The following is a 132051-nucleotide window of genomic DNA, read 5'->3' on the forward strand; positions in this document are numbered from 1 at the left end:
GCAAAATAAAAAATATGCAAAACAAAAATAGCATAAATACTCTTGACTTTTCTCAGTGTCCGTGAAATCAGTAGTGTTACACTCACTGTGTAGGAAGGAACTACCGAAGATGGACACAAAATGCTGGAGTAACGCAGCAGGACAGGCAGCATCTCTTGATAGGAGGAATGGGTGACGTTTCGGGTCGGCACCCTTCTTCAGAACCGCGGGGAGACGATGAGAGTTTGAAGAAGAGTTCGGACCTGTAACGTCACCTTCTCCTTTTCTCCAGAGATGCTGCCTGGCACCTTGAGTAACTCCATTATGCGAGCCCTTCCGTTGTTTAAGGGGTGTCCCTATCGTTGTCCAGAAGCCAAAGACTCAAGCCTATGCTCCCGCCCCCCCCCCCCCCCCCACAGAGCCACTCATGTTGACCAGGGATGAAGAAGGGTCTCGACCCAAAACGTCACCTATTATTCCCTTTTCCATAAATGCTATCTGATGCGCTGAGTTGCTCCATCATGTTGTGTAAACCAGCATCTGCAGTTCCTTCCTCCACATTTTGTCAGCTTCACTGCGGAATCTCAAGCTATGCCTACTGTGAGGAAGTTCTCCTCTCTCCAACGGGAGTTCTGCATCACCCTCCCTCACTGCTCCTCGTGAGTCTGAAGAGGGGTCTCGATCCGAAACTCCCTGCATCCTTTTCCCCTGAGATGCTGCCTGACCCGCTGTAACTAACACCAGCACTTTGGACGAACCTGGACACAGAGCGCTCCCCCGCCCCCCTCCGTGACGTCACGCGGGGTGACGTCAGCTGTGGGCAGGGCCGTCCCGTCACTTTGGTTTCATTTTCCATTCAAAGACAGGCATGGACTCGGCGCGACACTGTCGTAAAGTGGGAGCTGGGGCCCTTTAACTGAGGCGACGGCCTGAGAGTCGGTGACGTTGTGGGGAGACGATGGGAGATCAGTGCGGGCGGGCGGAGGGAGCCGAGGCGCTTCTTCCCCAGGCGGTCGGCCGGCGGGTTTACATTCGGTGTGAGGCTGGGAAAGTTTAAAGGGCGATCCGGTGGATGAGGATCCGGGGCCGCCACCGCCAATATCCCAGTCAATGTCCCTGTCACCGGCATATTGCTGCCGGCATCATCCTCATTATTCCCCTCAGTATTACCGGCCTTTGACCCTGTCAGTGTCACTGGCAACATTCCTCTTTGCATTACTGGCAATGTTGCTGTAAGTGTTACTGGCATTATCCCTCTCAGTAAGATAGACACTAAGTGCTGGAGTAACCCAGCCGGACAGGTGGTATCTCCGGAGAGAATGAATGGTGACTTTTCGGGTCGAGACCCTTCTTCAGACTGAGAATCTGGGGAGAGGGAGTCCAGAGATATGGAGGGGTGAGATGTGAAAACGACGGATCAAGGAAATGTTGAATGGTTCATTGTTAGTTGAGGGGACGATGACACCGAGGCATACAATCAGTAAAATTTAATCAGGAGGACAGTGAAAGTAGTCAGAGAACTAGGAAGGGGGATGGACGGAGAGAAGGGGTAAGCAAGGGTTACTTGAAGTTAGAGAAGTCAATATTCATACCGCTGTGATATGTTGCCCAAGCGAAATATAAGGTGTTGTTCCCCCAATTTGCGTTGGGCCTCACTCTGATAGTGGAAGAGGCCCAGGACAGAAAGGTCAGTATGGGAGGGAGAGTTCACATAGGCCAAGGCAGACTGAGCGGAGGTGTTCAGCGAAACAATCGCCCAGTGTATGCTTGTTATCACCAATACATGGGAGTCCACACCTAGAACACCGGATACAGTAGAAGTTGGAGGAGATGCAAGTGAACCTCTGCCTCACCTGAAAGGATTGTCGGGGTCCTTGGACGGAATCAAGGCAGGGGGTATAGGGACAGGTGTTGCATCTCCTGCGGTTGCAGGGGAAAGTACCTGGGGAGGGGGTGGTTTGGGTGGGAAGGGGTGTTAACATGGAGTTGCGGAGGGAACAATCTGCAGAAAGCAGAAAGGAGTGAAGAGGGGAAGATGTGGCTAGTGGTTGGAGATGGTGAAAATGTTGGAAGATTTCGTGCTGTATGCGACGGTTGATAGGATGAAAGTGAGGACTGGGGGAGGGGGAGCAAGAGCGGAGCTGTGGGATACCGAGGAGACCTGTGTGAGGGCCTCATCTATGATGGAAGAGGGGACCTCCTGTTTCCTAAAGAATGAGGACATCCCAGATGTCCTAGTATGGAACACATCTTCTTGGCCGCAGTATTAATCTCAGTAATCCTCAGTATTACTGCCATTATTTCTCTTATTATTATTGACATTATTCCTCTCAATATGACCAGCATTATTCCTCTCATTATTACTGACATTATTCCTATTAGTATTACTAGCCTTATTCCTCTTGGTATTACCAGCAATATTCCCCTCAGTATTACTCCTGTAAGCATTATTTGTGTCAGTTTTGGCGATATTATTCTCTGTCGGCACTGTTGGTGTTTGTTGCTCTCAGAGATGACCCGCTCAGTGTTACCGACATTATTACTGTTGGTATTTAGGGGCACCTCACTTGCAGCCCTTCACTTACTCATTCCCTCCATCCCCTTCCCCCTGCTTCACAACATCCCTCCTCTCACATCCCCATCCCTCATAACCCCACTCGCACACAACCCTGTCCCCTCACAATCTACCCCTCCGTTACAACTCCCCTCCCTCCCAACCACCTCCCTAACACCTTCCTCCCTCACACCTCTCCCCTCCCTCACACCCTCTCCTTGCTCCGCCTTCCCTTGCTCCCCCTTTATCTTGCACTAAACATTATTCCCTTTATCCTGTTTCTATACACTATAGATGGCTTTATTGTAAACATGTATCCACTGACTGGTTAGCACACAACAAAAGCTTTTCACTGTACCTCAGTACATGTGATAATTTGGGAGGTGGTTGGGAGGGAGGGGAGTTGTAACGGATATGTGATAATAAACTAATATGTGATCATTAACATGTGATAATAAACTAAGCTCACACCTCCCTATCCCTCACATCTCCCCTTCCTCAACCCTCTTCCTCGCACCCCCCTTCCCTTGCATGTGATCGCTCCCCTTCCTCCCTCACAACCCCCCTCCTCACATCCCCCCTCCTCACATCCCCCTCACACCTGCCTTCTTCCCTCCCTCACCTTTCCCTCAACCCCTCCCCTATGCCTTCCTCCACTCCGGCCCTCGCCTCCCCTTCCTCCTCCCCTTCCTCCTCCCCTTTCCCCACTCTCCTCCCCCCGCCCTCCTCCACCCCACCCTCCTCTCTTCCCCCTCCTCTCCTCTCCTCTTTCCAACCCTCCTCTCCCCCATCCTCTCCCCATCCTCCCTCTCTCCCTTCCCATCCACCTCACCTCACCCACCCTTCCTCACCCTCTCCCTTCACCCTCATCTCACCCCCTCCCTTCAACCCCCTCCTTTCCCTTCATCCTCCCATCCCTTCAGCCCCCTCCTTTCACCCTCTCCCTTCTCTCTCATCCCTTCCCTCCCATCTCCTCCTCCTACCTTCCCCCTTCTCCATGTACCCTCCCCCTTCACTCTCCACCCCTCCCTGCATCCTCTCCCTTCACCCTCCTCCCCTCTCCCTTCACCCTCTTCCCCTCCCTGCACCCTCCTCCTTCACCCTCCTCCCCTCCCTGCACCCTCCTCCTTCACCCTCCTCCCCTCCCTGCACCCTCCCTCCCATCGCAACGCCGCCGAGGTGCACCATCCTCGCGATAGTCCTCGCACCGACGATGCGTGACGCCTCACTGATGCGAAGGTGACGGAGGGGAGAGTGGGGGGCGGCTGGAAGACGCGCCGCAGAGAGAGAGCGAGAGAGAGGTGTATATATTTGTGTGTGTGTGAGAGATGGTCTGTCACCGGGGGGACACCCAGCCATCCATCCACACCGTGTGTGCAGCAACCAGCAGCCTGGGGCTTTTAATCCTGTCTAACACACTTTGCAGCGTTGGGGACTCGTGAATCTGGTACCAGCCGACTTATTTGTGTGTGGGTGAAAAATTGTGTGTTCGCTTCCTCAGCTTTGGGGTGGGGGGGTTGAAGCAGTGTCGATGCTGACACTTCTACGCGAGTGAGTGAGTGAGTGAGTGTATGTACGTGTGGTGTGTGTGTGTTTTCTCTCACATACACACAAAGTAGCTTGATGAGTGTCCAAAGTAACAGTGGAAGTGGTGGAAGTTTGGAGGGGACGCCATCTTGGTCCCAGTTCTCCACGTCCCCAACGCCGGGAGCTCTGCAGCCTAACACGGCACCTGTAAAGGCCAAAGAAGGTAAACCCTCCCGCACAGCGACCGCTCCGATTCTGAACTCCACTGTTTGTTCGAAAAAAGAAAATGTTTCCGACATCTTTTCAGATGTGAAGGGGGTGGGGTTCTCCAGCGGGTGGCACAGAAAGTGCAGCGGGTCCCAGGCCGTGGGCAAGGAGGTGCATTAGGTGTCTTTAATGGTTGATTACAGTGCGGTGCACACGCTGTAAACCTCCAGGCGCTGCCTTTTGCACTAATTCACGGCCTGTCGTCGCCTCAGATTAAGCCTTTCTTTTTTTCCGAAGGCAAAACACTGAAAGAAAAATCTCCCTCAAAAGTGGACAGTAGGCTTTTGCAGGAGCTGTAACATGTTCTGTTTACTCCATTGTGTTGTGCCCTCCCCTCAGCTAGAGATGAAGAAGAGGGTCAGGGCTTCATTTGGGAGTCCATGATATTTCACTGCGAGTTTTGGCGGTTGACATATTGATTTGTAACATGATGCAGGGGTAAAGTAAATTTTATTTCTGAAAACGTATCCAAAGGGCTGAAACTCCATTGCCATTTTTGGCTATACCAGTCACTGGTGAGATTTTTTTTACAGTAAGTGGAAGGTATCAAACAGTGTAAAAAGCATAACGCGGCACAGCGTGGGGAAATTTTGGATTGTCATACGAGAGAGAGATTGTTTTTTTTTGGCATCTGCAGCTATCCTTCCCACAACCTGAAGTAGGTTTTGAAACCTAATGGCTTCCGAATTTTATTAAAACTTAAAAGACCTGAAATTATGATGGAATTTTGTTGTTATGAAGGGACCCAACAATTGACATGTGAAAAAAAAATAGCAGTTTGATCAATATCTTGTCGCTTTGTTGGTAACGCTTCTCTGCAGACATTTTGATTTTCTTATAAATATCTAAGATTAATTTATTCAAAGTTACAATATACAATAACCTCGAGAGAAGTATCTGTGCATAATTTGTAACTTGTAATTAAGAATTCTTAAAATTATCATAAAATATATGATCAAATATTGCAAATTAAACCAGGGACATTTTTATTACTGGAAGTGAGAGTTAACTTGAGTTGGCAGTTATATTTTTGTAAAATTGTATTACAATTTAGAAAATCTAGTAAAATATAGTTTTGTCTGTTTCCTCATTCTTAATCAAGTGGAAACTCTTCATTTGGCAATCCATTTTTATACAAGTAGGTGCATTGATGTATTCTAATCTTGACAATATTATTTGGTCACTTTGGAAGGTTACAGTTAATGTTAACATTGCATGACTCTGGGAATGCCGTTGTTCATTAACTGTTGTGAGAGCCACAGAAATAGTAGATGGGGTACATAATTTATTTGCGCTGAAATTATTTTGTATACGTTAAAATCAATGGCCTTTGAATTGACCATAGCTGATATTTCATAATGCGTCAAAATGTTAAAATTTTCCACTTTCAGTTTGTTTATTTCATGAACATTGTGCTTTTCCCAATCATTGATGAATTCAATGATTGTAATTTTGCTTTCATGAATGTTACTTTGACAGAACCAACATTTGAGCATATTGTCAGATCCAGTAGAGTTGCTGGTGGTCCTGACTTGAGGTCTCAATTTCTTGGCTCAAATTTTAAACATTTTTCCAGTAGAATAAATGTTTGGAATTAAGGGAGTTTAGAGCAATGTTCCAAATTCAAGGTGTTTGAAGTACTTTGTTGCTCAAAAGTGTGAGTTAAATAAAGTCTGATGTATATAAATTATGAGCAGGATGAAACTAATGAGCCCTCAGGCCTTTCTGCCATTTCGAATGATCATGGAGATCTGATTGTAACCTTAACTGTGCAAGCCCCTCCACTGTAGTAACCTTTTGCCCTCTTGCTTATCAATTGTCCATCTACTTCTGCGTTGAAATTAATTGAAGACTCTGATTTCACTACTATTTTGTGGAAGAGTGTTTACAAGATGCATGACTTGAGATCATTTTTTCCCTTGTCTGTCTTTAGTTTTAAACAGTGAACATTAGTTCTGCATTCTAATACGGGGAAACCCAAGGCATGCCCATCGTGCCAAGATCCCTCAAGATCTTGCATGTTTCATTAAAAACTTCTAAACTTAAGTAGCTGCAAGCCTAACATACAACCTTTTGTGCTAAGGTGATCTGGCTGTTCCAGTTATTAGTCTGGTAAACCTTTGAACTGGTAAAGCATTAACTTCCTTTCTTAAATAAGATTGATACAGAAAACTACTCCAGATGAGTTCTCTTAACAGAAGCATAACCTCCTATTTCTGTATTGTGTTAGCTTTTTTGTTCTCTTGGGTTTTCTTTTTCCCTAAAAAAGCAATACAGTCAGAGTGCAAGATAAGTAAAAGATCTCCTCTCAGACCCCGAATGAGATCCCCATTATTAGCACAATCAAATTTAAGGAAGGATGTTAAAGCTTAGCAAAATCAATCAATTCGCTCTGTGGGACATAAAGAAATGGCTAAGAATGCTTTACACAAAGAAGTACAGATGTGGTCCAGACACACAGAAGACTGCAAGTGCTGGAATCTTGAACAAAAAACTAAGTGTGGGATTAACTCCTTAAACAAATAACAAAGTGCAGGATTAACTCCAATGGCAAGGAAGCATCTGTGGAGGGAAATGGACAGCTAACGTCTTGGGTCGGGACTCTTCTTCAGACTAATGTAGTAGGAGGGAGAAAACTGGAAGAGAAAGGTATGAGTGGGGTAAAGTTTACAAAGTGATAGATGAATCACAGTCTAGGGAGATGGTGGCATATGGGTGACGATAGTGAAAAAAGCCTGAGATGAAATGGCTACAAAGGGGTATCAGTTAAGGACGAGGGGGAGTGAAATGTAAAGACAGAGGGATATGTGCAATGTGGCAGTGGAGAATGTCAAGGACTGAAAGGTCAGTATGTAAATGGGAAGGGAAGTTAACAGCGGAGCAAGCCTTGGCAGTCAGCTCAAGTGATTATTGAACCGTTCACCTAGTCTGCGCTTGGTCACGACAAAGCAGAGGAGGCCATGTCAGGAGCACAGAATGCAATAGACTAGGTTGGTGGAGGTGCAAGCGAACCTCTATCTCACCTGGAAGGGCTGTTGGTGTCCCTTGGAGTTGCAAGGTGCTACTTTTCCTGCAGTTTCAGGGAAAGGTGCCGGGGGAGGGAGCTGTTTGTGTGGGGAGGAATGAGAAACCATAGAGTAGCAGAGAGTATAGTCTCTGCAGAAAGGGACAGGGATGGGAATATGTCACTGGTAGTGGGCTTGCATTGAAGGGAGCAGAAATGCCAGAGAATGATGTGTTGGATGAGGAGCCTGCTGGGGTGAAAAGTGAGGACCAGGAGAGCTCTTTCCATCTTCAGTCTGAAGAAGGGGCTTGACCCGAAACACCACCCAATCCTTCTCTCCAGAGTTGCTGCCTGACCCACTGAGTTACTGCAGTATTTTGTGTCTACCTTCGATTTTAACCAGCATCTGCAGTTTTTTTCCGACAGCTCTATCCATGGTCTGTCTGTGAGAGGGGAATGAGAGCAGAACTGCAGGAAGCAGAGGAGATACAGATAAGGATTCCATCCACAATAGTGGGTAAAACCATGTCTAGTCCAGAAAAAACACATCACAAATGTCCTAGGGTGGAAAGCCTCATCTTGGGAGCAGATGCTGTCTTTAATGAGTCAAACGGAGTAAGAGATGGTATCCTTGCAAGAGGCAGGGTTGGAAGAGGTGCAGTCAAAGTTGTTGTGGTAGTCATTGGGTTTGTATTAGATATCAGTGGATAGTCTGTGATGGATGCAGATCGAGAAGGGTGTCAGAGATGGTCTAATCAAGTTTTTCTGATTCAATTACAATCCTGGTATCACCCTTACAATGTTTACAATTGCTTCAATGTGTTCACTCCACGCAATAAACAGGTTAAATTCAGCCTGGACAATTTTTGCTCATTCAGTCTATTCTCAATCCTCAGCTTTGCTATTTAGTGTTGTCAATATTGTTATAGAGTAGCATTTACTCGCAACTAACTTGATTACTGCTCAACTTCAGATCTATTATAGGTTCAGTCCATACATGCACTGAAGTGTGTGAGAGAATGTTTGCCCTTCACATCCAGGTGGAGTATGACTGAGTAGAGCACCATGGATCCTTGGCAAAACTGAAGTCGGTGGACATCAAATTAAAAATACAATTCACTGGTTGGAAGTGTGCTTTGAGTAATGAAGGTTAATTGGATAGTGTTCAATTGCACACGTTGCTATCAAAATATTATCGTAGTTCATGTCTTTATGTAGCCAGACCTAGATGAAATTTCTTCATAAACTGATAAATATCAACTGACATTTGTGACACACAAGTGCTGGACATTATTTCTTTAATGAGAGAAAGTGTCCAACCATTGAGTCTTGACATTCAATTTCATTTCCTTGGCTGAATCTCCCACCTTCATTCCACTTGTTATTGAGCGGAGCTTGGTCATTATTGATCCAAAATTTAATCAGACGTAAAATACGGTGCCTATAATGGCAGAGGCTGTGCTTCATGTAGGTGAGTGACTCCCCCTCTGATAGTTCAAATTCTTTCCATCATAATCCTTTTCATATTTGCAAGGCATGCCAGGAGTGATGGAATACTTTGCAGTTATTTGGATAAGGGTCAGTCCAATAAACTTAAAGTCAATGTTGTTCAAGACAAAGCAATCCCCTTAATCCTAACTACCACCTTAATATTCAATGTTGCTATTGTTGGTGCACCATGACTGATTGCCAGGATTAACCTGATATCTCGCACCAAACCTATAACCTCTATCATCAAGTGAATAAGTGTTGCAGGTGCTTGGGGGGAAAAAAACCCCACCACATGCAGGTTTCACTCCAAGTTGCACAAAATCCTGAATTGGAAATGGGTCATTGTTCTTTCATTTTTAATCTAAATTCTGAAAATCTTGACCCAATGGACAGGCATGCTGACCAGAGGAACACCATAGATTTAAGGTAACCAACTTTCATTTCCCCATGGACATTAATACAATACAATACAATATCTTTATTGTCATTGTCCAAGTACAACGAGATTAAGAATGCCACTTCCATATCGATGCTATAAAATAAATAAATAAATCACGGTGAAAACGAAAACAACAAGGGGGGAGGGGGGGAGTGGGGGGGGAAATGAATCAAGGGAAGTGCAAAAAAGGTTCATGCAGGGGTCAGTTGTGCCAGATGACCCTGGGGGCAGAGACAGATCATGGCGGGCTCTCAGCAGGTCCGATTTGGAGCAGCTATAGCTCTAGGAATAAAGCTGTTTCTTAGTCTGGAGGTGCGGGCGTAGAAGGCCTTGTAACGTGTGCCAGATGGAAGTAGTTCAAACAGACGGTGGCATGGGTGTGTATAGTCCTTGTAGATGCTGATGGCTTTCCTGAGGATGCGTGCGTTGTAGATGTCCTCCAGGGCTGGCAGCTGTGTCCCAATGATCCTCTGCACTCTGCAGACGACCCGCTGAAGAGCTCTCCTATCCGCTGCCGTTCAGCTGAGATACCACACATAGATGCCGTATGTCAGTATGCTCTCTGTGGTGCAGCAGTAGAAGGTTATCAGTAACTGTTGGGGCAGACCGACCTTTTTCAGCGTTCTCAGGAAAAACAGCCGTTGTTGTGCTTTCTTGACTAGTGCAGCGGTGTTAAGGGCCTGTCCCACTTAGGCGATTTTTTTTTTTAGGCGACTGCTGGCGACTGTCAAAGTCGTAGCAGATCACCAAAACTTTCTTTTACCCGACGACAATGCCGAGTCAGGTCGAGATTACACAGTCTTCGGAACGATCGCGAAATTCCCACGCTGTCAATGCTTCTTTGGCGTCCTAATTTCCGCTGAAATCACTGAGAAGTCAGTAAGTACTTGAGAGTTTTGAACTATAACATCTTGTATGGGTTACTTAAAAACCAAGCTTCATGGTAACAAGGCATAAACTGGATTGACTTCCAGTTTACTAATGGCAGTATTAAGAAATTTAATTTTAAAAGTGGTTAAATGGATTTTTGTGAAAAGTGTGTGGGCATTCTTTGAAAATGTACGGGAGATGCATATCTGGGTTATGGGTTGCATATCTGGGTTGGGAGCCTACTTTAAATGTGATCGCTGATGGCCATAAACATCGCAAAAATTCCCACGCTTACCTGACCGTCAAACTGTTGCCTCCAATCTACCTGTCAAATGTCCTGACGGTAAATAAATTAGTTAAACACACATATTTTATGGTATCTTGAAATGACTTTACTTATTTTAATATTATGTGCTTCTAAATGCATCTAAGAGAAACTATCAAACCTGGGGACAGCATGTGACAGCACCCGCAATAAGCAGTGATACTTGGTGACAAGCCAGCTGTCGCCGAGATATTTCACTCCGGATGATTTCTCAGTGACGCGCTGAGATCCACTACGATTCTTGGAAAACTCCTCACGATCATGCCTGCGACACGCCGGCGAACTGTCGGCGACAGCCTAGTCGCCGGCAGTCGCCTTAAAATTGCCTATGTGGGACAGGCCCTTTAGTGGACCATGTGAGGTCCTCTGAAATGTGTGTGCCCAGAAACCTGAAGCTGGGGACACTCACCACTCTGTCCCTGTTAATGAAGACTGCAACGTTTTCCGCCTTCTGGGACCTTCTAAAGTTGATAATTAGCTCCTTGATCTTAGTTGTGTTTAGGGACAGGTTGTTCTCTGAGCACCAGCTCGCCAGGTTCTGCACCTCCGCTCTGTAGGCTGATTCATTGCAGTTGGAGATCAGCCCAATTAACGTCGTGTCATCCTCAAATTTGACGATGGTGTTGGTGGCGAATGCAGGAACACAGTCATGTGTGAAGAGGGAGTAGAGGATGGGGCTCAATACACAACCCTGTGGTGTGCCAGTACTCAGAGTGGTAGTGGAGGACAGATGGAGGCCCATTTTCACTGCCTGAGGGCATTCCGTTAGGAAATTCAGGATCCAATTGCATATTGACGAGCTGAGGCCTAGCTGGTGGAGTTTGGAGGTGGGCTTGGTGGGGATGATAGTATTGAAGGCAGAGCTACAGTCTAAATAGCATCCTCACGTATGTGCCCTGTCTCTCCAGGTCAGGACGGTATGAAGAGCCAGAGAGATGGCGTCCTCTGTGGATCTATTTGCTCTGTATGCAAACTGATGTGGGTCTAGTGAGGCAGGGATGTGGCAGAGGACAACCTTTCAAAGCCCTTCATAACTATCGGTGTGAGGGCAACCGGGCGGTAGTCGTTCAGATTGCTGATGTTTGCTTTTTTCCGGCACCGGCACTATGGTGGATGACTTCAGGCACTTCGGGACCGTTGCCAGAGATAGTGACAGATTGAAGATCTTTGTGAATACCTCAGCAACCTGGTCAGCACATTCCTTAAGTACCCGTCCTGGGACTCCGCCTGGGCCTGCACCCTTTGCGTGGATTGATCCTTTGCGGCACGCACTGTACATCATGTGTGCTCAGTGTGAGAACCTGTTCATCCTCCGAGGCTGGAATTTTTCTATTCATGGTGTTGTTGCCGGTTTCAAAGCGAGCAAAGAAGGTGTTGAGCTTGTTGGCCAGTGTGACATCACTGTGGGGGCAGGCAGGGTTGCTCTTGTAATCAGTGATATCCCTGATGCCTTGCCACATACTTCTGGCGACAGTGCTGTTGAAGTGGTCTTCCACGCGTTGCCTTTTCATGCCTTTTTTCTGGTTTGACCTGGCAACACTGCTGAAGTGTCCCCGGATTTAAAGGTATTATTGCGTGCTCTTAAAGTACCTCTTTGTTCATCCATGGTTTCCGGTTAGGAACATCTTTATCTTCTTGTCCTCTGTGACATTCTCCACACAGCTGTTGATGTAGGAGAGCACAGTGGATGTGTACTCCAAGTCTACCTCTGTGCCGTGGGTCGCCTGTGTGCAAACAGGTCCCAGTGGGTGCATTCAAAGCAGTCCTGGAGTTGTAAGGTGGAATCCTCGGGCCATATTTTGACTGTCTTTATTACAGGTTTGGTCTTGTGGATGAGAGGTGTGTATGCTGCCATCAGGAACAGTGAAAGGTGGTCAGATTGTCCCAGGGGTGAGCAGGGGAGAGCTTTGTATGAGTCCTTGACGTTAGTGTATACTTTGTCCAGCGTGTTTGAGCCCCTGGTAGGGCACTGCACATGCTGGTGGAATTTGTGGAGCACAGCTCGTAGGTCGACCTGGTTAAAGTCCCCTGCAACAATGAAGGCGCCTTTGGGGTGAGCATCCTGCTGTTTACTGATGGCCGAGTGCAGCTGTGCTAACGCTAGATTAGCATTAGCTTGTGGTGGAATTATGATAACGATGGAGAATTCCCGAGGCAGGTCGGGATTCCCGAACATTTAAGGAATAAATGTTAAATGCTGGCCTTCCCAGCAATGTTCATCTGTCACTAAATTAATAAAAGAATTACAAAGGAAAATATCCCTTCATATGAAAACGTAGTGTGAGAATAATTGTTGTAGCGTAATTCATGCAGCCGAAAGAGCTGCTGCCTTATAGCACCAGAGACCCGCAATAGATCCTGACCACTGCTGCTGTCTGGAGTTTGCATTTTCGACTCTGGGCCATTTCAGCTTAGTTTATTGTCAAGTGTACCAAGGTACAGTGAAAAGCTTTTGTCGTGTGCTGCCCAGTCAGCGGAAAGACAACACATGATTACAATTGAGCCATTTACATTGTAGATACACAATAAGGGAATAACGTTTAGTGCAAGGTAAAGCCAGCAAAGTCCGAACAAGGATAGTCGGAGTGTCACCAATGAGGTAGATAGTAGTTTAGGACTGCTCTCTGATTGTGGACGGATGTTTCAGTTGCCTGATAACAGCTGGGAAGAAACTGTCCCTGGATTTGGAGGTGTGTGTTTTTACACTTCTATACCTTTTACCTGATGGGAGAGGGGAGAAGAGGGAGTGGCCAGGGTCTTTTTCTTGATTATGCTGGACTCAGTGGAAGGAAGGAAGGTAGACACAAAATGGTGGAGTAACTCAGAATGCTGGAGTAACTCAGAAGGTAGACACAATGGAAGGGAGGTTGGTTTGTGTGATGGTCTGGGTTGTGTCCACAATTCTCTGCAATTTCTTGCGGCCTTAGATGGTGTTGTACCCAAACCAAGCGGTGATGCATCCTAATAAAATGCTTTCTATGGTGCACCTGTAGAAGTTGGTGAGAGTTGTAGGGGACATGCTGAACTTCCTAAGTCTTCTCAGGAAGTAGAGGGGTTGGTGTGCATTTTTGGTCATTGCGTCAATATGGGTGGTCCAGGAAAAGTTGTTGGTGATAAGGCCGATGGGCCTGTTTCCATACTGTGACTTTCCATCAATCAAAAGTTAATTGGGTAATTTAAAAACAGGTTGGATGTACTTCCAGCAGGAATCAAACATAAAATTAAAGAGACATCCATGTGAAAATAAAGACATAATAATGCTGTCTGCTGATTTTTCTACAGTTTTACTGTATGATGGTAAACTGCTTTTATTGGTAGGAATTACTGCACTCATCAAACATTGTGAGATATGTATTATAATCTCTATAAACAAAGTTTTAATTAGTGTTTACATCCTATGAATTAAATCAGTTGTATTTTGTTAAACATCTACTTTTGTATTTTGTAAGTACGACCCATAGAAGTCATTAAACTGAAAAACAAACTGCTGGAGAAACTTGGTGGGTCAGGCAGCGTCTGCAGTCTTGTGTGTCTCCAGTCATGGAATTTTTTAGTTTGCGTTTATTATTTAAGTTTTATGTTAAAATTATTTTTCTTTTCAGTGATGCAGTTATAATGTACCGGGTATAGTCATAGAACTCTACAGCATGGAGATAGGCCCTATGGTCTATCTTGTCCACACTGACCACATTGGCATTCCGGATATGTCCCACTTGCCTGCATTTGGCCTATATCCCTCTAAACCTTTCCTATCCATATATGTATTCAAATGTCTTTTGAAAGATATAGAGTTAGATAGAGCTCCAGGGGCTAGTGGAATCGAGGGATATGGGGAGAAGACAGGCACAGGTTACTGATTGTGGATGATCAGCCATGATCACAATGAATGGTGGTGCTGACTCAAAGGGCCAAATGGCCTCCTCCTGCACCTATTTTCTATGTTTTCTATGAAAGTCATATCTGGTGTTTAGCCTGATCTGAAATTGAAACAAAGTGGACTGAGATCCCTTGAGAAGGTATCTTCTGTGCCATTTTGTTTGAACCAAATGATCCAATTTCTTATATTGTTATGTATTTGGCTCACTACCAGCAATACATTTTTGCAAGAGAATTTTGAGAGACTCTGAATTCAATTGAAGCTATTAGTGAAGCATGTTATGAAGTAACATGTTATGAAAGTTGCTTCACTCTGATTTTAAGATGTTTTAAAAGTAAGTTTGGGATTATCCTTTTTGATCTTTGCTTGTCAATCACTCTTAAACATATGATTGTGGCGTAGTTCAGATTAAGTTCTGCTGGTGTGTTTAAAAAAAAAAAAAAATCACTCCAAGTATATTCAGGACAATTATCCCCATATGCATTACCATATTCTGCTTATGTTTTCATCGTAATGTAAAATGCTAAACCATATTTGATATTGTTACTTGTAATTTTGATTTTAAAACATGCATTATACTGAGAAGTTTTTATTACCTTAGATGGAACCAAGATGTACAGAATTAGATTGTTTGGGTATTTTTTATGTTGAATGCAGGTACTGAATAGTTGTGCATGTGGATTTCAGTGTACTCTATATAAGTTTTTTAGCAAAAATACTTTGACAGTTTACATTAAATTAAACAATTACTTGAAATGATGCAAGTAATACAATAATGCATAAGTTTAGCACTCCTCTAAATTAAGAGTTACTGATAAGTTGAGTGAACAGAAATGCAACACACTTTCTGTTTGGTGGAAAAGGCAATTAGTCACGTTTAAGCAAAATGCCAAACTGAGCTTTTCAAACTGATTAACCATTTATGCCACCTCAAAAGTGAGGTGAATTAAAGAGTTATTTCCTTTTGTAGGATAACGACTTGTTTTCTTTACACTTGAGTTTATTTTAGGAAACAGTACTTACTGTATTGTTATTTGTCTTCTGCCTGTTAATTTCCATGCTTAAAATTGTTTATTTTTCAAGAGTGTACACTCATCAAGAGAGTCAAATTGGAAAACAAGCAAATTATATAATTCTTTCCAAACAAATAGGTTATTTTTAGTGCATCTGTATATGGATACAGTTTGTCCAAATCTACTGGAAATAAATTGGTTATCTTTCTATGACTGGTTTGATTTTGAGTGAATCCTTTGAAGGTGATACCGGATGTAGGAGAGAACCTAAGAAATTAGGAGGGCAAAAAGAGGGTATGAAATGGCCTTGACGAGCAAGATTAGGGAAAATCCCAAAACTTAGTATCTAGGGATAGAATAGGTCCCTCGGGAAGCAAAATAGAAATCTAAGTGTGGGAGCCAGGGAATATGAAGCGAGATCCTGTGACAGGACATGGGAAGCTAGGGAAGAAATTCAGTGGGCCCTGGCAGAGATATTTGCACCATCTTTAGCTGCAAGTGATGTACTGGAAGACTGGAGAAGAGCTAATGCGTCTTTACTTAATAAGGGCTGCAAGTACAAGCTGAAGAACTACAGGCCAGTGGTAGGAAATTGCAGGAGATTCGTAGGGACAAGGTCTACCAGCATTTGGAAAACCAAGGGCTAATAAGGCGAGGGCATTTATTCCAGACAAATGCGAGGGAATGTATTTGGGGAAAAGCACTAGGAGGCCATATACAGTAAATGGCAGGAACCTCGGGGGTATTGAGGCACAGAGGGACCATGGGGTACAAGTTCATAGCTTCCTGAAAACGATGACGCAGGTTGGAATAGGGTAGTGAAGGAGGCATTCAGCATGCTTGCCTTTATAGGCTGAGACATTTAGTATAAGAGATGGGCTATAATGTAGCTGTATAAAACATAGGTCAAGCTGTTTTTGGAGTCATGTGTACAATTCTTATTGCCATGCATTAGAAAGACTGCAGAGAGATTGACCAGGACATTGACTGGAGTGCAAGGCTTCATTTATAATGAGAGATTGATGGGCTCATTGCAATGTAGGTTGCTGAGGTGTAACCTTGGGGGTTTATAAAATTATGAGTGGCATAGGTGGGTTAGATAGTCAAGTCGGGTGGGGGATTAGAAACCTAAAGACCATAGGTTGAAGGTGAGAGGGGAGGAATTTGAAGGAGATCTCTGAAACAAATATTTCACACACAGGCAGTGGTTATATGGAATGAGCAGCTTGAAGTGATAGAAGCTGATATAACAACAGCATTTAAAAGACATTTGGCAGATACTTGGATGGGAAAGACATAGAGGGATGCAGGCAATGGGATTAGCATAGATAGCCATTACAGTGGCATGGATGAATTGGATTGAAGGGCTTGTTTCTGTGCTGTACAATTCATCCCCGAATGTAATAATGAGGTTAATTAATTCTGTGTGATTGTCAACCTATTTCGAAGTTGTAAATTATTTTGAAAATCAAAGTTTATGATATTAATGTTATCATTTGTAAACTTCTAAACAATCAAATGTGCTTAAATATAAAAACAGCTCTCTTCAATTATAAATGAAATTTGGTTTTAACCCTGTACAGTTGACACAATAAAATGAGAATTGAAAGATTGTATTGGATATCTGTATTCGTTCTTAATTTATCTAAGTGAAATCTAACTTTAATTCTTTTAGCTTGCTTTTTAAATATACCACTCATTATTATAGTTGCACCCTATGTTCACTTACTCATAATACCTCTCAGTATACCTCTTGTACAACCATTCTGTACTTTCTACTCAATACAATTTCCTACAAATAATGTTTCTTGATTGAAAAGCTTATTAACACTTCACCAGGATATGAATAATCTCAATGGTCAACTTTAAAACAGAATAAATTAAATTTAAATGTTTGTAAGAACATTCACTACAGGTATTTATAATGCATTGCTGGATATAATTGGATGTAAGTAACTTGATTATTAAGTAAATCTAAATTCTCTGCAATGGTGGCTTGCAATGTACTGATACTGAAATTAAACTTGATTGGAATATCCTTGTGAAATTTGTAACTTTCACCAAATTCAATCGGGGGGGGGGGGGGGGGGGGTAAAATATGAAAATGAAATATAAAATACAACCTGTATTTGACAAAGTTAATATTTCAATCTGGATATTCAATCCTAGCTGTTGAAATTTTAATATTGAATTGCATTTGCATTCATATTTTTAACGTAAAATTTGAATATAACTTTTTAGAGGGAGAGAGTGGCTTAAATTTTGGAGCATGTTTGAAGTGTTATTCTGGTGAATTATTTTCCATATTGAAGCAAGACCTTTTGCATTGTCTAAGCTCGGCTCAATGCAGTGGATTTGCAAAAGAATCATCAAACATGATAATATACTTCAAGGAAAATCAATAGCATAATTAATAATTTCAAAATTATGATAGAATATTGTCTAATAAAACTGTCAAAGTACTGTCTGGAATACTGTCCAAAATCTGCCGCCGATTCACTGCTTGTCCATCTGTTTATGACCTACTTAAAAGACAGTGTATTTGGTCACTGGGTCTAACCTTATTCTTGAATGAGTTTTTTTTCTATTTTGTTCTTTTTGTGCATTAACGGTGTTTCAGAAATAGGCTGGAGCTGGCTTTGGCCAAGTTAGGTTAAGGTGGAGTAAGCCAATTAGTCTGAAGAAGAGTCCTGAACCAAAACGTCATGTTCTCCGGAGATGCTGCTTGACCTACTGAGTTACTCCAGCACTTTGTGTCCTTTTGTGTAAACCAGCATCTGCAGTTTCTTGTTTCTACCAATTAGTTTTAAGTTGTTTAAAGATGAAGCAATGTAGGAAGCACAGCAAATTTATTATTTACATTGTTTGAAGTCAAGTTATGTGGAGTTGAATTAGAACTATGATATTGGTGTCTTCCCTCTGCTTGTTCAGAGGAATAAAGTAGCTTAATGTGTTGTTCTACCCTAGTCTCAGTGGTATAAACATTCTTCCCAATGTATAATCCGGATCATAAGATTAGGAGCAGGAGTAGGCTGCGTGGCCTGTTGTTTCTATCCCATTATTGAATAAAAATGTGGACCTCAACTCCAATTTCATGGCCTTTCAACTCCATGTGCCAAAAATTTGTCAGTCCTTGAATATTGTCAATAACTTGGCTCTGCGTTCCGTGAGTATTTAATTCCAAAGAAATTTCCTCTGCTTTCCGTTTCAAATAACTACTTTTACTCTGAAATCGTGTCCCTTAATTCTTGATTGACCCACAAAAGGTAAATTCCTCTCAGCACCCACTTAATCAAGACCCCTCAGAGTGTTTCAATGTTACCTCCCTTTCCTTGAAACGTACAGGCCCAACATGCTCAATTATTTCTCATAAAACAACCTCTTAATCCAAGGAATCAACTGAAGGAACATCCTCTGAACTGGGTTGAATGCAAATATTATCCCTTTTTAAATGAGACCAAAACAGTAAAGAGCGTTCCAGATGGTCTCATCCACAACTTGTACAGATATAGCAGGATGTCTCCATCTTATTCTCCATCCTCTAGCAATGAAGGCCACATTCAATTTCTCTTCCTACTTACAACTTCTCTTAAGATATTCTCTCTGGATCAAGGATGACTTGATCCCACTCCAGTTCTGAGAATGGTATTAATTATTTTAATGTGGTGTGGCTTTTACATGCTTTGTGGAGTGGTGTGTTGATTACGTAGTGTGGGATTCAAGACGATTAAGACCAGGCTCTGCACAGACCTCGCATGCATGCATGACGTGCTAGGGTGCATACATACATGACTTGGAATGCACAGACCATGTGATCTTGCCCAAAGGTTTTTCCTTGCCGTTCACCACTCCCATTCTAATCATCCTTCAGCCACCTGCCACTTTCCCTGTCTCCCTGCTCCATAATTCCCCCTCTTTTTTCAGCTCCGAGGTACCTTCCCTCATGGCTCCCAAGCACTTCCTTGGTCTGTATTTGTCCTAATTAATTGCTGCACCCTCTTGCTTGCTTTTTCTTTAATTTAGATTAATTTGTAATGCAGTATTCTTTAATCTCTTTCCCATTTTCTGTTCTTCCTACCTATGGGTAACCTCTCATATTTGCATATCATATTCCATCTTCCTATTTTTTTTTGCCTACTTGCTTTATCTATGTGTAGGAAGGATCTACACAAGCTGGTTTACACTGAAGATAGACAAAATGCAGGAGTAACTCAGTGGGATAGGCAGCATCTCTGGAGAGAAAGAATGGGTGGTTTTGGGTCAAAACCCTTCTTTAATAAGCTTTAATAAATCTGTCAAGACTGATTTTGCTTTCATAAAACCATTGCTCAGTTATCTTAGTTTTCTTGAAGTTCTTGACCCAAAACGTCACCGATTCCTTCGCTCCAGAGATGCTGCCAGTTACTCCAGCATTTTGTGTCTATCTTCTGTTTGTCTATGTTCTTTGCAGGCTCTGTGACTTATGCACAACTTGTTTTACTTTGTATCTTGGAAATTTGGCTATAATGCATGAACCCCTTATCCAAAATTGAAAGTAATTAAAGCTCCGGCACTGGTCCATCACATTCCATTAGTTATAGTCAATCTGAAAATGTTTCTTTGTTTTCTGTTTGCCAGTTCTACCTCCAAGCTTCTGTTTTCTGTTTATTAGTTCTATCTCCAAGCTTAACACATTACCAATTCCATGGTCTGTTGGGCAATTAAATTTAATGGCACATTGTTGAATGTGTTTTCGAAATCCAAATGCACAAGATGATTGGTTCCTCTTTATTCATCCTGTTAGTTAATATCACAAAATGCTGGAGTAACTCAGCGGGTCAGGCAGTATCTCTGGAGAGAAGGAATTGGTGACGTTTCGGGTCGAGACCCTTCTTCAGACTGATGTCGGGGGGGCGGGACAAAGAAAGGATATAGGTGAAGACAGGAAGACAGTGGGAGAACTGAGAAGGAAGAGAGGGACAGGAGCTATCTAAAGTTAGAGGTCATTGTTCATACCGCTGTGCTGTAAGCTGCCCAAGCGAAATATGAGGTGCTGTTCGTCCAATTTGCGGTGGGCCTCACTATGACACTGGAGGAGGCCCATGACAGAAAGGTCAGACTGGGAGTGGGAGGGGGAGTTGAAGTGCTCAGCCACTGGGAGATCAGGTTGGTTAAGGTGGACTGAGCGAAAGTATTCCAACCATTAACTCCCTTAACTCAAAAATACATTGTTTTTATACTATTCAGAACAAAGATAACAGCAGGTGATTCGATACATTTTTAATAGCTACAATGCCTTTGCTTGCTTCAACATTTTAATCCTGATTAATAGTTTGATTGAATTTGTAATGAGTAACTAATAGGATACTTCTGAATGTTTAACTACTTTTGCTCTGATAAAGTATTTCACATGGCAGATCTAAAGAAGGACAGGGAACCCTGAACCCAAAGTTAGTGAGGGTTAACTATCCGAGTATACAAATATGTAATTAATTTATTGCAATTAATTTATTAGCCAAGTATGTAAACATACAAGGAATTTGATTTGCCAACAGTCATGTGAAAAAGCAACAAGATACATCATCACATAAAAAATAAACATAGACTTACACAGCCACCACAACAGCGTGTGAGAATCCCCAGGGCACACAGCATAAGCAGAGACCCAACCATCAGTTCAATGTCTGGGCTACACATGCTCCTTCACTGTGATGTGACCAGAGTGTACTGACCGCTGTCACTCTCTGCAGTCCCTCTTCGCCCGAACAGTCAGAAAGTCGTCCACACTCGCACTAGACTCCGGGATGTCCTCATTGAGCCATGTCCCCGCAGAACACCGAGATCGCTGCATTCACGGCACTCCCTCCTTGTCCTCACCAGTGCAGGCAGCACGTCCATCTTGTTTTTTCAGCGACCTCACATTCCCCATTGTGATAGAAGGCAAAACATACCTTCTTTCCTCCTTTTCTCCTGCAATTGAAGGTCTGGGCGATCGAAGCTCCCGCGGTCTGGGCGATCGAAGCTCCCGCGGTCTGGGTGATCGAAGCTCCCGCGGTCGGGGCGATCGAAGCTCCCGCGGTCGAGGCGATCGAAGCTCGCTCCCGCGGTCGGGGCAATCGAAGCTCCCGTGGTCAGGGCGAACGCAGCTCACTCCCGCGGTCGGGGCGATCGAAGCTCGCTCCCGCGGTCGGAGCAATCGAAGCTCACTCCCGCGTTCGGGGCGATCGAAGCTCCCGCGGTCGGGGCGTCGAAGCTCAATCCCGTGGTCCGGGCGATCGAAGCTCGCTCCCGTGGTCGGGGCGATCGAAGCTCACTCCCGTGGTCGGGCCAATCGAAGCTCACTCCCGTGGTCGGGCCAATCGAAGCTCACTCCCGTGGTCGGGGCGATCGAAGCTCACTCCCGCGTTCGGGGCGATCGAAGCTCCCGCGGTCGGGGCGTCGAAGCTCAATCCCGTGGTCCGGGCGATCGAAGCTCGCTCCCGTGGTCGGGGCGATCGAAGCTCACTCCCGTGGTCGGGCCAATCGAAGCTCACTCCCGTGGTCGGGCCAATCGAAGCTCACTCCCGTGGTCGGGGCGATCGAAGCTCACTCCCGCGGTCGGGGCGATCGAAGCTCGCTCCCACGGTCGGAGCGGTCGGGGCGATCGAAGCTCGCTCCCGCGGTCGGGGCGATCGAAGCGGTCGGGGCGATCGAAGCTCACTCCCGCGGTCGGGGCGATCGAAGCGGTCGGGGCGATCGAAGCTCCTGCGGTTGGTGCTACTGCAGACGATCCCTAACAAAGGGACGATCCCTAACAAAGCCACAGTGCAGATGGAGATACGATGGAAAAAGTCGCATCCCCGTCGAGGAAAGAGATAAAAAATGGTTTCCCCCCCCCCCACATAATACAAAAACTAAAGGTACAATAAAAACATACAAGTAAACATAGACCAAAACAGCAAAAGAAGAAAATGACGAGACAGGCTGTTGGCGCGGCTACCATGTACGGCGCCATCTGTTGACTGTATCCCAATTATTGGTAGCGCAAGTATGCCTATGACCGTGTTTGATGTGTCAAATGACAAAATAAGTCAGGTCTGCAAGCTTTCTTGATCTATATCACAACTGTGCAAAGTATTTTAAGCTGAACTTTGAACTTTGGGGTTTTTCTGTGCAAAACATGGCAACTGTATGGGTTGTGCATATGTGACCATAAAGAACCATTGAACAATCTGCTTATCAGCTGTGATCCCAGCTGGCATGCTGCGGGCAGGAAATTCTGGCTAGTATTGTTGAGAAATCCATAATAAATTCCAGCATTTCCCTTACTACAAATGTATAACTAAATGATCTCTGATAGTTTTCCCTCTGCTTTCTTAAATAATGAATTAGATTTACTGTTCCATCGGTGGGAATCGGTGTACAATCTATAGAACTTTGGAAGATGAAGACTAATGCATCCACTTTCTTTAGAAAATCTCTTTCAAAACTGTGGTGTTTACTAATTTTCAGTCCCACAAATTTCTCCAATGTATTGTTTTTATTTACACTGATTCATCGCCCCTCACTTTACACTTCCACTATTTCCAGTTAACTTATTTGCTTTTCTATATCTGCCATTTCCTTGTTCCTTGAGAATATATTTCTCCCATCTCAGTTTGCAATTGAACTACGGCAACCTTAGCTCATCCTTTTCTATCTACAAATCTATGGAAGCTTTTACAATATATGTTTATGCTTCTCACTGGATACTCGCATATTCTACTTTCCTTTATCAACATTTTGCTCCACCTTTGCTGAATTTTGACATTTTTTCAATTCTTAGGCTTGCTGCTCTTTTGGCAACAGTTTGGCAAACTTTTTTTCTTTAATCTAATACCGTCTTATTGTCATAGGTGGAACACTTTTCCCGTTGGATTTTGTGCCTTTAAATAGATATTTATTTATTGTAACCTATTATTTTTGAAATGCTAACCATTGTTCTACACTTGGAGTAGGATGATGACTTGAGGACCAGAGTATCATTCAAAGGCTGTAGAAAAAGTACACATCAATAGCATTCAGAATGCAATATAATCAGATCAGGAAAGAATTGATATAGCCTACAAAAGTCAGGGAGTAATGTTGCTGCTTTTTAAAACTGGTTGGGTTGCATTTTGAGTATTGTGTGCAGTTTGAAGAGGATGCAGAAGAGGTTTACCAAGCAGATGCCTGGTGTGGAGGATGTTAGCAATAAGAAGAGGTTGGACAAACTTGGATTGTTTTCCCTGGAGCATTGGTGGCTGAGGGGGAGACGTGACAGATGTTTATAAGATTAAGAGAGGATACGGTGGGGTAGAAAGTCTGAATCTTCTCCCCAGGGTAGAAATATTAAATACTAAAGGGCATAGAAGATCACATGGAGTGAGCTGTGGAACATGGAGTCAAGTATGTTGAGCTTTATTATCAGAGCCACATATGACGTCCTTCCCTCTCCCATAAACTTAAATCTTTGGCTGGGAGAGGATCCAGCCTGCCCCCTGTGTGCAGTTCCAGCAAACCTCAAGCACATCCTGGTCGGTTGTAAGACAAGCCTAACACAAGGCAGATACACCTGGCGACACAACCAGGTGCTGAGGTGTTTGGCAGCTGCACTCGAGTGCAAGAGAGTTACCACCAACGCCATGCCTATCAATGCCCAGCTAACATTCTCGCAAATCCAATCGTTCATCCGGGAAGGAGAGAAACGGAAGACTACCACCTCGCCTCTCAACTCATGCCCACTGAGCGCAGCCAGAGACTGGGAAATGCGGGTTGACCTAGGCCAGAGGCTTTCCTTCCCAGTTGAAATCGCAGCTACCAACCTGCGACCAGACCTCGTCCTCTGGTCCAACTCCTGTCGGCGTGTTTACATCATTGAGCTGACGGTGCCCTGGGAGGAGGCTGTGGACGAAGCATTTGAAAGGAAAAGGCTGAGATATTCCAACCTTGCAGTAGAGGCAGAGGAGCGAGGTTGGAGTGTAAGTGTGCGTCCAGTGGAGGTGGGGTGCAGGGGCTTTGTAGCCAGTTCTACTGCAAGGCTCCTGAGGGAAGTTGGAGTCAGAGGGCAGGCCCAAAGGAGGGCAATCAAAGAACTTGCAAATGCCGCCGAACGGAGCAGTCACTGGCTGTGGCTGAAAAGAAAAGATACTGTCTGGGCTGCCACGTGACCATCTAGAGGCTAACCATAAGACACACACCCAGGTCTGATCACCCTGCGGTGGGCCTGCATCGACTGAGGGTGTCTTGTGATAAAAGGCCGAAACACCCAGTGACGTTGAGGTACACAACTGAAGATGTGTCTGAATGGTAGCAACATTACCTAGTGGTCACCCCCAAGAACAACACCAGTCAATTGTAGTGCATACCTTAGGGATTGTAACATCTAGTCCTACTAATCAATCTAAGATGGGAAGAGGAAAGTTTAAAGGAGATGTGCACAGAGTGGTAAGCACCTGGAATGTGCTGCCAGGGGTGGTGGTGGAAACAGATATGATAATTGCATTTTAGAGATTATTTTATGGACACATGAATATGCAAGAAATGGAGGGATATGGATCAAGTGCAGGCAGAAAGTATTAATTAAATTTGGCATGTTTGACACCACTCTCTGTGGTGAAAGAGTTTTTCTTCCCAAGTGCTATTATCCCCTTACTAACAATTGAACATAAGAAAAAAGAGTGGGAATAGGTCAAGCCTGCTCTACCATTAACTAAATTACAGTTGATCGTTTACCTCAGCACTGTTCAACTATCTCTTGATTCCTTAATATCTTTAAATCTGTGCCTTTTTTAATCCTCTTCAGGAAAAACAGTTTCCATTTATATGGGTCTCTCTTCATTCTATACAAAGAACAATCTTTCCAAAGTTTTCCTCTACTGCTATAGTTTTCCAGTCCTAGCAACATCCTTATATAGTATAGACACAAAGTGCTGGAGTAACTCAGCGGGTCTGGAGAAAAAGGATGGGTGATATTTTGGGTGGAGACTCTTCTTCAGACTCGTCCTTGTTCATCTCTTGTGCATCCACTTCTGTGCAGTCACATATTTTCTGTAACAGTGACCAGAACAGTATTCCATATACATCCAGTAAACTGTTTTAACCACTTTATTTTCCTGTCCTGTTATCTGTAAGGATTTGCTACATAAACCTCAAGGTCCCTTTGTTACTTAACACCTCTCAATATTATCCTATTTATCACATACTCCCTTGCTGCCCTGCACCTTCCAAAGTGCTTTACCCTACACATGCTGGATTAAATTCAATTTGCCTTTTTTTCTGCTCGCTGACCAAATCATAGTTTTTTTGCATTCTAAAATGTCCTCACCATTGGCTATAAGACTTTTAAAATATATGCATTCTTCTTTATCATGCTGCTAACATTACACAAACATTTATATACATGTAAATATATATATATTGCATAGAAAAATAAAAGTGAGGTATGAGTGTGCCCTGTGAAAGCCCATGGTAAGTTTTTTGGGTACAATAACATTGTACATTAGCTTTTTCTTTGCGTTCCTGAGAATTTTAGATCTAATTAGTCAATTTCCTTTGGGTCCATGGGCTTTTTTGTTTTGACCAATCTGCCATTGGAATCTTGTCAAGAGCCTTGCTAAAACCCATGCAAAACACATCAAATGCATTGCCCACCCGCCTATTACCACCTTCAAGAAGTCACTGTCATAAGGCACAACTTTAATTCCACGTTTGCTGTTCTTAGTTAATATGTCTTTCTAAATCTCTCAATGTATTTCAATAATTTGCTCACACTAAAGTTAAGCTGTTAGTTCATTGACATGTTTAAACCAGCAAGGCTGAGGAGAAAAAGCCCAAGATGTCAGGGGGGGGGGGGGGGGGGGGGGGGGGGTGGTGAGGGGTACTTCCATGTGCTAGAGAGTAAGCTTGTGAACTTGATGGTCAAGAATTAAGAATGTTTATTTGTTATATGTACCAACAATGGAACAACAAAATTCTTCATGCAACTTAACAGCCCATAAATTCAATAACATGGATAATATATAATAATCAAAAATACAATAAATTAATAACAGTAATACTCAATAACCATAATAGTGTAAAAAACAGAGTCTGTAATGCAACCAAAGATACAGCGCAAAGAAGATCATGGTTGGTGTTGTATTGTATTCAAGAGCCTAATGGTTGCTGGGAAGAAGCTGTTCTTAAACCTGGTGGTCACAGATTTTGATCCTTGCCATTGGAATGTTGTCTTTTCGACCACCAAGAAAGTAAATCGTAAAAATCTGCTAAATGGTCATCCAATCTGTATTTGGTTTCTCCAGTGTAGATGAGGCCACATTGTGAACACCATAGGAATACACAAGAATGGCAGAATAGATACACATAGTAAGACTGGTTTGGGTTGGCTGTTTTGGGTTCCTGGAGCATGGGAATGAAATGTGTGAAAAGATGGATATTGCATTTTCTGTGGTTGCATGAGAAAGTGCCATAAAATGGGGGTGGGATCAAAAAGGGAGCGATACTTTTGAAATGATAAAAGGGCAGGATAATCTAATAGAAGCTGGAAGAAATTGCAAAGGGAATGTGGAGGCTAGTGAGATGGAAGATGAGGGAACTCTGTTCTTGTTCTGTCCAGGAAGAGAGCAGGTTAGAACAAAGATGCAGGAAATAGATGAAATTGATCTCTTTGGTCTAATTGCAGAAACTTGTCTTCTACAAGAATGAGGAAGTGTTGTGGATTATACTGGGGTGGTGAGATTGACATGGTTCAACAGGCAGTGTATGCATATTGTGGTATGTAGCGTGAGGTTTGCAGCTGTACTAAGTTTATTGGGATGAAGTTGAGCAGCCTGATGTGATTAAGCACTGTAATTATGTGGTGCCATTCAGAAAGATTTTTGGTTGGGACTGAGGTGTTGCAAGTTTAGTGGCGATTTTGGCCTCAGAGTCTCTGGCAGAATTCTGGCAAAAAACTGCGACAATTCCACGGCTGCTGGGACTGAAAATGGTCCCGCTGTACTGGCAGCCATAGTAAGTGCTTGCCTCCAGTACACCGCTTGTAGTCCTGTAGGCGTTGCGTGGCAACAGCAAGGGTCAGGGGTCCCGACCTCGCCTGCCGTGAAAGGGCCCTATATTTAACAAATCTGTTACTAATTTGAGTTTAATCAATCTATTTCTAAAATATAGAGTTGTTGCTTTGTTAAATATACATCCATATTAATGAATGGGAAAGTTAAGTGCTGAAAGATCAAATATGACAAATAAATGAAGGAAAGCACAAATAAGAAAAAACAGGATTGTCTGTTCTGACTGCCGTACACTTTCTACATCAGATTTAGATGATTCATTGGTGTCATTCATTTTGCATGGTTCTTCTTGTCAAAGCAGATTTGCTATTAGTTTTAAAACGGAGGTGAGAAAAACCTTTTTCACCCAGAGAGTTGTGAATTTGTGGAAATCTCTGCCACAGAAGCTGTGGAGGCCATTTCACAGGCACAGGTTACTAATTGTGGATGATCAACCATGATCACAATGAATGGCGGTGCTGGCTCGAAGGGCCAAATGGCCTCCTCCTGCACCTATTTTCTATGTTTCTATCTATTTTGTCTCTTTCCTGTAACTTGTTCCTGCTCTTGCAAGAATTATTTTTGTAACATTACTGCTATGAATCTTTGTATCCAATGTGTTCTCAAATGATCCTCAGTGTCATTCAATTTAAAACGGTGCTAACTTTGGTTAATATTTCTGGACATTATTTAAAAGTGATTTAGCAGTCAGGATAAGTGGTTAGTTTTGATGCAGAATCATAAGTACAGAAAAAATGCTATTCTGCAATTGTACATTGTTTTCTTTACCATTTATCTTTTTGTAGCTTCTCTGAATACTAGCAATTTTTAAAAATTATAGTGAAGTGAGGCAGCTGTAAGATATTTCACGCACACTGAGAGAAGTGGGAGACTTGAATCTCAGCTGCTGTTTAAATTCAAGGCAATGCAGACTATCTATTCAGTATCGTGCAATGGTCATATTTCACTAATCAATGCAAAGACTATTCCCATTTCATTTGACAGTATACTGTACATTTGAGAAGAAATTGAGTACCTGTAGAAAACTAATACCAGACATGGGTTGCTCAGCATTAGCATTTTCACTTTTAGTTTTAAGTGATTAAAAAGTTAAGGACACCAAATTTATTTTAGATTAGATTAGAAACGAAAGAACTAGAACTTGTGTAGTTCCTTTCATGGTCTGAGAATGTCCTAAAACACATCACAGCTAATCGTGTATTTGGAAGTACAATCATGTGCTGGCAGCCATTTTTCAAGTTCCCACATATCGCTAAATGACATTTAAGGAATGTGGTAGAAGCAGATTAAAAATCTTCATAAGTCACATGCATTGGCAAGAATTTACAATGTTCTTGCTATTCAAAAATGTTTGTGATGGTAGTGAATGATCTAGTAAGCTACTAATTTTAAAAGAAGAATTCCAGTGGTATTTAGTTTCAAATACTGTTTTTGAATTGTGTGAAAGCAAGCACAGATGAAGGATGCTTGACCTATGTGCATTAATTATTAAAACTATAGTTAAAATGACAAGAATTACTCATGCCCAGATAGGAATTCCTCATACTTTTATGGAAATAAAAAATCCAATACTTCATTGCACGTATCTTTAACAAAATTGTCTCTGTAAAACAATTACCCTTACATTTCTAAGTTCATAAAGAAGCATCAGTGTATAATTTCTACCTTAAAGTCCAAATTCACCTTGTTTAATGTTCTAATGCTATTTAATTAAACCATTTAATGGTAAATGACTAATAATGAAATGGTTTCAGACAATTGCATTCTGTCTTGATCGTTTTTCTTTAATTCTGATCAAGTGGTACTGGGTATAATCGTAACTTTCAGGATAAACGACCAAAGGCCAACAAGACGATTGGCATTGTACAATCTCTTGGTGTCTTTCACAGGTACATTATCAAACAATGTGTCTCTGAACAATATGAGACAACTTAATCAAAGAAAAGGTTTTGATATGAGGATGAGATTCCTGTAGATAGGGTATGGGCAGCAAAGAACAATGTAGCATTGGAATTGAGATGTTGGGAAAATGATTGCATAAGAACTAGAATTTAGGACGAGCGGGTACCATTGGATAGTTACTGAAATGTGAAGGACTAAGGTAATTTTTTTCCATACAGAAGGTAGTGAGTCTTTGATGGAGATTTCATTGCTCAGGATGCTCTTGCAGGATTTAACCATTAGCTCTATAAATATGACCTAAAGTGAAGACAATTCACATTTGTATAGATGTAGGATTTCAATTTGGAGCATACTTTCTTATTTAAGACAGGTAATTTGCAATACTCTCTTAATTTTGAATGTCTTTAGTGAGCAATATTGAGGGTCTAGAAAAGGAGGGTTATTAAATTTATTAGCATCTTTCATATTCAGATGGTGGCGGAATAATAAATTACAAGTAACTCAAAGTTATAAATCAGGAGACACTTGATCCATCTTTCCTCTGCTGGCTTTGCAAAACAGAAATTGTGTTTTGTCCAATGCTGCTGGTTCTGACTGCAACCTGTATACCTTATCATCTAGTATGTGCGCAATTCGACTTTTTTAAACTTATGAAATCCCATATTCCAGTTAGGGATGACTGTGTGGAAGGATGACTAGACCAAGTGGACCTGTTGGGCCCAAACCTCTCCTGCATCCAAACCTCTCTCCCCCGAAAATACCCATTTTACTACTCTGAAACATAGCATGGTCAATATGATCAAAAATCATAATAGGATTAGGCCATTCAAATCTCAATTTATGTCTGTCATTTATTGCGTTCAAGACTGTTTTGCTTAACTCCAGGCGTCATCTTAAGGCCTTGTCTACAAAGAAAATCTGGTTTTAAATTATGAATCACTTTTTTTGTAGAAGAGTACCGTGCCTATTTCTACCTTTTTGCACTTAGAAATCTTTCCTGATGAGCCCAGCTAATTTTATTCCCTCTTCTATTCATTCCTTTCAGAATCTTGAAAGCCTTTTAGATCACCATTTAATCCTCTATATGACAGGGATTTGGAGTCCAGTTCGTGTAATCTCTCCTCATAAACTAATCCTTGAAGCCCTGGTAACATTCTGGTGAATTTGTGCCAGATCTCTTCCAAGGTCAATATTTTCTTTCTGAGATATTGTGCCTAGAACTGTACGCAGTATTTCATATGTGGTGTAACCACTGCTTTGCATAACTTGCAGTGCTTCCATGTCTTTGTTCTGTACTCAAATTATAAAGGTTGCATCAGTTTTGTTTTGCTTTGCTTTGGTTATTAGACCAACCACATTTGGTTTAGGAGCAGTTCTGAAGCTAGTATAATAAATGTAAGGGCAATTGTATAGTTGTGTTAGCTTATGTGAATGGAAAATTGACTAAAAGATAAATTGATGAATAAGCAGTGGATATTTAAGGAAGTATTTCACAATTTCAGCAAAGATATTTCAAATAAGATGTCGAAGAAGGGTGACCCAGCAAAGCTGATGAACGGAATGGAAAGTAGTATCAATTGAAAGTCAAGACTGAAGTGTGTTTAATTGTCATATGCCCCAGGAAGGGAACAATGAAATTCTTACTTGTTGCAGCTTTACAGGCACATGAACATAACAATACAGCAAATAAATATATAATAAACAATAATACGTTAATTTATCAGCAATATAATGTAACCAAATCATAACAGTGCATGTAAGACCAATACAAAGTTCATAGCAGTTTGTGCTGATATAGGATTGTGCTTAGAGTTGTGTAGTGTGATGCATAATAATGGTTGATAGGAAGAAGCGGTACTTGAACCTCAAAGTAATTGTTCTTGGGCTTTTGGACTTTCCCATTTGTAGCAGTAAAATAAGGTAAAAGAATGGGGAAATGTTTAAAATACATAATAAAGATTGAGAGTAAACTAGTAAATGTTTTAAAATAGATCTTCTGCAGGTGTGTAACAGTAATAGTATAGTTAAGCTTAAATGTTGGTCCTTTCAAGAGAAAGATTGAGACTGTATATATATGTGATGATATGATATGATGATAAATAATGCAAACTAATCAAATGATAGAGACCTCAGATAAATGATTTTTTTTTTAGCTGTCTTCACTGTAGAAGATGGGAGGAACATAAAACAATTGCTATCATGTGGGATGCCCTTAAATTGGAAAGGGTGCAAAAAGGATTTGAGGTTTTTATGGGGTCTGGAAGTCGTGAATAGATGGGCAAGTAATTTTCCTTGGAGCAAAGGAGGCTAAGGGGTGACGTTATAAGGATAAAGAAAAATCATGAAGTACATAGGGTGAATAGCCACAGTAGTTTCTCCAGTGTAGTGGAGTCTAAAAGTAGGGGGCTTAGGTTTAAGCTGAGAGGGAAAAGATTTAAAAGGCACGTGATGGGCAACTTTTCCCACAGAGTATGGTGTGTATATGGAGCTAACTGCCAAGTTTAATAAATTTGAGAGATGTAGACCCAAGGAACTGCAAACGCTGGTTTACAAAGTATGATGTTATGTGCTGGAGAAGTACTGAAGACGGATGGGGAAGGGGAAAGGGGGAGGGAGGGGGATGGGGAGAGGAGGGGGAGGAGGAGGGGAGGGGTGGGAGAGGGTGCTGCACCAATGCAGGAGAGGTTTGTGCCCAACAGGTCCACTTGGTCTAGTATTTATTTTAAATGAGAGCTTGTGGTTTTGCGAGACTGATTGCAATTATTTGAGACGTGGAAATTTTTTGTCCCTTATGAGGAAAGCTGTGCTGTCCCAGTAGATTATATTTTTAAATGTTATCTCCTTATCCTCTAAACATTATCAAGTTTAGCTCGTTGTTTGAAGCTTGGTAATGATATGAGAGTTTTAAAAAGTAACCAACAGTTTTTTAAAAACTGTTCTTATTCTAATGACTGTCATTATTTTCTGATTTAGAGGCCACAAAATGAGCCTCTTTTTACATTTTCACTTTAGTTTTATTTTATTTGTTTTGCATTGCATCTGTTGAAGGGTTGTGTTTAAAATTCCTGATATATTATGCAGCAGTCAATTTATGAATTATATTTTCACTCATAAATGTCTACGGTAACTTGTAATACTTTGGATATATGAGGTATAGGTGTAATTTGAAGCAACTAATCGTGCAGCTAATGTATTTTGAGAGTTTGACTGAGTCAGCTCACATAATGGTTGATGAAAATGCAACATCTGTTAAACGCAGCTACACTAATGGGAAGAAAAATTATTAAATGTATAAAATAAAGTAAGAAGCAGTCAATTATGTGAATTTGATTATTTTTAAAGATGATTTGAATATAGTATTTCAAGAGTCAAGAGAGTTTTATTTTCGTATGTCCCAGAGCCTGTGATGGACTGGGCAATGTTCACAACTTTTTACAGTCTTTTCCGCTCCTGGACGTTCAAGTTGTCGAACCAGGCCAAGATGCAACCAGTCAATATGCTCTCTACTGTACACAGAATGCATCTATAGACATTCGAGATGGGTATAAGAGTATAATTTAGGTACAGGTAGAACTAATTACATGAGTGTATGATATGACCCTGGTGATCAGTGATATTGAGGAAGAACTTGAAATTGTACCATGATGTTATCAGAGAGACAGGATTTCCTGTCAGCTATTGTATATCCATTAACTTAATGAAGTTGATGATTTATAATCGCATTTGAGTTTTATACTCCATGTGTAAAGAACAGAATTCTTAGGATCTGGCGCACCGATGCAATGTTTTATGGGCAGTTGTGTGCAAAGTTTGATTGGTACAGAATGAATATCTGAAATATAAATATAGAACTTTTAACTTGAGTACTATTTTTAACACTTGTATTGATGGGATAGATATGTTTACTGAGCACAGAGGTTACTTACTGACAGTAAGAGGTTACTTCTGGCTGTCAGTTTTTCTGCCAGGTTATGCGCCATCTTTACCCCTTGAGTTCGAAAGCACTTGCCTAGCTGGATAAAGGGACGGAGATGAAAGAAGCATTGTAATCTGAGATACGATAGATATCGTCACAGTCAGGCATGCAATCTCCTGCACCTCCATGACATTCATTGCATTGTCATTAGCATCTCAGGGTATTAAATTCTGGGTCTTCATCCCTAAAAATCTTCCCCTCTTGCTCCCTCTCAGATGCCTCCTTGAAATTTTAATGCTAAAATAAAAACAGAAAATGCTGGAAATAATGGGATTTAAAAACAACATCTGTGGCAAGAGAATCGGTTAACATTTCAGATGATGATCTATCATCAGATTACCTTTTTGTTTTTGGATTATTTTACAAAGCATTTGTCACTTACCCAAATACTTCATTTTGCTTCGCATGAATTTTTCGTCAGTGTATACTGTAATGCACTGAGTAGTTTGTATGTTGGAATTTGCTTTTTATATTTTTTGTTAATGTTTTGTTTTTAATATACTTTGAGAAGGAAGGAAATGTTACCAGGGATAAAGAGCATTTCTGCAAAAATGTGGGTATGCATATTGTCTGATGTTATTGCTGTTTATTCCATTAGTTAAGACATTTTTGGTTTGATGGTTATCAACTTATCATTTTGAAGATGACAAGCAAGATTGCTGAATGTTCAGAGACAACTCCAAGCAATATTGAGAAATTCATTGATAGACTTCAGCATGTAGCAATTGTGGATGTTCCTTCCAATGAGAGTTAAAATACAAATTATTAATGAAGAGGTTCAATTGGTGAGTTTGGGATATCCAGTGAAACACTCAGAAGGTGGTTTGTGACATTTTTAATTAGAGAAGATGGATCAAATTACATTGAAGATGATAAATTTATCATGCATTCAAAATTAAATACATTTGATTATACTCAACTTGGAACTGGCCTGTCCAAACACTACATGGTGACTGGAAATTATATGTTTCTATTTATAGTAATATTGTTTCTATTTATAGTAATACTATAGTAAATATAGTAATATTTATAGTAATGTAGTAATTTATAGTAATGTAGTCACCACCACATGTTTGCTTTTTGAACTCTAGCAAAAGGGATATTCCCCTTGAAGAGGTGATGGTATGTTATAACTAGTTATCCTATCAAAATTCATTACAGTAAGAAATGGGTGATTAATCTACAGTTAGCATGCTTTCGTTGTAATATGGTTGGCACTTTGGCTTGAAAATTAATTTGATTAGATAAATTTAATGTTATTATTTAGTTTACCTTTGTTTTGATGTATTTAATTGTCAGTTTGTGTTCATGTGTTTTCATAGCTATTTATAACAGCTGTTTTAGTTGACTTTGACAACTAAGATGTGTAGGAAAATAACTGCAGATGCTGGTTCTAAGATGGTTCATTCTGTAAATTAGTAGTACTCCTTTGCTTCCTTTTGAAAGACTCTGTAACACCCACCATGCACAGAGAACAAAGCTAGACACCGTGGCCCAGTTTGTGCTGAATTTATGTTGGACTTCCACATGGAATTGGACGTGTTTCTCAGGAAGTGTCAGTAAGTTTTGGGTTTGAGGAAGTCCTGAATGTAATGACCATTCTCCAGTGATCTAATTATATGAATCATCAACAGAGCAGGAGTTTGATGATAGGCCCTCAAAAAAAAAAAAAAGAACCTTTTGATGTCTCAATGTGTTATTTTCTTTAATGCAGGATACAAGGGCTAGTTTTTCATCTCAATAGCACTCGGCAGTTAACCAGTTTAGCTGTTGCTTATAGTCTTGTGTTTAGTAAATTTTGTTATAAGTAGTAGGTTTATAAGACCTCCGCTACCTAAACCATAGATGTAATCAGCAGTAATACTGTCAAGTGAGATCCATCTGCTTGTGGTTTCATATTTGAATGAGATTTTTACTAAAAACTTGCTTGTCTATTATCCACATCCATACAAGTTTAGTGGCGCATAACCAGAGTATACTGCACCTCACTTCTGATCAGTTTTGGAGTGGGAGTCATTACGTTGATGTTCGATCCTTCTGTTGAATATACCAGATGATAAGGCCTGTATAAGAAGGCTGTGTGGTTCCTGAAAATCGACTGCACAGATGTATTTCGGTTGTCTTTAGCCTGAACAGTTCTTAACTAAAAACAACAGCTTAACTAAAAACAACAGCTGAGCTTAACCACGGTTCAAAAAACCTTTTAGTAAGAGGGTATACATCTTTCTTATGGAAATATTCAACTGTGTAATTAGCCCTGGAGAGCAGAGAAGTCCAAGGATTTGTCAATCTGCCTGAAGAAATTGCTCAGTCGTAAGAACTCTACCTGTAATGTTGAGGCTGAGCTTTGGTTGTGGACTGCTCAGCCAGGACAACCATGCTACTGAGCCCTCTAAGAATTTTGTAAAATTTCCTTGAGTTGTTCTGAACTCTAGAGAATAGGTAATCGCTCTTCAGAGCAAACCATCCCTAGAGCCAATCTAGTGGATTTTTTTCTGTACTTCCTCTGTGGCATGTATATCTTTTAGTAAGTGGGGAGAACCAGAACTGTGCACAGTATTCCAGGCACATTCTTTCCAGGGCCCCATCTATTTGCAGTGATTAAGTTATGCCAGTGTTGCGTTTTCTGACAAAAAGATTATAAAGGAACTGAAAGAAAATGTAGTTCTGTTAATTTATTGTTTAGTTAATAATGCAATTTCTAATGGCACAATCTTGGAATCATTGATAACTGTGGACATTTAAAACATATTTTACTTAATGGTGCAGAATCATACTGTTAATTTACATTGAACTGATGTAATTGTACATGGAACAATGCAGCGCATGAGCAAGCCTTTCAGCCTACCATGCTTGAGCCAATGGTGATGCCAAGCTAACTAATCCTATTTGTCTGTATGTCTGTCCAAATGTCTGTTAAATATTACTAGTTTATCTGTTTCTATCACCTCCCTTGGCAGCGCATTTCAGCATCTACCAGTCCATTTAAATAAAAACTTGTCTTTCATGTCTCTTTTTAATCTCCCCCCTATAAACTTAAAATTATGCCCCCTAGCATTTGACCTTCCCACCATTGGGGAAAATAGATTCTGACTATAAACTCTATCTGTGCCTTTCATAATTTTATATACTTATCTTAACACATTCCAAAGAAAACAATCCAAGTTTGTCCAGCCTGTCCTTATAGTAATACACTCCAATCAAAGCAACATACTTCTGAGTTTTTTTTCTGTACCCTCTCAAGTTTTCACATCCTTCCTTTAGTGTGGTGACCACAAGTGCATACATTACTCCTAAATATGCCCTAACCAAAGTCTTATAAAGCTGCAGCATGATTTGCCCACTTTTATACTCAGTGTCCCGACCGATGAAAGCAGGCATGCCATACTCCTTTACAGCCCATCCACTCATGTTGCCACTTTCAGGGAGCTATGGACTTGCACCTCAAAGTTCCATATGTATATTACCACCTTTTATTTGGCATGAGTTATAACCAACATAAATTGTTACAATTAGATTCCTTTAATTGTTTTCACAATCATGTTTTAAGGTACCCTGAGATCATATTATGTAAACATATTAAAAATAGTGGATCTAATTCATTTGTAATTTTATTGCAGTTATGTTTTGAGATGATCCTCTTGGGAATAAAAGGGTTTTTCGATTGCTCAATGAGCAATGTGTGAATTGGTAAAGAGCAAATAAAATGGAATAGACAGACACAAAAAGCTGGAGTAACTCAGCAGGACAGACAGCATCTCTGGAGAGAAGGAATGGGTGATGTTTCGGGTTGAGACTGAAGGTGGGTCACGACCCGAATACGTCGCCCATTCCTCTCCAGTGATGCTGGAGTTACTTCAGCTTTTTGTGTCCATCTTCAGTTTAAACCAGCATCTGCAGTTCCTTCTCTCACAAATAAGATGAAATGCTTGGCTCAATGCTTGGCGTGAGACCAATGGGTGCAATTCATGGGTCTGTTCTGTTGATAAAGGGGGCAACTCTCTTGGTTTCACTTGATTTGGATCTATGGGATGGCACCCATAGTCAGGAAGCTAAATAAACTAAATATTTAAATATTCGGTGGGGGTAGAGAGTCGAGGGGAAGATTCTGATGAGAGAACATTTGGAAAATTAATAGATAGTGTAACAGTGTTTAGTTAATAGTTTAGAGATACAGTGCAGAAACAGGCCCTTCGGCCTACCGAGTCCGTGTGGACCAGCGATACCCATACACAACACTATCCTACACACCTGGAACAATTTACCAAAGCCATTTAACCTACAAACCTGTATGTCTTTGGAGTGTGTGAGGAAACCGGAGCACCCGGAGAAATCCCATACAGTCACGAGGAGAATGTACAAGCTCCTTACAGATGGCACCCATAGTCAGGATCAAACCCAGGTGTCTAGTGTTGTAAGGCAATAACTCTACCCCAGCGCCACCGTGCAGCCCAGTGTGGGGTAGTAAAATAGATACTAACCAGAATAAGAGAGCAACATATCCCAATATTAAAAAATACGGTGAAAGTGGCAGAGAGGATGGAAATTAGCTCCAATCTCAAACCTGTTTTCGTGGAGCAAGGAAGCAGCAAGGACAGAAAACATTAATGGAGTTTCACATTGGTCTCTAATCCTGACAATGCAGGATATGGTAGAAATCAGGAAATTAGAGGTATATTAACAAGGGTAATATAGTCATGGGGGACCTTAATTTAAAAATAGACTGGGCAAAACAAATTAATATTGTGTACAGGATGAATTTCATGGAGTGAGTGTGCAAGAAATGGTTTGTAGTTCAGTATATTGAGGAACCTATAATGTAACAGTTGCTTCAGACTGAAGAAGAGTCCTGATCTGAAACGTCACCTGGCAATGTTCTCCAGATATATTGCCTGGCCCACTGAGTTACTCCAGCACTTTATGTCCTTTTGTGTCCAATTTAATCAGCATCTACAGTTCCTTATTTCTATAATTTAGATCAACTCCTGTGTAATGGGAAAGAAAGAGTTAGTGAATGGTGAGGAGCCTCTGAGATGTAAAGCTCATAACATGATAGAATTCTACATAAAAGTTGAAGAAAATTTTCAGATTGTAGTAAGGGTATGAAAATAGTATGCTACAAAGGTGTGAGGCCAGAAATAACTGATACAATGGAGAATCACATTAACAGGTAAAACAGTAAAAAGGAATGACTACTATTTGAACAATTAATACATCGTTTACAGCAAATATTTACTTTCAAAGAAAAACGAAACAGGAAATTGTTCTGCTGCAACTATGAAATCAGTTGGAAGGAAATGCTGTTATTAAGGAACTGGTAACGGGCACAAGGAAAAAATCTATACTATTAGTCTCCATGGATTTATAAAATAGAGACCATGTTTGAGAAGACCTGCAATAAAATGTCACACAAGATTATTAAACAAAATTAGAGTGTAAAGCAAAAGGAGTAATACATTGGCTTGCTTAATGGATAAAAAACAGTTGGAATAAACAAGATGTTGACGGTTTGGGAGGCTGTGTTTTGTTGGGTTTACAGGGATTGGTGCAGGTGCCCCAGCTGGCCACATTTATATCAATGCTCTGGGTAAGGGGATCAAGTGTAATTTATTCAGTTTGTGCAGATGTTGGTTTACCAGGGAAATATACAAACTGCTGTAGTAACACAGCGGGTCAGGCTACATCCCTGGAGATTATGGATAGGTGATGTCTCAAGTCAGGATCCTTCTTCAGACTGGGAAAGGAAGCTGGAAGAGTGGAGGGCAGGACAAAGCATGGCAGGTCATGGGGGAACACGGGCGAGGAGGGGTTTTGATAGGCAGATGGTTGAACAAGGGCCAGAGATGAACACACACAAGGTGTGAGACAAAAGGATTATAGGGTTGCAAATTGTGTATCTAGAAAATTGACGAGTTGTGAATTGTTTAGGAATGTAGGGGAGGGGAAGGTAGGGATAGGTGCAAGAGCAGCCGTGTCTCAGGGAAGCAGAAGAAAATGGAGGGGGAGGGAGGTTAATGTGGGAAGGGGGGTGTTTTGTAGAGATTACCTAAAGTGGGTGAATTTAATGTTAAAATGCCATCTATTCATGTTCTGCAGGGATGCTGATTAACCCGCTGAGTTTCTCCAACATTTTGTAATTTATTCAGGCTTGCTGATAATATATGGCTGGTAGCAGCATTGTCGGTTAGGGATGCCTGTCCAGTACGTTGCTTTGCACTGAATGATGTTGGGCTCTTGATTCCTGTTGGAGCCATACTTATCTGGCCAATTTGTGCTTCATTTCATTATTAATGGAATGGCTTTAGAGGCTTCAAAGATGAGTCACAGAGTACCAGGTCTTGTACCTATAGGAATTACCTCGGTCCAGTTAAAATTCTGGTCATTGGTGACCAGTTGGTAAATGACTGTTGCAAATTTGATAATTAATCTTGGTAATACCACTGAATGTCCAGCATGTCCAGTTCGACTGTACTTTGTTGGAGATGGGTACCGCCTATCATGAATGCCTAGGATGCCAGTCGCTCAATCAACGTCCCTGCACATGATGTTGGTCTTTCTATGTTCAGACATGAATAACCTCATTCCCTGAGGAGCTGTGCATGTTGTGGTGACATCTACACTTCTGAAGTTAAGATGGAGCAAGCAGCTGAAAACATTGCATATAGGATACTGCTCTGAAGGAAAACATTTAAAATCAAATTTGAGAAGATATGCTGAATACCCTGTGCATTTTAAGTTCCTTTTAAAGTAGTAATACATTGCATCAATTTTACATTTAAATTTTAATGAAAAAACATAATGGTAGGTTATAAGCCTCTGTTGTAGGTAGAGAATTCCACTAATACGCAATATCATTGGCATGAGACTCCTTTGGTCAATGAGAAATTGTGAGCTGTAAATAATTGATGTGAAGTGAAAATCTAATACTTTAACTTTCCTTATTGATGGTTTGCAGACTTAGTAAGACTTATAATTCCTATTGCTAAGTGTATTTTCAAAATTGAGTCTGAAGAAGGGTTTCTTCCCAAACCGTCACCTATTCCTTTTCTCCAGCGATGCTGCCTGACCGGTTGACTTGCTCCAGCATTTGTGTCTATCTTCAAAATTTAGATTCTTATTGTGATTGAAGTAAAAACAAAGTATTACATCACTTGGTCTGTTGTCCAGAATACCAGTGTTACCTTTCTCACTACAACTGGTGGACTAGGTGTTTCCACCATTTTGTTTTTTGTTTCAACTTTCTCACACCTGCAGTATTTTACTCTTTTCATCATGAACAGCATGTTCCATCATTATATCAAATTTGAATATATTTTTCTTATGTTCAGTGTTATATTCTCAAAGTAGAATTTGTCGCAGATTTAAGGGATTTAAGATTTAAACAAAATTCGAAAATTTGGGAACTAAATGGTGCTAGGCCGCTATCAATGGGTGATAAATAAAGTAAAAATGGGGGGGGGGGGGGGGCGTGCGAGACGTTAGATCTGGTGCAAGCAGATCTCGTTGGGCTGGAAGAACACACAGAAATATGAGGGCAATGGCCATGACACTGGGTTAGGATATGAAAATGAGGATAATAATAGATTTAATTTTGAGGTATTGCTCAAGCAGGCCACAAAGGTTGATTTTGAACAAAGACCAAGATGAACAGAACATTGTGATTTACATTATAGACTGTCATTTTCAATGAGTTCTAGTTTTTAATAGTGTGGCCAGGAAATGTAATTTTGTTCATCCCAGTATTTAATTAGATAATCAGCTCACCCAATGTTTTTTGCAGGACAATGTCAGTGAAATTGGGTGATGATGGTATGATTGAATCATATACTTTAAAAAAGTTGGTGTGGTTCAGTGTTAGAAGTTGTAATAAACTAAATATATCAATTTGTCATGTCTGAAAATTAAAGCTGAATCATTTCATATTTGTAGTATTTTTTTCTACCAAAGTAATCTGTGGTGGGAAATTATAATTGGCTTATCTCCATTTGTGGCAGCACACACATTGATTTATTCTGTTGTGTAGTCTATTTTGTACCAGATATACCTGGCATACACACTTAAGGTTGTAGCACTTTCTGCTTGAAATTTGGAGTCTTGTTCATGACTGGTATGTTTTGTTCAACTCCAGCTTTTCAATTGCCTACAGATTTGAGGGCAAGGTACAGAAAATTTGCCTCCTAACTAAAGAGGACGGCTGTGACTTTTTGTTTCCAAATTAATGGAGGCCAAAGTCTTTTTTACTTTATTCCTTTAACAATTTTTGTCACAGGTTTTGGTCTGTCATGTTTTTTCAGTTTTCATAGTTTCGTAGTGGGGGGGGGGAGGGAGTTGGTGAAACAGGTAAGTAAAATAATAATCTTATTATAATTAAAATGTTGTTTTTAATACATAAAATAATTTTCAACTGCAAAACAATATTCAAGTTTATTTCATGAAATTGTCATTGTGCTATCAGTATTTTACTATATTAAGTAATTAAACCTGATGTGATTTTTATTGAAGGTGCTGCAATGGAAGAGCTTCATAGCCTCGATCCTCGACGGCAGGAGCTGCTGGAGGCGAGGTTTACGGGTGGCGTGAGTACTGGGAGTGGAAGTGGAAGCACAGGAACTAAAGTAAGTCCTCAAATAGTTCACTAGGTATTGACAAAAATATGCAATTTGCTGTATTATTTGGGTACACAGGAGATATAGATGCTAGAATCTTGAACAAAACAAAGTGCTAGAGTAACTCAGCAGGTCAGGCATCATCTGTGGAGGGAGTGGATTGGCTAAGAAGGGTCCTGTCAATGAAACGGCACTTATTCATTACCTTCACAAATGCTGTCTGAATCGCTGTGTTACTCTAGCACTTTGTTTTGCTCAAGATTCCAGCATGTTTAGTATATCCTTTGTACCCAAATTGGATACAATTTTATCTTTTTCTTTTAAATGAACTATTTTTCCAAAAGATACCTTGAGATAAAGCATGATTTTATGTAAAGAAAATTACTTATTAAATACTAAAAAAGCACAAATTAATGATGGGCAAGAGTTTGAGCACAAACAAAGTAAAATTGGCAAGATTCGCTTTCATTTTCCTGTGAAACTGAAAGCAATTTTATGATTTGTAAAGAGGAAAGGCCAGTGTTATTCATTGTGAACCAACATTCTGGTAAGAGTTCAGCAAGGGAGGCAAACTTGGACTACAAATGCTGCAGAGGGTTCCAAGACAGGTCAGGTGAGGCACAAAGGCTAATCCCATGTTGATTTTCATGAAAAGAACAGAAGCAGTTTAGACATTTTAAACTTTGGATATGTTATTAGTTTAACATATTCTTTAGAATTTCCACAAAATTATTTAATATCTCAAAGGTTCCTGCTGGGAGGATGGCTGAAGATAGGGTGGTGTTGTCTATGATGTCAGATCATTGGTAGATGCAAAGCTGTCAATGTTCTTGGTACCAGTTTAATTAAAACTTTTCATAACAATTTTTAATAAAAGCTCCCTTTCCAAAAACACACAGCCTTATGGATGATATCTATTTTAAACTAATTGCTTAACAAGGGTTTTTAAAATTATATTTGTACAAATGTCAAATACTTTGAATGCTATAATTCTGAAATAAAAATGGCAAATGTGAGAAATAACCAGCAGTTATCTATGTTTAGAGAAACTTGAGTATGGCTGAAGATGACGGTATTGCCCATGACATCAGATCATAAGCGACTGCAAAAGCTGTCAAATATCTCGGGTTAAAGTACTTTTGAGTAAATTGACAAGAATAAAAATCCTTGGTCATTCTCATTTTTAGAGTTTTTTGAGGATGTAACTAGGAAAATGGACAAGGGAGAGCCAGTGGATGTAGTGTACCTCAACTTTCAGAAAGCCTTTGATAAGATCCCACATGGGAGATTAGTGGGCAGAATTAGAGCACATGGTATAGGGGGTAGGGTACTGACATGGATAGAAAATTGGTTGGCAGACAGGAAACAAAGAGTAGGGATTAACGGGTCCCTTTCAGAATGGCAGGCAGTGACTAGTGGGGTACCGCAAGGCTCGGTGCTGGGACTGCAGCTATTTACAATATACATTAATGACTTGGATGAAGGGATTAAAAGTAACATTAGCAAATATGCAGACGACACAAAGCTGGGTGGCAGTGTGAACTGTGAGGAGGATGCTATGAGGATACAGGGTGACTTAGACAGGTTGTGTGAGTGGGCAGATGCATGACAGATGCAGTTTAATGTGGATAAATGTGAAGCTATCCACTTTGGTGGTAAGAACAGGAAGGCAGATTATTACCTGAATGGTGTCAAGTTAGAAAATGGGGAAGTACAAAGAGATCTGGGTGTCCTTGTTCATCAGTCACTTAAAGTAAGCATGTAGGTACCGCAGGCAGTGAAGAAAGCTAATGGCATGTTGGCCTTTATGACAAGAGGAGTTGACTATAGGAGCAAAGAGGTCCTTCTGCAGTTGTACAGGGGCCTAGTGAGACCGCACCTGGAGTACCGTGTGCAGTTTTGGTCTCCAAATTTGAGGAAGGACATTCTTGCTATTGAGGGAGTGCAGCGTAGGTTCACTAGGCTAATTTCCGGAATGGCGGGACTGTCATATGTTGAAAGACTGGAGCGACTAGGCTTGTATACACTGGAATTTAGATGGATGAGAGGGGATCTTATTGAAACATATAAGATTATTAAGGGATTGGACACACTAGAGGCAGGAAACATGTTCCCAATGTTAGGGGAGTCCAGAACAAGGGGCCACAGTTTAAGAATAAGGGGTAGGCCATTTAGAACGGAGATGAGGAAAAACGTTTTCACTCAGAGTTGTAAATCTGTGGAATTCTCAGCCTCAGCAGGCAGTGGAGGTCAATTCTCTGGCTGCTTTCAAGAGAGTGTTAGATAGAGCTCTTAATGATAGTGGAGTCAGTGGTATGGGAAGAGGGCAGGAACGGGGTACTGATTGTGGATGATCAGCCATGATCACATTGAATGGCGGTGCTAGCTCGAAGGGCCGAATGGCCTTTTCCTGCACCTATTGTCTATTGTCTATTAAATCCTAGTTTCCACTCATTTTTTTTATTATCTTTTCAAAACAGGTTTTAACAAATAATGAATGTTCTAACCACAGTTTTGGAAGTCTTGGATCATTAAGTGACAAAGAGTCAGAGGTATGTAGCAAGCTGAACTTCAGCTATACTTCCTGTGGTATACTTCATGTGAATTGTGATTAGAATTCCCATTTAGGTTTGGAAGATTGCTCTGGAAGGTGTTCAGTTATTAACATATTACAATGGAGGAGGAGCCAGCGCTGCCGTCGCAGCTGCGGCTTGCCTGCAGTCCGTCTGTCTTTTGTGTTTTTTGTTGTTTTTGTATGAATTGTAGTTTTAATATGGTGTAGGGTTTGTATGTTATGTGTGTGGGGAGGGGGGGGGAACAGGGGAACAGGAACTGTAAAATTCTCTCTCCCGAACGGAGACGCGACCTTTGTTTCTGTGTCGTGTCCCCGTTCCCGCTGCGGCCTACCATCGGCCATGCATCTGGGACCACCTGGGGCTCTGGTTCGCAGAGCCCGCGGCCCGGACTCACCACCTGCGGCGCTGACTGCCTGCGGATGCTGCGGGAGCAGCTGCGACTCGTCTCCGGAGGCTCCGGCGCGGGCCGCGTGAACGTCGGAAGCTCGCAGGCCCCTGGATGGGGGCTGACATCGGGAGCAGCGGCAGAGGCAGCGTGTTTGCCCGCCCCGAATCGCGGGGCTAGGGTCGGCCCGCCGCGGACCTTTCACCGTCCGGCGCGGCCTGGAATAGGCTGCGGGATTTTCACTGTCGGGAGCCCCGACCGCCCCGACGTGGCAAATCCAACAGCCTGACCACAAGAGAAGACGGCAGGGGAAGAGAAAAGACATTGTGACCTTCCATCACAGTGAGGAGGGACTGGAGGAGACTCACTGTGATGGATGTTTCTTTTTTGTTTGGTGTTAGTTTGTGATTGTATGTGTTATTGCATTTTTATTGATTATTCTTATTGGTCTTATTGTTCAACTGCGGGTAATGTTTCATTTCACTACACATTTATGTGTGTGTGACAAATAAACGACTATTGACTATTGTCAATTGAAAAGATCATCTTCCAAACTAGAGCGACTTTGGCTGGATTTCTTTGTCTTTAAGTATTCAATTAAAGCTTGATATTTTCTCAATCATTGCACCATTGCAATGCGAAGAAAATCTACAAACAGATCTTAAGGTGTAGGAAGGAACTGCAGATGCTGGGTTAAACTGAAGATAGACACAAAATAATGGCGTAAATTAGCGGGACAGGCAGCAACTCTGAAGGGAAGGAATGGGTAACGTTTTGGGTCGAGACGTCTCGACCCAAAACGTCACCTATTTCTCTCCAGAGATGTTGCCTGCCCGCTGAGTTACTCCAGCATTTTGTGTCTTTCTTATTCTTAAGGGTTTGGTTGGGTTTGTGATTATTCTGCTTACCTCTACCTAACTCGTAGACTTATTGTGTTTAGTCTTCCTGACTTAATGTTTGTCTTCTGTTCTCCATTTTTCATTTACAATCATGGGAAATCTGTTTGTATTTGCAGAATTGAATTGAGAAGTACCTGCATGTAAATTTGGTTATCATAGTTATTCAAGGACTTGACAATTAGAACTTCTGTGCAGTCATTTTTCTTCCACTCGTCTATTACTCCCAGTGTTTTTATATCATAGGCAAATACATTTTTGCTTACTAAGAGCTTGTCTTTAATTCATGTGCTTCAACCAAAAAAAGTTCCTTGAAAGTGGCATCACAAGTGGCATCACCAGGTGGTCAAGAAGGTGCCGTTATCAGTCAGAGTATTGAGTATAGAAGTTGGGAGGTCATGTTACAGTTGTGCAAGACATTGGTAAGGCCCCATTTAGTGTATTGTGTTCAGTTTTGGTCACCCTATTATAGGAAAGACGTTAAGTTAGAAAGGGTGCGGAAACGATTTATGAGGATGTTGCCAGTGCTCAAGGGCATGAGCTATAATGAAAGGTTAAGCAGGCCAGGACTTTATACCTTGGAGCGCAGGAGGATGAACGTTTAAGAAACATTTGAACAAGTACATGGATTGGATAGGTTTAGAGAGTTACTAGACCAAGTGGACCCTTTGGGCCCAAACCTCTCCTGCATTGATGCAGCACCCCTTCCCCTCCCCTCCCCTTCGACCAGCCCGACGTGCAGCGTCTTCGCCCGCCCTGGATCGCGGGGCTGGGGTCGGCCCGCTGCCGACCTTTCACCGTCCGGCGCGGCCTGGAACGTGGCAACTTCAACAGCCTGACCGCGGGAGAAGACAGCAGGGGAAGAGAAATGACATTCTGGCCTTCCATCACAGTGAGGAGGGGACTGGAGGAGACTCGCTGTGATGGATGTTTCTTTTTTTGTGTTTTGTGTTGGTTGGGGTTGTGTCATTTACTTATTTTATTGCTCTTATTGTTGGACTGTGGGTGACGAAATCTCGTCCAAAAAAATTGTTTTTTGAATGACAAATAAAGATATCCTGAATCCTTTCCCCTCCCCTCCCCCTCCCCCCCTTTCCCGCCTCCCCCCAACCCCCCTTATCCTCCCTCCCTCCCCCCTCCCTGCCTAGGAGATAGATTTAAACTTTTAAATGTGAATAATTAAAAAAATATAACACCAATTTCAATGAAACCTCTTCCATTAGCACCAAAGGGACGACGGTGAGTAAGGTGGGCCTAAAATTGTCGCACTCTCGTGTACCGTTTTGGCTGTAGTTCAGGAACAAACAAGCGAGAGTTTTAGTATATAGATGTGCCAAACGCAGGCAGGTAAGACTCGTGTAGTTGGGACATGTTGGTCAATGTGGACAAGTTGGGCTGAAAGACCTGTTTTCACAATGTATGAATCTCTGACTCAATTACATTCCTTCCATCATAATGTCAGAAATGACGATTCGGTCCCTTCTAGTTGCAGCTTCTCAGCACTTGAAACAGTCCATTCCTGTATTCCACAGGTCTAGGCAGCATTCAAGTAAAGCTGATAAATGGCAAGTAACATACCCAAAATGGCAAGTAAATTTCCCAGAAAATGAAAATTGTAATCGTCAGAGGCTATCCACCTGCTTCTTCCACCATCCTGATATGGAAGAATATTACCGTCTAAATACTTATATTCCTGATCCAATAGCATTGTATGTCAATCAGTTTTGTCTATTGAAAGGCCATGTGAGTAGATGCAGTGGAAGATGTATGGAAACAATTTGTAGTTAAAACTATGTAAAGTTGGCAAAGTTGCCCATTGGTGATTGTGTGATACATAATGTTCACCGAAGTTTCCTTGTAAAACACACTTAAGGGAAGACTATAGTTTGAACATTAATGGTTTAAACCATCAGCGGAGCTGAATTTATAAATGACGTTCAAGTCACACTGAAGCTTTTTTTTTTAACCAAAAGAAGTTTATTAGTGAAGTGCATTGTGTCCATACACAAGCCAGATAACTTTTGTTATCCATTTATAGACTAAGTGGCAGATTGTGATTTTTGTTTTCTCTTTTGGATGACTGTATTGCATCCAGGGCCAGCACTTATTACCCAATCCCTAAGTGACTGTATAAAGATTTGTTGAGCCACAACCTTGAACAGTGTGTTTGGTTAGTGGAAGGAGGTGTGAGTAATCATCATATCATCATATCATATCATATATATACAGCCGGAAAAAGGCCTTTTTCGGCCCTCCAAGTCCGTGCCGCCCAGCGATCCCCGCACATTAACACTATCCTACACCCACTAGGGACAATTTTTACATTTACCCAGCCAATTAACCTACATACCTGTACGTCTTTGGAGTGTGGGAGGAAACCGAAGATCTCGGAGAAAACCCACGCAGGTCACGGGGAGAACGTACAAACTCCTTACAGTGCAGCACCCGTAGTCAGGATCGAACCTGAGTCTCCGGCGCTGCATTCGCTGTAAAGCAGCAACTCTACCGCTGCGCTACCGTGCCGCCCATAATGATAGATAGATGTTGAGGTTTAGGCCCAGAGATGGATGAATGGCAACACCTTTCCAAGTCAAGATGGTGTGCAACTTGGAAGGGAACATGCAGGTGTTGGTATTTCCACGCACTTGTAGTTCTTGTCCTCAGTGGTTTGAGGTTGTGAGTTTGCCTGGTAGTGTCAGGTTGAGTACCTGTAGTGCATTTTGTAGATGGCTCACACTAGAATCAAATGTGCATTGGTAGTAAAAGAAGTGAATGCTTAGAATGGTTGATGGAATAACAAGTGAACTTGCCATTTTATTGCAGATATGATCAATCATAGGTATTGTTGAATCTGCCTGACCCAGAAAAATGGAGAATATTGCATTATGTTTCTGATTTGTGCCTGGTGGATGCTGGATAGTTTTAGTGTTGACACTTGCCTCACTCTTCACAAGATACCCAGTGTCTGCTACAGTGTTCCCCAAGTAGTACGGTTGATTTTCTGGTCAGTCGTGACATTCGCGATGTTAATGATGGGTGATGCAGTGATGATAGTGTTACTATCAAGGGCTGTTACATTCTCTCTTATTGGATGTGGTCCTTATTAAATGCTTTTGAAACACAAAAGTTAATTGTCATTTATCAGCTAATGCCCGAATGTTGTCGAGGTCTTGCGGCATCCAGGTATTGACTGCTTCATTAGCTGAGGGGTTGCAAACAATATTGAACATTGCACAAAGTGAACATTCTAGCTTCAGCTGTTTTGATGGAAATCGGGTCATAGATGAAGAGCTGAAGATGATTATGATGAAGATGCTCCCATGAAGAACACCCTATCTTGGGATGGGGTGATTGACACAGCCATCCTGCTTTGCGAGAGGTATTCCCTAGCCATTGGAATGTTTCCCCTTGATCCCCATTGACCAATTTTGAATTAAGGCTGTGATGAAATCTGGAGCTGCGAGGTGCTGATGAAGATGGTATCTGTGTGCTTCAAAAGTATTTAAGAATGACCACATCCAATGAGAGAATGTATCAGTGAGTGGGTTATTGGAATGTAATTGCTGCTTGATAGCACTGTCATTGATGGCCTTTAAAGTTTCTTGATTTACCAGGTTGGATTTATTCTGTTTATTCTGAACAAGGCACACCTGAGCAATTCTATGCATTATCAACTAATGTAGAGTGCATTTGCAATTCTGGGAGTTTTCTGGTCTCCTCATCTGAACAAGATAACATTTTTTGGTCAGTTGCATTTTTTTCAATCGTAACAATCCCCCGTGTTTGAGTGAATTCCGAGCACAATAATGGATTCTGTGTTGCCACTATATTGGCAGTGTTTACCTGATTTATTTTGTTGGCAGTCCAGTCTTTGACAGATACACTGAGCAGTGTTTATACAAAGGATGTGCATGTTTGCAGAACAAGTAAATACTATTAAGGCAGAGATGGATAGATTCTTGATTAGTATGGATGTCAGAGATTATGGGGAGAAGGCAGGAGGGAGGATTAGGAGGGAGAGATAGATCAGCCATGATTGAATAGCGGAATAGACTTGATGGGCTGGATGGCCTAATTCTGCTCCTATCACTTATGATCTAATTAACTAGCAGACATCTTCCATTCTGGGTCGGAGGAAACTGTAGATGCTGGTTTATACTGCAGATAGACACAATGCTGGAGAACCTCAGTGGGACAGGCAGCATCTTTGGATAGAAGGATGACGTTTTGGGTCGAGACCCTTCCGACTGAGAGTCAGGGGAGAGGGAAACACAGAGATATAGAGGGTAAGGTGTGAAAAGGAGAGAACAAAGGGAACGAAGTTCAAGGAAAATGTAGAATAGATCATTGTTAGCTAGGGAAAGATGACAAAGTATACAAAGATAAAATTCATCAGGAGGACAGTCCTGATTAAATTTTACCAGTGTGACTGTCCTGATTGAATTCTACATTTGCCTTGAACTTCGTCCCTTTTGTTCTCTAGTTTTCACACCTTACCCTTCCATTTCTCTGTGTCTTCCTCGTCACCCATTCCTTTTATCCAGAGATGCTGCCTGTCCTGAGTTTTTCCAGCATTTTGTGTCTCTCTTCCATTCTGGGCCCATATTTGATTATTTTGCTAGAGCATGATAAATGTTATTGCATGTAAACATTAAGCATTTATTTTGTGCCTTTTTAAGCTGCATCTTGCATGTTTTTGAATTTCATCTAATATATATTTTTCTTGGTATCATGTGCTGTAATTTTGTTATGGGGGGGGTTGGGGGTATAACTAAAATCCAAACACTGTAATAGAATGCATTGCTTTCAATATTTGTACTTCATTTTATGTATGGCTCCTCACTGATTGAAGTTATGACATTTAAGGCAAAGGCCAAATAAACGTTAAAACAGGTAAACGTAAGACCTCAGCTGGTTAGGTATGGGAACTCCAGGAGAAATTTATATGAAGGATTGAAGCTAAATATGCAAAGTGCAGCTGATAGACAAAACACTATCTAAAGGAAATGTAAAACTATTGCTGGTACTGATTTTATGTGGAACTAGATCAAGTGGACCCGTTGGGCCCATTCTTCCTAGAGGTGGGACAGGGAAGGGGAGAGGGTGCCACTCACCTCGGTGGACCTATTCCTCGTAGGGTTTCCATTGTGACCTTGGAAAATCGTGTTTTTTCTTTAAAATAAATTGCTTTAAAAAAAAAATGAAATGATTCTCAATGAAATAAAGATGCTATGTAAAATAAAGAGGCCGAGATGGATCCGAGATCTTTTCCAAAAATGGGCGGCCTGGCGGGGAGTGTCTCCCGGGGCCGTGGGTGGGCAAGGGGGGACAGGGAAGGTTATCGGGCGTTGAGCGGGAGGTCGGAGCAAATCATTCGATACGACATGGATACGCGGGCCATTGGGGCGTCGAGCGGGAGTTCGTAGACAATCAATGGACCCCATGTGGGGGTGAGCGACAGGAGCAAATCAGGACTTGCCTGCGACCAATCAGAGTGGGGAGCGTTGGAGCACCCCCTCGTGGGACCCGGACCAGTCTGGCGTCAAGCGGGAGGTCGGAGCCAATCAATGGACCCCATGTGGGGGTGAGCGATAGGAGCAAATCAGGCAGTTCCCACCCCACTCCATCCCCTCACCCCACTCCATCCCCTCACCCACTCCATCCCTCCCACTCCTTCCCCCTCACCCCTCCTCACCCACTCCATCCCCCCTCTCTCCATCCCCCCCCCTCCCTCCCTGTACTCACTCCTTACCCCCCTCCCCATCCCGCCCACTCCCCTCCGAGAACCCGTTGGTGGCGAAAGCCACTTACCTGTGCCCCGAGCGTGCAGTGCTGATCGCCAGCGAGCGGCGGCTGGGGCCCGGGGGGAGCTGGGACTACACCTCCCGGCGGGCAACGCTGCGGCGGGTGGTGCGCACAAGATGGCGGAGCGGGAGGAGGAAGAGAAGGAGAGCGGCCGCCATTTTTGTGAAGTCGTCGACGACACCGTCGGTTGAAGCAGGCGCCGGAGGAGATGCAGGAGGAGGAGGAGGCGAAGAAGCTGCCCGGTGGGGGGTTATATTCCGGTGATGGTGTGGGGAGCAGGGACTCGACGACGCCATCGGTTGAAGCGGGCGCTAGAGGAGAAAGAGGGGAGTGATGAGTCGATGGGGACGACGATCATCTTCCTCCTGCTCGGAGACTCCCCCTGGGCCGGGTGCGGGCGGAGGGGGGGGGGGAAGGAGAGGGAGCCACTCGCCCCGGCCCCGGGCGGCCATCACGGTGGGCACCAGCAGGAGAGCGGCCGTCCTGCCAGCGGCCATCTTGCTTTCTTGCCACGGGAGGAAGGTCAGGCGCGAGGCATGCCGGGACAGGCGGCGGTCCTCCTGCTGGTCCGCGAGTAGGGGGGAGCGCATTCGTTAAAGTCAGTTTATTGGCCACGACTCCCTGGCCCCCCTCCCTCATTGGCTGGCGGGTCCCATTGTGACGTCACACGCTGAAGATCGTAATGAAATCGGTTTAAAAGGCAATTTTTAAACTTTAAAATCTCTTTAGCTTTAAAAATATAACACATCTGAATGAAAGTTGTTGTAAAGCGACACCAGGACAATGGTGATTAGGCTGGTGCTAAAATTGTGGCGCTCTCGTTTACCTTTTTGGCTGTATTTCCATTACAAAATCTCATACATAAATATATATATATACACACAAGATCTGAGTTGTAGTAATATGATGATGATGATAATATATAGATAGGCAAAAAATGAACGTTTAATGGTGTTGCAATATGCGCTTAAAACATTTCCATAATTCAATATTTTTTGCTTCTTAATTGCAAAGTCAGTTACAGTTATTCTTTTAAGACACTTTTTCTTTACAGTGATTATCATTTTCTCAAACGAATGTAATTTGGATGATAGTGGAGAATCTTGTGAAGAATACATTTCTCAGGAACAGCTTTTTCCGCTCTGTTATCAGTGTTCTTAATACTCCTTCCATAAGCTAGGGTAAAGTCAGATTTTCCTCTACCCAATTGTGGACATTGGACTTTGTCTTTGGAAAGTTGTGCTGTAATGCTGAGAACTATATTCTGCACTCTGTATCTTTCCCTTTGCTCTACCTACTATACTTGAGATTTGATTGATGTACACATGTATAGTATTATCTGAATACTTTTTATTGTCACATATGATAAGTCGCAGTGGAATTCTTTGCTTGCATACTCAAGGTATGCAAATAGTCGCCCCATAAAGAGCACTTACAAAGTATCTGTGCGGGTCCCCCTTTGTTCTCCCCCTTCCCTCATGGCGTTCCTCCCATGCCGGGTCCTCCTTTGTTCCTTCCCCCGGCAGCGGTGTCCTCGCTTCCATGTGGTCCGTCCTCATCTGGCAGCGGTGCCCTCATTGACTGCCCCATCGACCTCTCTACTATCGCCCGCTGGGCCCTCTCCGAATGTCTCTGTAGTGTGTCCCAGGCCCCAGCCCTGGGCTCCGTCAACTCTATCGGCCGCAGGCTCCGCCCCGCAAGGCTCCGGCCTCTGCTTCTCCCTGGGCTCTGACCTGAGAGGCTTAATTAGATAGTCTAAAGAAAACTTTTCATTGTAGTTTGATAGATGTGACAATAATAAACCTAAACCTAAAATGCTCCTTAGTGATTTAAATGTTTAAAATGAGTGGTAGATACTTGTTCTTATCAGGGCTCGATTTATTTATAACTTCTGTACTGCTCATTGTGCATGTAAACATTTTGTATTTAGCTATTTGTATTCTATGCATGGTAAAACTCCAATCATCTTGCACATTTGCACCTTCAGTGCCATGATCCGGACCTAATATTAATATCTACTTATACCTAACACATTTTAAAATGTGATACAACTTTATCATTCTTGCAACAAATGATAAATATAATGGGAACATAGGCAATGATCAGGAGTATGGAAACAGGAATTTTGGTGGATCAGTAGGGAGTGCAGCATGCAACACCTAGTGATCCTGTTGCCAACCCATCAGGATTTTGGGTCGGATACTGGGTTACAAAAGTTTACTGTACTTTCTTTGCTAACCCGGTTCTCCTCCCCAACCCTTCCAGTTGCCCGAGTGTAACTGTGAATGGCTTGTCAGCACCAATATTTTAGCCTTTGGTTGATTAAGGAAAAGGAGAATGTGGGATTGTATTGAGAATCCCATGCTCATGCATCAACAGTATGCAGGCTCTGCATACACAATGGAAGGAGTGCACCACCTCATAAACTACTTGTCCATCAGTCGCCATGTGTCCCATCTGCAGAGAAGCCTTGTTAGCCACCTCAGAACCCATAATACCATCCTGAATGCTCCTTGGTTGATTTGAGTTATTGGTCCAGAAGTTCACAGAAGTCAATGAGGATGTTGCACTTCTTCAAGGAAACTTTGAATGAATCCTTATATTTTTTCTTTACCTGTTTGGTAATCTCCTCCCACGAAAGAGACTCGGAGATGCTATATTATGATAAAAATAATGATGTTCTTTATCATGATGTTCTTTAACTGTGTTGCTGGAAAATCAAAAGCAAAGTTTGTATCTGAGATGCACAGTCTTTAAACTTTAATCATACATTACAATATATAAAGTCACCTGGTCCCCACATTTCAGAAACAATGGAAGGCAAAATTTACATTTCTTCACAGATGTTAGAATTTGAAACATGAATGAAACAAGGGACCATTTCACAATTGTATTAAAAGAAATACAGAGAAAAGGATAGGATTTCCACCAAAATGCATTTTTGATTAAATACTGATGAACAGGCTGTTCACATCTACATTTTGTATTCAAATAGACCTATAACGTCAGTTATCTTGTCATCTTTTATATTCCGATCAATTTGGAAGAACTATTTTCAGGACCCAGTAGATTTATGTGTATTAATATAACTGCCAACCAGGAGCCACATAATTTAGTTTCCTACAAAATCAATGATAACAAATTTAAATTCCCAGTGGCTTACTCATTCCGTTTGTCAGTAACCTTTATTCCCGTCAGTTGAAACCTAGACATTGTGCAAAGGTACCCACAAGCTAAATAGAAAACAATATTTTGTGCAATTCACTAACACAATTTCTAATATCAGAAATGTTCATTGTTTATTTTCCGCACTGATTATTCTTGCTATTTCATGTAGAGGTTCCAATCAATATAATTTGGTTTCTTAATGGTTCATTTTGTTACATTTTAAAAATCTTAAAGTTTAGATTTTTATCCACTTCCCAGTTTTAAAATGCAAAAAAAACCACATGAAAATGTATTTGTTTTTCTCCATAACCCAACTAACCATAAATGGGTAACACCTGTTTTGAACAGATCTGGGAACAGTTTAATAAACAGGTTTTAGCTGGAGGATGATTCATTTTAATTTTAAGAAAATTTGGAATAAACATATGAGCCATAATATGTATTTTTCTATGTGAATTGTGATCCATTGCTTACAATAGTTTTTTTCCCAACTGTCTAACCTGTAATACTACACAAATGTCAGGACGATAAAAAAGTCTCTTTGTTTAAAATAGTCTATTTTTTCATCTATATTTTGGCGCGTTGCTGAGAAGTCTAGCATTTAATGCCAACTCCTATTTTCCCTTTTCATGTGTTGGTAAGCCACCGCCTCGAATCACTGCAGGTCTGATGATGAATATACTTGCGCAATCCTTTTGGATAGGGAACTCCAGGATTTCAATCCAGCAACATTGAGGAAGCTAATACATATCCAAGCCAAAATAATGTGCAACTTGAGGGAAACCTATGAGTGATGGTGTTCCCGTACGTTTGCTCCCTTTAGATATATATATTCAGAAATATTAATTTCAACAATCGTAACTCTGCCTCTGAGGAGGTCAGAGGATCAACTAACAAAATACAGGAAAAGCAGGTTTGATCTATGCTAGCCATGATATCAATATATTACAGTCATGTAGTATTGGAATGTGCATTGCACTCCATTCCATTCACTGGATCCTTCACTATTTCTGGAGTGTTTTTCCTGATTTTAATATTTTACTATCATTATATCACTCTGCATTTTACTGAGATACACCTCATTTTCCCTTTCACCTCTGCACTTCCTACTACCTTGCTTGCTTTTGTTTAATGAATATTTCACTCTAAATTTTGCAATCTAACACTAGCATCTGGCAAATGATCTCATCATTATATTCTGCATCACCTATTGACAGCAATCTAATGTCGGAATGGTTTTTAATCATCATTTCCTGAGATTTGGCTTTGCTTATCTTTACAGCAAGAACAATAATTGTTAGGTAGAAAAATTAAGTATAATTGTGATCAAAATGGTGGCAGCGTAGTTAATTTGTTAGAGGTGATTATTATTTCTAGTATGTTTTTCATTTTATTTTCTAGAAGTTATAAAGTCCATGCAAAAGAGCACTTTATATATTTTAGAGTGAAGATGGCAATGACCTCACATGAATATATAATTGGATTTAAAAACTAGGGAACGCTCTCATCAATGTATAACTTAAGAAACCAGTGGATCCAGGAGAATCACTGATGTACCTGAAGTAAATATAATACCTCAGTTGAAAAGGGAGAAAATATTTATGCACAGAACTGTTAACTCGTCGTAGTTCTTCCCTAATTTTAAGGGATAAATTGGAAGAGTGATTGTTTAACTACAGTTTAAGATGAATGATACTGTCGAGAAAACCATAGATCAATTACATTTTTGCCACTTCACGAAGCTCCACTATAAAATTCCAAGTAGGACTAACTATATTTGAAACTGTAAGCTATGTATGGAAATGGATGTGTATGGAACATTACAGTAAAAAAAATTGCTGGGAAAAGTAGACTTTAGAGATACAACGTGAAAACAAGCCCATTGGCCCACCGAGTCTATCCGACCTGCGAACTCCCCGTACACTAGCACTGCATACACACTAGGGACAATTTACAGAAGCCAATTAACCTACAGACCTGTAAATCTTTGAAGTGTTGGTAGAAACAAGAACACCGGGAGAAAACCCACGCTGTCACAGGGAGAATGTACAAATTCAGTACAGACAGCACCTGTAGTCGGAATCGAACCCAAGTGTCTTGTGCTGTAAGGCAGCAACTCGCCACTCAGTCACTGTGCCACTCTAAAGTACTTTAGATTTACACAGTCGGACGAGGATAGTAAATGTTGAATGCTTTATAACAAGATTAATGGAAGTTAATTTGCCATGTCTTTCTTATGATGAAAATAGTAGCAAATTTAGAGAATTATAAGAGATAAAGGAGTTCTGTATTTAATGACGTGCCAGAAGAATTTAGAACAGTTGTTTAAAATGAGCTATTAAATAACAAGAGATTTATTCTTCAAAATACTACATGAAAATATTTCCACACGTGAAAAGGTTGGTAGCTCTGCTTATGCTGTTAGAAGTCAATACACGTGACTGCTCTAAAGGGATTGTTGCTTTCCTAAGAAACCTCTTGTTACAGAAAATTGTGTGTGAAAAACAATTGTCAATAGGGGAAAGGGAGTTAGGAGCTAGAGAGTTTTAGACCTAAGAACAGTATTTTCCCAACAGAAGTTTCAAAAATGTATTTTTAATAGCTAAGTTTATTTTTGTTACAGTAAACAAAAAATATTAAAGGTTGTGCGTTACATTGTTTAATAGCTTCTTTGCACAGGTGCCACTAGATTGCCTGTCCATGTCAAAGGGCACCTACGATAAAATTGACAGACTATTCTTCAGAGACATGGTGTCTGATTATTGCAAGAATGTTACATAGAAACCTGTTTTTGCATAACAGCCATTCCTCTGCTTGTCAATTCCAAAGTAACTTTTAAGCAGTTCTCTATTTTTGAATCAAAATCATATTACAAACAATTTGTCCTGTGGAATAAAAGTAGTGTTCCATAATTGATCAATCTTGTTATATCAAATTTGTGTTATGGAAACGGACATTATTGGGGAACAACCTACACATTTCAGTTCCTTCCCACACATTTCCTTGAACTTGGGTCTGATTTCTTTCCAGTTGACATCTCTTCAATTTTATTGTAACTATGAAAGAACTATTTTATAGTTACTTCATTGGTCTACTGAAGGAAGCTTAAACAAAGAAGGGCTCTCCAATTCTTTCCAGATGGCCAGGTTTCCAAGACTGCGGGTTCTCGGTGATATGCTCAATATTAAATGGACATCTTTCATTATATTGCAGTATATATATTCATTCCAGTGCTGCAAACAAACTAAAAATTAATATCAATATGAAGCAATTGGCCGCGCTTGAACCTGCTGTGCAAAGACCATTCTGTTTGTTGAAAGCACCTGAGGAAATTTAGTATTAATTCCTTTCAATAAGCAATTGAGCATCTGCCATAACATCTTACCAAGACATTCTGTGGAATGGTAAAATGATACAAACACTTTTGATTGAAAGAGGTCTGAGCCTGTGAATGTCAGGGGAGAAAGATGATACCAAAGATTGGGGTTAGTCTTCTGTATGACCCTCACTCACTAGAAGGATGACTTATTTTAACCACTAAATTACGAGGTTATATTTTTCTAAGTAAGTTTGGGAACATAATTGCAACCAGAATAGATACCACTATCTGAATCAGCTTTGTCACTTAAAAAAAAAATTGCATGGTTAAATCATGTAAATTTGCTTAGTTTTTAAATAAAACATAAAAATGCTGCGAATCTTGATCAGGTCAGACAGCACTTGTGGAAAGAGAAACTGAGCTATCATTTTGAATTAGTGACCTTGCATCAGTTTTGACATGGGTAAGCAAATCCCTTTAAACCATGAGTCATTGAGAATATAGATTTTAATGAGTGATTTTAATTAGTTCTTCTAAAGAAAGAAGCATCAGATTGAAAGCAAACTAATAATTACAGTCTTGAATGAAAAGCAAAACTGTAGCTGAGTGACCATAATACATTCAAATTTAAAAACTGTTTAAACTGCTGAAATCATCTCGTAACAGTCTTGAAGTGTCTGTATTCACATTTCCGTTGGCTGTTACCCCTTTGTTAAACTTCCTTGTAAAAATGATTACCAGGTTAGTTGCTATTTTTCAGACCAAATAGACAGCAAACCTAAAAGAATATATCTCTGTTCTAAAGATGTAGTAAACTTTATTGACACTAGCTCTCTTGGCCATTTTTCTCTTCTTTGCACTACCCTCAGTCTCCATCAGTGCAATGAGTGTAACTATTGATTATGGTTAACTTGCTGCCCTTAAAATTACTATTTGACACATCTGCACATTCTACACCAGTAACAATAAACATTTGTTTAAAGACTGCCGGTTCTTGTATTATTTGTGTCTGATCCAGTACTTGTTTTTGCATGTTCAATTGTACTGCACGTGTTCCTGATAAGAATGTCAAATTTAGTAAGAATGCAGATTTATAAATGTTGACTAGGAAATGGTAGTGATGGGTAATAAAAGTGAACATAAAACGCAGAAAAACTAAATTATAAGGAAAAACTGAAAAAGCATGATGAGCATCATTATCAGACCAAATTATTTCTAATTACTTCAACACAGACCTCCATCTCTGATTCAGCCCAGCATTTCCAAGATTTAGCTTTACACCTTTATTTAATACCATACTGATATTCTGATTTTTTTTGGTCTCACTTTTGAGATATAAAGTTTTGCAATCTTTGGTAGGAGAAACAAGAACCTCTTCATTTTTTTTGGCATCTCATCCAAGGCATGGATCCTGTAAATCCACAGTCCAGAGTGACATCAGGTTACACAAAGGTTCTGCCCCTGACCACTGTCCATAAACTGTAAGTTGGAATTGAACCAATTCTTCAAATCTTAATGTGAATTCTTTAGTCTTTTCAACCTTTGCGGGGGTGGGGGCTTCTAGGATATTAATAACCTGACTTATTAAAATATGATTTTATGCTAATTCTCCCAGATATAGAACTTTAACCTTTTCACCAGCAAACAATCGAGAGATGACCCAGTGAAAAAGCCAATGCCTTCTCCAAACTCCCCTTCAGCTCAGATCAAATGTTATTAACCTAATATGAACCAAGCCATCTCTCATTATTGCACACTGTCCTTTATCACCAACGGTTTTCTCATTGATTAACACTCCACCCAGGCAGCATTCAGGCACTTGTTGGTACCAACTCCTATCAACAACATTGACTTCTCCTGTCTGGTGCTTGCAACCCCCCCCCCCCCCTTAGAAGCCCCATTTACTGAGGAGTAATCATACAATTAAAAAAGTGAAGTCATGGTCATCTTCGAACCCGAAGGACGAACAACAACAAAAAAAACAAATGAACATAATCATTCATTATAATCTAGTGAAGTTGCTTTTTATCTAAAATACAATGAAATATCTCTGCATGCTTCAGTTTCAGCAAGGACCATTGGTTAGATATTTGTTGCTGCGATGCTGTGCACAAATGGGATGTATTCCACTTGAGTTAATAGGATCCAGGGGTAAAATCCTTGTCTGTTTGATTCAGCAGTACATTATTTGAATCACAAACAGATATGCTGAATATTCTAGAAAAAAGAAATATGTTTCACAGATCAGACATAATCTAAATTAAAGAACTAGATAATATAACCTTGTATAATTTCTGCAAGTGATTCCAGTTATTGTGTGTTTTGCATCCTAGTTGTAAAGCCTTCAATATCAGTTTTGAAACTTCAATTAAAGTATTCTTGACAATGAGAGAAAATGTGCCTAAACATGCAAGATAAATGATTGTAGTGGTTCAATTGTGACTATTGCTTCTTCAGACACCAGAAAAAAAGCAGTCTGACTCTTCAAGAGGAAGGAAGCGTAAAGCAGACACCCAGGGCGATAATAGCCAAGGTAAGAGACATGGCAAATCAGGGGTTGTACATGTGCAGTGATGCACTCATTTCAGTATGTTTCTTGAAATTTCCAATTGCTTTTAATCAGATTTCAACAATCTAAATTCAAAGGAACAATGCCTACTACTCTTCAATGAATAAACTTTTTTTAGCTTTTATTTCATGTCAGGTGAGAATCTTAAATAGTCGTAGGGGCAGCACAGTGGCACAGCTGGTAGAGCTGCTGCCTCACAAAGCCAGGAACCTGGGTTTGTTCCTGTCCTCTGGTATTGTCTGTGTGGAGTTTGCAACTGGATTTTTTCCGGGTGTTCCTGTTTCCTCCCACATCCCAGAGACATCTGGATTTGCAGATTAATTGGCCTCTGTAATCATACCTTATGTACAGGGAGTGGCTGGGAAAGTGGGATAATATAGAACTAGTGTGAATGGGTGGTCGATGGTCAGCGTGAGGTTGGTGGGCTGAAGACCCTGTTTCCATGTTGTGTCTCGAAAGCTAAAACTAATGAATACTTCCATCTCCACCAACAGTGCAGAAACAGTCCCTTCAGCCCACCGAGTCTGCTCCGACCAGCAATCCCTGCACATTAACATTATCCTACACACTAGGACAAATTACAATTATACCAAGCCAATTAACCTACAATCCTGTAGATCTTTGGAGTGTGGGAGGAAATCGGAGATCCTGGAGAAATCGTATGCAGGTCACAGGGAAAATGTACAAACTCTGTACAGACAATCACCCGTAGTCAGGATCGAACCCGAGTCTCTGGCGCTGTAAGGTGGCAACTCTACCACTCCGCCTATGCGCCACCCATGTGATATCTACATTAGAGAAAGCAAACAAAGATTGAGTGGCCAACCTGTGGAACCTTTCTGTTCCTTGTGACATTGGTGACAAAGCGAATATTTTCTATCACTTTAATTCTCCTCCAGCATTTACCAGCTGCAAGCCTGGGACTTTCATGCAGACTCAAAAAGCAGTGAATTCACGTATCATTAGTTGGAGCTGTATGTTTCCCTACACTATACAGCAGGATTCCACATTTAACATTTCTAATTTAGCATAGAAACATAGAAAATAGGTGCAGCAGTAGGCCATTCGAGCCTGCACCGCCATTCAATATGATCATAGCTGATCATCCAACTCAGCATCCCGTACCTGCCTTCTCTCCATACCCCCTGATCCCTTTGGCCACAAGGCCCACATCTAACTCCCTCTTAAATATAGCCAAATGAACTGGCCTCAACTACCTTCTGTGGCAGAGAATTCCACAGATTCACCACTCTCTGTGTGAAAAAAAACGTTCTCGGTCCTAAAAGACTTCCCCCTTATCCTTAAACTGTGACCCCTTGTTCTGGACTTCCCCAACATCGGGAACAATCTTCCTGCATCTAGCCTGTCCAACCCCTTAAGAATTTTGTAAGTTTCTATAAGATCCCCCCTCAATCTTCTAAATTCCAGTGAGTACAAGCCGAGTCTATCCAGTCTTCATATGAAAGTCCTGCCATCCCAGGAATCAATCTGGTGAACCTTCTCTGTACTCCCTCTATGGCAAGAATGTCTTTCCTCAGATTTGGAGACCAAAACTGTACGCAATACTCCAGGTGTGGTCTCACCAATGCCCTGTACAACTGCAGCAGAACCTCCCTGCTCCTATACTCAAATCCCCTCGCTATGAATGCCAACATACCATTCGCTTTCTTCAATGCCTGCTGCACCTGCATGCCTACTTTCAATGACTGGTGTACCACGACACCCAGGTCTCGTTGCATCTCCCCTTCTCCTAATCGGCCACCATTCAGATAATAGTCTGCTTTCCTGTTCTTGCCACCAAAGTGGATAACCTCACATTTATCCACATTATACTGCATCTGCCATGCCTTTGCCCACTCACCTAACCTATCCAAGTCACGTTGCAGCCTCCTAGCATCCTCCTCACAGCTAACACTGCCCCCCAGCTTCGTGTCATCCGCAAACTTGGAAATGTTGCATTCAATTCCCTCGTCCAAATCATTAATATATATTGTAAATAGCTGAGGTCCCAGCACTGAGCCTCCAGCACTGAGCCTTGCGGTACCCCACTAGTCACTGCCTGCCATTCTGAAAAGGACCCGTTTATTCCTACTCTTTGCTTCCTGTCTGCCAGCCAGTTCTCTATCCACATTACTTGCATTTTTCATTCAAAGATTTATCTTCACTTAATTATTTTTAAGTGTGTAAAACCCTGACAGTTTTGACACCCAGAGGAATTCTGCAACATTTTAACTTTCAAAGGCTCTTGGGGAACCAATGGACTGTTGTGTCCCTGTTGCACAGTTTGAAACCTTGCCATCGGCTGATCTCTGCACGTCCCAGATGCTTCAAGCCAACATTGTTGGCTTTCAGCATCCAGGTTGGGAAGATTTTGGTATGGCATGCCAAAGTCAGTAAAGACCTGGTTGCTATCTGCCAGAGGAAAAGTTTTATACTTAAATCCCACACTTGCTGCATTCCATTCATTATCCAGTTACACAAATTATTTTATAGATTTTCTAAAATGTAATCCTTTCCTGTAATAACCTAAGTTTGTGCTCCACTAATTCTAATTCGTGTTGCTTGAAAGAGCGTTGCTTGTTGGGAGGGGTTACCTTCCCATGCAGCAATGTGTCGGGATAGAACTGATAGAGCAGCTACCTGATAATTCTAGAGACCCGGGTTTAATTCCAATCTCTGGCGATGTGCATTTGTGGAGTTTGTATCCAACAAACCTATGACCATGTTGGTTTCTCCAGGTTGTACCAGTTTCATCCCATATTCCAAAGATGTGCTGGTCGGCAGAATAATTGGCTGAAGGGTACAATTTGCTGGGAGTTGATGTAGAGAGGAAGAAACAATCAAATTAATGTGGGATTAGTGCCGATTGGTGGTGTTTGCCGCCATCTCCTGCCGCTCATTTCAACAGTCTTGTATCCCTCCGCAAGGAAGCTTTTGTCATTCCAGTCCCCAAGAAAAACAAATCGATCTGTCTAGATGACCAACATCAACCATAATGAAGTGCTTTGAAAGATTGGCAATGGTCCACACTTAGGCCCGTCTTCTGGACATTTTGGACCCCCTTTAATTTGTGTACAGAAAAATTAAGTCTGTGGATGATGCCAACTCTCTTGCACTACATTCATCCCTGGATCACCTTGACAGTAAGAACACTAATGTAAGGATGCTGTTCATTGACAGCTCTGCCATCAACACCACAATATAGAATAAGCTCTTCACTAAACTTCTGGATCTCCTTGGGTTCTCCATCTGCAACTGGCTTCTGGACTTACTGATCGGCAGACCTCAGCCAGTTAAAATTGGACATAACCTCTCTCTACCCTGACGTTCGACGCTGGTGCCTCTTACAGTTGTGTCAGTCATGTGCTCAACTCACTGTAACCCATGACTGTGTGGCCAAGTAGAGCATCAAAATTGATCCTTTAAGTTTGCTGATGATACCACAGTTGTTAACTGGATTTACAACAACGACGAGACGAAGTACAGGAAAGAGAATGAGACCTTCGTGTCATGGTTCCAGGTCAACAATCTAGCCATTTGCATCAGCAAGACAAAGGAGTTGATTAAGATGTATAAGAAAATAACTGCAGGTCAGGGAGCATCTCGGGAGAGAAGGAATGGGTGACGTTTCGGGTCGGGACCCTTCTTCAGACTCTGAAGAAGGGTCTCGACCCGAAACGTCACCCAATCCTTCTCTCCCGAGATGCTGCCTGACCTGCTGAGTTACTTCAGCATTCTGTGAATAAATCAAAGGAGTTGATTGTTGACTGAAGGAACTGAGGTGATGAACTCAACCCTATCCTCATCAACTGAACTGCTGTAGAGATGGTCAACATATTCAAGTTCTTATGCATGTGTAGCACCAACAATCTAGTCTCTTCACACTGGCACAATGTTTAATAAAGCATATCAATGTGTTTACTTGTTCTTGCCATCTGAGAAGATTCAACATGTCCATGAGGATTCTCTGAAACGTCTGCAGATGTGCAACTGGAGGTTCCTTGATGGGATGCATCTCATCTTGGTACGACAGCTGTTGTTTTGGATAGCCTGATCCTGCAGAGGATCCGGTGGTGAACACAGCCCAGTGCATCACAGGCTCATCAATTCCTTTCGTCCAATCCATCTTCACAATGCATTGCATCAGGAAGGCTGGAAGTATCCTCACGATTGCCTGGCATCCTAGCCATTCGTTTTTCTTTCATTTACCTTCTGGGATAAGATGCAGGAGCTTGTAAGATCAAATATACAAACTTAGGAACAGATTCTTCCCCTCTGCTATCTGACACCTGAGCCAATCACCTCTTTCACACTGCTTTTGAGATATTGCCATATCCTCTTACTCTTACCTCTGCTTCATTAAGTTATTCCATTATTGCACTTTAATATTCTTTTGCTCTACTCTTTTTTACACTACAGTCTTGCACCGTTCTGTTTCGTAGTCTTATTTATTGTTGTATTTCGCATTACTAGATCATATTGTTTATCTGAGTTTCATGTGAACAAAGAATTTTATAGAGCCGTGATGTACGTGGTAAACTGAACTCCAATATTCCAGTTTCATGTTGCAAAACGTATTTCACGCCCTCTTGAGGAAGACGTACTGAAAACATTTTGACACATATTCTAAAGGGATTTTTTGTTAAATGTGCATTAGATTTAAAGCAGAGTAAATAGGCATCTGATGCGGAATGTGGTCCAAAAGCTGACGTTGGTGGAGTCCTCAAATAAAGTTTGTTAATTCACAACAGATAAATGTTTGCCTTGCATGAGATACCCAGATACTTACAGATGACACGTGACATCATCAGAGAATAACATTGGGATGTACATTTTGCTTTCATGGTATATGTATTATCTTGTAATTTTCTTTTAAAATATGTACTTTTTAAAATGGTAAACTATGGTGTTTGAAATTATTCGGTTATATTTTAAAATCCATGTACAAAAGGACAATGCTTGCATAATCAATTAGAGACAGTGGTTCACGCTCTTCTCTTATTCCAATCCACAGAACTATTCCTTATCCATGTACAAGGCATTTCCATCTCCAAGCTAGTGTTATAGTTGCAACATTATTGGGTTCATGGTGATGTCTTTTAATCTACATGAGATTTCTTAACATTTAGAATGTTTACATTCAAGTTAAGTGCTTTTTAAAAATATATTTATGTCCTGAATGTTGTTTTTCCTCCCCTCAGTGCTCTAATTCTGCAGGTTAAATTGCAGGCAGATTTGGATGATTTTGTAATGACATTATTATAATACACTGCATTTCTAAGTGTGATCAATTCAGCTGGTAACAGTCTGCAGAATTATCTTTGAGACTGCATACTGCAATGAATCCTGAAAATATATAAAAGATTCTGCTCCATTTTGTGGATAGTTGATTAAGTATAAAGAGAGTTGCATTTAGCATATTGAACTCCATTGTACAGGTTTATATTGACTAACATCAATTTGTAATCTTAACAAAGCATATTGTAATAGCTTTCCATGCATCTATCTTGATTTTTTTTGTGCAATGGACCATGTGTCCTGTAAATTGTATTCCTGCAGAATTTGGTCATTTGTAAAGGATTAAAGAAATAACTCAAGATAATTTCACTTGGCAGTATTTATGCAATCTTTTTTTTTTTTTCTTTGTTCAGGTAAAACCGGTGCAAGAGGACATAAAATTAGCGACTATTTTGATGTAAGATCATTTATATATCATAGCCTAGTCAAAGATTTATAATTTTTATTTCTTTCATAAATTAAAATTCATCCATGTAAAAACAAATAGTAATAATGTTATTGATATATAGTTTATTGTAGGATTTTGGTTTGCTAGTTATGGCAAAAGTCTTGGCATGATTAGCCAACTTATTTTTTCATTTTAAACTGGATTAATTTGCTCAAATTATTTCATGTAGTGATTTTCTTCAATATTTTAAAATTGTTGTTCAAAGATTGCTGCAATAACACCATGATGTTCCTTTAATTTTCTCAGTACACAGGTGGTAATGGTACCAGTCCTGTACGAGGTGTACCACCTGCAATTCGATCTCCCCAGAATTCCTTCTCTCACTCTGCCACCTCATCTGTAAGTTTGCAGGTTCTTCATTCTTTAGCTGTCAGTGTGGTTGGATACTCTTGCTGTGATCTATTTCCATTTTTATAGTTTTTGGGTAGAGGAAAGGTAACTGCTTTTGATATTTGGGGGCCATATCCCCATATAGATCACCACGCACAAAATTGAATGATAAGTGGGAGTTAGACTTCTGGATAAATTGGAACATCAGGAATGTTAGAAGTTTACAGGTGATTTTTGACATTTTCAATTGTAGTTCATGTGAAGTAGCTATGTTGCAGAAGCAAAGTGATATGGATGCCCTTGAGATGGTATTATTCAGTTTGATTTTGCAATAATGGATAGAGTTGGACTCTAATTTAGACGTGACGCCCTTCATTCAGTCTGAAGCAATGTTTCATCAAATAGTGAGAGCTCAATGCCAGCTGCAAAAATGAAAGTTGCATGGAACTTATCAGTGAAGTTGATTTTTTTAATTAAAAAAGGTAACGAGCTTATAATGGAATAAAAACAAAAAATGTTGGAAACATTCAGCAAGGCAGTATCCCTGGAAAGCGAGCCATCATTATATTTCAAAGGTATCACAAAATGCTGGAGTAACTCAGCTGGGTCAGGCATCATCTCTGGAGAGAAGGGACGGGTCGAGACCCTTCTTCAGATTGATGTCGGGGGGGGGGAGGGGGGGGCGGGACAAAGAAAAGATATAGGTGGAGACAGGAAGACAGTGGGAGAACTGGGAAGGGGGAGGGGAAGAGAGGGACAGGGAAGCTATCTAAAGTTAGAGACGTCAATGTTCATACTGCTGGGCTGTAAGCTGCCCAAGCGATATTTCAAATCTAATTTTTATATTTTATATTTCAAATCTAAAACCGTCTCAGAACTGAAGGAGTAAAAACAAGTAAGTTCTGTGGGATGAGGGGAAGGGGTGGAGGGAATGGAAAAGACCACAAGGATATCTCTCCTCGGATGAGGTCAGATTTGTTATGGTGATGTGCTCCTTACAAGGCACTCCAAAGTACTCTACTTACAAAGTTCATAGATCAATCGAGGGAGTTAGAAAGCAAACAAAGGAATTTGTAATTGAGGGAATTTAAGGTAATATCTCCCAAGTTTGCGACAATACAAAGCTGGGTTACAGAGAAATCTGAAGGTAATTCGGACATTGAGTAAGCACCATATTGGTGGCAAAACAGGAAGAATGATTATCTCCGTGGTGAGAGCTTAGGACAGACGGAGTTCCAATGAGGCTTGGGTGTCGTACACAGTTGATGAAAGTAGGCACATAGGCGCAGCAAGTGGTTAAGAACGCAAATGGTATGCTGCCCTTCATAGTGTTTCATTGCAATTGTACAAAGCCTTGGCGAGGCCACACCCTGAGTGTCATGTGCAGTTTTGGTCTCCTTATCTGAGAAAGAATATTCTTTAGGATGTAGTGCAACAGAGGTTAACCAGACTCACTGTTGAGATGGCAGGACTGACATATCTAGAGAGGGTGGGATGATTGGGCTTGTATTCGCTAGAGTTGAGAAGAATAACAGAGCACCTCAGTGATCCTTGTAAAGTCCTGACAGGAATGTTTAGATGCCAGAAAGAGGTTCCCAATGGTGAGGAAATCTAGAATCAGGTGTCACAGCCTAAAGAGCAGACCATTTTAGAATGGGATGAGGAGACATTACTTCATCCAAAGATTGGTGAAGTTGTGGAATTCTCTTCCATAAAGGCTGTTAAGGTTAAATCATTAACTGTATTCGAGGAGTTAATTATAGTTGTATGGCTAAGGAGATCAGGGGAGAAAGCAGGAAAAGGTCACTGAATTTGGATGATCAATCATTATATTGAATGGTGAGGCAGGCACAAAGGACAAGCTGGCCAGTTCTGATGCAAACAAAGAAAGTAGGTTACCTGAAATTATTGAATTTGATATTCAGTCCACAAGGCTGCCCAGATGGAAAAGGAGGTGCTGCTTCTTAATGTTACATCAAGCATCATAACAGTGCAGGAGACATCAAAGGTGCTCCACAAAACAGTTGACCAATCTGTGTTTGGTTTCTCCAATGTAGAGACCACATTGTGAGCATCCATTGCAATCCCATAAAGCTGATTGGAAAAAGTGCAAGTCAATCATTGCTAAAGATGAAAGGTCAATTTGAGTGGCTGGATAGTTGAAGTGTAAGAGCAGATGTTTCATTTCCTGATGGTACATGCAGTGAGATAGGAAAATGGGCCAGGATATGCAAAGGGGAATAGTCGAAATGCGAATTGAGGCGATTGATGGTGAAATCTCATTGAAGATTATATAAGTTAGGATGATCCTTTGAATATTAGAGCCTGGTGGGTTGAAATGCATGGACTGGGAATCCCCAATCTTGATCTGGAAAGAGAGGTGAGAGCTAAAAAGTGGGAATAGATAATATGCAGTCATGGACTTTGTCAGCAGTGGTGGAGGAGTAACTATGCTTGAGGAAAAGAGAATTTTCGACACAAGCATGGAAATTCTTATCAGCAGAACAGATTTGATGAGATGAAGAAATGGAGAATGGAATGGATTTCTTGCAGATGGCTGGTCTTGTTGATACTGCTGGGTATCCATGGGCTTATAATGAACTTTTTTCAATTTGGTTGCAGAGCAGGAGAGAAAGTCAGCTGATAGAACTCCAAAGTTTAGGGCTGTCTGATAACATTAACTTTTTATTACAGATATCTACAGATGCTGCCTGACACAACATTAGAAATGACAGTTCTTTGAAATGTAAACCTTGTAGAAAGTCAGGGTAAAGTACAACACAAATACACTTAATTAGACTTGATGGGTAATTTAAATAGGCATATATAGAAATTCTGAAATAGCAACTTTGCTTACATTGAAACATTCAAAGACTCATCAAAACCATCCTGTTTTCATATAGTTTGTCAAAGTTGTTTTTGTTTCAATTTCATTCAACTATAATTATTCTCGAATATGTGGTTCACATTTATTTCAAATTTGTGTGTTTTTTTACCTGCCTCTTGGCAATTTAATGTATAACAACCAATGCGATACCATAATCCAATCTTATTTTGTTGTAGATTCGGCAGAATAGTCCATCTCCTACTGCACTAGCATTTGCAGACCTCTCTGTTTTACAGCCAAAATTAATTTCTGTCTTCTGCAAGACCACACAGGTAAATGTTAATTGAGTTGTTTTGGACTATAGATAGGAAATTGTGTTTGTTTCTCATAAGAAAAATGTTAAGGTGTATAAAATGTGCTGGTACAATTGGGTATAGAGGATGGAGTATCCTTTTGCAATATGCTTTAACTAACCACCCGCCTCACCCGCAAAGCATTGAGCATTGTGGGTGACCCCTCCCACCCCTCCAACAGCCTCTTCACCCTCCTGCCTTCAGGGAGAAGGTTTCGCAGCCTGAGGTCGAGCACCACCCGACTAAAGAACAGTTTTTTCCACCAGGCTGTCAGGATGCTGAACTCTCTCCCCTCCCTCCCTCCTCTCTCCCCTGCCCCCATTGGACCTGGACTTTAACACCCCACACACACGCACATCCTGCACCAGACATTTTTTTTAAACGCTGCTATGGACAGGCTTTGCACTACTGTTCATTATTTTTTTTAATTGTAATATATTCATCTTCATCTTTTTTTCATTGAAGTGACTATATTTTATATTGATTGTTGTTTTCTGTGCCTTTTTAATTTTAACTTAATTTAATGCACTTTATTCCTCGGGATTGTGGGAAACGGTATTTCGATTTTCTGTCTGTAAACTAACTGGAAATTGACAATAAAGTTGACTTTGACTTTGACTAACCACAGCAAATTGTAGTTTTCCAACTCTGGGACAACACAGTTACTATTTTGGAATTATGTTGAGTTGCGGGGGGGAGGTGGGGGGTATTGGGTTGGGGGCGGGGATAGTGGTGGGGGGGAGGGGTTGGAGCAAGGATTCATGATATTAAAATATTGTAATTATATTTAATTTGAATTTTTTTAAGTCTATTGACTTCAACATGTGAAGCTTTTTATTTTATTCTTTCCCCATTGAGTTGCTTTTTTTCCCCACTCATCTTGATTCAGCTGGTTACATTTTCAAACCTACTTTGGGAACATATTTGTGTTATGCTTCATTACCACATTTATCATGTAATTTTATAATTTGCCAAGCCAATTAAACTTTTTTATGGCATTTTAAGATAATTCACTAATTTTAATATATCACAGATTAGTTACAATTAATAGATTCATAAATAATGCAAGGCCCCAAATATTGAAAAAAATGTTTTTTACATAATCTGGGCATAATCTGTTTTGGGCATAATCTGTTATTGTTAATACTTTAATTTTATTTAGACTGATCTTACCATGGGAAAACTGGCTGCACTGGAAAGCACTAAGAATCTAGACCTTGAGAAGAAAGAAGGTAGAATAGATGACTTGCTGCGAGTAAGTACGCTGGTTAGCAATTTGATCTGCCAAGCTTAGTCTTATGAGCTAATTGCAAAAGGCAATGCGAACCAATTTGAATAATAAGCAAATGTATACTAATAAATTTAGTTGGTGAATCTAAATGTTGATATGCATGATATAGCTACTACATCTTGATATTAGTGATACTAAGTTCCCATATAATGAACAAGATTTCCCAAATTCTGAACAGATTGTTACTGTTAAAACATTGGATCATGTTGATGATTCATAATTAGATGCACTTTCTAATGCTTGGGGAATTAAAATCAGGTATTTTACATTTTATGAAAAATTCTCAAATATTGAAGTTAAAGGGAAAAATTGTAATTTGGACCTTGCTTTTGGAGAGTAAATGCACAATATAATAAATGTAGCTTATAACATCTGGACAGTCAGATTATTGACAAATTGTTTAATGTTCAAAAAATAAAAGTAATGATATGAAGTAGCATCTTCTGTCTGTACACGTGAACAGTTTTAACTTCTAGCACTAAAGTCAAAATTGTTTTTTACAAAGTGAAATTTTTTTCTTAGTTCCTTTCAAATTTAATTAATTGAAATTTGTTCATCACCGTTATTTATGCATTTGTAAATATTGTGTACTTGAGTACAAATTGGTAAAGATAGGATTAATTTAATCACATTTTCAGAGCGTCCAATAAGAGGAAGTTCCTCCGTTTCTTGCAAAACTGCAACAGCATCCACATTTCAATACATTTTAAGTTAGGCAGGTGGTTAGATAATTGCATTTGCTAAATTTTTAATTTTATAATTTGCAATTTTTGTGTTTGTAAACATGTTTACTGTACATTGCCCTTTGCAGAATGAGTAATTTTAATATTGAATATTTTGACAGGCCAAATGTGTCTTTTTAATATTTAATTTTGAATATTTTGACAGGCCAATTGTGATCTAAGGAGGCAGATAGATGAACAGCAAAAACTCCTTGAAAAATACAAAGAACGATTAAACAAGTGTATGACAATGAGCAAAAAGTTACTGATTGAAAAGGTTAGAATCATAACTTTACAGTTTGTTTTAAGACCACTGGAACAGATAAAAGCCATTCAGTTTATCAAGCGTTCTACTGTTCGGTTAATTCGTGGTGATATCTGGCTCTATTACTTTGGTTCCTTGCCTTGTAAACCCTTTGGCTATCATTTTCAGTTTTGAAGTTTTTCAGTTGATCTTGGATAGGGAGATCATTCCAGAATCCACAATACTTTTTTTTAAAAAACAAACAATTTTAGGTCTATGGACTATCTTCGGTACAAACCAGCATCTGCAGTTCTTTCCTACACAATGGGTACTTGTTTTGGACCTCCCCCCTCCATAGGAAATGGTTTCTTATTAACAACTCTATCAGATCCTTGATTCGTCTGAAGTACTTCAATTAAAGCCTCATCTTAATTTTCAATACGCTAGTGTGAAATAATCTTGTTTATGTAACTTTCCTCTTAATTTAGCTATGTTAATCCCAAATTGAACTTGGTGAATTTGAATTTCTTCTATCTATTGTTATCATATTCTTCCTGTGTGCGTGATCCAGAACTGAAGAGGTCTAACGAGATTTTTTTAAATGTAAAGTGTCATTTCCACTCTGTTGCATCCAGTCCCTTTGTTTGTTTACATTACATTCATTATTTTTTTGAGTGCGTCCACCAATTTTTGGTTATTTCTGCACATAGTTCCAAAATTGACCTACTCAGCTAACCTACTTTCACGGTTCTCGGCTTCTTACCTGGGTCTAAATAAATAACATAATTTCTCCATACAGAATATCTATTACAATTGTGCCCATTTATGCACTTAAAATAATATATCTTGAGTCTTTTTGCTGTTATTTTACTGTTATTGTTATAAAGAATTATTAATCATCTAACGTATAATGATTTACTGTCTTTTTTGAATTTCTGATGTTATTCTAAACATTGCAGAAAATACCAAGTTTCCCACAATTATCCAACTTTGGTGAAATAAAGTACTGTCATCCTTCAGTATATTACTGCCATATGTATATTTTTGTTTTGGTTTATGGCCATTTCTCATTAAATTTGACAGAAGGTAGTTGGATTTGCCAGATTTCTTTACCCAGTGTTTTGATCTTGATTGCAGTACATGTTCATGTTGACCATTTACTGAGAGTGTTTTAATATTTGTTTTGCTGTAAGTGATTAAATGTTATTTGTTTTATGTATGACTATGACAGCACATACCTTTTAAACTCAGTTTTATCAGCAATCATGTTTGTGACATGATTTAAATGAGCAAGCTTAAAATGTTGGGGAAAAAACACAATTTATTGAAAATGAATTGTTGTGTTTTAGAGTAAGCAGGAGAAGCAATCCAGCAGAGAGAAGAGCATGCAGGACAGATTACGTTTGGGGCATTTCACAACAGTCCGACATGGTGCTTCATTCACGGAGCAGTGGACTGATGGCTATGCTTTTCAGAATCTTGTAAAGTACGTACAATTTCGTTATCAAACTGGATTCTTTCTTTGCACGCAATTATACATTGGCGGTCTACCACCCAATCCCCTAACATGTGCCTGCACTTTGACTATTACATTTTTTTTTCCAAGTGTTATCCCCTTCTTGATTGCATATCAAGCGCACCTGTATATTCTACCTAACTTGTTACTCCACCCCTTGTATGAGGATAATTTTTAATACTTCACCCCTTTGTAAGAAAGACTTTAAAATGGTGCTAAATCCAAACTGAAATTCTCTATCATGTTATTGCTTACTCTGTGTTTAATATTATGAGAACAGAAGACCATAATAAAGTAGGAACAGGAGTAGGTCCGTTAAGTCTGCCCTGCCATTCAATCGAATCATGGCTAATCTGCCACAGGCTTAATCATTTCTTCTGTCCCAGTTCTCCATAATTTATCCTTTATCCTCAGTCAATCACTTATGCTAGCTATCTTCTTTTATACAATTCATAATAGCCTTGCTGTTTGTTTTGCTATTGTCAGTTTTCTCCCTTAATCATTTTTTTTCTCACTTTATTACAATTTTTCAGTCTCGCTGCAAGTTCTTGTAAAATTACCAATTTTCCGGTCTATCACGCACCTTGCCACTTTGTATGTTGTAGACTTAGATTTAATATTTACTATAACCTCCTTTGTTAACCATGGATTGTTCAATTTACTCATGGGATCACTCTTTCTAATTGCAGCACCTTGATGGGGGGAGGGGTCTCTACTCACCTGTCCTCTTTCCCATGCTATTTATTATTTCCAATTAAAGTGATTCTAATTCACAGTCCAAGAATCTATATCACTAATCAACACCAAGCAGTCACCTTCCTTGCTAAACTACGTCACCTCATGTCTTTAGCTTCTTCTTTTAGAATCTTAAAATAATCTGGAATATTAAGTTCCCAGTCCTGGTCTTCCTATAACTATATCTCTCTTAGATTGAACTCCTTTATTGCTATTTGTGTCTTCAACTCATCTGTCTTATTATAAATGCTGTATGTGTTAGATAAAGAGCCATTACTTTGACCATTTACAATTTTGCTTACTCTGAGTTTCTGCCACTCACTGGTTTATATTGGCTAGCCCTTCTTGTCATCTTTTTGATTTCCATTTCCTTCACTATCCTCTACTACTGCTGTATAATTTCATTTTAATATTTTGCATGCATTTCCCATTGCTAGAACCCCCCCCCCCCCCCACACACACACCTTCAATTGGATGAAAGCCATTATAACATCAATCTATACTTTTGTGAACTCTTTTCACATTGTCACACAATCTGCACCCTCTCCTTCCGCATTTTAACAACAGTTGAAGATTTTAAAATTATGCTGAAAATCTAAAATAAAAACAGAAAATGCTGGAAATGCTCAGCAGGGCAGGCTGCAGTTATGGGGAGAGAAACATGCTTAATGTTTCAGATTCAGTATTTTCTGTTCTGATGTTGACAACATTTAGAGTTTTCCCTGACCTTCATTCCACTGCCAAGAAGAAAACGTTTCGGTACTATATATATGCTTTGACATGTTAATCAGCACTGAAGGCTCTTGGTGCTTACAGACTTTCTTAATGTTTTCATTTTAATGCAGACAACAGGAATGGATAAATCAACAAAGAGAAGAAATAGAAAGACAGAGGAAATTGTTGGCAAAGCGAAAGCCGCCACCAACTCAAAATTTGCAGGCTCCATCAGCAAGTTTAGAGATAAAACAACGCAAACCTAAAGCTGTAAATGGAGCAGAAAACGATCCATTTGTCAGACCAAACCTTCCGCAGTTGTAAGTTCCTTTTAAAATTTTATGAATTGTCTTGTTAGATTAAACTATTTAATATGGTGGGCAAGCCAAGCAATGAAATATTTAATTGATTTCTCACATATTCTATAAAGGCACATTTTGGGACTTGGGAAATTTGTTTACAAAAGTTTATAAATGGCTGAGTAAATTTATCATGTATGTGACCTACATTTTATGATTATCATAAATGTTATAATTTTTAGAACACATTCTAAAGATAATAGGGATTAGCATGAACTGAGAAAGAACAGTAATGTTAGAAGTATTGGTCTTTATTAATCTAGGAGCAAAGAGGTCCTTCTACAGTTGTACCGGGCCCTGGTGAGACCGCACCTGGAGTACTGTGTGCAGTTTTGGTCTCCAAATTTGAGGAAGGATATTGTTGCTATGGAGGGCGTGCAGCGTAGGTTCACTAGATTAATTCCCGGAATGGCGGGACTGTCGTATGTTGAAAGGCTGGAGCGATTGGGCTTGTATACACTGGAATTTAGAAGGATGAGGGGGGATCTTATTGAAACATATAAGATAATTAGGGGATTGGACACATTAGAGGCAGATAACATGTTCCCAATGTTGGGGGAGTCCAGAACAAGGGGCCACAGTTTGAGAATAAGGGGTAGGCCATTTAGAACGGAGATGAGGAAGAACTTTTTCAGTCAGAGGGTGGTGAAGGTGTGGAATTCTCTGCCTCAGAAGGCAGTGGAGGCCAGTTCGTTGGATGCTTTCAAGAGAGAGCTGGATAGAGCTCTTAAGGATAGCGGAGTGAGGGGGTATGGGGAGAAGGCAGGAACGGGGTACTGATTGATAGTGATCAGCCATGATCGCATTGAATGGCGGTGCTGGCTCGAAGGGCTGAATGGCCTACTCCTGCACCTATTGTCTATTGTCTATTGTCTATTATATTTAGTTTTAAGATTAAAATTATAATCTTTATGATAAAATAACATCGCATTCTCATTTGGATGGTCTGAGAATCTCTTTTTTCCATTGATACTATAATTCAGTAAATGCAGAGTTTCAGCTTACCTTGTGTTTCATTTAAATATTTAGTCAGGTTATTAGAGTTTCATGTACTGGCAATTGCAGCCTTAAATAAAGATTCCACTACCTATAATTGGAGATCTGATGAAACTGGAGTAAACGTGCTGCCCTGCAATATTATACACCCCCTTGTGTTATTCTGTGCATTGTGTTGATCACAAGAGGAGGCAAGTCAGATATTCATTTGTAATCATGTCCACCTAGTTAATTGCCAAAGTTGGTACGATGAGGCTGCATTTTTCTTGCAGTAGAGCTCTCTTAAGTGATCAGGATGCTCCTGGTCATTCAATTTGTACTTTGAGTCCTGTGGTATTACCAATACCTGCCAGATGCAACCTAGAATGTTGGAGTCAAAAATGCTTTCTGCTTGCAAGTTTTAAAGTATGCATCTCGAAGCCAAAGTGTCACCCCCAAGAAATATTAGATATAACTAATTTCCACCAGCACTTTTGTTGTCCTTGCCATTTCCAATCATTGCAAGTTTAACCTTGGCTGCTGTGTTTCCTCACTGATAGAATAGACAGCTAGGAGGTTGAGGAAAGCAATGTGCTTTGTAGAGAAATCATCTTCTATTCCACTATCCCACTACTGGCCACATCTGCCCATCTCCGCCCCTTTCTGCTTACCACAGAGACCTTTCCCTCCGCAACTCCCTGGTCAACTCATCCCTTCCCACCCAAACCACCCCCTCCCCAGGTACTTTCCCCTGCCACCGCAGGAGATGCAACACCTGTCCCTTTACCTCTCCCCTCGACTTCGTCCAAGGAGCCCGACAATCTTTTCAGGTGAGGCAGAGGTTCACTTGCACCTCCTCAAACCTCATCTACTGTATTTGCTGTTGCAGGTGTCAATGTCTAGACCAAGCGCAGACTCTGCGATCGTTTCGCTGAACACCTCCGCTCAGTCCGCCTTCACCAACCTGATCTCCCGGTTGCTCAGCACTTTAACTCCCCCTCCCATTCCTAATTGGATCTTTCCGGCCTGGACCTCCCCCATTGTCAGTGAGGCCCAGCGCAAATTGGAGGAACAGCACCTCGTATTTCGCTGGGGTAGCTTACACCCCAGCAGTATGAACATTGACTTCTCTAACTTCAAATAGCCCTTGCTTTCCCTCTCTCTCCATCCCCTCCCCCTTCCCAGTTCTCCCACCTGTCTTACTGTCTCCGACTACATTCTATCTCTGTCCCGCCCACTCCCCTGACATCAGTCTGAAGAAGGGGCCAAACCCGAAACGTCACCCATTCCTTCTCCCCAGAGATGCTGCCTGTCCCGCTGCTCCAGCATTTTGTGTCTACCTTCATCTTGTATTCCAGTTCAGTATGAGGATGATTAAATTGGCAAAGATCCCAGACCTGAGATGTAGCACACCTTGAACATTGTTGCTTGTTCTTGTAATGTTTGTCTAATACTTCTAATATTCATATTCTTTCGTAGTTCATGCTAATCCTTATGTGTTGAAAGTATTCTGTACAAACAGCAATACTGCAAACACTAATAATTTCCAAGCTTAAAGAATTGACGTAAATACAAAAGCGTTTGTAGTTGTTGTGACTTACATATGTCTGAGTTTTTTTAGGCATCGGAGTTGACTTTGAAGTTGCGAAGTTGCGAATGAAGCTCCCTGCAACTGTAATTATTGCTGATGTCCACATGGTACATTCATTTGACTGTTTTTTCCTTATTTAGTTTAACAGTCGCAGAGTACCATGAACAAGAAGAGATTTTCAAACTTAGGTTGGGACATCTTAAGAAGGTTTGTGATGTTACTGTTTAATTATAAATGGAATAGCGGGGTTTCGAAGTGACCTTGGAGAGACTCTTCTTGCCACTGCTGTCTCTTGAACCAATCACCTCTTTCACACCCCTTCCCTGAGCTGCGGCAATGCACTCATACTCGTAACTCTACCTCACTCGATTATTACACTTTAGTATTTTCATTCATTTATATTTATGATTCTGCTGAAATGTTTGTACAAATATGCTGTTTTGTTTTCATTGTTGTACTTATTGATGTATCTATCATTACCGTTTACTCTGTGCGCTTCATGCAAACAATGAATTTCATTTCACCCATGTGTATATGACAATGAGCACATCTGAATCTCTTTCAAATCCTGAAAGAATTATGTTATTTGAATGGTTGACAGAATAGCTGTACTACAGTCAAATTTGTTTTTCTCTGTTTTAAACAGGAAGAAGCTGAAATTCAAGCAGAGCTTGAGAGACTGGAGAGAGTGAGAAATTTGCACATACGTGAACTTAAAAGAATAAATAATGAAGACAGTTCACAGTAGGTTAATAGATATCAAAATCGTTAGGAATTTATTGTATTTTTCAAAATCTGTTTCAAAATATTTTACAGGCATGGATAGGACAGGTTTAGATGGATACAGGCCAAACTCAGGGAGGTGGGACTAGTGTAGATGGGACATGTTGGCAGGTGTGGGCAGGTTGGGCTGAAGGGCCTGTTTCCACACTGTATGACTCTGACACTGACTCGAGACACTGAATACTTTGGAAGCAATCACACTATATCGACAGCAATAAGATAAATAATTGAAAATAAAGCTAAATGCTGGAAATTTGAAATAAAAACAGAAAATAGTGGGACTACTCAGAAGGTTAAGCATAATTTGTGGAAAGAGAAATAAAGCTGATATTTCAAGTCATAGACCCTTAAAAAAAACTGGGAAAGAAAACAAGATAGTTTTAAGTTGCAGAGAGAGTGGGGACAGGGCACAGGGAATATCTCTGAAAGACTTGTGTGGTAAGAAGTTCAAGATGCAATCCATTTGATAGATTATTAAAGGAAGTAAGAGAAGGTAAAGAAAATAAAGAATAAAAGATGAGATGTGCAGGAAATCCCCAGCAGATCAGGCAGTGTCAGTGCTGAGAGAAACACCAAGTTAATATCATTACAGTCCAGTTACGATATAGCCAGTGAGAATGAGTTACCTGAAATTGCCATCATGACTATTGAGTCCTGACTCAATCCTCGTCTTGGAAGCTGCAACATGCCTGTTCCTTGCTGCTTTGAGCCTCATTGCATTAGTGGAGGAGGTCCTAGATAGGTCAGAGGGATGGGGAAATAGACAGTTGACATTTTGGGTTGAGACCCAGAATTTTTTTTATTTACGTAAAGTTTAGAAATATTTCATCTGCTTTTTTGATTGCCATTCGTATTTTAGAATATGCTTTTAAATGAGGTGATTTAGATGTCTGTTTTGACTTTGCAATCCCCACTGTTCAACTCCACATTTATTTCCATTATAATGCAGATGGCCATATCAAAATTATATAATCTCCAGAGGCACTGATCTCCATTTTTGATACTCTGAAATTGTTTTCTCATTATTATCCCTGTACATGGTTGCATGCAATCCAAACCACATCCCATTACCATCTCCATATTTCACCCTGAAGTCCAAAGCCTACTATTTTTAGTCTTTGCCTTTTGGCAAAAAAAAAACAGCAACTCTTATGCAGAAATGTGCACAAATGGTAATCAAAAGCATTGGTGGAATGCTCTTGATTACCATTTGTGCACATTTCTGCTTGTAAAGATATCAAAACCTCCGTTTCCAATCATTTTTGTGCTCATCTGATTTTAATATATAAATACTGACTATAATTTGAAATTATAAATGTTTATAGTTCTTTATCCTTAGCTAAATCTAAAAGTCACAAAACCTTTAGTGTAAGAAATACCAATCTCTATCTTTCATTATTATTTTTTTGTTAGCATAATTAGTCCTCAGTTGTGCCTCAGCATATGCTACTGGCCAGAATACCTAGTTGTGGCTGGTAAAAATTGTTCCTCTCCTTCAGCAAAGATATTGCAAATAGTCTTCCTTGTTTTTCAGTCATTGAGTCACACCTCCACTTGATAAAGATAGGGATATGGGGAGAAGGCAGGAACGGGGTACTGATTGTGGATGATCAGCCATGATCACATTGAATGGCGGTGCTGGCACAAAAGGCCGAATGGCCTCCTCCTGCACCTATTGTCTATTGATTCTTCCTTTTCAGCTGTTTGGAAGTTGACATCAATAATTTTATTGCTAATTCTCCAATACTCCACCTTTCTCTTCAAAACAGCTCAATTGCAAAAACCTACCCAATGTTAAGCATTAAAATTGTTAAAATCAAAGTACTTTAATAATATCCTGATAACTCCTCTCAGGCTCACCTCAAAAGACATATTTTAATATTTTGCATTTAGTTTGAAATGTAAATATTTTGATTATGTCCGCACCTCTTATCATAACCACCTGTACAAAAGGTTAATTGTAGAATACTTGGCTGATTTCTCAATGTTTATTCAGACGAATCATCTTTCTTTTAGATTCAAAGACCACCCCACGTTGAATGATAGATATTTATTGCTACACCTACTTGGACGAGGTGGTTTCAGTGAAGTATACAAGGTACGCTTTGAGTTGCAAAATGACATGACATGTGTTTCAATTGTTTGGAATTTACTTGGATTTCCCTGATGTGGAAGGAGCTGCTTACTAACCGTTGCTAAGCTGAGGAAAGTTAATTTTAATGTATAATATGACCTGGTGAAATTTGCACACACACTTATTATATTGACAAACAAGAATATTTGCCAATCGTGGCTCAAACTTTATCATTCTTCATTTTAAAATGACTTTTGCAAATAAATGATTTGATTGAGAAATCAAAATCATATATATTACCCTTTTTATTCGAACTTTGTACTTTGCAAAATTTGAACCTTGGTTCTTATTTTGAAGCATTTCTTGGCTACCTCTTCACAACATCAACAGAAGGTAAGTTACTATGGTGAAGGCTTCTACATATAGCCCAAGGCTGATTGTGGGCACCATATTTAAATAGCAGCCATTTCACTCAGGTGGTGAAGTGCATAAAATTAGTGCTTCATCATCAATGGCCAAAATTCAATAAACAACGCTATTAACTAGTTTCGTTTAGAGATACAGCGTGGAAACAGGCCCTTCGGCCCACCGGGTCCGCGCCGCCCAACAATCCCTGCATATTAACACTATCTTTCACACACTAGGAACAATTTTTTTTTTCATTTACCAAGCCAATTAACCTACATGCCTGTACGTCTTTGGAGTGTGGGTGAGTGTGGATAAGTGCTGAGCATAGTTTTGCAGGTGACTGGCAACAGTTCAAAATAACTAACACTGATTACTGGAGGCACAAAATACTGCTGATGCTACAAACTGTACTACAAAAAAAAGAGGACCTGGAGGAACTCGACAGGTCAGGCAGCATCTGTGGAGGGAAAAGGCCAGTCAATATTGTGGATTGAGACCCTACATCTAGACTGAAAACAGAGGGGAAGTAATCTGTATAAGGAGGGGTGGGGCAAGAGCTAGCAAGCGATAGGTGAAGAGACAAGGAACTGCAGATGCTGGTTTACAAAAAAAAAAAGACAAAGTGCATAAAAGATTTAAGAGGATGTTGCTAGGATTCGAGGACCTGAGCTAAAGGGAGAGGTTGAGCAGGCTAGGACTTTGTTCCGTGGAGCGCAGGAGGATAAGGAGTGATCCTATACATGTGTACAAAATCATGAGAGGAATTGATTGGGTAAACATACAGAGTCTCTTGCCCAGAGTAGGGGAATCGAGAACCATAGGTTTAAGGTGAGGAAGAAAAGATTTAATTGGATCCTAAGGAGCAACCTTTCTACACAAAGGGTGGTGGGTGTATGGAAGGAGCTGCTGGAGGAGGTAGTTGAGGCAGATACTATTACAACGTTTAAAATCATTTGGGCAAATAAATGGATAGGATAGGTTTAGAGGGATATGAGCCAAACGCAGGCAGTAGGGACTAGTGTAGGTGGGGAATGGTGGTCGGCTTGGGCAAGTTGGGCCGAGGGTCTGTTTTTACATTGTATGAATATGACTTTGACTGGCAACTGGGAGATCCAAATGACCACAAAGGACAGTGTGCAAGTGCTCAGCAACAGATCGCCCTGTCTGTTTAGTCTTGCCGATGTAGAGGAAGCCACATCAAGAGCACTGAATGCAATAGATGAGATGCAGGTGAATCTCTGTCATCTGGAAAAGCTATTTGGATCCCTGGATGGAGGTAAGGGAAGAAGTTTAGGGATAGGGGTTACACCTTCTATAATTGCAGTGTAAAGTGCCCGGGGACGTGGATTGATGGGTGGGGAAGGATAAGCAAAGATGGGGGGGGGGGGAAGAATCACATTGTAGCTGGTGGAAATGCTGAAGAATAATGTTCTGAATGCAGAAGCTGGTGGGGTGAAAGGTAAGAGGACACTCTATTCTTGTTAGGGGGGGGGGGGTGAGGAGGTGGGAGAAGAGGTGAGTTGAGAGCAGAGGTGTGGGATGCAGAGGAGATGTGAGTGTGGACTTTGTCAATCACAATGGGGCAGGGGGTGGTGGAAGCTGCATTTCCTGTACATGGGAAACATTTCAGCAAGTGCCACCTTATGAACAGATGGGGCAGAGACAGAAACAGAAAATAGTGCCATCCTTACAAGAGATGAAATGGGAGAAAGTATTGTCTAGGAAATTTGAGACAATGGTAGACCAGCTTCTCTCCAAGCTACTGAATGAGGTGTAGCAAGACATTTAATAACCCTAGATTGATACAAAGAGCTGGGGTAATTCAGTGGGTCAGACATAATCTCTGGAGGAAAGGAAAAGGTGACGTTTCAGGTTGAGACCCTTCATCAGAAGGTGTGAAGAAGAGTCTCGACCCGAAATGTCACCTATTCCTTTTTTTACAGAGATGCTGTCTGACGCGCTGAGGTACTCCAGCTTTTTGTGTCTATCCAGCATCTGCGGACCCTCCCTACATTTATCTATCTTGATATCTATATACTAAAACTCTTGTTATCTTGTTTGTGACTGAACTTCAGCCAAAACGGTACACGATAGTGCGACAATTTTAGGCCCACCTTACTCACCATTGTCACTTTAGTGATAATGTAAGTAGTTTTATTGAAATCGATCTTATATTTTTAAAGTTATTCACATTTTAAAGTTTAAATCTATCTCCCAGGGAGGGAGGGGGGAGGGGAGGGAGGGGAGGATAAGGTGGGTTGAGGGGGATGCAGTGGGGGGGAGGCCAAGGGGGGATGGAGGGTGAGAGGGGAGGGAGGGGGGAGTGGGGGGAGGGGAGGGAGAGTGGGGGAGGAGAGGCTGCTGCACCAATGCAGGAGAGGTTTGGGCCCAACGGGTCCACTTGGTCTAGTATATATTACTAAAACTCGGTTTGTATGTGTGTATGTGTGCACCATGCCCTTGCGCTGTACACAGCAAAACGGTACATGATAGCGCCACAATTTTTGGTCCACCCTACTCACCATTCCCCTATGGTGTGAATAAACGCATTTTCGTTACTTTTTAAAAACAATTTACCTTATGAACTTTAATAAATCCCCCCCCCGGAGGATCAGCGGGAGGACCGGCACTCATCCTGGTCTGCCCTCGCGCCTGACCTTCCTCCCATACTGCAGCGCGCCGCAGAGGCTGTGGCAGAGGGTCCAACAAGATGGCCATCGCCCGCCACTCGCAGCAGGAGAAATGCCGCCGAGGTCAGTGCCTTCTCCCTGTCTAATCTCACCCACCACACGGCCCCGGGAGACGCTCCCCGCCCGGCAACGGGGCCATGCGGGTCCCCCCCCAGTTACCCGCCGCAGATTGCAGCCGAGCTGCAGGAGACGCTTCGGTCCCGCAGGATAAACGGGGCCAACGTCACTGCTTTTCCCCTCTTCCCCTTTGCTGGCACATGGCCAGGGGGGCACTCCCCGCCCGGCAACGGTTCCAAGATTGGGCCGTGGGGGGCGGGAGGAGAGGGCTGGGGGGAGGGGAGGGAGGGAGGGAAGAGGGGTCAAGGGGATGAGGGGGAGGGAGGGAGAGAGAGGGGAGGGGTGAACGGGCTGGGGAGGGGGTGTTGGGAGAGGGGATGAGAGGGAGGGGATAATAATATAATAATAATAATATTCATTTATTGTCATTGCAACGAGTACAATGAAATTAAAAAATAGCCAATCCTGACGGTGCGTAAAAACATATGCGATAAATGCAAAACAAATAAATACAATTATATTAAGTACAAAAGTTTTAACAGTGTTGCCTAGTGCAGAAGGTAGTGTTCAGTTCTCGTATGGCCCTGGGGTAAAAACTGTTCTTAAGTCTGTTTGTTCGGGATTTGATCGACCTGAAACGTCGACCAGAGGGCAGATGAACAGACAGACGGTGGCCGGGGTGGGATGGATCTTTTATTATTTTGCCTGCTCTACTGAGGCAGCGTAGGCTGAACAGGTGCTCCAGGGAGGGCAGTGAGCAGCCGATGATCTTCTGGGCCGTCGTGATGACCCTCTGAAGGGCCTTCCTGTCCTTTTCTGAGCAGCTGGCATACCATGTGGTTATACAGTATGCCAGCACACTCTCGATGGAGCAGCGATAGAAGGACATCATGAGCTTCTCCTGCAGGTTGGTCTTCCTGAGGATCCTCAGGAAGTGGAGTCTCTGCTGTGCCTTCTTCACTGTGGTGATGGAGTTGGTAGACCAGGTAAGATCCTCTGCGATGTGCGTACCCAGGAACCTGAAAGCGGGTACCCTTTCCACACAGACCCCATTGATGTAGAGTGGGTCGTATTCTGCACTGGTTTTCCTGAAGTCTATTATGAGTTCCTTTGTTTTGGAGGAGTTCAGGACAAGATTGTTCACTGAACACCATGCTGCCAGCCTTTGGATTTCATCCCTGTAGGCTGTCTCATCTCCTCCTGAGATGAGTCCAACCACAGTCGTGTCATCCGCGAACTTGATGATGGTGTTGGTGGGATGGGTGGGGGCGCAGTCGTGAGTGTAGAGGGAGTAAAGGATGGGGCTCAACACACAGCCCTGTGGTGAGCCGGTGCTCAGTGTAATGGTGGAGGAGAGGTGAGGGCCTATTTTGACGGTCTGGGGGCGGTTGGTCAGGAAGTCCTTGATCCATTGGCAGATGGTTTGGGAAAATCCAAGGTCAGAAAGTTTGGTGACCAGTCTGCTCGGGATGACCGTGTTAAAGGCAGAGCTGAAGTCGAGGAAGAGCATCCTCACATAGCTCCCCTGGTGTTCAAGGTGGGTCAGTGCAGTGTGAAGAGCAGTGTCGATGGCATCCCCTGTAGACCTATTTGCTCTGTAGGCAAACTGGTATAGGTCGAAGGTGGGTGGGAGGCTGGCTTTGATGTGCTGCAGGACCAATCTTTCGAAGATAGGGGGAAGGGTGAAGTGGGTAGGGAGGGGGAGGGGTGAAGGGGAGGGGAGTTTGGGGTGAGCGGATGGGGAGGGGGTCGGGGGATGACGGAGGGGTGAAGGGGAGGAGGGAGTGCTGCACCAATGCAGGTGAGGTTTGGGCCCAACGGGTCCACTTGGTCTAGTATTTAATAAACCTATGTGCATAATCAAGGTTAGTGAATACGTCATATTTTGCCAACTGCATCATCTGTTTAGCCATTTATGTCAAAACACATCTATCACTTAAAAATCTCACATGTTGATATGCAGAACCACACTCATCCACTTCAAGCAGCTTTGTCTCTCATCCACATCTTGTCGCTCGTGTAATTGGCAGCTACTTAAAGGGGGCGTGGCTGCGCCTTGCGGCTGCGGCTCACCGGCAGTCTCTCTGTCTTTTTTCTGTCTTTGTCTATTGTTACCGTTTAAATGTATGTATTGACCTATTTTTAGCTGTGTATATGTGGGGGATGAGGGAAACCTTTTTTCTAAATCTCAACGGAGATGCGACCTTTTTCCATGTCGCATCTCCATTCGCGCTACGGCCTAACACTGTGGAGTTGGCGGCCTCCAGCTGGGATCGACCTTGAAGACTCAGTTCGCAGGGCCTGGACTTACCATCTCGGAGGCTTCGGCCGCGGGCCCTGGAGACCGCAACATCGGGAACTCGCAGGTCCTTGGCTGGCGACCGGCTTTCGGGAGCTCCAGCCGTAGCAGCTTTGACCGTCCTGAATCGCGAGGCTCGATCGACCCGTTCGCAGGATCTTCATCGCCCTGCGTGGCTCGGCCGCGGCACTTTCCATCGGGGGCTTAGGACCTTCATCGGCCTGCTCGGCTTGGCCCTGGGGCCTTCCATCGCCCGGCGGGGGTTTGAAAAGTCAGGAGCCTCGATCGCCTCGAGGCAGCAGTTTCACTGCCTGACCGTGGGAGAAGAATGAGGAGGAGATAAGTCTTTTCTTTGCCTTCCATCACAGTGAGGGTGTGCCTGGAGCAATCACTGTGATGGTTGTCTGTGTTAAATTGTAATTGTGTGTCTTGTGTTCTTTATTGTTTACTGTCAACCATTTACTGTTTATTGTTTATTGTCAACTATTTACGCCGGACCCTGACGTGAGAGGACGCTGGCGCTGTTTGTTCGCCGCTTCTCCGTCTGGATAAATCTTTTTTTTGTTTGTTTGTTTTTATGTCTTGTTTGCTCTGTAAAGCGTCTTTGAGTTTCCTGAAAAGCGCTATATAAATTAAATGTAAATAAATGTATTATAGCATTCAAACACATTTCAAGGCATACTATGACACACTTCCAACAGTTCAACAACAGAGCTTTATTTGTCATTCGGCACCAAGGTACCGAACGAAACCACATAGCAGTCACACACAAAAAAGAACACAAGGCACATGACCCCAACACAAACGTCCATCACAGTGACTCCAAACACCCCCTCACTGTGATGGAGGCAACAAAACTTCCACTCTCTTCCCCACGCCCACGGACAGACAGCTCGTCCCCGACCGACCCGCACAGTCCCCGCAAGGGGATGGAAGTCCCCGCGGCCGAGTCGCACCGGGCGCTGCAACGTCTCGCGACCGAACCGGGCGATGGAAGGCCCCGCGGCCGAGCTGTGCGCAGCTAAGTCCCGCTGCCGAGCCGCACGGGGCGATGTTAGGCCCCGCGGCCGAGCCGCACTGGGCGATGGAAGGCCCCGCGGCCAAGCTGCACCGGGCGATGTTAAGTCCAGCGGCCAAGCCGCACCAGCGATGAAAAGTCCCGCGGCCGAGCCGCGCCGGGCGATGTTAGGCCCCGCGGCCCGGGCACTGTTAAGTCCAGCGGCCGAGCCGCACCAGCGATGTTAGGCCCCGCGGCCGAGGTTAGGCCCCGCGGCCGAGCCGCACCGGGCACTGTTAAGTCCAGCGGCCGAGCCGCACCAGCGATGTTAGGCCCCGCGGCCGAGCCGCACCGGGCGATGGAAGGCCCCGCGGCCAAGCCGCACCGGGCACTGTTAAGTCCAGCGGCCGAGCCGCGCCGGGCGATGTTAAGTCCAGCGGCCAAGCCGCACCGGGCGATGGAAGGCCCCGCGGCCGAGCCGCACCGGGCGATGGAAGGCCCCGCGGCCGAGCCGCACCCCGCGGCGTGAGGAAGAGACCTAAAAGAGAAAGGTTTCCCCCACCCACACCACCACCCCCCACACATACACAACCAAAAAAAAAAAAAAACCATCCCAACACCGACACACAACAAAAAAAAAAGGGAAAAAAGACGAACAGACTGCTAGCGAGCCGCAGCCGTTAGGCGCCGCCACTTCCGCAATGTCCAATGTTTCATCCTCCTTGCAGGAGAAAATGATATGCAACCAGCACAAGTAGCTTAAGCTGGCAGGAAACAAATGTGCCTTTGCTGATTCTCTGCTGAAAAACACATTTCAGGCCATTGTTTTCTAGATCTTGGCTGATAATAACACATTGACCAACATATGCCCATAACTAAATCTGCTTCCCTCACATTACACAAAATCTTCACTTCTATAAGCTGCATGTGACATAAGCCTGCACTGCTCCATCATTCTTTCAATCACTGCATCCACCTACCCACGCCACATCCCCAAATGTTATCATAACCCTTCCCTTGTGCCATTCCCCTTTTAGATGGCCAGAGGTGCAAGAGGTGGTTGGAGGCACCTTCTCACCTGATCTTTCACTCAAAGTCCAAACTCCGATAAGGGCACATTACATTCTAAGGAGGTTAACTAAGGGATTTGCACATTAGTCATTAGCCCGGGGGTGGGGTGGGGTGGGGGGGGGGGGATGTCGGTGCATATGGCTGTGTCATGAAGGTTATGATGACACAGGAGTTCCAGATGTGGATTTCAATGGCGTATCCTATATTGGATGTCTAAAGAGCATTTGTACGAGATTTTAGAACATTGACAGGCCTATCAGAGAGTGTGAAATGTTGTCAGTGGGAAGTACAGCGCCAAACCTGCACAGAACCTTGCATGGAGCTTTGAAGCCATTGTTTTGGAATTAATGTGAAACCCAATCACCATGCACCAGTTTTCACTCATATTCCAGCTACATTGCAACATGAGCAGAAACAAACCAATGATGAGTGGAAGCCTGTGATGGTTCAAAGAATGACTTTCACAATTCTTTCTCCAACCAGTAACCAGATTTAAATTTAAAATCATTTTCAAAAAATTTGCATAACAGGTAAAAATCATTCTTTAACAGGTTTGTCAGAATCTGTCTAACCTCACGGACAATTTTATTAAGGTAGAGGATTGTATGTGAATATGCAATTTACAGATTACATAAGGTGAGGGACTAGCACAGTTACCATTGGCAAAAATGATGTCCCCCTCTATTATAGGTTTCTGTGATTTCATTGGGTGATTTTTTATGTTAACTGACTTGTCGAGCTGGTCTCAATGACTCGAGACATCTAGCGGACAAAGTAAGAAAATTAATTCCCCTTTACCTAAGATGTCAATCAGATTTGCAGAATTATCATTGATGAGTGTAATGCCTTTGTTTAAATTGGCAGCAAAGTTGGATCAATTGACTTTTTCAAGATAGACAGATTATGATATCAAGGGGTTTGGTGTAGCTTTTGGTGAAATTAAAGTTGATATATCCAGTTAAATGGCAGAATAAGACTTTAAAGAATGATTAGCTCACTCCTATTACTTGGTTCTTTTTTATTTTGCTTGGGACAATCTTTGGCTTAAGTCAGAATGTGTGGATTTTCTGAATAACTATCAAAGGTTGAGATTCTGTGCACATAACCGGATGTCCACAATACATTTATAATAATTTAACAGAATTAATGGCAAATAATTTATCTAAAAGCGCTTATTTAATGTGGAGTATTTTGTAATTCTTGTCTTGGATTTCTATTCAGCACTAATGTAAACTTGGAAAAATGTATATGGAAAGTTTCCTTATAACACTTTCATTTGCCATTTTTGCAAATGTATTTATTGCAGTTTTAGAAATGAGAGCCACATGGAGGGTAACATAACGAATGAAAGACATTACAGATGCTGGAAGTCTGAAATGTAGAAAATAACTCTATTTTGATAGCTTTTATAATGACAAAGTGAGAGAGAAAAACAATGCTCTGATGAAAGATTATGACCTAGAATATCAAACTCTTTCTCTTGCCTCTAGATAATTTCTGAGCTGATTATTTCCAGCATTTTCTACTCTTATTTGTAAAATTGTCTGTAGTCAATAAGTTAATGTCATAGGGGCAGAATTAGGCCATTCTGCCCATCGAGGCGACTCTGCCATTCAATCATGGTTGATCTATCTTTCCCTCTCAATCCCCTTCTGACTTCTCCCTATAACTTTTGACACCTTTACTAACCAAGAACCTGTCAAACCCCACTTTAAAAATACCCAAAGACTTGACCTCTACAGCTGCCCGTGGCAATGAATTCCACAGCTTCACCACCTTCTGGCTAAAGAAATTCCTCCTCATCTTCTTTCTAATGGTATGTCCTTTTATTCTGAGGCTGTTCCCTCTGGTCCTAGAGTCTCCCACTAGTGGAAACATCCTCTCCACATCCACTCTGTCCAGTCCTTTCATTATTCAGTAAGTTTCAATCTCATCCTTCTAAGCTTCAGCAAGTACAGGCTTAGAGCCATCAAACGCTCTTCATACGTCAACCCAACCATTCCCGGGATCATTCTCGTAAGCCTCCTCTGGACCAGTTTTTAAATTCTAAATGAATTTAAATTCCCTTTTTCTACTGGATATTGCATGTTACTCAATTCAGAAATTTAGCTACTACATCACCATTGTCAGGATTTCAAATTTTAAATAAATCAACCACGGAGGTAATTTGCTATAGATCAAGAGATTATAAATGTTATGGAATATAAATTGAAAGACATCTGCAAATTAAACAGTTGCACTATGGACTTTATGTTCCTGGTAGATTGATGAGTGGGTATTGATTTCAATGGCCTTATCAAATGCATCTCATGACCACGTGACCTATTTCCTTAAGATAGCAGTGGTTCTGTAATGATTGCTTTAGACCCATCTTCTGCCTCCTGCAGCCAAGGCAGGGTTAATGATGTGCTTCACGGTCTAGGCTTCAATTTGCAGCTCACTTTACTTTGACTTCAGCAGTTTCAATGAAGGTTCATTGACCTAAGATTTTAACTTTTTCTCTCCATATTTGCTGTCTGGTCTGGGAATTTCCAGCCTTTTCTGTTTATTTCAGGTTTTTGGCATATGCAGCATCTTGTATTGGAGTATTGTTTTGATTTTTAAATGCAGTGGAATATTGGACCTTTTGGTCTTTTTTGTGTTTTGATGGATAATTATGAATTTTGCTTATAAACTGAAGGTAGACACAAAATGCTGGAGTAACTCAGCGGGTCAGGCAGCATCTCTGGAGAGAAGGAATGCGTGACGTTTCGGGTCGAGACTTTGCTTATAAACTGCTTTTAAATCTCTGAAGCAGGTTCACATTCCATATTTTTCTGCAAATGTCCAGCAGTGACCCTGAGAGTGGCTCTTAAATAAGATAGCAGAAACAGCAGCTTTTGTTTTTGGCTGTGGGCTGTAATTCTTGATCTTTCATCTGGGTCTTTCAACACACCCTGAACATTTGTTAGAGCCCTTTTTACTTCTGACGGTTCTGTTTTTGTGTGTTTACATTAAAAGTTGCATCTGAAGCAATTTAAAAAAAATGTTCACAAGTTAGTTTGAAATGGTGCTAAGAGGCTATTATAAGTATTTTTTCTAATATATTAGGCCTTTGACCTGATTGAACAGAGGTACGCAGCAGTGAAGATTCATCAACTGAACAAAAACTGGAGAGAAGAAAAGAAAGAAAACTATCACAAGTATGTCTTTATCTTTAAAACAAAGAAATAGAGTTTTCTGTAGTTTCAGAACAAAGTAGAATTATATGCACTATTTTAATTGTTGGTTTTAGGCATGCATGTAGAGAATACAGAATACACAAAGAACTGGATCATCCCAGGATAGTTAAATTGTATGACTATTTCTCCCTGGATACAGATACGTAAGTATGCTGCTTTGTATTTCAGAATGAGTATGTTTCTTTGCATTTGTCTCTTCATAAATAATAGCAAAAAATATTGAAATTGTTTGGGACGTATAGTTGAACTAAAGAGAAAATAACATACTAGATGCTCAGATGCTCAGATCTTATTTTGTCAAGTTATAAGAAAATTATTCTAAAGTTTTTAATTTGATGTTTATGAATACAGAAGGGTGTGTCCTGTTTTGCTATGGCTTTAGCATTTACCCATTCAAACCCACAGCTGAAGTTAAATGTTTTAGGATGTGATTCATTAATATTTTACCAACAGAAGATAATGGTCCTTAGTGGTATAGTTTCAATAAAGCAGAACATTCTGAGATACAAAATAAAATTAATTCACACTGAATTTATGTGGGGTGGAGGAGGGGGCCAGGAGAGAGACAGGAGTAAATAAGCACAATTTTTTTCCCCAACTCTGGTTTCCTGGCACATGCACAGATGACTCAACTTTGCATTATAGAAAATTGGAATACCGACTGCTTTCTTGGAGCACGGCCTCCCCGTAACATGGTGCATTTTAAGTAATTTCAGTTATTTAATATCAAGTTACTCAAAGTTAGTGGAATGTTAGTGTGATTAAACGTGTTCCATTCTTTGGACTGCTTTTCCAATTCCATTAATGAAGCAATGTTTGTTACTTCTCAGATGTGTTACAGAAAATGCCCAAATCTGTATAAAAATACTTGGCTAACATAACTGCTCAATTCTGTTACTTTGTGGCAAAGTGTTTCAAAATATACAAATGAGTTTGAGTTAAAACTTGGTACACTATGGAGCCGTAGCAAAATACAATGTGGGAATAGGCCCTTTGGCTCATTGAGTCCGTGAATACCATTAAGCATCCATTTTTAAACTAATCATAACCAAACCCACTATTATGGGAGGAACTCCTCTTATCTGACGCTTTTTAACATAATTTGTACGTGTCTCGGTATATTAAATGAGAAAACGTTGCATATTTATGTACAGGTTGTGGGGACTTCTTTTCTCAAAACAAATTGTGTTGTCACTGTCAGAAGAAGGGTCCTGTCCCGAATCGTCACCTATCCATTTTTCCAAGGATGATGCCTGACCCGCTGAGTTATTCCAGCATTTTGTGTCTATCTTTACTGTCACTAATATGTGTATGATCTGGAAAATGAGGAAGCAATTTTCAAGTGGTATCAAATGAAAGCATGTTGCATCTTAAATACTACAGCAATGTAATACAAATAAGTGTGACAGTCAAGATAGAGAAAGGATTTGGCTCTTGACTAATAAGATTTTGAGTATCTTAGAGCCTGATGTACTCATTAAAAAGGCAAAAGGTAACCAGTGGATAAACCCATAAAATGGAATATGCATTTATTTCAAGTGTAGAAGTATGGGCTAATAAAATACTACCCATATATTAGTTTCCCTTGACACAAATTGCTTATAAAAATGTGTTTTGGTTTTGGTGCAGTGTGTGCAGAAGTTTCTGTTTCGAGAATCTCACCTAAATCCTCAACATTTAACAATTTGCGTTGTAAAATGCAGCCAACCTGCCTGTAAACTAGATGAATAATGGGGTGCTAAATTTCATTGTTTGCCAAGACTGATTTGAAATGAGGAATGGATATATTCTTGAGATACGATGTCATAGTATCTCTCAAAAATGAGAAAGTGATCGTTTAAGCAATAACTTGGAGATCGGTTCTCAAACACGCAGTTATGGAGGGTAGCATATTGTTTGGTACTGGACGAGTAATTCTCTGATCCAGACTAGAAAGAACAAAAAACAGATTATTCAAAAGGTTTATCTGGTTCATTAATGCTAGGCGGGGAAGGAAATCATGTCATGGGAAGGACTCTTGACTGTCCTCTGAAACTGAAGAGGACTCGACACCACATGCTCAGCAGAATTAAAAATGGGCAATAAAAAACTGTTCATGTCAGTTCATGTTCTGCCTGGATTTGGGGGAAAGTAGAATTGATAAAAGTGCAAAGATGGATTGCTGTCTTTGTTGAAAAAAAATCACAAGTTTGCGTCAATGTAGCTGTCAGTTGTTGGAGATTCACGCCACAGATGCCAGCTGGCAAAGTCAGTTTAAAAATTATATACTTTGACTGTCCCTATCTTGACGGTCACGCTTATTTGAAGCAAACAAGCCGTACAAAAAAATGAGCAGAATTTGTATTAAGTTAATGTGCTGGTGAAGGTGTGTAATAAAATGTAAATTGTTTTTCTTTTAGATTTTGTACAGTTTTAGAATATTGTGAAGGAAATGACTTGGACTTCTATTTGAAGCAACACAAATTGATGTCTGAGAAGGAAGGACGATCTATTGTAATGCAGATAGCAAATGCATTGCGATACCTAAATGAGATCAAGCCTCCCATTATACATTATGATCTAAAGCCTGGTAAGTTTGCATCAGACTTAATGATGTGATATGTTCCATGGTCTTATGACTTCTAATTAGATAATTTATTTTTGGCTGAATGGTTTTTCAATTAATTGCGAAATACAGACAATTTCTAACAGGAGCTGCTGTATTTCCTACATTATAATAGTCAGCCATCAGTATCTTTGGTTGCAAAACACTTTAGGATAATGTAGATGTAAAGTGCAAAGTATGAATGCAAGTTTTTAATAAATTACCAAAAATACACACAGCTGTATTTCTTAAAGGGAAAGAAAATACTACTGCACAGGGAAATTAAATTGTTTTGAACTTGTGCAGCCATTCTAATTAATTTTTTCTCTTTCCTGTCAACATTGCCGTTTCAAGCAATGTTGACAACTTTATGTGGCCATTGTGATTTCAACTGGTCAATGGATTAGGGTCAGCTGGCTGAAGTGCAGGGGTTTAATGGTTGTACTTTCTAGGATATGGCAATCTGATGATGATTTCTGAGGTTTTGTTCCTTGTCCTCAAAGCCTTATAGTGTTCCTCTGTGATATCAATACAAGATGCTGCTACCCTTATAGGGATGTGGAAGTCTGTTTCAGTTTTTTAAATTGCTTTTTTGCCTCGCATCAGCCATCATCAAACCCTTGACCTTCAAAGAGTAATTACAGACAAGGTTGTACTTGAATCTTGAATGATGAGAACAAGTTTGAAATGAATTAATCCTTTATATTATACTAGAATTTTGGAGAATGGATTAGTAGGTTGCACTTTTAATTTCTACGTCTGTCATTAGTACTGTACTTTGAGCAAACCACTGGATATTTTGCATTTTATATCTTGTCATTTTGCAGAGTGTTTGCTTGAAGGAATGATATCACCTGCTAAATGTGTGTTAAATTTTGACTGATTTTTGATGTAACTTCAATTTGTATTTTGTCATTGGAACAAAAGTAACTGATGCTTAACAGGTATTAAAACAAGGGAAACCTATTTTGAAACATAAGACAAGTCTTGAAAGGAAGAATGTTTATATTAATGCAACTGCTATTTATATAAGACACTCTCTAAAATCTTACAACAAAAACCATGTTTACTTTTCAAAAAAATCAAATAGTTACAATGATTTTTTTTCAATTAGGTAACATCCTGCTGGTTGATGGAACTGCATGTGGAGAAATAAAAATAACAGATTTTGGTTTATCAAAGATTATGGATGATGACAATTATAATGCTGTAGATGGAATGGATCTGACATCTCAAGGAGCTGGAACATACTGGTAAATTCCACAAATTATTTTAGGGATCAGTTCAGTAGATGTCGCTTTATTCACAGAGTGAAAATCCGGTTTCTTTAGGGGACCTTCAGTGTTCTTTGAAATTTGTTCTCTTCAGGTACTTTGGGATGCTTAAATTTGAAGTTGTTACATTTTCAAATGTTGAGGTTTTAAAAATTTTAGAAGACATTGCAATGTTTTAGTTAGAAAAAGCTGAATTTCATTTCTAGTTAATATTCAAGTTTGCATAGTAGGATTGAGGTTGTAAAATTATGAGTAAGGATATTAATAGTTTTTTTTCCATTGGCATTACACCATCTAGGGTTAATTCAAAATTATTGTGTAAACATTGCATCTGAATTGATGAGGTGTTGAGATCTACCAACCTGCATTGCATTTTAACATTTAACTGAAAAAAATAATTTTAAAGGTAATTTATTTTATTATATATACCTAACTCATGTAGGGGGTTATCAATGTCGACTTTAAAAAAAATTCTATGGAGACAATTGTGATAACTACTTGTGTTTGCACAACACATTTCATATTGCACAGGCTATAGCGATTTGAATGCCTAGTCCAGGTTGGTACTGTTGCAAGTACTTTAAATTATGCATTTCAGGCAACTCCCAGGTACAATATCAAGTGAATGTGAAAGCACCTGTGGGAATTATCAAATGAGAGTACAGAGTTTCTGTAATGTCTCCATCATTGATTGGCACATCCTGGGCTGCCTGTCATGCTTCCTTGCTTGAGGTACGTCAGTGACAGCGAGAGCTTAGCAACATCCAATGGTAACCAAAGGTGCCTTACAAATGTTCTTGCCTGTCTTCATCTAGGTGTCAGACCTGCAAATGCCAGAATTAGGAAATGTGATTTTCTCTTTAGTGCCTAGGACATAATTAATTATGTCTGTTGCACAACCTTTCTGAAAACAAAAACCTGATAGTTTGGGGGAATAGACAAGACAATTGTGTCAGATATTCAAGTGTAATTCAGGTTAATTTTTTTTAAGCACTAAGTGATTAAGTGTGACTTGGTCATAGGGATTCAGAATTGGCTTACTGATAGAACACAGAGGGTTGTGGTGGAAGGACAATATTCAGACTGGAAGTCTCTGACCAGTGGAGTTCTTCAGGGATCTGTGTTGGGACCTCTGTTATTTGGGATATATAAAAGACTTGGACATAAATGTAAATGAGTTGGTAAGTTGGAGTTCAATCCAAACAAGTATAGATTTTTGCACTTTGGGAGGTCAAATGTAACGAGCAAATGTACAATTAATGGCATGACCCTTAACAGCATTGATTAACAGATGGATCTTGGAGTCCAAGTCCATAATTCCCTGAAAGTGGCAACACAAGTAGAGTTGTAACAAAGAATGTGTAGGAAGGTTCTGCAAATGCTCGCTTAAACCGAAGATAAATACAAAAAGCTGAAGTAACTCAGCGAGTCAAACAGCATCTCTGGAGAAAAGGAACAGGTGACATTTCTGGTCTAGACCCTTCTTCAGACTGAGAGTCGGGGGAAAGAGCAACGAGAACGAGAGTGATTCAAGAATGAAGAATGTAACAAATAGTGCTTGCCTTCATTTGTCAGGGCAATGAGCATGAGTGAAGAAGTTATGATGCATTGGAGTATTGTGTGCAGTTCTGGTCACCCCATTAAAGGAAGGATGTAGATGCTTTGAAAAGGGTGCAGAGGTTTACCAGACTGACGTCTGGATTAGAGGGTATTAGCTGCAGGGAGAGGTTGGACAGACTTGGATTGTTTTCTCTGGAAGCCACAGGTTGCTGGGAGTCCTGATAGAAGTAAATAAATTTATGAAAGGCATTGTCAGAACCGATTTTCGAGAATGGAAACATCAAATACTAGAGGGCATAGCCTAAAGGTGAGAGGGGCAAAGTTTAAAGGAGATGTGAGGGGCAAGCTTTTTCCAGGCGGTGAAACACTTTTAGATAAGCACATGGATATGCAGAGAATGGGGTGATACGGATTATGTGCAGGCAGATACGTGTTGGTCTTGGCATCGTGTTCGGCACATACATTGTGCGCCGAAGGGCCTGTTTCTGTGCTGTACTGTTCTATATTCTATGTTGAACATTTTTGACGAGGAACCCCAATTTCCAGTTTTGTGATAAACAAAGTGAGGAAGTGAGCGCAAACATTTGGAAATTTAGTATTGGTTGATTGCAAAGTTTCGGAAAATTTGGAATATGTGTTTGAACGATATATAATGTGCGGTCCACAATGTGTGTTAAGAACTTAGAATTTCAGAATGGTCATATATGAAAAGGGTCATTCAGCATATTAAATCTAAACAATGCTCAAGAACAATTAGGTCTGTTCCTCACCACACAGCCTTGCAAATTCTTTTCTTTCAGATACTTATCAAATTCCCTATTGAACACAACAATGAAATATTCCTTCACTAACGTTAGAGGAAGTGCATTCCTGACCCATTGCTGTGTGAAAATGTATGTCCTCCTGTTTTGATTCTTTTCGTTATTCTGTGCTTCCCAGTTTTTGATTTCTCCACTAATAGGGAGTTTCTCTATGTATATCAATAGCTTTTGTGATTTTTAAAACCTCTGTTTCATGGGGAACATCCACAACTTTCACCTATCCACATATCTGGACTCATTTTGGTGAATTTCTCCTGCATCTTGTCCAAAGCCTTTCTATATTTCCTAAAGTAGGTCATCCAAAAATGAACACAGTATTCCAGTTGTGGTCAAACTAATGCTTTATTAAGGTCCAGCATGACTTCTCACAGCAGCAATGATCCAGTATACTCATAATCTTTTTCTGGCTGAAGATAACGGATGGTAACGGATGCAATATTTTTGAAACTAAACAAAAATCCAGACTTCTCTAATTGATTTACACAGGGCTTGGTGATATGATGTTGAAAGAACTTTTGAAATTAGAATATGAATTCTTTAGGTTTTGGGGACGTATAAATGTAATACCGTGGAAAATTGAGATTGGTTACTGGATTTTGGAAGTGGATGATTAATTACTGTTGGATTCAAGCTTCTGCATAAGAGAAGGGACCATTGAATGAAAGGAGAAAAGCAAGTATAAGAATTATAATATTGTTTATAGAACCTTGTATGCAAATTGGCAAATTTCTTGCATTTCAGTAGCCATTGTAATTTTTTTTAAACACTCTTATAAAGTGCTTTAGGATATCTTGCAAGTGACGGCCATGCATATGTATCACATTGCTAAGGATAGCAGATAGATGAAGAATATATGGGTTCCAATTATATGAATTTGAGACAGACATGATAGAGGTTTTGGGATTGAGCATTTATTCAAAAAATTGAATATCGGTAGCGTATTCACATAGCAAGATAAAAATGAGTGGAGAGAAGGTTATGGTTCACTGTTCAAATGCTGCTCAAAGAGGGATGACAAAGATGCAATTCTAGAGGATGTAATTTGTTTAATTTAGTGACACAGCATGGAAATAGGCCCTTCGGCCCATCGAGTTTATGCCGAGCATCGATTACCCTTTCACACTAGTTCTATGTTCTCCCACTTTCGCATCCACTCCCTATATACTAGGACCAATTTACAGAGGCCAATTAACCTTCAAATCCCCATGTCTTTGGGATGTGGGAGGAATCCAGAGCACCTAGAGGAAAGCCAGGCAGTCACAGGGTGAACGTGCAAACTCCACACAGACAGCGCCTGAGGTGAGGATGGAATCTGGGTCTCTGGCACTATGAGGCCACAGCTCTACCAGCTGCACCACTGTGCCACCCTACAAAAGGAGAGAATTTCTGACACTCAAAGCCATTTTAGTGACATTAGAAACCAGACTGAAAGGATTTGGGGGATATGAAAATGATCGAGACAAATGTGAGAAATGGTAACAAGAACCTTGGAGAGGAAATTGGTGTTTAAACAAAGGCCAATGGGTGTGTTTAGAATATTACAATAGACCATGGTTCCTGAAATTGTTCTTTCACTTAGATTTCAAGTCAGGCACGGCACTGGAATTTGGAATGAAGAGCTAAATAGGGTTCTTTGAGAGTTCAAACTAAAGTATTTTGCTGATGGTCTTTTTAAAATTCCTTTGTACCTCCTGTGGATTTTAATATATACAATTATCAAATGTACCGCAGGTAAAATTAGGGCTACTGTTTTTCCAGGTTAACATGACATCCATATTAACTTCTATCATTGAGTAGCGGTGCAATATTGAATTGTGAAAATGGTGTGCGTCAGCTGGATATAATGCTTTCACTTTTAAAATGGCTTTATTTTGAAGGGTACTGCATAAGCTTTACTGGATCCAAGAACAGAAAGTAGTTACTTGGATTTATCTTTGTACATAATGGCCTTGAACGTCAAAAATATCTTCAAAATGAAGCAGAATTTGCGTTGTTTAGAACCACCAATCTAGTGGATTCGATGTAACTTATTTCACAGGAAACTTCAGTGTTACACAAGTTCATTATCCTTCTAATTTTGTCAGGTCATTTCATTCACTAAATTAATTTTTCTTGATGTGGTATTTGTTGGTTGAGAACCAAGGTGTGTTATTGCTAGCTCGGTTCAGTTGGTGCAGTCTTATTACCATTTAATTAGACCTTGCGACTGGCACCATAATGCATTACTGAAAGCATAATTCTTTACTTCCAATGGCATCTTTAAGATGACATGTAACCAACTAGTGCCTTGTCTAATGGCATGGTTGAACAGAAAAGATTTTGCAGTAATTTGAGATGCAGCATACTGGTCACTAAGTCAAAGTTTCTGACTGATCCAAACCAAAAGCGCAAATTATCAATTATTTACTGTTTTTTGTGGCGTCTAGTTGTGATAAAATTGGCTGCTGTATTTGCCAATAAAATTGCAGTAACTTCATTTCAAAATGGTCAGTCTTAAAGCATTTAGGGATGAACGACTGCTTCAAATATATAATTTCCCCAAATATCTGTATGTTTGAAAGATGCTGAAAGTAGTGAAAGTAGATGCTGGTCACAGAGATGCAAATTATTTCAGAGAAAAAAGAAATGGCAGCGTTAGAGATATTTGGCAATGTTATATTACAGTAGAGGAATATAACAGCACTAAATTATAGGGAGCCAAGCATCCAAGAGAGTGCAAACTTGAGTGTTAAATAATAGTAAAGGAAATAATACTGGAAATGTTTAAATAGCAGCAAACGCTGATAAATCTTCTGGAGCTGATGGCTACCTCCCAGTATCATGGAATCTTTAGGCCAAATGGCCTCAATTTACAGTAATTAGCTCAAGTTGGGTCATTGATTGAAATCTACAATCTCACCCTCGGCCTTACAATTTTATTCCCTCATTCCCTTTTTATGAATGCCAAGTTTAATCTCCCGGTTGCCAACCATTTCAACTCCCCTTCCCATTCCCATACTAACCTTTCTGTCCTGGACCTCCTCCATTGCCAGAGTGAGGCCATGCTCAAATTGGAGGAACAGCACCTCATATTTTGCCTGTGCAGCTTACACCCCAGTGGTGTGAACATTAAATTCTCTAATTTTAAGTAACTTCTACTTACGCTCCCCACTCCCCCCTTCCTCCACCCTAGTTGTTTTATTGATTCTACATTTATCCAAATTGTTTCCCCATTGATATCACACCTTCCCTGGCCAACAATGGGTTTACCAGGCACCGCAGTGCCTGAGGTAATTTGTGATCATCAGGATCAGATTGGTCCTGGACTTTACTCGCACCCAATTCTTCACCCCACTGCCACACCCACCTTTCAGTCTGAAAAAGGGTACCGAAAGGTCACCCATCTTTTTCTCCAGAGATGCTGCCTGACCCACTGAGTTACTCCAGCACTTTGTGTCCATCTTTAATACAGTGCCCTCCTTAATGTTTGGGACAAAGACCCATCATTTATTTATTTGCATCTGTACTCCACAATTTGAGATTTGTAATAGGAAAAAAATCATCTGCGGTCAAAGTGCACATTGTCAGATTTTAATAAAGGCTATTTTTCTGCATTTTGGTTTCACTGTGTGGAAATTACATCAGTGTTTATACATAGTCCCCCCATTTCAGGGCACCATAATGTTTGGGACGCAACAATGTCATGTAAATGAAAGTAGTCATGTTTAGTATTTTGTCGCATATCCTTTGCATGCAACGACTGTTTGAAGTCTGCAATTCGTGGACATCACCAGTTGCTGGGTGTCTTCTCTGGTAATGCTCTGCCAGGCCTGTATTGCAGCCATCTTTAGCTTATGCTTGTTTTGGGGGCTAGTCCCCTTCAGTTTTCTCATCAGCATGTAAAAGGCATGCTCAATTGGGTTCAGATCGGGTGATTGACTTGTCCACTCAAGAATTGCCCATTTTTTAGCTTTGAAAAATTCCTTTGTTGCTTTAGCATTATGTTTAGGATCATTGTCTTGCTGTAGAATGAACCACCAGCCAATGAGTTTTGAGGCATTTGTTTGAACTTGAGCAGATAGGATGTGTCTATGCATTTCAGAATTCATTATGCTACTACCATCAATGAAGATAAGTGTGCCAGTACCTTCAGCAGCCATACATGCCCAGGCCATAACACCACCCCCCACCCACTGTTTCACAGATGAGGTGATATGATTTGGATCTTGGGCAGTTCCTTCTCTCCTCCATACTTTACTCTTGCCTTCACTCTGATATAAGTTGATCTTTGTCTTATCTGTCCACAAGACCTTTTTCCAGAACTGTGGTTGTTCTTTTAAGTACTTCTTGACGAACTGTAACCTGGCCATCCTATTTTTGCCGCAAAGCAGTGGTTTGCATCTTGCAGTGTCACCTCTGTATTTCTGTTCATGAAGTCTTCTGTGGACAGTGGTCATTGACAAATCCACACCTGACTCCTAAAGAGTGTTTCTGATCTGTCGGACAGGTGTTTGGGGATTTTTCTTTATTATAGAGAGAATTCTTCTGTCATCAGCTGTGGAGGTCTTCCTTGGCCTGCCAGTCCCTTTGCGACTAGTAAGCTCACCAGGGCCACAGTTTAAGAATAAGGGGTAGGCCATTTAGAACGGAGATGAGGAAAAACTTTTTCAGTCAGAGAGTTGTGAATCTGTGGAATTCTCTGCCTCAGAAGGCAGTGGAGGCCAATTCTCTGAATGCATTCAAGAGAGAGCTAGAGAGAGCTCTTAAGGATAGCGGAGTCAGGGGGTATGGGGAGAAGGCAGGAACGGGGTACTGATTGAGAATGATCAGCCATGATCACATTGAATGGTGGTGCTGGCTCGAAGGGCCGAATGGCCTACTCCTGCACCTATTGTCTATTGCTCTCTTTCTTAATGATGTTCCAAACAGTTGATTTTGGTAAGCCGGTTTGGCTGATGTCTCTAACAGTTTTATTCTTGTTTCTCAGTCTCATAATGGCTTCTTTGACTTTTATTGGCACAACTTTTGTTCTCGTATTGATAAACACCAATAAAAGTTTAAAGGTGAGGGAAAGACTGGAGGAAAGACTAGGTGCTGAGAGCTCTCTTATACCTGCGTTAAGGAGGCAATTAAACACAGCTGAGCAATTACAAACACCTGTGAAGTCATGCGTCCCAAACATTATGGTGCCCTGAAATGGGGGGACTATGTATAAACACAGCTGTAATTTCAAAATGTATAAAAATACCCTAATAATAAAATCTCCAATTGTGGAGTAAATAAATAAATGAGAGGTCTTTGTCCCAAACATTATGGAGGCACTGTATATATCTACTCGGGTCATAATTTCTCCAAGAATGCAATGTTTCCTCCTTTATTTCTTATTGACAAGTCACCTTCTGAATTTGACCTTTTGCACAAATGGAAACTTTCTCCTTCTATTGTCTAAACATGGAATGATTTTGTAATTCTTTTATTAAACCTGTTCTCAACTTCTCTGGAGATTGAGTGATAATTCACTGAAGCGACTGGTTACTGAGACCAATTTTGAAAAATTTATTGTGCCCTCTCTAAGATTTCATTCCACCAGCCTGCCAGCCCTCCTTCAACTACTGTTTGCATTTCCAAGTAATCTGCAAACTTTGAAATAGTTTCCTGCACACATGTCAAATTATGAATATAGATCACAAAAAGTAGTGATCCTGGCATTGAGAACTTCTAAAGAAACAGTTTCTACCATTGCCTTTTTTATTTCAATGAACATCAATTTTGCTGGTAAGCCTGTTAAATGGTAGTTAATCAAATACATTTTGCAAATGTACATGTAACTAATAATTACTTTGCCCTTTGCTAGCCAATCAAAAAGTTAAATCAAATCAACACGTTGACTATTTCCTTTATTTCATTGTGACTTGTTTGAGCAATTAAATTTTGTTCCGAATTACAGTTTCCAACAGCATTGATTGTTTTTAATGCTTATAATTTATATATGAACAAACTGCAAACTAAAACAGCTGTTTTGTTTTCAACTTTTGGCAGGTATTTGCCTCCTGAATGTTTTGTTGTGGGAAAAGAACCACCCAAAATTTCTAACAAAGTGGATGTCTGGTCTGTTGGAGTTATCTTCTTTCAATGTCTCTATGGTCGTAAGGTGATATTTCATTTTGGTTTAATAATATTTTAAGATTCTTTGTTTATGAAAATTGCCTAATATGAAGTGTTCTTTTACAGCCATTTGGCCACAACCAGTCTCAGCAGGACATCTTGCAAGAGAATACAATATTAAAAGCAACTGAAGTCCAATTTCCTGTTAAACCAGTTGTTAGCAATGAAGCAAAGGTAACATTGTTATCCAAGCATGTTTTTAGCTTTTTGAATCAAATTGGCAGGGTTCGTTTTGATTTTAAAATCTAATGCCTTTGTTGTTTCAGGGTTTCATTAGGCGTTGTCTAGCATACCGCAAAGAAGATCGCTTTGATGTGCACTTGCTGGCTAATGATACCTACCTTCTCCCTCATATGCGACGGTCAAACTCTTCAGGCAATCTACATATGCCTGGGCCAGCCACAATACAGGTGTCACCCATGTCAAACATAGTTTCTTATTAGGGCCCAGAGTTAGACTGACAAAACTTGTAAAACTTTCCAGATTAATTTGCAGCTGGAGACAGTATAACTTGAAGTTTTTTTTTCTTCTTGGGAGGGAGGAGTGGAAGGAGAAAGCAGAGGCTGTGAAATAATTAGGGTGTACCAATTTTTAAATACTTTACTTTTGATTTATTTCAAATCCAACTGAATTGTGGATAACAATGAGCAACAGCTGTTTCAACGTACTGCATACTGTAAAACTTGGTACAAATCAAACAGCTTGCGTATGTGGAGTTAAACTGTTGTCCACATTTTTTGGGAACACTGTATATTAGCCAATGAGTCACTTTTAAAAAAAATAAGGCCAGAACAAATGATTTTAGCGCACAGAAATACAACAGCCCAATGAAAGAAAATTATGTGAAGAGATTAGAGTAGGTCTTGCAAACCTGAAAATGCACAAAAACATTTACATATTGAAGCTACAATAAGCAGCTTATGTATTTATAGGTCAAACTGTAGAATGTACTGTGCAAGATAATAGTAAAATAGCATTGTTTTATATTGTTGTAAATTATTTCATTATATTTACCTTCTACTGAAGTTGCAGCTTTGATTTTGTGCAGGCTGCAAACAAAATTGGCTTTTTGTTTTCTTAATTGGATCACAAAGTCCAATAATGGAGCTGACCATTGCTGTTTTGTTATTATAACAAGGCCTTCAAACGTTGTTCACAAACTGAGATGTGTAAAAGCTTAAATTTTGTATCAAATAAGATTGTGAAACAAATTTTGTAATAGAGGGATAGGCCATTTCATGGATAAACCTTGATTGTTTGGCGTCATTCAGCGAACAGAGAAGAAAAAAATTAAATGCACGACAGATTGTGACATGTTTGCAGGATTATTGTTTTCTTCTCTATGTTGGCATAAATGGTGTGAAACATGAAATTCTCAACAATTGCCTTGTGTTGTACAAATTACATCCACTTCCAATAACACAAACAATAGAGTTTATTGCTTGTTTTTAAATCCATACAATAGAATACTTGTGTGTAATTATTACACTGAAACAAAATTTGGTTTATCTGGGCTTGTTAATGTTGTATATTTAAGCGGTTGCCTGTGTTCCTGGTGTCAAAAGCTGCATTGTTTTCACTGTAAATAACATGTTTAACTGTTGACTTAAAAAGGTGCTGCTGATGCTGTAGAGAGTGCAGCCAAATCCAGTAATAAAACTACAAAATTCTATTTCTCATTCATTTTTGGTCTTGTTCATTAAGCCAGAATTTATGGGCAACCGCTCGCTCACAGCTGACTTCAAAATAAAATGAAAATTTACCCAAATGTCGGTCTCCTGACAAGTGAGGGATGTGGCTCACTTTGCTGTGTATAGGGAATAAGGGTAAAACAAGTTCAACACTCAAGGTGAGACAACTTGTAGCAGCTGAGTAGACTATACCCCAGCTTATGCAGATTTTTTTTTCAGACTTTTAAAAACTACTCAAAAGATTTACAATTGTACATGTTTAACTATTATTTGCACTTCAAAACTTTAGTTATTTACACTTTTGATTTTCTGCACAAAGGCAAAAGAAGGTCATCCAAAATAGTGTACAACTCCCTCTCCATTACTCAGTTTTGTATTCCAAGCCTCTGCATTTCACACCAGACATAAAAATAGAACCTTTGTGCTGTTCATTTAGATGACCACCTTCTGCCTTTCTAGAAAAAAGTGTGAATAATAGTTCAACATAATCTACTCCCCGTAGCCATCCCCTTCACTGGTGAAGTTCCACCTTGGTGTTGGGTCTTTGTGCACATTGCTCAATACAAGCAACAGAGAATCTCTACAACCTCGCCTGAATTAAGTGCTGGTCAGCAACTGGGGGGAAAGCAGCACCAAGCAGTTGACTACAGTTTTGATCTTTGTTTCATGGAAATGTGTGAAAACAAAATTGTTTAAAAATGACATACTGAATCCAGGGCATTGTTTAAGCATTACTGTCACGTGGAGGAGGACAAATGTAACTTAACGAATGTCACTGAAGCCTTTGGGACAAATATCACATAATGGTGCTCTTGCAACATGAATACAGATTAGATCTGTCGAGTAATCCTTTGCAGAGAAAGAGCTGTTTTATCGCCCAGTTAAATAATGATAGAACATCAAACTCTTGACAGTTGTTTCTAATTATTTCTAAATTTCCATTCACCCAAAGCCCATTCTCACCTATTTTGCTCCTAGCTTTATACCCAGTAATTTTATTTGCTACGATGCAAATCTGGTTCCAACCCAATTCAAGTGAAGTTATTCCATTGATTGAGTGGACAACTCCCTTGTTCCCAATACTGCATCAGTTTGGTATTGCAAACCTCAGGATTTCACTCCATACCTTTGAGTCATTGTTTTGTTCATTCAGATGACCTTCGTCCTCCTTTGCAATGTGACCATCAGAGGTCACATAATAATGATACAATACCCCTCCATGTCTCTAAGGCACCATGGATTGCTAGAAACTTAAATAAAACAAATATTAAATTAATTTAAACGTACTTGCACTTGACACCATGACTGTCACTTGAACCTTGCTTAGAAGCCATAGCTGGGGTTAAATATAAGCAAAATAAGCAAAGAATTGCACAAAGCCGAGCGATCACCGCCAACAACTGCAGATGTAAACAAATAACACTTTTGGGATAGAGGGACACACCCCAAAGGAGCACGTGCCACACATAATGCCTTCAGTAAATGCATCCAGAGAATTTTCAGTGCACTCTCTTAATTTTGTCCGGATTAAAGGAGGTGTCGATTCATTAATTGTGGGAAAATAGGTTGTGGACCTACAGTTAAGTACAATGGCTGTTCTTACAGAATCCACCACCCTGTCTGTAGCTCACAACTCATCATAGTGAAATTACTTTTTACATTTATATGGTTGAAGAGCCACATGGGGAATTCAACTGAAGAATGGGCACAGTTGACTGACTTCAAAGCATTAATTGTCCAACATTAACAGCAGTAATATTTTACTTGAACCACTCAACCCATCATTAACATTGGGCTGCATGCATAAGATAGAAATATTACACTTAACCTCAGTAATACACCTTCAATCCTCCTGGCAGTAGTTAACACTGATTCTCATCCTGTCCAGTTCAAAACAAAATACATCTGCTGCATTCTTTAAATAACCTTGATCAAATCTTAATTAAATCAATGTTATGTGTGTATATATAAAAGTACATTATAAATACAGCTTGTATCTGTGTATCTTGTAGTAGTCTTGCCCACCTTTTCTAAGAAAATGCAAGTAGGCCACACAGTGCTCAAGCCTGCCTCACTACTCATTATGACCGTGGCTGATCTCTTGCCAAGCCTCATTTTAGAACTGGGTGACATTTCTAAATGAGGCAATGTTGCAACTTTCAAAGTCAGATCCACCATTTACAAAAAAAAATGTATTGAGTTGATTATATTTCACACTCCTCCCTTCTGTTTTCGCTGTAATATCAAATATTAGTATATATCTTGTATTCATACACTGCTTTCTGATACTAGTTATTAATTCCGCATGCGTCAACATGGTGCACAATTTTAAAATCATTAGCAAAAACAATGTTTTAGGTCCCTTCCCTTTATCAGAACTGGGGGAAAGGGAGAAATTAGTCCAGGTACCAGAGTAAGTGGGAGAGGACAATGGTTGGCACAAAGAATTTATCTAGTGAAGTTCCACTGTATCTGTGTGTTAACATTTAACATTTCTCATTGCCCCTATGGCACAGGAGGCAGCTATTCGTCCACTGCATCTACATCAGCTCCCACAGCAACCTCCTCAATCCAATTCCCCTACTTATTTTCCTGTAATCTAGTCTCTCTCACATGCATCAGCTCTCCTGTTTCTCCTACACCAGTGATTTAGAGTAGCCAACTAACCTAGCTACCTGAATATATTTGCAAATTGGCAGGAAACTAGAGTAGTGGAATCTCAAAGTCACCGAGAGAGTGAACAAACTCCATGCAGACACTGCAGCTCAGAATCAAATCTGGGTTGCTAGAACTGTACCTTCCTATGCCACAACACCCAGGTCAATTTGTACATTTTCTAGTCTCTTAAATAATTTGCTTTTTCATTCTTCCTTCCCAAGTGGGCATCTCCAATTTTCCCACAAAATACTCTTGTCTGCTTGCTTAATCTATGTTCCCCTTGCAGGCTCTTTGTCATTTCCTTGCAACTTGCTCACCCACCCATTATCAGTAAATTTTAGAGAATACTTGGTTCCTTTAATAAAGTCATAAATTTAAATTGTAAATAGTTATCCCAGCACTGATCCCTGTGTCCCACTAGTTAATATGTGCCACTCCAAAAATGAACATATCCCATCCATCTTTTGTTTTTTTTAACTAATCCCTTAACCATGCTAATATATCACTCCCAAAATTCTGGTGTAACTTCTTTTATGGCAACTTATCAAATGTCTTGTGGAACACTCCCCATGCCTTCCTGCAATGCACTATTTCCTTTTTATGCAGCCTTTTGCTTACATCTTTAAAGAACAGTTCAGCACAACAATATGCCCTTTCGGCCCTCAAAATCTGTGTCAAACAAGATGCCAAATATATTATTCTCTTCTGCTTACATGCGATTCACCATTTTCTGCATATCCATGTCTATCTCAAAGCCCCTTAAATGCCACAATCGTATCTGTTGGTACCACCATCTCAGACAGTTAATTCCAAGTATCTGCCACAATCTCTTATGAAAGATTTGTCCCATGCATCTCCCTAAAGTTTCCCCCTCTAACCTCAAAGCTATAAGCTCAAAGCTCTGGAAAAAAGATTGACTGTCTACCCTATCTGCTGTGCCTCCCTCTTATCAGGTCTTCCCTCAGCCCCCAGAGAAAACAAGTTTGTCCAACCTCTTCGCTAATAGCCTCCAATCCAGTAAGTATCCTGGTTTACTACTTCTGTAAAGCCTCCACATCCTTACTGTGACAGTGCAAACAGAACTGCAGGCAATACTCCAAAGCTGTAATATGACTTCCTGACTCATACTCTGAGCCCCAACCGATGAAGGCAAGCATACCATATGCCTTCTATACCACTCTATCTACCTGTGCTGCTACCTTTAGGGCACTATGGAGTTCAAGATCTCTCTGTACATCAATGCAGCTAAGAGTCCCGACCTTACATTTGAGCTCTGACAAATACAATTTCCCTTTCATAAAGCTATGTTGTGCTGCTATTCCATCCTTATAAATGGACTACAGCATTTACTCCAATGACCAAGGTGTTAGGTTATCAGGCTGATAATTTCCTGCTTTGGGTTTTTCTCCTGCCTTGCATAATAGCATTGTTTTTGCAGTTTCCAGTCCTCTGGGACACTCCAGAAGAAGAGATTTCAGTGGATTACAACCATCATGCCCACTATTACTGTGGTTACCTCAAGAATCTTCAGAATCAACAGATCCAGCAGAACTTCCAATGCAACATCAAGTTCTCCATGGACGTCAGCATCCCAAAGGAATTTGCTGCTCTTGGTCTCACTGCAAGCTCCTCGATACTTAATACTGCAGAAAGTCTTAAAGAACATTGAAAGTAGAGGAGTAAAATTAACGGGAGATTAAGAAAGGAAAGAAAAATTGTGACAAAACATTAGCAAGTCTAAACATCTAAATGTTTCTTAATTAGGAGGGGTAATTAAAGATATGTAGGAGCTTGTGGAGGTGGAAGATGTGGGTAAAGTTCTTAAAGAATGCTGCAGCTGGCTTCACAAACAGGGACAATGGCAGTAATAGTAAGAATTTGGTGAAACACTAGATGAGATAAACATACAGAACGACAGAGTATTAACGTTGAACAGCATGTTTGAAAATGGATAAATCATCAGACCCAGATGAAATGTAACCCAGATTGAAAATAAGCAAAATCAGAGACTGATCTTTTTCATTTTTCTTTAGCTACAGGAGTGGAGTCACAGTATTGTAAGACTGCTCATGTACCATTCTTTTAAATGAAAGGAATTACAGATCTGCTCGTTTAAATTGGGTGAGCAAATTATTGAAAGCAATTTTGGGAGAAAATATAAACCTTCAATTAGAGACATTAATAGAGGACAGCTGCCGTGGATTTGTTAAGGGAAGATCATGTCTAACAAACCTCCTTGACTTTTTTTGAAGAGATAACAAGGATGGTTGATGGGAGACTGTATTTGATCTAGTCTGTGAGGGTAAAGCTTTTGATAGAATGGTCAAAAAAGTAAAGACGCACTGTAACCAAGGGATAAATAGCAAATTGTATCCACAATAAGTAAAGTGGGTAGAACTCAATGGCAACGATTGACAATGTGTTTGTGCAACCGGAAGTTATTACCCTGGGGGCTCCACAAGGCACAGTGTTCAATCCCTGGCTTTTTGTAACAGATATTGTTAGCCCCATCGTAGTATAAGAAACTAACTGCAGATGCTGGTACAAATCGAAGGTATTTATTCACAAAATGCTGGAGTATCTCAACAGGTCAGGCAGCAACATTTGAACATCGACTTCTCCAACTTTAGATAGTTCCTCTGTCCCTCTCTTCCCCTCCTCCTTCCCAGATCTCCCTCTATCTTCCTGTCTCCACCTATATCCTTCCTTTGTCCCACCCCCCTGACATCAGTCTGAAGAAGGGTCTTGACCCGAAACGTCACCCATTCCTTCTCTCCCGAGATGCTGCCTGACCTGCTGAGTTACTCCAGCATTTTGTGAATAGCCCCATCATAGTGGTCGCCCCATTACAGGAAGGATGTGGAGGCTTTGAAAGAGGTTTACCAGAATGATGCTTGAATTAAGGGTACTAGCTACAGGCAGAGGTTGAACAGACTTGATTTGTTTTCTCTGGAACACCGGAGGTTGCAGGGAGACCTGTTGAAGGTATATAAAATTACGAGAGGTATAAGAGAGAAGTTTTTAAACTTCTTAACTTAAAATTATGACTAAACAGTTGGAATATTTTTCCCAGGATGGAAAAAATAAACATTAGAGGCCATGGCTGTAAGGTGAGATGAGAAAAGTTTAAAGTAGGTATGTGGGGAAACTTTTCTTTTATAAACACAGAAGGCCTGGAACGCACTGCAAGTTGAGGCAAGTGCGATAGTAGCATTTAAGAGACTTTTGGATAGGCACATGTAAATGGAGGGAAATGGATTTTGTGCAGGGAAGAGATAGTCTTGGTATCGTGGACCAAAAGGCCAGTTCTTGTGCTGTACTTTTCTATATTAGTGACTTTATATTAAAGGTATTGCACAGGTATTGGCAGTAGATGATTTGGATATGTGGCACATAGGAAGGAAAGCTTTCAATTGCAGGTGTTGGTTTGTTAGATCAGGTGGCCACAAATAGAATATGGAACGCTAGTTTAGTTTATTGTCACGTGTACCAAGGGCATTAGCTGGGACAAAGAATGGAATAGCAGAGAAGTCATGTAAAAATTGTATAATGTTTCTTAGATCATGTTGTGACTTTATAAACCACTGTGTTGAACTGTACCTGTAGTACTTTGTGTGGTTCTGGCGGATGTGGAGGATGTGGTTGTGCTAGAGAGAGTGCTGAGAAGACTCACCAGGTTATTGATTGGATTAGAGGACCTGAGTTCTGGGGAGAGATTGGATGGGCTGGATTTGTTTTCCCTGGCGTGAAGGAGGCTGAGGGTTGACCTGATAGAAGTTTAAGAGAACGGGAGGCAGAGATACGACAGAAAGTCAAAAGTCTTTTTCCTCATGATCAGGTGTAGAATTCTCACTATTTAACCAGTACACTTCTCTTCATGCATTGTATTTCATACAACAACTTAACTTGTCCATATCCTCTGACCCACTTTACATTCTGTCCCTTACTCACAACCCCACCAAGATAAAAACTAGAAAGCATAAATTTTAAACAATTGGTAGAAGTAGTAAAAAAAACTAAGAAAAGTTTATTCATCCAGGAACTCACTGCCTGACAGGATTATAGAAGCAGGAACTATTGACTTTTTTTAAGTGCCTAAATCCAGAACCTCAGCAGTGGACAGGCCTGGCCAGTGACAGGAACTAATAGTTGACTTCAGAAAGGGAAAGTCAGGAGACCATATTCCAGTTTTTATTGATGATTCAAAGGTGGAGAGTTAGCAGCTTTGAATTCCTGGGGATTAACATCATTGGTGACCTTGTCTTGAGCCCAGCACACAGATGCAATCATGAAGATGGCGCAGCAGTGCCTCTACTGTCTTCAAAGTCTAAATAGATTCGGCACGTCACTGAATACTAATAAACTTCTGTACATGCTCCGTAGAAAGTATTCTGACTGCTTCTGGGCCTGGTATGGCAATGCAACAACACAGGAACACAAAAGGATGCAGTCATCGAGTCATTCAGTGTGGAAACAGGACCTTTGGCTCATCTTGCCCACAATGGCCAATATGTCCCAGCCACAATAGCCCTACCTTCCCCTGTTTGGTCCATATCCCCTCCAAACCTGTCCTATCCATTTACCTGTCAAACTGTTTCTTAAACATTGGCATAGTCCCTGCCTTGACTACCTCCTCTGGCAGCTTGTTCCATACACCCATCACCCTTTGTGTTAAAAAGTTACCTCTTAGATTCCCATTAAACATTTTCCCCTTCACAAACCTATGTCCTCTGGTCCTCGATTCACCTACTCTGGGCAAGAGACTCTGTGCATCTATCCGATCTATCCCTCTCATGATTTTATACACCTCTATAAGATCATCCTTCATACTCCTGCGCCCCAAGGAATCGAGACCCAGGCTACTCATCCTCTCTCTATAACTCAGACCCTCTAGTCCTGGCAATATCCTCGTAAATCTTCTCTGTACCCTTTCCATCTTGACAACATCTTTCATATAACATTGCACCCAGAACGGAACACAATACTCTAAATGTGACCTCACCTACGTCTAATACAACTGCAATATGACCTCCCAACTTCTCTACTCAATACTGATGAAGGCCAATGTGCCAAATGCCTTTTTGACCACCCTATCTACCTGTGACTCCACCTTCAAGGAACCATGCACCTGCACTCCTAGATCCCTCTGCTCTACACCACTCCCCAGAGCCCCACCATTCACTGTGTAGGTCGTGCCCATGTTAGACTTCCCAAAATGCAACACCCTACATTTCTCTAAATTCCATCAACCATTCCTCAGCCCACCTGGCCCAATCGATCAACATCCTGCTGCAATTTTTCACAACCATCTTCACTATCTGCAAAACCACCCACTTTTGTATCATCTGCAAGAGGGTAGTGGACTCAGGCTGGTCCATCATGGGCATGGCACTCCCCACCATCTAAAGCGTCTACATGAGGAGCTGCTTCAAGGCGGCAGAATCTACAGTCAAGGATCCTCACCACCCAGGCCATGTCCTCTTCCCACTGCTACCATCAGGCAGGAGATTTAGAAGCTTGGTCACATGCCACCAGGTTCAGGAACAGCTACGTGCCTACAACTATCAGGTTATTGCACATCCCTAATCCTACCTCAACAACATTTTGTGATTTGTGTGTAATTTGTGTGATTTGTGTGTAATTTACTTGCAGTTTATGTATAATTTATGTTTTGGCTTTGTGCCTGTAAGCAAGACTTTCATTGTACCTGTACCTCATCTTATTTATACATCTGGCAAAAAACTTGGCAATAAACAATCGACAACAAACTCAAATACACATGACACTTTAAACTCTGCAAGTCATATTTTCTACTGATGGAATACAACAGTTAGTTACAATTTGTATTAGGTTCTTCACTTCAATCTACTTAATTTATTATAAAACAAGTCAGTAACCAAACATAGTAGCTAATCTGAACAAAAGAATGCACACGTTGGCAGTGAACATTTATGATTAATGCTTCAGACTTTGAACATTATGGTGTGAATATGTGAACAATCATTGTAATGTTAAAACAAAACCACAGAATATCGTTCTCTTGGCAAGTTCAGAGCTTTCATGACATTGAGAAAGGTCATGAAACCAAAACTAATTCCATCTTTCCCACTGCACAGAGATCCTTCCCAAATGGCCGATCACTTTATCACACTTTTATTTTTAGATTCAAATATCTGCAATATTTCACTTTTGTTTCACTAAATGTTTGTAGAGGAGAGGAGCTGACTTGAAAGAACAATTACTTAACAAGTATCCCTCCAATCTATTCATAATATGGTATCCAATACTGTACATATTATTGATCAAAATTAACAATTTACCTCAGACCGTCAGATTCACAGTGATTCATGGGACAGGAACCTATAATGCCTCATGTCGATGCCAATCAAAACTAACTGTTTAAATGAATCCCACTTCGTAGTTTGTGGTTTATAGGCAAGGACCACATGTTAGGAAACGCTCATCTGGGTAGTGATAAACCTGGCAGGGCTTTCCACACCCACCAGTTTTGGATTTCCAGTGGTTTTCAGATACCCACTGCACAATGACAACTTTCATTTCAATTTTAATCTATTAATTAAAGTAACAGTGTCCGTTAAAGAAAGCATACAGAGTCACACTGCATCGAAACAGGCACTTTAACCCAACTCCGCCGTGCCAACCAAGATGCCCATCTAAGCTAGTCCCATTTGGCTACATTTGACCTATATCCACCTGCCGTTCCTGTACCTGTCCTAATGTCTTTCAAATGTTACAGTACCTGCCTCAACCACCACCTCTGGCAGCTCGTTCCATATACCCACCACCCAGTGTGAAAAAGTTCCTGTTAAATTTTTCCCTTCTCACCTTAAATCTATGCCTTCTAGTTCTTGATTCCCCTACACTGGGGAAAAAAGGCTGTGTGCGTTCACCCTATCCATTCTCCTGATGATTTTGTACATCTCTATTAGATCACCTCCCAGTCTCCTGCACTCCAAGGAATAAAGTCATAGCCAACCACACCTTATAACTCAGTTCTGAGTCCTAGAAGCATCTTTTCTGCACCCTTTCCAGCTTCATGGCATCTTTCCTATAGCAGGGTGATCAAAATTGCACTCAATACTCCAAGTGCAACCTCAGCAACATCTACAACATAACGTCTCAACTTCTACACAACGCCCTTACTAATGAAGACCAGTGTGTCCTCTTCACCACTGTACACACCTGCGCCACCTCTTTCAGGGAACTATTTAATTGTACTTCAAAGACCTCTGTTTTACAACACTCTCCTGTTCCTGCCTTCTCCCCCTGACTCCGCTTTATTTAAGAGCTCTATCTAGCTCTCTCTTGAAAGCATCAACCAGGGCTCCCACATTTCCTCTCAAACTTCCCACAATATTCTTGGATATACCTGATTAGGCTCTGGAAATGTATCTGCCTGCATATGTTTTAAGATGTCCAGCACCTCCTCTTCTGCTATGCACGCTATTCCAAAGACATTCCCATTACATTTCCCAAGTTCTCTAATCTTTGTGTCTTTCTTCACAGTAAAAAGTGAGGAGAAAGAATCAATAATGACCCCACCATCTTCTGCGGCTTTAGACGCATGTCCACTTTGGTCTACTGAGGCTGTATTCTCTCCCTCGTTACTCTTTTTCCCTTAGTGTACATAGAATTTCTTTGGATTCTCCTGCAGTTTTTCTGCCAGATATCCAATGTCCCCTTTCTGCCAAACACAAAAAATCCCAGTGTAGCTTGGTCTCCAGCCCTACTAACATCCTAACATTTCTTACAGAAATGGGAAATATTTCTGGACTTTTGAGCTATGAAATTCTGTGTATTTGCTTTGCTGAAAGCTAAGGGTGGTACAGCATCTGGTAGCACCACAGTCTGACAGCGCCAAAGACCCGGATTTGATCCTGACCTCGGGTACTGTTTGTGTGGAGCTTGCATGTTCTCCCTGTGACCACATGGGTTTCCTCTGGGTGCTCCAATTTCCTCCCACATCCCAAAGGCGTGCGGGTTTGTAGATTAATCAGCCTTCATAAATTGCCTCTAGTATGAAGGGTGTGGGTAAAAGTGGAATAACAAAGAACTAGCGTGAATGGGTGACCGATGGTCAGCATGGACTTGTTGGGCCGAAGGGCCTGTTTCCATGCTGAATATTTCAACTTTAAAAAATCTATCCTATGAATTATTTCCATTTTAATGGCACATACTTGTTTTGCAGATTTGTAAACTCACTTCAGTTACTGTCTTGTGATCTTCAGTTTAACAATCACAGCTGAGCCAGACTATTTAGTTTAATTTAGAGATACAGCACGGAAACAGGCCCCTTGGCCCACCGAGTCCACGCCGACCAGTGATCCCATACACTAGCACTATCCTACACACTAGGGACAATTTACAATTTTACCAAAGCCAATTAACCTACAAACCTGTATGTCTTTGGAGTCGGGAGGAAACCGAAGCACCCGGAGAAAACCCACATAATCACAGGGAGAACGTACAAACTTTGTACAGCTAGCACCTACTGTCAGGATCGAACCCAGGTCTCTGGCGCTGTAAGGCAGAAACTCTACCGCTGCGTCACTGTGTAGCAGTGAAACCATCAAACCGGTCATCCTCTCCTTGCCTTTAATTTCATATGTTGTAGCAGAAATCACATGCCATGCCGTGCCATTTGTTTCTTATATATTTGTTCAAAACTAACAAGTAGGTCAAGTTGTCAATACAAATTTAAGTAACATTAATAATATCAATGGATTATTTTAATGCTGTGAATTTTGTGGCTTGTGAGATCTACTCATCTCCAACAGGTGGAGCCCACGTCACATAATTCACATCTGTGATTTGCGTTCTCGATATGCAACCTTAATTTAGGTTCCAAAATCATTATTCAAACATAGAAAATAGATCTGATATTACTCGACATGCTGTTATTTTCAACAGATATAAATATTCATTTAAAGAGTAACTTCACAATTTATATTTAAAATTTTAGTACCATAGCACTAATGGAGCAGGCAGAGGAGACACAATGCTTCCATTTTAACGCCAAGTTCAAATGTTCACAAAGCACCCATCTAGTTCTGTTACGTATTCAGTAGCAACTATCAACCACAACAGCGGCACATTCAAGTGTCATTAACTCATCTATGCATATGTTTACATGATACCTTGATTAGTTATCTGTGGGGTTCCATAATCTCACTAATGGTCACATTTTGCATTTGAACATTAAATATCTAAAATAACCATAACTGAATGAATGGAAATTACTGCCTTCAACAATCCCTATGGTTCATGTGAAATAGCATGTAAAATGGAAAAATCATTTTCCGCTAGATGGAACTCAGACAATATTTTACATAACAATTAGAAGTGTTTCTTCATTTGATTACTTTATACTGGAGTATTATAATTAAAATAGCATTAAGAAATAAACAACATTAAGTCATTTGCTTTTAACGAAGATGCAATATATTCCACAGAACATCAATTCATACCAGGCTCTAATTGGCCTATTTGAATTCCAGACTTAGACATCTTAAGAATTTAGAAAATTAACTAGAAATTAATTTTACGAAATTATAGGTTTTTTTAAAAAAAAGAGCTGAAGGGTACGATTCTTCTCTGCAACTATGCACTCCTTAGCATCTTGGGATTTGACGGTCATGACCTCTCCTTTTACATCAGCTGAAAAGTTTTTACACTTTTAACTATTTCTATTCAATAACAAATCCTACTATTTAAAATAGAATGTTATCTCTTTCACAGCTGAGGTTAAAGTTAGCTTGAGCTTAACTATAACTCTTGCCCTTGCTCAGTCCCACTTATTTTAACCTGACTGGACCCTCAGATCTCTGTAGCCCCCCTCTGGTTCACAGAAATGACCCACCCTTCCAGTCTTGGTAACATTCTATTAATGTCCTGTTACAATGATATTGAACAAAACCCAATTAATGTAAATTATTTTTGCAGAAAAGCTAAATGCATTAAATCTTTTACAAAATGTAACATTCAGGTCACACATCTGCTTAACATTTCAGGTCATTAATTTCCCATTATTAGGTCCTTCTACCCCTGTACAACTGAACAATACTTCAGTCAAAATCTTAGAGACTTGAAGATGGGTCTGACAGGGTTTTCAGTAATTCCACAAAAACCTACAAGTTAAAAGCAGGTCTTCCACTCACAACTATTCCACCATTTAATAAGGTCATGGCTTATCTGACTGTCACCTCAACTTCATATTATCGACCTTGTACCTCTTTGTTTATCAAAGATATCAAGGGTTCAATGATACCTTATTGTCTCGTATAATCTCTTATTATCTAGGTACAACTAAATTCTTTGTTTTGCATCCATTCCAGTAGAATCATACTAAAGATAAGCACAATAATAGACAAGTAGAAAAGTGCAATGATTGCAGTGTAAGAATAGTAAACTTCACCGAGGCAATACACAAGGAGAGGAGTCACTAAATATTCAAAATATCTGCTTCCACTGCACAGAGAACGGAAGGCAACGGCATCATCTCAGTGTTAAATGCCTGACTCCTTACTCATAAACAATGACCCTAGTTTTAGATTCCCCCAGGTGGGGAGACATTATTTACACATCAATCTGTCAAAAAGGATTTGTTTCAATTTCATCACCTCTCACTCTTCAAAAGTTCAGCATAAAATCCTAAACCGACCAAGTCTCCTCATAAGACAACCTGTCATTCAAGGAGTCTGAAGAAGAAATCCGCCCTGAAACGTGACGTATCAATGTCCTCTGAATTACCAACTATCGAAATGTTGCCTGGCACATTGGGTTACTCCAGCACTTTGTGGTTTACTCAAGATTACAGCAGCCGCAGTTCTTGTGTCTTTGTCATTCATGATATTGGTCTAGAAAATCTTCTCTGAATTGCTTGCAACACAGTAACAGCCTTCACAAAGTAAGGAGTTCAGTACCGGACATATTACTCCAAATATGGTTTCACCAATGCCCTACATAACTGAAGCGTTATCTCCTTACTTTTGTATTCAATTCCCCTTGCAATTAACAAACATTCTATCAACTTTCCTAGTTACTTGCTTCAAAAGGCATACTAGACTTTTGACACCCTTCCTCATTGTCCACTACACCACCAATTTTGGTGTCATCTGCAAAATTATTAGCAATGTTAACAACATTGTCATCCAAATTGCTAACATAGATAGCAAACAAGGGCAGACCCAGCACCAACCCCTACAACATTCCAATGTTCACATGCCTCCAATCAGAAAAACAATCCTCCACAACTACCCTTTGACACCTCCCTCTGATCCAGTTTTCAACCCAATCGGCTAGCTCACCTTGGATTATCTGTGATAGAACCTTCCAGACTAGCCTACCATGTGGGTCAAGGCCTTCCTAATGACCATATAGAGCATTCACATCAATCTTCTTGGTGATCACTTCAAAAAACTGTCTATCCCTAATCAGTCCATGACTCACCAAATGTAGGAACTTCCATGTTCTTCTCAATAAACAAGGGATGAAAAATATTCATTTAATATCACCCTGTGGCATCTTACGAAATGTATTTTAGAAACCCAAATTTGGTAGATCCATTGGTTTCCCCTCTGTTTCGGGTTATTTCCTCGGACTTGAAATTTGACTTTGCTATAAGACAGGACTGGCTTCATTGCAAAGATCAAGATAGGAAGCTCCAACGGTTTTATCTCTGAGTCAAAATGTTTAATGTCACCCTATCCTCTGACCACCTAAAAATACTGCTCTAAACAAAGACAGAAGTTTACTGATTCAGTCACACCAAACTCCAGCAGGCTTCACGGCCACTTTTTTAGGTTTAGGCAAGAGCTTTTCTCGTGCTCCTAACGGGCTGGATTGTGGTGAAGTGGGTTTAACATGTGCCAATTCATGCCTCCCGTGCCCTTTAGTCAAACAGTTTCTGGGGATGGAGCTATTCTTTCTGCTAAAGCTGTCATTGAACAGTTGAACAGTTTAATGCTTCTGACATTAAGGAATATGTAAAAACCGCAAACATTGAAGTAATTAAAAATAATAATTAACATTTTAATTAAAAATGCTCATTTGAAGTAGAAAAACAAAATAACTACAAATATTTAATTAAAAAATAAGACAATTCCCTTCCTCATTGTTACGATGTTGCATAAGATATTAGTCAGGCGTATTGTATTGGTGTATTGTGATAGACACAATGTGTAGGAAGGAACTGCAGATGCACACTTATTCCGAAGATAGACACAAAATGCTGGAGTCACTCAGTGGATCAGGCAGCATCTCTGGAGAAAAGGAATAGGTGACATTTTGGGTCAGAACCCTTCTTCAGATTTAAAGATAATCAGATCTAAACAGTGCCGGCAACAGATGACCTCAGGAAGGGTGGAGTCTATGAAGACTCATTGTTGGCTGGGGAAGGTGTGCTACGACAGGGAACAAGGCTGCAAACAGTAGAACTAGTAGAATGATTTGGGTGGGGGAGGGGGGGGGGGGGGGGAAGGAATGCAGGAGTTACTTAAAATTAGAGAAATCATCATTCATACCGCTGGGTTGCAAACTTCCCAAGCTGTTCCTCCAATTCATGTGTGGCCTCACTCTGACAATGGAAGAGGCCCAGGACAGAAAGGTCAGTATGGGAATGGGAAGGGGAGTTAAAATGTTTGGCAACCGAGATCGCGGAGGCCAAGGCAGACTGAGTGTAAGTGTTCAGCGAAGCGATCGGCAAGTCTACACTTGGTCTTGCCAATATACAAGAGCCCACACTGGGACACTGAATATAGTAGATGAGATTGGAGGAAGTGCAAGCAAACCTCTGCCTCTCCTGAAAGGACTGACAGGGTCCCTGGATGAGGTTGAGGGGAAAGTTATAAAGACAGGAGTATCGTGGTCAGTTTTGATCATGCTGCTGTAGAAAACATGTCATTAAGCTTCAAAGAGTGCAGAGAAGATTCACAAAGATGCTGACAGGAATCACCCTCATGGGCATGCTGTGATTCAATTTATCCAGGTCAAGTCTGTTCTCAGCCCATTGGCATTGACACTTCTTCAATTGATCATTTTCATCTTCAAGTTGTCTATATTCTTTTCTATGGTTATTCCAAATCTTATGATCGTCCTTTCATAGCATTTCCCCCATTACATTTGTTCCACTTGGCTCCCAGAAACAAGTCCAACAACAACACCTCCCACTTCAGTCCAGAAATGTACAGATCAAAAAAGCTCTCCTGCTTAATATTCAATCCCATTCGCAACTGCTCAATGTCATAACCCAAGCCTCCCTATAGAAATATCCAGACAACATTCAGACACTGGCTCAAATTTACATTCACACCACACATAACAACGTGCAACAGCGGAGATATAAACCATCTACCACAACACTCATTCGCATTACTGTAAGCAGGCATTCCACCGTCAACATCCTGGGAGTCATCCCTGACCAGAAACCCAACTTGAGCAGCCACATCAATTGTAAATGAGAGGATATTTGAGGTTGGCTTTCCTGCAGCAAAGCAGAAATCAGGACTGCTTGACCGGATGCATCCAACTTCGCTCAATGATTCTGAAACTATCTGGAACAAAACTTGACTGGCACCCATTCATCATTCATAATATTCTTGTCCCCCACTTGCATTCTATCTTGGTTGCAGCACTGCTTGCAAAATGCACGGTTGCAATGTTTTACATAAACACAATTGCTAGCAAGGTCCCCTCGAAGCTGCTCACTCTGATGGCCAATTTGTTGCTGTAACATATTATTACTGGGTCTAAATGCTGGGATACCATGCACAATAGCACTGCGGAAAACCTTCACAACAAGGCCTGAGGGACGTTCAAAGTGGTAGCACCTCACTATCTTTTCAAAAGCAAATGGTGAAGGACAACAAATGCTGCTCATGCCTGCAAAACTCTTGCTGCATTCCACCCCTCAGTCTTTACCTTGACAACCGTGGTGGGTGATGGATAGATTTCCTACTAACAATTTTTTTTCAGTTTAGTAAAAATAAAAATATAATCTTCCAGGAAATTAGAAGTGTAAATAGAATATTTATAAACCCAAAAGAAGTCTTTGGCTTGGCTCATTAGGCTTTTAAAATTATCATTAGTAATTTTTATACTTAATGAAAAGTTGTAAATTGCTGACATTATATTCAGCCACTGAATTTTGGCATTTTATTGCAAATTTATATGAATCCACTACAATTTTCTCTAACAAGTGATTGAAATGAGATGCAATATTTTCAGCTCTCAATTAATTTTGTTAAAATCTCCTGGACTTTAGCTCTACCCAAGGATATAATGGGAAGTTAGATTATTTGTCCCCAGACCCCTATGGCAACAGGAACTTTGGAAAAGTGGTCAAAGTTCAATTGCTTCATGTTATCAGGGGAGAAGTCACTTAACCTTTCACATTTTCAAGCAGAGAGGTGGTTCATGAAGAACTAAAAACCACTAAAAACTTTCTATTGTTATAAATGCTGGAGCAAATTACCCATCTCCCCCACATAAAGAAAGGTAAGTGTATCAAAAGTTTTAGATGCTTACAAAAATATCACTATCACACCCAGTTTTATCCACTGATAAATAACATTTATTTGACATATGACAGATAAGCGAGAGGTGTTGCATTTTGGGAAGTCAAACCAGGACACAACCTTCACAGTGAATGGCAAGGATCAGGGGAGTCCTGTAGAGCAGAGGGATTTAGGAGTTTAGGTACATAGTTCCTTGAAAGTGGAGTCACAGTTGTATAGAGTGGTCAAGATGGCTTTCTGCACACTGGCATTCATCAGAGTAATGAGCATAGAAGTTGGGAGGTTATGTTACAATTGTACAAGACATTGGTGAGGCCACATTTGGAATATTGTGTTGGGTTTTGGTCACCCTGTTATAAGAAATATGTTATTAAGCTGGAAAAGGTGCAGAAAACATTTGCCAGAATTCGAGGGCCCGGGATATAGGGAGAGATTGTGTAGGCTGGGAATTTATTCCTTGGAGTACAGGAGGACAGGGGGATTTCTTAGAGGTATATAAGATCACGTGTGGGGTAGATAGGATAAATGCACTATTTTTAATCCAGAGTAGGGGAATCGAGATTTAAGGGGACGTAGGTTTAAGGTGAGAGGGGAAAGATTTAATAGGAACCCGAGGAGCAACTTTTTCACACAAAGGGTGGTGAGTATGGGGAATGAGCTGCCAGAGGAGCTAGTTGAGACAAGCACTATCACAATATTAAAAAGGCATTTGGGCTGGTACAGCGATAGGAAAGGTTTAGCTGGATATGGGCCAAACACAGGTAGGTGGGGGTTAGTGTAGATGGGGAACCTTGGTGGGCATGTACAAGTTGGGCAAAAGGGCCATGCTGAATGATTCCATGACTAAAATCTATGGGCCAACAATAAGTGAATTCCTGATGTCATCGGGCGAGATGTAGAGCACTTTTCACTTTTTTAGGCTCAGAATGATGGAAGTTCAGATGGCATGTGACCTTTGGCTACTTTTCTTTTAGCCATTGGTGCCTGGGATAAATTACCCATCTTCTGACTATCAGAAAATAGCACGTGTTGCAGATATTTGAAAAAGGGACATTTATTGAGCAGTTATTGATATTAAATATATATGAACACTGCATTATATCGTTTTTTTCCCCAAATTTCTGATCTCATGGAGAATATGTTGTGCAAATAAATATATTTTGCCACGTATTCTCCATGGGATCAGAAATTTGCAAAAACTAAAGATATAAAGTATATTTAATATCAGATTTTTAGACATAAAAGAATTAAGAGTGGTGGGGATTAGCTGGAAATTGAACTTGAGTGATCTTGCATGGTGTTAGTGAATATTAGAGGTGACTCAAGAGACTCTATGATCCTTTGTAGTCTAATGTAATAAAACAAAATTACTTTCTTCAAACAAAAATAAATGGTCCCAAGTGACAAAAGAAAATTGTATTAGGTTAATATTCCCATGGATGATTGGCCCCAGCCTCAAAGACAAATCTTGAGACTAAATTGTAAATGTTGCTGCATCGAAGATAAAACACGGGACTCATTACCTATGATCATCAATTACTACCATTGGGTGAGCTCAGCAAGATTCTGGCCAGTCAATTTGCCTTAACATTTGGGTTTTGTTTTCTCATCAATGAGAAAAAAAGCTCTAATTTTTCTTTTGACCTATCCACTTATATTTATGCAGCAGTTAATTATATTGATTTAGGTGGCCGTCTCATAATATTAAATGTAAGAAGTTAATTATATGATGGGGAATTTCTGCAGACTATTACAATCAAGTGGAACTACCATGCTTGGATATATAAATGTATTTTATCTGGACCTAAATTATTCTTTCAGGTTTTACCTGATAAACTTTAACGGTTTACTAGAAATTACAGTTAGCAAGATCTTTTATTAAATCCAATGATAAGGATAAACATGTCATAATGTTGCAGTCTGTGATAAATATTGCAACTTTTCAGGGAGGGTCATCTAAATCCCATTGTATGGGCATTCTAGCCCATACAAATTCAAGGTAAAATGTATATATGTGAAAGTAGACCCTGAAATTGACTAAAAGTTGAAAATAGAACCAGAGAAAAGTGATTGCCAAAGAAATACAGGAATCCAAATACAGAAGGAGATCTTGAAAGCAGAAACACATATTGATGTCCCATACTGTCCAGGAATGTTGAAAAAAATTGTTAAAATGTACGAAAACCACAGAGAAAAGCACTATTGCTTAAAAGGAAAAACATTGAATGACCAGAACAGGAATAAACTGAGAAAATTCTGTTTAGAAAATCGAATCACAAGGCAGACCATTGCCACTTGCTCACCAAGACAATGAATGGTAAGCCACCTTGTTAAGCTGCTACAAACCATGTGACAAAGGATCTCTCACAATGTGCATCAGTTTGATCGAACTCAGTGATTCCGTTAGAGGACAGCCAATAGTAAAACTGTGGCCAAAGTAACACGCTGGCCGGGCAGGATAAGAATGCCCATTGCCTTACCTGTATGCCATTTGAGAAACAGATACATTTTAATGTTAGTGCATCAAGTCCCATGAGCCTTATTTTAGATCTTACTGATGAAATAGTGAACATAATGCTGTAGTGGAATTTGAATTCATGTTTCCGTATCATTCATCTAGAATCGTTCTACTAATCCAGGAATATTAAAAATAGAATCAATAAAATAATAGTAATGATATTAGTGGCCCAGTTACCCATTCTGGTAAATAGTCATTTCATTTTTGTTTTGCAGATTGCAAATATGAAGCGTATGGGTGTTCTTCAAGAACACATCAACATCCTTGGCTTTTATCTTTAACATAAATGAATTTCAAAATCTATATTGAATTTCAACCCAATGTCGAATGAAAGTAGCATTTCAATAGGAGTTTAATTGGAAATAATTGCATAATCACGTCATTATCTTTTTTTTTCTGAAAATGGGACTCAACACATTTGTCTTAGAACTATAAATACAATTGTTGAAGCAAAATTGACTGAGTTCCTAGAATTCCTAATCAATATTTTTGTATGGGGGTCATTCACAGCATGTCATACTGTGGACAATTTTTAATTCTGTTGGGAAAAAATTCAAAGGAGACAAGGGATCATATTGTGAGCATTAAAATTAATTTACTACATTGGAAGTGCAAGAGAATTTCTGTTTCACCCAGGAGCGTTAGGGTCCCTGGGAACGAAAGTGTTAAAAGTGCAGATATCGCATCTTCTGTGTGTGCATGGCACGGTACCAAGAGAAAGATTGGGCAAGCCTGCCTGCCTGCCAAGATATTTGTTTCCCTCTAGTTAAGGTGCAACCCATCCCTCTTGTAGAGGTCACCACTGCCCCAAAAGAGATCCCAATGCTCATACGAATATCACTGTACCTTAACTGGTATGCGTGAAAATAAAGGACCTTTGAAAACTTTGGTCCAGAAATCTGAATCCCTGCCCCCTGAACTAACTCCACAGCAACACATTCATTTCCCTTATCTGCTTGTTCCTACCATCAATAGCACATGCCACTACCCTAGAGTTCACTACCCTGGAGGTCCTGCTTTTTAGCCTTTTACCTCACTCCCTATACTCGTATTGAATCTCGTTCCTTTCCCTACCCGTCATTGGTGCCAACACACACAACGACTTCCAGGTGCTTCCCCTCACCCTTGAGAACGTTATACAGCCACTCCGAGATGTCCTGGACCCTGGCACCAGTGGGGCAGCACACCATTCTGGACTCTCGCAGAACTCGCAGACTCTTCACAGCCTTGCCTGGCACTGTTGCTCAACTTTGCTAAGTCATCCCCCTAACAGCACTCAAAAGGGTTTACCTGATTTAAAGATCTATTTCCCTTCCTCGTCGTCACCCTCCTTTTCCCCAGACATTGGGCATGACAACCTCCCTATACATCTTATCCAAGAAGCTCTCATTCTCCTGGATGGTCCCGAGGTCTTAACGCTGTCTTTCAGGTGCTGCACCTGGACACAAATCCCACAGGTGTAATCATCAGGGACACCAGCAGTTTCCCTGACTTCCTACATGCTGCAAGAGGAGCATTACACCAACTTACCTGCCATCACCACTGCTACTGAACCAAGAACGGGAGAAATAAAAATAAAAAATAACAAGACTCACACACCAGAGCAGACTGAACCTTATCCTATCTGCCTCTGATAGCCCCAGCCTCTTTGCTTAAAAACTCCAGAGCCAAAGACTTACACCTGACCTCCACACAGCATTTAAGACTCTTGAGCTAAATACCCACACATGACCTCCGCACAGCACTCCTAATAGGCCGCTCTGCTAAAATTTGCCTTGTTTTTATTAACTGCTCAATTTGCCAATTTGGTGCTCCAACCAATCCAATGGTTATCTTTAAATATTCCTGCCTCAAGTTAACTGCCTTCAGATGACTTCACTAATTGCCACTCACCTTTTAAATTCTCCCATACTGTTCGAAGACTGATGTCGGTTAATCTGCTGGGCTTTTCCAGTGAATTTTTAATTTCAGATATCCAGCCAACGGCACAATTTTCTTCTTTTCTCATTCATCTCCCACTATTCACACTTCGTTCAGATGGCTCTAACTCTAAAAACAACTATCTTTATGTTTAGGAAGGAAATGCAGATGCTGGTTTACACCAAAGATAGACACAAAAATGCTGGAGTTACTCAGCAGGCCAGGCAGCATCCCTGGAGAAAAGGAATAGGTGACGTTTTGGGTCCAGACTCTTCATCAGACTGAGAGTCAGGAGAGAGGGAAACTAGAGATATGAAGAACAAATGAATGAAAGGTATGCAACAGGACAAATCAAAGCCAGCAACGATGATCAAGGAATGGTGGAGCCCATAATGGTCTATTGTTGGCTGTGAAGGTGATAATGTTTATTTTTGTGTCCCCTCACCTGTCATTGCATTCACCCCTCCCCCTCATCCTCTACAACTTAAAAATGCATTTATTCCCACCTGCAATTCAAATGAAAGCTCATGTTAACTGTTTCCATCTCCAGATGCTGTTGGATCTGCTCAATATTTCCATCGTTATCTGATTTTACTTCAGATTTATGGCATCTGCAGTATTTTGCTTTTTGATTAATGGTGGGGTCTGTAATTTTCAAAAAATCCACATCACATGACTCAGAGAAAATGTAGACCTTTCACATTGAACTACCATTAAATTGTTTAGTCCATTAGTTTAGAAGCAATGAATGACCACTGATAATTGGGTATTTGTGTGCAACTGTAGTCACCTACAAGAAGAACATTACTGCAATATTTGCCATTAGGCCACTCTCTCTCTCTTCCCCCCTCTCTTCCCTCTCCCCCCCCCCCCCCCCCCAACACAATATTAATATCCATTGTTGGGCTAAACATAACTAAGTATATCTGTCACCTATCTGTGTTCTCCAGAGATGCTGATGACCCACTGAGTTACTGCAGCTGTGTCTTTTTTTGTTTCTAATGTGTCATTACTAAAAACAACAGTATTACAGGTGACAAGGGATATCACTATGTAGATTTTCTCCTGACACAAGGTTTAACAATTCCTTAAACCACTATTCTTTTTTATGCAGTTCCGACCTTCATTGAGAACTGGATAAACTCATTGAACAGTGAGACAAAATAGAGTGGCATATTTCTAGTACCTAGGCAACAAGGAACACACTTGAAGGATTCCCAATTCCCTGATACTTCAGGGCACAACTTTGGAGATGGAAATATCCTTGCATTGGGTGCATATCCATTGCGAAACGGCTTAGCACATCATTCTTCATCAATAAGATATGCATAAACTGAGATCTTTTCAGGTTGTGCATAGAAACTAGCATTCCGAACACTGAAGCATCAAAATATTGTTGATATCCAGGGTGATGATGATTTCAAGACCACTTAGCAATAAACAGATCGGCTTGCTTTTACCTTTATCTTCAGTGACATGAAATATCTTCAACCATAATGGACAGGTAACTAAATCATGCAGGTTAGTGCTGTGATCTTTTCACAACTATAAGGTTCTAGTTAACCAGTGTGCTGTTTTATGCTTTTGCACTGCAGCAATCACCCGGATATTCTTAATGGCAATCACGTTGTTTTCTGAATTGCTTTTCCAGGATATTTCAAATAAACCAGAAATTACAAAAAAATTACATACTACTCAACAATTAAATGTACTCAACATTAGTGTTTAGGTTGCCCACGTGTGTTACCTTCTGAATTTTACTTTCTAAAAATGTTCTTGGTTTAGTTTTAGCGATATAGCGCGGAAACTGGCCCTTCGGCACACTGCGTCCGCACCGACCCCCTATCCTACACACACGAGGGACAATCTGTACACTTATACCAAACCAATTAACCTGCAAACCTGTACGTCTTTGGGATGTGGGAGGAAACCCACGCAGGTCACGGGGAGAACGTACAAACTCCGTAGACAGCACACATAGTCGGGATCGAACCCAGATCTCTACAGCTGCGCCACCGTGCTGCCCTTCTCTTTGAATAATGTATTTCTCAGTTGAATAAACTTCTGAATTCAATCATCTTCCATCCAGTTGATCCATCAGGGACGGTTCAGTTTCAACAGACCTCACGAACATATTGAGATTAAGAGAGCTAGCTGCATCTCCTCATTACTCCAAACATTTGTGCAATCAAGTGCATATCAGGCTTCCCATGAGCAGTGCATCGGTCAATGTCAGCCTTATAAGGCAGCTTCTTGTGCTTTATGGAAAGTTGGACGCAACAGTTCCAATGTTTCCTTACAAAATATCTTGAGGGATTCAGATTTAATTTCCAGAAATTATAAAAGTTGAAACACAAGAAAGTTGCAGTTTACAATTTTTAAAATATCCATGGTCGGAAAGTAGAATGCTTTTTAACATGAAGAACTGAGTAATAGAATCATATACAGCACAGAAACAGGCCCTTCATCCCATCCCAATTGGCCATACCGACCAAGATGCCCCATCTAAGATAGTCGCACCTGTCTGCATTTGGCCCATATCCCTCTAAAACTTTCCTATCCATGTACCTGTCCAAATGTCTTTTAAATGTTGTTATAATGCCTGCCTCAACCATCTCATCTGGCTGCTTGTTCCTTACACCCACCATCCTCTGTGTAAAAAATTGGCCCCTTAGGGATGTTAAGTACAGATATGTCAGGTACAGTGATACTACTGTGAATGCTATTACCTCAGCTTGGAGTTCATTGCTGACTATTGTGTTGAATACATGTTCTCACTGTGACTACATGGGTTTCCACCAAGCATACCACTTGCAAGATGATGGGGAAATAAGAGGGAGAATGAGACTGATGTATTTGTCCTGCAAGAAGCCAGCATGGATGCAACAAGCCGAGCTAGAGTGGGTCTTAAAATAGTAAGTACATTTGAACTACATAAGACAGAATCGGGATAGGCAACCAAAAACCTGGCCTTCAGGTTTTCTGATGAGTGTAAAAAGAGGAACTTTTGCATATCTTGATTAAACACTACCCCATGTGAATTCTCAGAACTGTTTATTAACTGAACTGAAAATGGGTTAGATACAGAGAAAAGACAAAGATGACACAAAAGTTGAATGGCAATGAATTGGAGTGAATTAAATAAGAATGAAGGAATAATGTCTCCATGGGTTGGATGTGTTGGCTGGCTTCTTTTCAGCAATAATTCTTCTGTCCAGGTTTGAGTGATTCCACAGGAGATTCATTTGCTTTTAAACCAATTTCAGTTGTGGCTCAGTTAATAATATTCCCACCTTTCATGTACCACTCTAAAGAGGAACACAAAGTAGACAGTATTGACAGTGTGCTGCACCAACAAACACTTCCATTTTAAGATGTTGAATGGTCCACTTTCCACCATATAGCAAAAGATTCAAAAGCATTACTTACAAATATCTTGATCGGATGGTACCTCTCAAATCAACTTTTCAAACAGACCATCTAGTGGAGCAACAGATAATAAACGGGCCCCACCTACACATTTCTGATGATTAAAATTAAATTTAATAAAGAATCTATGACAATAAAGAAGTAATCTCGTGCTCTGCTGCTATTATTTGAACCAAAAAAGATCTAGCATTTAACTTGAGAACCGTTTACTTGTACAAAATGGCTGAAATTTTGCTAATAATGGACATACATTTTATATACTTACATTTTTTCTTTTTCAAGTTTATTAGATAGGTATGCATAAGGTGTTGGTATATATTTATTGTTTGTACTTCAAATTGAAAAGTCCAGAGACATACTTAATTGCAAGAGGCTTCAATTTTCTTTGAACTTGAAGAAGAGTTTTGTTATCTTGAGGATTTAAATAGAATCCGAAAGCTGTGGCTCAAAACTTATATTTGTAACAACCACTTTGCTTTTCTTTTCTCGGTATCTTCCCTTGAACTAAACCTCCTGGTCTTGAAAGAGATCGCTTACTTATATTTCCTAAACTGTAGGATACAGGTTCATAAATTACACGCATAGGTCATACCTAAGGAATGTGGCATTGATCACTAAATGAGATAACAAAATCCTGCATGGGTATCTCACCTGGAAAAGAACAGGGCAGCATCTCTTCTGATTTTTAACTGAGCTCGGAATCTGCCCAAGGGCAATATTGTTATGCTATTACACTTTGGAACTTCTCATGAGGGGAAAAAATCTACAACAGTCTCTTCAAATTCTGGAATAGTACATTTGAAGCTTTCACAACTGAGACAACTGCAAAAGGTCATAAGGGACACAGGGCGAGGCAAATAAACAGAAAGAACATTGTGATAAGCTGTAATGTAATTAAAGGACTGAACAGCATTTCTCTGTTCTGAAAGGCCTGAGCTACATATATTCCCAACTGAGTGGTGGCTACACCCATCCAGAATCAGGATGCATTCAGATCTGAATCCAGCCCTTCAGGAATAGACAAGATATTATCAATGCCATCTTTTCACCTTGTCCCACTTTGTTCTCTAACTGAATGGGTTAACTTACCAAGAAGCCTACATGCAGTGATATTTACAATCAGAATCCATTATTCCTGCTGTTCAAGCATGATCAAAATTGGAAAAGGCCAACTTGATTCTCAGCATGCATACAGCCAAGCAAATTAGCTCATAAATCAATGTTGGCAATAGCAACTATTTACTTGATCGAGAGGGGAAGGAAAGGTGTGTGGGGGAAGGAAGAGGCAGATTGTGGTTACCTAAAATTGGAGAATTCAATCTT

At 40.6% G+C, this 132051-nt stretch overlaps 1 protein-coding gene across 3 annotated transcripts; it reads left to right on the forward strand.

The window, feature by feature from the left end:
- Positions 1-988: 988 nt before the first annotated feature.
- Positions 989-105632, forward strand: LOC144595946 (serine/threonine-protein kinase tousled-like 1). Of its 3 annotated transcripts, none has more exons than XM_078403915.1 (21): positions 989-1211; positions 41771-41883; positions 44355-44426; positions 60481-60556; positions 66244-66287; positions 66585-66677; positions 69732-69827; positions 71011-71103; positions 72028-72138; positions 73455-73591; positions 75202-75390; positions 78136-78202; positions 78642-78739; positions 80795-80876; positions 91465-91556; positions 91649-91738; positions 93995-94164; positions 95294-95432; positions 103853-103964; positions 104045-104152; positions 104245-105632. In XM_078403915.1, exons 2-21 carry the CDS (start codon positions 41779-41781, stop codon positions 104419-104421), a joined length of 2151 nt encoding a protein of 716 aa, XP_078260041.1. In that variant the 5' UTR covers positions 989-1211; positions 41771-41778; the 3' UTR covers positions 104422-105632. The 3 variants fall into 3 exon arrangements, 2 of the variants coding, with proteins under 2 accessions (XP_078260041.1, XP_078260040.1); XM_078403914.1 differs by lacking the exon at positions 989-1211 and adding an exon at positions 3732-4283; XR_013547553.1 differs by lacking the exons at positions 989-1211; positions 104045-104152; positions 104245-105632 and adding exons at positions 3729-4283; positions 95752-95859 and having other exon boundaries at positions 103853-103963.
- The last annotated feature ends 26419 nt before the right edge of the window (positions 105633-132051 follow it).

The sequence above is a fragment of the Rhinoraja longicauda genome, chromosome 8 (assembly GCF_053455715.1).
Source record: "Rhinoraja longicauda isolate Sanriku21f chromosome 8, sRhiLon1.1, whole genome shotgun sequence".
NCBI classification, from domain to species: Eukaryota; Metazoa; Chordata; class Chondrichthyes; order Rajiformes; family Arhynchobatidae; genus Rhinoraja; species Rhinoraja longicauda.

Coding starts and splice junctions, on each gene's coding strand:
- LOC144595946 (XM_078403914.1), top strand. CDS start 4,157: ATGAGTGTCCAAAGTAACAGTGGAAGTGGTGGAAGTTTGGAGGGGACG. Junction 78,740..80,794: donor AATAATGAAGACAGTTCACA/GTAGGTTAATAG, acceptor TCTTTCTTTTAG/ATTCAAAGACCACCCCACGT. Junction 95,433..103,852: donor CAAGGAGCTGGAACATACTG/GTAAATTCCACA, acceptor AACTTTTGGCAG/GTATTTGCCTCCTGAATGTT.